The 118,908-nt window shown below is 39.4% G+C and overlaps 7 protein-coding genes across 11 annotated transcripts; 4 read left to right on the plus strand and 3 right to left on the minus strand.

Moving 5' to 3' along the window:
- Positions 1 to 4,648: 4,648 nt before the first annotated feature.
- Positions 4,649 to 21,415, minus strand: sdcbp2 (syndecan binding protein (syntenin) 2). 3 transcript variants are annotated; one of them, XM_063015807.1, is made up of 9 exons: positions 21,264 to 21,415; positions 14,624 to 14,675; positions 12,751 to 12,841; positions 8,764 to 8,870; positions 7,589 to 7,747; positions 7,322 to 7,497; positions 7,058 to 7,229; positions 5,960 to 6,051; positions 4,649 to 4,833 (listed from the first exon to the last, which is right to left on the minus strand). In XM_063015807.1, exons 2-9 carry the CDS (start codon positions 14,672 to 14,674, stop codon positions 4,779 to 4,781), a joined length of 903 nt encoding a protein of 300 aa, XP_062871877.1. In that variant the 5' UTR covers position 14,675; positions 21,264 to 21,415; the 3' UTR covers positions 4,649 to 4,778. The 3 variants fall into 3 exon arrangements, with proteins under 3 accessions (XP_062871877.1, XP_062871879.1, XP_062871878.1); XM_063015809.1 differs by having other exon boundaries at positions 7,589 to 7,744; positions 8,770 to 8,870; positions 21,264 to 21,414; XM_063015808.1 differs by having other exon boundaries at positions 8,770 to 8,870; positions 21,264 to 21,412.
- Positions 21,416 to 24,677: 3,262 nt separating this feature from the next.
- Positions 24,678 to 37,171, minus strand: LOC134333894 (sodium-dependent lysophosphatidylcholine symporter 1). Its single transcript, XM_063016061.1, has 14 exons — positions 37,118 to 37,171; positions 36,029 to 36,151; positions 34,630 to 34,754; positions 34,369 to 34,501; positions 34,168 to 34,246; positions 33,155 to 33,342; positions 30,618 to 30,708; positions 29,605 to 29,726; positions 29,315 to 29,398; positions 27,336 to 27,419; positions 27,093 to 27,205; positions 26,460 to 26,603; positions 26,112 to 26,288; positions 24,678 to 24,734 (listed from the first exon to the last, which is right to left on the minus strand). The coding sequence occupies exons 1-14, from the start codon at positions 37,169 to 37,171 to the stop codon at positions 24,692 to 24,694; spliced, it is 1,560 nt and encodes a 519-aa protein (XP_062872131.1). The 3' UTR covers positions 24,678 to 24,691.
- A 6,042-nt stretch (positions 37,172 to 43,213) lies between these two features.
- LOC134333733 (F-box only protein 6-like) lies at positions 43,214 to 55,681 on the plus strand. The gene is made up of 7 exons (XM_063015869.1): positions 43,214 to 43,490; positions 45,046 to 45,081; positions 46,723 to 46,972; positions 47,895 to 48,009; positions 48,136 to 48,231; positions 50,832 to 50,967; positions 53,082 to 55,681. The coding sequence occupies exons 2-7, from the start codon at positions 45,046 to 45,048 to the stop codon at positions 53,223 to 53,225; spliced, it is 777 nt and encodes a 258-aa protein (XP_062871939.1). The 5' UTR covers positions 43,214 to 43,490; the 3' UTR covers positions 53,226 to 55,681.
- A 6,651-nt stretch (positions 55,682 to 62,332) lies between these two features.
- dnmt3bb.3 (DNA (cytosine-5-)-methyltransferase beta, duplicate b.3) lies at positions 62,333 to 114,647 on the minus strand. Its single transcript, XM_063016062.1, has 22 exons — positions 114,533 to 114,647; positions 111,829 to 113,282; positions 111,462 to 111,609; positions 110,204 to 110,293; positions 110,025 to 110,089; positions 109,762 to 109,914; positions 109,098 to 109,205; positions 107,474 to 107,615; positions 107,050 to 107,376; positions 106,923 to 106,967; positions 106,181 to 106,260; positions 105,736 to 105,848; positions 104,249 to 104,432; positions 103,986 to 104,070; positions 103,738 to 103,883; positions 103,520 to 103,610; positions 101,830 to 101,978; positions 100,559 to 100,644; positions 99,529 to 99,598; positions 98,532 to 98,653; positions 98,372 to 98,435; positions 62,333 to 62,539 (listed from the first exon to the last, which is right to left on the minus strand). The coding sequence occupies exons 1-22, from the start codon at positions 114,645 to 114,647 to the stop codon at positions 62,417 to 62,419; spliced, it is 3,960 nt and encodes a 1,319-aa protein (XP_062872132.1). The 3' UTR covers positions 62,333 to 62,416.
- zgc:194242 (uncharacterized protein LOC100005854 homolog) lies at positions 69,996 to 77,273 on the plus strand. Of its 2 annotated transcripts, none has more exons than XM_063015608.1 (3): positions 69,996 to 71,018; positions 75,443 to 75,879; positions 77,025 to 77,273. In XM_063015608.1, exons 2-3 carry the CDS (start codon positions 75,444 to 75,446, stop codon positions 77,219 to 77,221), a joined length of 633 nt encoding a protein of 210 aa, XP_062871678.1. In that variant the 5' UTR covers positions 69,996 to 71,018; position 75,443; the 3' UTR covers positions 77,222 to 77,273. The 2 variants fall into 2 exon arrangements, with proteins under 2 accessions (XP_062871678.1, XP_062871679.1); XM_063015609.1 differs by lacking the exon at positions 69,996 to 71,018 and adding an exon at positions 71,370 to 71,393.
- ube2t (ubiquitin-conjugating enzyme E2T (putative)) lies at positions 78,812 to 82,948 on the plus strand. Of its 2 annotated transcripts, none has more exons than XM_063015261.1 (7): positions 78,812 to 78,888; positions 80,673 to 80,786; positions 80,887 to 80,956; positions 81,051 to 81,156; positions 81,591 to 81,689; positions 81,789 to 81,872; positions 82,737 to 82,948. In XM_063015261.1, the coding sequence occupies exons 2-7, from the start codon at positions 80,678 to 80,680 to the stop codon at positions 82,851 to 82,853; spliced, it is 585 nt and encodes a 194-aa protein (XP_062871331.1). In that variant the 5' UTR covers positions 78,812 to 78,888; positions 80,673 to 80,677; the 3' UTR covers positions 82,854 to 82,948. The 2 variants fall into 2 exon arrangements, with proteins under 2 accessions (XP_062871331.1, XP_062871332.1); XM_063015262.1 differs by lacking the exon at positions 78,812 to 78,888 and adding an exon at positions 79,119 to 79,137.
- Positions 86,042 to 93,669, plus strand: LOC134333322 (cell division control protein 42 homolog). Its single transcript, XM_063015267.1, has 6 exons — positions 86,042 to 86,106; positions 88,833 to 88,966; positions 89,798 to 89,870; positions 91,521 to 91,630; positions 92,081 to 92,278; positions 93,381 to 93,669. Exons 2-6 carry the CDS (start codon positions 88,862 to 88,864, stop codon positions 93,468 to 93,470), a joined length of 576 nt encoding a protein of 191 aa, XP_062871337.1. The 5' UTR covers positions 86,042 to 86,106; positions 88,833 to 88,861; the 3' UTR covers positions 93,471 to 93,669.
- Positions 114,648 to 118,908: the final 4,261 nt, after the last annotated feature.

Consider the following 118,908-nt stretch of genomic DNA (forward strand, 5'->3'; position numbering starts at 1 on the left):
TTCACATGTTGTGTATTATGTGTTGTGTAAAATACTGTATGTTTAAAAATGCTAGTTTGGTCAAGTGGTTTTCAAACTAAACAGCAGTTTGTTACCTCTAGTTTTTTTGCCACTCAAGAGCCATTTAAAAACAACATGACCTTTAATGCTGTTGCAAAGCTGGACATTTGCAATGAATTGTGGGAAGTTTTTTTCTTAAAGCCATATTTAATTGCGTATGTGCACTCTTCATTCTGGTCTGATTAAGTGATGTTATTTAATGTTCGGACTCCTAGTTGTTTATGTGAGTGTATGGGTGTTTTTGTGTAGTTTAAAGAAAAAAATTGTGAACCCTACCTGGGTTTCTGCATTGCTCTTTCCTTAAATGTGGTCTGATTTTATGAAAACCATAAATTTATAAAACCATCAACTTATAACACAAACAGTTGTAATTTATTTGTATTTTATTTATGCATTTTCTCCCTTTTTCTCCTTTTTGAGAGCATCCAATTGCCAGATCGCGTCATGCTTCCTCTCCACCAATGCCGAGCTGATTGAGGAGAACCTGTGGGCAGGTATGCATCTCATCACTTACACTTTCACGAGTGCAGTGCAGCTCAGCGTTGTGTACAGAGAGACACACCCTGAGAGCACTATTTTCTCATCTCTGTGCAGGCGACATCAATCAGCCAGCAGAGGTCGTAAGAGAGACCCCATCCGGCTTAGTCCCGCCCATATCTGAACAACAGGCCAATCGTTGTTCTTGTGGCTGCTCAGCCTAGACGGCAGGCAGAGCTGGAATTCGATACGATGTATTCGAGGTCCCAGCTCTGGTTCCAGCGTGTGTTTTTACCGCTGCGCCACCTGAGCGGCATTTCTGTATTGTATTTAGTAACTAGATTTAATGTAGCAGATAATCAGACGAGTCCACGTTGGGATTTCTAAAACAGCCCTGTTAAACTACTATTTTTGTTGATATACTCATGTTTACGCTTAGTCTTGTTGCACCTCGCAACTTCTATTAATTATTATTCTTATAAAAACACAACATTTTCCAGAAATATTTCTTGATACAATTTTTTTTTTGTAGGGCAGTTGTAGCCTAGCGGTTAAGGTACTTGACTAGTAATCCAAAAGTCGCTGGTTCAAGCCCCACCACTGCCAGGTTGCCACTGTTGAGCCCTTGAGCAAGGCCCTTAACCCTCAATTGCTTAGATAATATACTGTCACAGTACTATAAGTCACTTTGGATAAAGGTGTCTGCTAAATGCTGAAAATGTAAATGTTAAAATGAGGCCCTGAGGTGTCAAAGTAGCACCGAACCAGCTGTTCAGGTTGCACAGTGATAAAATATGCTACCACACCAGAGCTGGGATTTCGAATACATTGTTTGAGTCTCAGCTCTGCCATCTGGCTGGGCAAGCGGCCACATGAACAACGTTTGGCTGTTATTCATCTAGGAAGGAGGCCGGATAGGGACCTCATAACTGATGCAATTATGACCTCTGCTGGCTAATTGATGGCGTCTGCTCAGAGTAGAGGAATAATGCTGATCAGGGTGTATCTCTCTGTGCACAGGGCTGATCGCATATGAACTCGCCTCGTGCTGGTGAAAAGATGCAGTCGGCTACTGCTCGTGTGTCAGTTCGCTCTCCTTAATCGGGGCGGGGGTCAGCACCAGTAAGTAGAAAGGAAGCATAACGCAATTGGGTAAAAATTGGACGTAAATAAAAGGGAGAAAATGCATTAAAAAAAAACATAATACACCCTCCACCAGGCTTTACAGCTGCATGCCAATGTGTGTATGCCTTTTGTCTTTTGCACAATCAATCATTTGGATTGTATTCAGCTAGAATATATTAATTTATTATGACTTGTTTTAAAATCTCATTTAATGAGTAATTCATGAAATGCAAAACTCAAAGGGTTAGATTTTATTTCCATGAAAGAGTATTTATGTCCTGTCGGACAGCCTTCGATGCTTGATCATTGTTTTATTTACTTTGTTTTGTAATCTGACACTGGTGATTTATAAATTGTAAATAGACATTCTAATTATCTATTTAATTACTAATCAGGGGTCAGGTTACTAAGACTAGATGGGATGAATGATTATATAGGTAATTTATTCACTAGGCACTTCTAAATCTACTATAAACCAATGCTCCTTAAAGCTTTTAGAAAGCAGACCAGCATTGCTTAGACTACATTTGAAATAATCCTATTTACATTTAAAAAACACTTGAATGTGGTGTGGGTCATACATGTTATTTTTGATACATTTTGAGTAAGACAGTTATGATAAATGAGCTTCACATCTGCTATTTCTGCTGTTCTTTTATTGTAAACACACTATGTGTCACATCAAAATGAATGTCGTAGTTTTCTTATACATTATCGAGCATCCAGGACTTCTTTGTCCAGTTGTTTTTTGTGTTTTATGTTAGTTAATTCAGGTGGACATTTGTCAAACAATCTAATTTCAACTTGATTGTAATAATTAAACAGTTGTTTTAATAGAAATGGTTGTGTATACATATAGGAATCACTGTTCATAGCTGTCATTTCATTTTTATTCAGAGGTCTGTAGAAAGTAAAAGCCTATATATTAAACAGCATGGTGAGTATGCCTCTTTTCTTTCTGTATTCTGGATGACGTTGCCCTAAAACGTTAAATATATAATGATGAAAAAGGTTCACATGTATTCACAATCATGTGTAAATCACTGGACTGGCCTGCCTACAGTCCTCACCCATGCCCATGTCTGGTTACATATAGGATACAATTTCACGGACCGGTTTCAGATAAGATATAATTTCACGGACCGGCATGGGCGGGGGGGATTTAAAATAGAATAACTGTACTACTCATAAATGAGCTTTTCCGCTGCTCCCACCTAGGGGGTGATTGGGGACAATAACACCCATAAACAAGTAGTGTTTTCATTGCTGATGTAGCGATCTCATTATGTATTCTTTCTGTGCGGCCCAATAATAAATGACCCACAGACCGGTATCGATCTGTGGCCCGGTGGCTGCAATAGAGAATATGTGGATAATTTTTAAACTTTAAACAGTCCTGTAGTGTTTAGTACAATGACATTTTCAGCAGGTCCTTGTGCCCGACCATTCACATGATTCATCCGCCAGTTGACCACCTTGCATTGCTCCGATGTCCAGTTCTGTGTTCTGTGTCTACTGTAGATGCTTTTGTTTTTTGCAAAATCCCCCCAATTTTCATCCCTAATCGAATTGTATCCAATTACTCAATTGCATTAAACCTCTTTACTGATGTTGACCTCCACTGCTGACTGAGGAGAGCCGTGACTACCGAACGCCCCCTCCAACACGTGTGCAGTAGACACACCCTGATCACACATTTTCCCCAGTCTCTGTGCAGGCACCATCAATCAGCCAGCAGAAGTTATTAGTGTATGCATTTTATAAGCTGTATGCATTTTGTCATCCATGCGAATCAGCCTTGTGTACGGAGAGACACACCCTGATCCGCACTCTTTCCCCACCTCTTTGCGGGCGCAATCAAGTGCATAAGTTACGAGGAGTCCCTATCCGGCTTAATACCCCACGCCTACATGAACAACAAGCCAATCGTTCATGTGGCCGCTCGATACGATGTATTCGAAATCCCAGCTCTGGTGCGCTAGCGTGCGTTTTAACCACTGCGCCACCTGTAGATGTTTTTAACGAGACGAGTTGGCATGGACAAGTGACTGTGCCACCCCATACACAAGACAATTTTTGTTGTGCTGTGTTGTAACACATCCACCTTATCACCAGTTTTAATTGTGCAATTTGTGCCACAGTTGGTGATTAACAGACACCATAAGTTATCATGTCCTCTGGCATCAATGAGTATTGGCCTCCCCAAAGCCTGTCAGTGGTTTGTAGCTTGTCCCTCCGCAGACCACTGTCTGTGGGTACTCACCATTGTTCCCAGGCATTATTTCTATAATGATTTGGCCTTTACCAATAGAAAATAAAATAAAAATAGGCATTGTGTAGTCAGTGGATAAAACAGGATGGGCTTGATTAAATTTGCACAAACATACAAATCCTAATTACTAAAGAAACTGATCTAAAATCACAATAAAAAAAATCTCAGGTTGAAGACGTGTTTTGAAGAATGAGACAATTTTATAACCATAAGTTTATTTATATTTATAATAATTACAGTATCTTGAGGCTATATTCTTGGAATTTACAGGAACATTGCAGAAATGGTCAATGATTATATATTATAAAACAGTTCAACTAAATTGAATAACAGGAAATAAATTCTTTTGAAAAGAAAAAGAATCCAATCAACTCTGTATGACATATGGCAGTATGAATCTTTCTTGGCACACAGCATGAACTCTGGACAAGTTTCATGAGTCTCCCTTGTTATGGGCCACAGTAGGAGACTTGGGTTTCCAAAGAACTTAACTAAATGCCCACAATCCTTTTCTTTACTATTTCTTCGGAAGACCATGAGAAAAACTACAGCTCCACTAATCTAAAGGTGCATTGTTTAAAAAAGTGTTTTAAAAAGTAAATGTCTAAGACACTAATACTCAATGATAAGTGATTGATTATCATCATTACATATAAAAGACAACAAACAATGGCAACAGTAACAAGAAGATAGAAAAAACTAGATATACAAGAGTTGAGTAGAAAAAGGCAGTTTATGTGATAGAAATGTATATGATTGGGGAGAGGGTTATATCTAACACAGACGTGCTGTGTGCTAGGAGGGTTGGTAGAGACTGTAGGTGTTCTGAAAGTGTCACAAAGGCCTAAACCTCAGGCACGGAGTGGTCCATAAGAGACCTCAGCACGCCACTGGCCATCCTGCAGAAAAAGAGAACAGAATTTACACTTAAAACTGGTTTAATAAGTTGGCATGTTCTTGCTTTACAAATGAAAACTAGGGCAGCATTTACATGATATGTTGCAAAACCGCTTTTTTCGCCCGATATGCCATTATTTTCTAAGGAGGGAGGCGGAGCCACTGACCCAGCTGGTGATACCATGAACCAGAGATGGGGACTCTGTTACAGCCAACTTCCAGTGTAGTGATGAAGCGTCGCTCCCTACTCCCTACACAGTTTGAAGTTCACTTCATTTGAACTTTTTCGTTACCTTTGGATTGGAATCTCAGTTAAAATTATGGAATACCCTACGTAGTGCACTTCACAGAAACAACTGGGTGAATGGAACAGTGGACAGTCTGGTTGTGGATTGGTAACTGGTTTTCATTTTCATAAGATTATTTAAGGTATAGTGCATATTACCAACAAGTTTCTCTACCCTTATATGGCTTTTTATTACACAGCTAGGTTGTTGCCATGAAATTCTGGCAGCAATATTTGCCAATAATTGGCAGCAATTAAAGTCAAATATACCATTAATTCTGTTTATTTTTAGGAATCAGTCATGTGGCAGGTAACAATGTGTAATATTGCTGCAAGTATTTATTTATTTACTAGGATTTTAACATTGTTTTACACACTTTGGTTACATTCATGACAGGACAGGTAAATATTGGTTGCACAGAATACATCAGTTCAAGTCTTGATTGAACCCAGTCCGTTCTTGCTGTGCCGCCCCAGTACATTTTAGCAAGCAAGTTTAATTTTTATACCACTACGTTAGTGTAAACCAGCATACCGAATGCTTAGTTTATTTGTTTCCACATACATCTGTGAAAAGGCCTGTTTTAATCTTAAAACACACTGTAGGTCCAGACTGACAGACGCCCTTACCTATGTGGAAAAGTTTCAATTTAAACTTACTGATAACTCGCAGATTCCAACTTAGTTTGTTTCACATTGAACAATAACGTACCATATAAAACTCATCCAGTGATTGCCAGCTGTGTTTTTTTAAATCGTGTATAAAATACATCAACAGCAGTTTCCCTCTAACTGTCTGTTTATGACATGCTCAATAAAGTTAATCTCAATGATGCTCTCACCTTTTGATCATGTGCTCGTAGATGATCTTGGGCATAATGGTGATGGTCATGGTAGTGGGAGATGATGTCAGAATGTCTCTGATCTGAGGGTCCTGAGAGACAAGCATAACGAGCAATTAAAACTTTTGAGTTAAAAAATACACCATTAAAAAATGTGATACAATACCTCAGGTATTTTTTTTCATTCTATATATTATCATATTATTTGGTCCATTTTGTATATGTGTTTGTAAAAATGTAAAATGAATGACCATACAATTGTAGGTGACATATCACAGGGTTGGAATTCAACAGCTTAGCAACTTTTAACTATTATTATTATTGCTATTATCATTATTTAGTTGCTCTATGTAACTTAATAGCATAGAACCTAATATACCAAAATCTGCTGTGTTAAATGATTACCTATAAGCACACTTAATATTTGTCCATTAGCTTTGTTCACCCTGATAAGCCACTTTTGATAGGCAATAAGCAAAAAAAACTTGACCACTTTACTATGCAGAATCGGTAAAGCGGAACCCTTAGTTCTCAAAAGAACTAAGGTCAGGGTCTCCCATTACAAAAGCCTGATCTGATGTGGTCGCTTGGGCGACACAGTGCTAAAACACACAAGCCCACTAGTGTTATTGGTCGGTTGGGTGTCTACACAGACATGATGTGGACTTGTCAGTGCTGGTCCCAAGCCTGGATAAAAATAAGGAGGGTTGCATCATCATACATTCACACACACTTAAGGGCAATTTTTAGTAGCTCCAATTGGTCTAACTGCCTTTGGACTTGAGAGAAAACCCACTTGGACACAGGGAAAACATGCAAACTCCACATGAAAATGACTCTGGCTGGCAGACTGGGGAATCAAACCCAGGCTTTTCTTGCTGTTAGGTGACAATGATGCTGTGCCACAATGCTGCCCTCAGTAGTTATTAGTAATTGCTGTCCTGGAGGTATGATAGCAAGGTGAGGCATGGGACCACATTCCCGAGACTTCTATAACATCACTGTCATTAATCTTCATTGTAAAAGACTTCACTAAAATGCCTTTAAATTTTATTCTAATACTTGTACTATATAAAGGTCAAAGTTTTTCTTACTCACCTTAAGACCGATGACGTTTTGCCCATTGATCTCACAGACGTAGTGCTCGGTGAGGAGGCCATTGCGGGCAGCAGAGCTATCCTTCACAATATCGGTGATACGGCCAGACTTGTAGATGAAGCCAACGTGGCCAGAGCTGTCTTTGTGCATGGTGATTGTGCGCTGGAAGGGTCTGTAAATAGAATATGATTATGTGTACTGTGTAACTGGCAGTACAGAGACTTGTGGTGACCTTGTTTAATTGGACTGAGAGAGCAGACTTACCTGTCACGAACCACAAGCTCAATACGTTGTTCAGGTGCGGCCTTCAGAACTTTATGGGCTTTATCTGTGCTCCATCCAGCACAGTTCTGCCCGTTGATCTGCAGCACCTGATCTCCAAAACGCAGACCAGCCAGAGAAGCGGGCGAGTTGGCCTGCACCAGCTGAATGAACACACCCTGAAGAAGAGAGGTGAGTTTAAAATGTTTTAAACATTCCTTGAATGATATTGTGCAGTGAGACAGTGGTTCTGGAAAAAAATAGACTCACATTATCTATGTCTCTCAGCCGCAAGCCGACCTTGCCATCTTGGTCCTTACAGAGTACGAGCTCCCTAAGACCTGGGCGAATTTCAGCCCTTCTGATGCCCACGTCAGCACCTGTTACTGGGCGCACCATGCCCCCAGCACCGGATGGCACTGCCACCTGCTGCAGAAACAAAAAAAATGGTTGAAATCGTTTAAAACAAGGAAATATAGACGTCATATCTGCTAACTCTGGCCAGGCCATGCTTACATTAATATCGGGAAAAGGAACTGAGTAAAAATGGGATCTTAATTACACCAAAAGTAAACACTGCATACGCAAGAATGAGTCAGTCTTGTGTCCAGTTTCTAAAAACACATGGCTGCAAAGCTGGACCATGGAGAGCCATTGGTCTGTTTGAGTCATGTTATTTAAACACACACTTTCACAGCCTATTTTCAATATTCCCACTTACATTTTCCTGCAATAAGGTAGCTTACTATTTGTAAGTGGACAACTGTAAAAGAAATTATATGCTACAGGAGCCACGAAGTAGAGTGATTTGGTAGCAGTGCCGAGCAAAACAACACGTCTTACTTTAGCTCTACCTTTCCAGGATGTTGAAAGGCATTATATCTGTGCTGATAATCTCTGTACTATTACTACTAATCTCCAACATCTTAAAAAATAAATAAAAAAATCACACCCCTAAAGTAAAAAATCACAAAAGACTTAAGTGTTTTACAAATGTATATTGTCCCTTTAGAACACTCAACATCTGCAGTGTATATATGAGACTTTCATTGTACACTACATTTACAGTTTTGTTAGGTAAATATAATGTATTCTAAAAAATATTAATCTGATATAAAATAAGTAAGCAATTAGGAATGGTCACCAGTCCGAATTTAAGAGGTTGGTATTTTTCTTTGTACAGCAAGGGATGGACAACTGTGGCACTTTAATAAAGATAACAGATCCGAATTAGAATCTCAGCTGTGCTATTAAACAGACATGTGTCCCTCCTTGCTGCTGCAATTGCAGGCCTTGATGGCTGGCTGAGACCCCAGCACACATGATGATGGAATAATGCACAACATTCACTCTCCGTATCCGATACTGCTCTATGTGGTAGGTAAAATTAAGCTGTTGGCAAATGTGCATTTGCAATTGATCATGCAATGCTAGGTAACACTCACACTTACGTTATTTGCAGCTGGGACAAGTGCCAAGTTCCTCTGCACCTCATCACTGTTGAGGCGCAGGCCCATGTACTCTCCTAACTCCTCCAAGTTTGGGTACAGACCTTGAAGAAAAAAAAAAAAAAAATGTTTATTAGGATTTTAACGTCATGTTTTACACTTTGGTTACATTCATGACAGGAACGGCAGTTACTCATTACACAAGGTTCATCAGTTCACAAGGTTATATCGAACACAGTCATGGACAATTTAGCATCCCCAATTCACCTCACTTGCACGTCTTTGGACTGTGGGAGGAAACCGGAGCACCCGGAGGAAACCCACGCGGACACGGGGAGAACATGCAAACTCCACACAGAAAGGACCCAGACCGCCCCACCCGGGGATCGAACCCAGGACCTTCTTGCTGTGAGGCGACAGTGCTACACACTTAGCCACCGTGCCGCCCCGAATGGCTGTTATGCTTACAACTAGCTATAGAACTGATATACACTAACAAGCACTGCATTAAGTACACCTGTCTGAACATTACCACGTGTCATTGCAGTTCTGATAACAAACATCTGGTCAGTCAGGGTCTAAGGAGGTCCTTTTGAATTAATAAATGGGGTATGGGTTGACAAAGTGTACAGAGCACTAGATCGGCGACATTCAGTTGCATACCCACGAAATTCACCTGTATGTATGATGAGTGTAACTTCTAAAATGATCAATAAATATGTATGTCAGACAGGTGTACCTAATAAATTGCTCAATGTTTGCAGAGTAATAAAATAGTTACATTTTAACTTTGGGTTATAAAGGTCCTGGCAAGTGAGAATAGAAGGCAGAATTCAACAACAGCTATTACTTTCTGTATCATTTTTCTACAGCAATAGCTTCCTGGTTTGAGTTTTGGATCCTGTCCATGTTTTCTTATGCCTCCTTCCAACCCGACCTGCCCTACTATTGCTCAATGTGCTATAAAAGATAAAAACAAAACAACCCTTGACTGAATTTATGAATTTGTAGTGCAAACCTCTGCTGACTGACAGTTGGTTACAAAGTGTGAAAGGTACACACACACAGTGCTTGGACAAACCCACGCACTACCTGAAAATACTTTGGTAGTTTACTCTAGGCTTCTTACATACTCTACAAACAAAGGTGGGAGTTTAGGGAACTAAAATTGGGTATACACTAAAAACACAAGAGGACGTGAACCAAAATTCCATGATCTGTTCTATAAACATGCCAGGTTTGCAGAGGCATGTCAAGCAAAGACATGATAACTTTTATACAGTGTAATAGACAATTGGCAAATATGAGGTATTCGGCTCAATGACAACCTAATATAAAACTGGATAGACTGTCTTTCCAGATTTGTTTGTATCTTTATATGAACAAGCAGTACTATTTTGTGTACACTATTTTGTACTGACCGACTAATTTAAAGACGTACTTAATTTCCCAGTCAGATGTTTACCACCTGATGTACAGAATATCAATTCAAGTGCTCTAAGTTTAGTTTGGATTTTGTACTTTTACAAGTGTATAAATCAGGGGTGCTTGGGTGGCATACAGATCTAAAGCTAGCCCACTACTGCTGATATCTCAAGCTCTCCAGCTGGAATCTCAGCCTTGCTAAACTGTAGATATGATTGGCTATGTCTGAAGGAGGGCAGGCTAAAGGGATTCCTGATTGCTGGTGGTCGATGGTGCCTGCACAGGGATGGAGAATAATGGAGATCAGTGCCTGATACTCTGTATGTGATCTGATCCCTGTGTAAACCTGGTATGTGCAGGTGAAAAGAAGCGGTTGGCTACTTAGTTAGGGATGGGGACTGTAGCAGTAGAGGACTGCGTAATTGGATACCACTATATGTCATGTTTTACACACTTTGGTTACATTCATGACAGGAACGGTAGTTACTCATTACACACAAGGTTCATCAGTTCACAAGGTTAAAGCGAACACAGTCATGGACAATTTTGTATCTCCAATTCACCTCACTTGCATGTCTTTGGACTGTGGGAGGAAACCGGAGCTCCAGGAGGAAACCCACACAGACACGGGGAGAACATGCAAACTCCACACAGAAAGGACCCAAATGGCTCCACCTGGGAATTGAACCTTCTGGTTGTAAGGCAACAGTGATACCCACTGAGCCACTGTACCACCCAAAATCTGGTAATAATGCTTATTGTAATTATTACATTACTTTACATTACTTTACAGTTATGATGTCATAAGGGCGGCACGGTGGCTAAGTGGGTAGCACTGTCACCTCACAGCAAGAAGGTCCTGGGTTCAACCCCCAGGTGGGGCTGGGTCCTTTCTGTGCAGGGTTTGCATGTTCTCCCCGTGTCTGCGTGGGTTTCCTCCCACAGTCCAAGAACATGCAGCCAGGCTAATTGGAGACACTGAATTGTCCTATAGGTACCTAGTTGCTAGGATGCATAAACCAATGCATTGTAGTGCCGGTCCCAAGCCCGGATAAATAGAGAGGGTTGTGTAAGGAAGGGCATCCGGAGTAAAAGCTGTGCCAAAGCTATAATGCGGATCACGATCCGCCGACGACCCCTAACGGGAGCAGCCGAGGAAATAGATAGAGTTATGATGTCATAAAAAATTAAACCACATTTGGACATTTGAAAGCCACAAACTGTCAAGATTGCTGGAAAACAGAAGTATTAGTTTACGGCTAAATGACCAGTATGCACACAAAGGAAACTGCATTGTCAGTGTTGGCTTGCAACATAGTTATGACTTCCTCCGACTGCTATGTTATTCTTCCCTCTTCCCCACTCCACCATTTTCTCCACCAATCGGAAAAACCCTCCCCTCCCTCTGTGATACACAGAGCTGCCAAAGAAGTCTCCATGACTACTCAGATTAACTCCAGCTGAGAGTCAACAAAAGCCTCTCAGTCCCTGAAGCCAACCAGTCCTGAAGGAGTAAGTGGCTTCAAAAACAAGACAAAAAAAGAGAGTTGAAAAAAGTATTAGAAGACTATAGTTAAAAAGTAATCCTTTTATGTGCTTTGGGCTGATTTTAGATATTCACACTTTAGACTGTATGCTGACATTTTTCCACTGTGGGTGGATTTTAACATATTTAATGTAAGACTACTCTGGCACACTTGGCACACACTTGGCATGCTTACAATGTGGATGAGGCGCAGAGAATAGGGAAAGCAAAAATGAAAGAGCTTAAAACAACAGACTTAAACATTTCTTGCATGTTAAAACCCAGGCTTCTCAAAGCTCCTAAAGCATTGCTCAAGGCCCGGTCACACCAGAAATTTGCCATTAGCACTGCTTTGTAAAGTGGTTGGACAGACTAAAGCAAGGATTTTAGCCAGAAATAGTCTATCATGTGGTTCAGTTAGCAATTCAGCTATGACTTTCGGGAAATCATCCTAGAAATATAAAATTAACTAAGGGGACAACATCAGGTCCTTTTTGTACAAATAAACATCAGGCATGAGGAGTCTGTTGCTAGTCTACATTGCCTGTACAAGTGGTAGTTAACAAGCTAAAAGCCAATTAGAAAAATACACAAACACACATTTTCACATTCAAATTTATATCATTTGGACTTGGGTGCATTTGTCAGTGTCAGTACGCTCTCAGTTCCAGTAACAGGCTAGGTTAAAAATAGGGGGGTTGTGTCAGGAAGGGCTTCCAGTGTAAAACTGTGCCAAGTCTGGTATACCGACCACAGTGATCCACTGTGGCAAACCCTAGTATGCGAGCAGCCAAAAGAGGAAAGAATAAGGAAAACTAAACTTGAAAAATTATTTTAGGTTGAGTAAAATTATCCCAAATACCAGACAGAACACTGTTATAGTAAATGCTTCTTGTATTTTGGGATAAACTATTTATAGAGGTCAACAGGTCACTGGCATTTTGCACTAACGCTGGAAGATAGTGTTGCAAAATTAATTATCACCAATTCTAGCAACTAATAAAACAAACTGCTTAAGGAAGTGACCGGCTTACTTGAGCTTGGCATGTTTGGCGTGGCAGGCTGGTAGGCGCCCTCAGTAATTGCAGGAGCAGTAGAGGCAGACTGGGCAAATTGGGACTGTGCCTGTAAGAGAAAAGATGTTAATTTAAACAGACTATCCATAAATCTCCTTGAACACACTCATATCAATTCAAGCGTTTCTCTTTAACACTTCATGCTATAGCAGTTGTCTCAAAGCAGCACTGCACAGGGTTTTGCAGAATTTTAAAGAAGCCTCTGCAAAAAATAACGTTCATGTAGAGAAGAGACACAATACTGTATGGACTCTACTTGACACTATGGGGCTTTAGATAAGCCTTTATTTTTTAATGTGACTGGTAGGAGGCAAGTAAATTAAGTATACACCGATGAGGCATAACATTATGACCACCTCCTTGTTTCTACACTCACTGTCCATTTTATCAGCTCCACGTACCATATAGAAGCTCTTTGTAGTTCTACAACTACTGACTGTAGTCCATCTGTTTCTCTACATACTTTTTTTTAGCCCCCTTTCACCCTGTTCTTCAATGGTCAGGACCCCCACAGGACCACTACAGAGCAGGTATTATTTGGGTGGTGGATCATTCTTAGCACTGCAGTGACACTGACATGGTGGTGGTGGTGTGTTAGTGTGTGTTGTGCTGGTATGAGTGGATAAAACACAGCAGCACTGATTGAGGTTTTAAACACCTCACTGTCACTGCTGGACTGAGAACAGTCCACCAACCAAAAATATCCAGCCAAAGCCGCTCCATGGGCAACGTCCTGTGACCACTGCTGGAGGTCTAGAAGATGACCAACTCAAACAGCAGCTACAAGGTGGACCAACTAGGTAGGAGTGTCTAATAGACTGGACAGTGAGTGGACACAGTATTTAAAAACTTCAGCAGCGCTGCTGTCTGATCCACTCATACCAGCACAACACACACTAACACACCACCACCATGTCATTGTTACTGCAGTGCTGAGAATGATCCACCACCTAAATAATACCTGCTCTGTGGTGGTCCTGACCACTGAAGAACAGGGTAAGAGCAGGTTAAAAAGTAACATATGGACTACAGTCAGTAATTGTAGAACTACAAAGTGCTTCCAAATGGTAAGTGGAGCTGATAAAATGGACAGTGTGTGTAGAAACCAGAAGGTGGTTTTAATGTTATGGCTGATCGGTGTATATACACAGGTCTATGGATTAAATGATCATCTAAACCAAATCTTATTTACCAAGTAAAATTTAAATTGCCATCGATTTGCAATAGGACCAGCTGGGTGGCAAAAACAGTGCATGTAGTATTTTAAAGATAAATGGAAACTGTTAATCGTAGCAACAGAGTGTAAAAGAAAAGACTGAGTGAGAAAAATAGAGGTTCAGTTCTAGCTTCATTGGCAGATGTGAGGTTTAAGATTGCTTTCATTCTTCAAATTCTTTTATAAGTCTAGGGGTGAATTCTATAATAGTGAAGAGCAACAAAGCCAAGACAGAATGTGTAAACGTGGGATTGCTATCCTAAATGCAAACACAGTCTCGACAGTATTTTTCTCATAATGTCATGGTTCTAATTTAAAGCAAAAGACAGTTTAGTATTTTTGTGAAGAAGGTGACAATCAGTTCCTCACCCTAATGTCTGTGCTACGCTTCTGTTCATATCATAAAAACAATCAGATAAAACTTTGAGCGGAAGCAGTAAATGTTCTGTGTGTGACGATCAAGGCAGCACAGCGGAAGGGTAAACTGCACTGCTTTGCGCAATATCATGTGAACGCAGCCTTACACACTTTTTTGGGTGAAACTGACAGGCCATTGTCAAGACATTCTTTTTATACAAGTTATTTACAAGTGATACATTTTAAGCACTAACTCACCCTCATGACCTTGTCCACTTTCAGGTCCTCCAGAGATGGATAAAGAGACATTCTGCAAAATAAAAAAAAAGTCATCTTAATCACAAACTAAAACACAACATGCAACTATTTGCTGGTATATAATTAAGCAATAGAACACGAGGGGGAGTGTGTTATCGCGAATAACATCACGGCTGTGATTTGGTCGCAGGCACGAACCGAAGGTGAGTGCCGTAGATCATCACAGCCGTGATGTTATTCGCGATAACACACGACCTCGAGTGTTCTATTGCTTTTATACAACAGTTTTTACAAAATAAAGAAAGAAAATAAATCAAAGAAGCCCTGAATTTCATATTAAAAATGCTTTAATATTGACAATACCTTCCGCCAAAAAGTAGTTCCACAACGAATATAAAGTTTAACACTGCAAAGCAGACATCCCAAGTTGCAAAAACTCATTTCAGGGAGGTAAGAACAACAACAAGAAGAAAGCAAGAACCTCCGAAGGGAAAAAAAGAAATAAAAAAAACCTCTTGCACACACCAAAGGCTATGGATGAAAACAGAACTACTAGGGCTTAACTAACTGTTCGCGTTACAAACACATTAATGTTCCCTACATAGTGCACTAGATAGTGTATCAGATCATGGATATATGTTCCCTACATAGTGCACTAGATAGTGAATTAGACAATTGGTTATGTTCCCTACACAGTGCGCTAGATGATTGTATATCAGATAACAGATTTAAAATGCGTGCGCGTTTATGTGCATGAAGCTTGTCGTTAATGGCAACGCGTCAGCGGAGTAATACCATTGTGGTGTGAAAAGACCGTGCTGTTATCACGAATATCAGCACGTTTAGAACGCTTCTCAACCAATCAGATTGTAAGGTCGGAACTACCTGTTGTATAAAGCAGATATTAATCATTTGTTAATTCTCAGTCAAAGAAAAGCTTTAAAACAGTTTTGAAATGGTCTTAATAAAGGCACACCAAGTCTTGTTGTTGGATGTATTGCGAGTTGCGAGACATTTAAGGAAGTCAGAACGTACAGACAAAAGTTACCACTAATTGAAAAAGTGTTCCTGTTTTGCAACACCGTAACTCTAAATGTTTCCAAAACACAGTGCCTTAAAGAAGTATTCAAACCCAAAGCTTCACACTATTTTTAGTTAAGGCCATAAAAAGAACAATGATCAACAAATTTGTGGTCATACATAACATACTCTGCAAACTGAAATCACAGAATTACCACCAATCTAATGTCATTTTTGATTTGGAGAAAAATTTTAAGGTTGTCAGTGAATAACTGGCAAAAGTCATCAATACTTGATTGATGCTGTCAGTTGTCTGACAGCCGTCTTCAACAGCTGAGGTTAGATTCCAGTGTACAGCTACAGTAAACTGAAACACACTCTCACCCACCCTTAGTGTGCATGAGTGCACTAATTAATGAACAGCGGCTCTTTTATGCATTAAATTTGCCATTATGTCCCAGTATAATAGTAAAACAAAACCCTGTTTATCATCTTATAATAACTACAGTTAATTACGATGCTTTAATATACCGACTGCATCTTTAGCCATTATAATTAGCATGTTTAGTTAGCACTTGTATTAAACTGTTTGACACTGCCGTTTAAAAAAACAGGGTAATAAAGCATACATGGCAGTAATGTAAAACAAAAAAGATGCACATTTACACTGTGAGTAGAACCAGTTCAACAATGAAAATGTAGATTTTAATCAGTAAAGTATGTGTGACTTGTTGATGTCAAACTCAGTCATGTGTTTTGTATTTTAATGGTACGATATATGCTTGTTGGTTAACCATTTACAAATGACCTAATGACGGTTGGTTATCAGTTAAAAGATAACCCCAATTAATTATCTCAGTTCCGGTGCACATAGCCTCAGTTTCCAGATTTTTATTGGATTTCTACATCAGAACGTGCAGAAACTAGTGATGTCCATCTTAAATAAGTCAGTCTCTTTTTGCTAAACTCTTTTTGGACTCACTGTGAAGTGTTGTTATACAGGCAATGCTACAAAATGAAAGAGTGTTTGATACCACTCGCTAGAAAGAACACTAACCAAGTTCTTGAACAATATGTAAGAAGCTAGATATGATTGTGTATAATAAGTTAATGGCGTCATCACTAGTACACTAGTAGGTGATTTGTAACACTGCCTTTGTCGAGCAGCTCAAAGCTTATTTGATTTTTCCACCATAAAGATAAAATAAACAAATATTTAAACAGTAAAGTCACTGGAAAGTGGCCTTGTTAGAAGTGAACCAGGGTGCGGGTATGAAAAGGCTTTGCACTGTAGAGATGCTACTAATGCTGAGAATAAAAGGGTATTGAAGAGTAAATGTCCATCATATTGAGTTTTTATGTGTTTAGAGTGTGTAACAGTAACCCAAAGTAAAGTAATTCAAGTAATTCCTGGGTTTTAAACCTGACAGAGTACAAAAACAAATTTGAAGCACAAGCACTCAATGCTTATTTATTAAGTGCTTTGTAGTTTGGAATGTTACATGGCATCTTAAGAATTTAAATCACCATGGACCATCTTCAGGCTGAAAAAAAGAAGATAGTACTCCCCTACACTATGAATCATCGCACCAAGAGCTAAACAACAACTTTACTACCACAACACAATCAACAAAACATGACACAACAGGCCCTTTAAATAGTTATCAAAACATCACGTGAACATTCCTTTCATAATACTGACCCTGATTTTAGAAATGCTGCAATCTGTTCACGGTATTTTTGGTTTTGTTTGTCATGTTGTGCTTTGAACAACTTAATTTTGGGCATTAATAATATTTAATACTTGAATAATTTTACAGTAATAAGGAACAATACTTTTTAAGTTTTTAATCACCTAAATAATTAGATGAATCATGGGCCTTGGGCCTCAAACGACAAATATGTTATCATCAGGGTTTCATTTTAGACATACGATTGGCTGTGTGTTTATAGTAAGGGAGGGGACCCCATCCGTGGCAGGTGACAGCCAGAGCCCTCCTTGGTTAGAGGTAGGAGCAGCAACATGACTGGATTGGGTGGGGGGAAAGGTACAAATTTATAACTAGTAAGTGAAAAACAATAATATACAATCTCAAATTATATTCAACCACAAAAACAATGCACCAAACACACGGGGTAGAGTTGGGCAAACAGCTGGATCAAAATTACCCATTCTGAAAATTAATGGGAAAGCAGGACAAATACTCCTACTCAGCATGATCAGCCTTTAAAACTAAAACATTCAATATATGACCAGTGATCTTTTGCTTTTAGGCCGATTAAGTGCACTCAACTAAATGAATAAGGCTTGAAACATAGCGGATGTCTGCCTCTATTGAGGGAGATCCCTGTTGTACTGGACCAGAAATGCATAGTCAGCAAAACCTCCCAATAGTTGTCACTGAGCCAACCTTTTCCATTAATTAGCTTTATAAAGCAAGGCTGAAGCTGTGACATGGTCTATATTACAGTGGTGAGCAAATCACTAATTCAGCCACTCAGACAGACCATGTATCCAAGCTATCTGAGTTTTTGAACATATGGTGGGCCTATAGGACAATTATTTTCACATGCCTTTGATTAAAATTTCACAACAAAGAAATTGACTAGATCTTGGTATGGGGACATAGTCGGCTCATCACAAGTTTCATGACGTCCATAATAAGGTATCTGCCAGACATGCCAAGATGTGAGCTAAATATTCAGCTAACTAAACAGCCATGAATCTGTAAAATAGTCACAGTGATTCAGTAAAGTATAGATGCAGTAAAGAGCCAGATACCACAGGGAGACAAATAGTGTTAAACAGTTTTTGAACTGTTATCTAACTGTAAACAACTACACAATAACAATAAAACAATGAACAATAAAATCTTTACCCATCTGTGACGGCATTGCAATCACGCTTAACACACAACATGCTATGTTAATAATCCACAAGTATAACAACAATGAAAAGGTTCTATCTGTCTTCTATCTAACCTAATGCCCATCTTAGCAAAGCTAAATGAGTGCTGAGAATGATGAATGGCTCTCCCATGGCAACAAACCACGACTAAAGAAGGAATGTTAGACAGTTACTTGCTTAAAGTGTGATTGGCAACCTTAACTCCTTTCTCATGACCAAAATACTTTATGTTGAAACTCACCACCATATCATATGAGTCACTTAAATCTCTAAACCGCTGATAGGCGTCACAAGACCAGATGAGGTAACTCTGGGAAAGTCCCTTAATTCATTTCCAAAGGTCTAAAAAGAATTCCACTATGTCTGGAGGCAAAGTCCACAGCTGAGTCTCATTCGCATGTTTAACACCTGACTGGATTTTATTCTATAGATCTCTTGTTTCTTTACAAAGATTGTACTAATCCCAGTCCTAAACTTCAGCCAAGAAGTATATAACTACATCAAATGGACAGGGTTAACAGGTATTGTAGGCTAATTGTAGACAAGATTATGTTTTAATAACAGTAGACTGTTTAAAACCAAACTTTAGTTTAGCCATGATATTTTCCTTGGGGGGTTAAGGTGCACCATGAGTCTGTGAATGGGAAGCAGGAAAAAGAAGAAAGGAAATACGTGCTATTTTCCACTACAATCACAAAAAACTGAACTATGTACATTCATGTGCATCATTTGCTCATCAGTTCCTCTAATTACAAGGTAGTTATACTACTGCTCCAATACTGAATATAACATCTGTCAATGAAAGGGTTGATAAAATAGTTTAACTACACACAAACTCTAGGGCACTTTAGTTTAACATTAAAGGTACAAACAGATTAACTACGTAAAACCACAATAATTAGATATTTTGATAACTGACGGATTTAAGTGTTTTGCCCAATACCAGATAACTGAAATACATGTAAAACCACAAATTAGACTTTCATCCAAGATCGGATCTCTTGGAAGTAATCTGTACATGTAAACAAACTCATTTCCACGTTAAATTATCTGATCTTCACTTAAGACAGGGTGTCCAAATTTGCTTTAGAATGTACAGCATAAATCCAGGTGTCTACATTATCTTAATTTTACACTCTGCACTTAAGCCTCGATAAGCTATTTTTATCTAATTTACTTTATATTTTCCCTTAGTATATATTCTTAATGTAAAGCATTTTATCCGTCTGGTTTTAATTTCATGTTCTTTTAATTGTAACTACAGTATATTTGCAAAAAGCCTTTCTGACGTTCTAGATCTCAAGAATGTTTTAATGCTTTTAATTTTCCTTTATGTTTAATTGTTTGTTTATTAGGATTGTAACTTCACGTTTTACACTTTGGTTACATTCATGACAGGAACGGTAGTTACTCATTACACAAGGTTCATCAGTTCACAAGGTTATATCAAACACAGTCACGGACAATTTTGTATCTCCAATTTACCTCACTTGCATGTCTTTAGACTGTGGGAGGAAACCGGAGCACCCGGAGGAAACCCACGCAGACACGGGGAGAACATGCAAACTCCACACAGAAAGGACCCCATCTGGGGATCGAACCCTGGACCTTCTTGCTGTGAGGCAACAGTGCTACCCACTTACCACCGTACTGCCCATCTGTATATGTAAACAAACTCATTTTCCCATTATCTGATTTTTACTTAGGACAGGGTGTCCAAATTTTGCTTTAGAATGTATAGCATACATCTAGGTGTCTACATTATCTTAATTTTACACTCTGTTATTACTGCACTTAAGCCTTGATAAGCTATTTCTAACTAATTTACTTTATATATATTTTATAGCTTTTATTCATTAGATAGATAGATAGATAGATAGATAGATAGATAGATAGATAGATAGATAGATAGATAGATAGAATTTAAGTTCTTTTAATTGTAACTATATTTGCAAAAAGCCTTTCTGAGGTTCTACATCTCAGGAATATTTTAATGCTTTTAATCTCTCCTTATGTAAAGCACTTTAAATTGCCACTATGTATGAAGGGTGCTATATAAATAAACTTGCCTTGCCTTATACAGTTTACTCTACATTAAATGGGTGTCATTATGTTACTTCCATACAATCTTATCTATAGACATATATATATATATATAAAGTACAAAGAAACTGTGTCTTCTCAAAAATACACAAAAAGATGAGTGTATTTGTATTCGCTATTGTCATACATGTAAACAATCTAGAACAATCGACTGGACGAAAACTGTCATTTAAATATGACGTACGGAATACTGTTGCATTACAGTACAAATACAGACATATAAACGACACATTTTGCTTACTCACGTATTCAATAAATAGTAAAATATTAAAGAATTATAAAATTTGGAAGAGAAGAGGTTAAATTTGAAAGAAAATCGTCGTCTAACTTCTTTGGCTGCGTTCCAAAAGCGCACTACCGTACTAAGCAGTATATAGAAAAAGTACACTAATGAAAGCGCGGTTATTAATTATACATACTACTTAGTAAGGTAGTATGCGACTTTTGAAGCACGGTCGTTGTTTGTTGCTAGTACTAAGCTAGCCAGTCAGTTTTGATACTACTAGCGCAATAGCCAGCTAGCATGAGCTATGTTTACTCGTTTTACTTACAGGTTTTAAAATACTAAACCAATTCTGAAATAAGTCGAATGAAAAAAAAGGTTCTTACTTTAGTTTTCACGCAGACAGCACTTTAGTTGAAACAGTGAGATGTGTGGAATGTACAGGAGATGTAAACAGGTGAAGCTCAGCAGACAAAGCCTGGATCACTTCTCTCCGTGTAGCTCACTAATGGAAACTACCGTTAACTTCCTGCTCGGTTCGTGACGTGTGTGTGTGTGTGTGTGTGTGTGTGTGTGTGTGTGTTTGGGTGTGTGTGTGTTTATCGCTCACATCCTGTCAGCTGAACAGAAACTGCATTACTCACACAGCACTTACATTCACTTCCCAATTTAGCTTCCATATTTTCAGTTACACACCACCCTTTTCATTGCACTTCATATTTACACTGTACTTCTTTTACCAAACAACGTTTACCCTGCAGCAGTGCCTCCTAGTGATAAAGATTGACTTCTCTGTGCCCATATAAACAGTAATAGTTTTTGCAGAAGTTTTTGTTTGTTTGTTTATTAGGATTTTATCGTCATGTTTTACACTTTGGTTACATTCATGGCAGGAACGGTAGTTACTCATTACACAAGATTCATCAGTTCACAAGGTTATACTGAACACAGTCCTGGACAATTTAGTGTCTCCAATTCACCTCACTTGCAAGTCTTTGGACTGTGGGAGGAAACCGGAGCACCCGGAGTAAACCCGCACGGACACGGGGAGAACATGCAAACTCCACACAGAAAGAACCCGGACCGCCCCACCTGGGGATCGAACCCAGGACCTTCTTGCTGTGAGGTGACAGCGCTACCCACTTAGCCACCGTGCCGCCCTTTTGCAGAAGTAAATGAAATAGTAAATGCACCAAAACAGGGATGTCTAAACTACAGTCCACGGGCCATTTGCGAACTGTTACTATTTTTGAATTTGTGGTATTTTAATATAAAAATTAACGTTGGCCCACGATTAGGCAGGTTTAATTATTTATTAGGATTTTAACATTATGTTTTACACACTTCGGTTACATTCATGACAGAACAGGTAGTTACTCATTACACAAGATTTATCAGTTCAAGTTTAATGTCAAACACAGTCATGAACAATTTTGTATCTCCAAATCACCTCCTTTGCATGTTTTTGGATTATGGGAGGAAACCCACACAGACACGCTGAGAACATCCAAACTCCACACAGAAAGGACCCAGACCGCCCCACCTGGGGATCAAACCCAGGACCTTCTTGCTCTGTTAGCATATTTTCACTCCATCTGGCTGCCAACAAGAACAGTTTGGACACCCCTGCACTAAAAGTTGATGAAACAGCAGTATGTTGCCTAGGTCAGGAAGAAAAACCTAACCCATCACCTAATGATAGCTGGAAATTTGTCTGGATGTGGGCCACTGGCAGGTCATGGGCATCTCCCCCACAGGAACGGGAGGTGCCAGAGAGCTCTGGACTCTGGTGTTTCCTCTTCACCAGCTCCAATTTGGAACAGTGACACCTAAACAGACCCAGATATTTTCCAGGACTTCACAGGAGACTGGATGGCAGCAGGACGCTGCCTTTAACTTAAGACAGTAATATAGTGTTGGCGGATTCCGCCATGCCTACTAGGACACAACTGGTGCCTGAGGGCAAGTGTTCATGGGTAATAAATGTTAATAACTAAATGATTAACTACCATCTAGGTGTCAGTTACTGTGTTTTATAGACCTGTGTTTGTTCCTTGTGTTCAGTGGGGCTTGTTTTGGACTTTCATGTATATAAAAACACTACTGAATTTCAGACCTTGACTCTTCTCAGTCAGTTTATTTACACCCAACGTTTCAAAAATGGATTAAATAAAAACACAATTTTTTTTTACAAATGAACAATGGAATATTTACTAAACATTGAAATGGTTATAATAAAATATTATTGTTTATAACTATAGCTGTTTATTAGTTTAAATGCAATTCATACAGTAACACGGTCTGAAATTAGTATAACTATTTGACTCGGGGTTCTGAGAGTCGGCTCAAAGCTTTCACCTGAAGGAGCCGATTCAAGGAGCCGATTCGTTGACATACGAACAGACACTAGTCGGCGACAGTTCTCTAGTGATGCTGATGATAATTATTTGAATAGTTTTATTTATATTTACAGGATTTAACTTTTATTGTGTCAGAATATGACTATAAAAAGCTGCTTCCTGACCAGTACATACAGATATTTATCATTCTGAATGATAAGATGCTGATAACAATACATTTCTTACAATAAAAATACATTTACGGCATTTGGCAGATGCTTTTATCCAAAGCGACTTACAGTACTGTGACAGTATACAGTCTAAGCAATTGAGGGTTAAGGGCCTTGCTCAAGGACCCAACAGTGGCAACCTGGCAGTGGTGAGGCTTGAACTGGCAACCTTCTGATTACTGGACCAGTACCTTAACCACTAGGCTACAACTGCCCATACAGTTTACATAAGGCATGTCTTATATAAAACAAAGCATAAAGCATTCTCTATAAACATATCTGTTATTGTTAGTTTAAAAAAATATATACTGTATATATACTCCAACAAATAATGGTACAAATACGCAAAGTTATAGCCTAATATTTATAATAATAGCCTAAGATTAAAATATTAATATATATTTCTTATATTTGATAGTCATCATTTTCTTGTCATGTCATGACTGCAATAAGCAAACAGTGCCTCTAGAAAATCATCATACCCCTGTTAAACTGTCACTTTGTTAGTCTTACATTCTGAAATCAAACCCCATTAAAAAAACCTTTTTCAACTTAATTTTACATTTAAGTTGCAGAAACAGGCTAAACATCATTTAAAAAACAGAAAGACTACAATAACAAGGTTAAAATGTTAATTGCTCCCCAGATCCAACACTTTGTAGAGCTACATTGTCTAATTAGTCTGTTTGGATACCTAGATTTGGTAACATCTGCCCATTTTTCTTTTCAGATTTGTTCAAGTTTGGTCAAATTTCATTGTAAGTGGCAATGGACTGTCCATCCACAGCTTTAACTTGGCCACTCAAGTACATTTACCATTCTATCCTCAAGCCACTGCATTGTGTTTAAGGTGAACCACCAGCAGAAGGGTACGTGTAATTGACTGTACCCATTTTGCCTTTAATCTTGACCTATTGTATTGTATTATCCCTCTCACAGTCCAAACATAGAGTCTCCTGGCATTAAAAAAATCCTGTTTCACAACCACACAACCAGCTCCCAATCAATTACATAATGTTGTTATAAGTGATGTAACAATGGTAAACATGCCCCAGTCCAAACCTTTTTTTAAATTAGTTGCAGCCAACAAATTTACTGTATATATAAGACAAACAATAAAGTTGATTAGTTGCAACATTAACTGTTTTGTATGATTTTTAACACAGGTATAAAAAAAGCATTGCATTATTTTTACATCAAATTTTTCTACAGAATCAACAGAATTTGAGTTGTACATTTAAATCTTCATAGATGCATCTCTTCTCTTGCATCTTCTTTATGCTCTTCTCTGTACAAGAGGAGAAACACAGACATATTGAGAAATGAGACCTAAGAATCTCACACCAGTATTAGATCAACTATGTCATGACTATGTTACAGTATATGCTCCATTTAACAGATTTCTGATTTACCGGACAAAATCTGGAAAACCAAACATCCAATCCGATGGTTTAAAAATCCCCGAAAAGCATACCAAGACCAGTAGTTCAGTAATTATCCGTGAGCCGACGCACATCTCTCTGTTTACATGAGCAATAGGTTTTATTTTGTCAGGAGGCTCACTTTGTTCTCGCTTTTTTCTCTGTGTTTTATGCTTATTTTTGCTAACACATGTAGACAGCTTCCCAAATAATCCCTATAATTAGAGTTAGCGACATAAGTTTGGGAGAACAGAACTCCTAATTGACTGTCTATATTTAAACCTATTATTTTCCTCTCTCCTCTCCTTCACATTTCCTTCACAGCTCTTTACGTTTTTGTTGTTACAAATACATTTTAAAAAGGTGAGTTGATTGCACAGCACAAGGAGAAAGCCACCCTGAACTTCATCCAGCCCATTCTCAGCATTCCCAGACTTACTTTCCCTTTCCACTCATAATCAGGTTGAAGGTGCGGCTCGCATTTGAAAGGTAAACTGCTAGTTAATAAGAGGTGAAAGTGCATCTGTATGGGTGCTGATGTCTGCTCGAGAAAAAAGTTGGTACATGCGCCCCCTAGCGTGCATAATTGGCAATGCCTGCAGCAGACAAAATTGCCCATTAATGTATGCTGGGTGCGAAAAGACAGGACTAAAAGTGGGTAAGGTCTTTAACGCTGTGCAAGAACCCTGGTTAGTAGCCCGAGGTGCCTGTAGAGAAAGTGGAGGAGCACGGAGATCAGTGCGTGGCTCTCCGCGTGCAAATACTGGCCTTACGCGCGAAATCACAGAATGTGTGGGTGAATAAGAAGGGATCAGTGGACTGCACACTGGAGCAGGCAAAAATACCCTAATCTGACACAACCGGAGTCTCCAGCAGCGGAAGATGAATTGACTACGCTAAAATTGGGAGAAAATGCATAAATAAAAAAGCATCTCTACACTTTATTCTGCAGTTAAAGAGAGTAAATGTTGTAGGGACTGTACGATGAGTCATGGTACAAAGTACACATTAAACAACAAACAAGTGATTCTGTCCAATCCATCTATTATTTATAATTAAACTAAAATCTAATATAATAGTTTCCTTTACAATGCAGCCTGGACATATATTAATACAGAGTATAAGCAGGCCGTTAGATATAAAAGCTTCATTAAAATGCTTTCCTACAGATCAATCACAGACATACTGAATGGTTCAAACTACCTGTCGTATAACAATGTATAATACACTACATTAATACTTACACTGCTTTCTGCAGCATGACCTGGGTCTGCTGTCGCCGCTCTTCACTTATAGGATAGAAGAGGAAAATTACCAGACCCATCAGCAGCAGGCAGACGGGCACTGGGGCAAACAGCACATGCAGTGTAGTGATCACTTTGGAGTCATGCGTACATGCACCAGGCTGGTACCCTGCAAAGCTAAGGAGGTAAGATGAAATACATTAAGTTGCATTTGAAACTCTGAAAACCTCCAAAACACCATCCCACAGTAAAATATGGTATATAAGGTGGGAACTTCATTGTATGGGGCTGCTCCTCGGATGCTACCTGCACACCATTAAAGGAAACATGAATAAAGGGTATTCTTACTGTAGTGCAAGAATAGAGACTCCATGTGACACACCTCCTCCAAACTTGTTAAAGAAGACATAGCAGGAGTAGAACATGGGCTCCAGGTCCATGCACGTTGGGTTATTTACCTTAAAGTCATCTACCACATCAGGCAACATTGACCTGCAGGCAATGCAGAGAGTAAATAAAATAACAATTAGGGTGAATTATACAAATAAAATATCATCCACTATCCAGCTTCTAATATTACGGTAGTACCTTGAAACTCAATGTCACTTGGTTCTGGGAGTGGTGTTGAGTTTAAAAGGTGTTGAGTTTCAAGGTATTTTTTTTCCATTGGGATGTATGAGAAACCTGTTAATGAACTTCATAGTAATTGCATGCATGACACCATACACTTATCTATTGGCTCACACCTAAGGATAATTCAGAGTATCCATTATATCACGTTTGCTTGGAAAAGGTAAGAAGTGCCCAGAGGAAACCCCCAAACACATGGGTGAAGCATGCCTCCTCACAGACATTGGACAGACATGAGGATCAAGGTGCTATGTGGCATCCACACATGTTTATGTGCCTAGCACTAGTCCTGTCAGCCTTCTTTACAACAGGTTTTTGATTAATTGACACTTCAAAGATCTGATAACTTACCAGGGCAGGAGATAAAGGGATGCCAGACTGGCACCTGCTAAAACAGCCAACAGCGCAAAGATGACAAAACTTTCCTTCACAGTGGATATGACGATAAGAGCAGGAATATAGCTCTGCACATATGCAACAGAACAAGACTGATTTAGCTTCTGGATTTAAAATTTCAGTTTCAAAAATGATTAAAATCACTTGTCCCTGCATTTTAATGTGGGGAGAAATGACCAGTACAGAAGTAAACCTTACTGTGAGGCCAATGATGATAGTGGTCTTTTTGCCCAGTCGGACCAATAGCATCTGCCAGAGTGGAACAGATAGAGTGGCTGATATCTTCACAAAAAAAAAAAAAGATTTACTTTATTTAATATTCATTCAAGTAAATCTACATACAATTCATGACCAAAGGACACCAGTTAAGTTAGTGTAGATACATACATCTGACAAAGAGCTTGTTCAACATAAGACAAAAGAGCATTCGTGAGGTCAGGAACTAATGTTGGACAAGAAAGACAGGCTTCCAATCAACGTTCCAATTGAACTGCAAGGTGTTTAATAGGGTTGAGCTCTGTGCAGTACATGTTAAACTATGTCTTTATGGACCTGGCTTTGTGCAAAGCGGCATAGTCATGTTGGAACAGGAATAGGCCTATTATATTTTTTATAATTGGATTGGGACAGTGGGTAGAGCTTTGGGAAAGGCTGAGAGTTCAAATCCCACCTCTGCCATGCAGCCACTGTTGGGTCCAGGGGTGCCGTACAATGGCTGACCCTGCGCTCTGACCCCAGCTTCCAGACAAATGGTGATATATGCGAAAATAGAATTTTGTTGTATCGTACACCTACACCGATCAGTCATAACACCTCCTTGTTTCTACACTCACTGTCCATTTTATCAGCTTCACTTACCATACAGAAGCACGTTGTAGTTCTACAATTACTGACTGTAGTCCATCTGCATGCTTTGTTAGCCCCCTTTCATGCTGTTCTTCAATGGTCAGGACCCAGGACTGTGTTAGTGTGTGTTGTGCTGGTATGAGTGGATCAGACACAGCAGCGCCACTGGAGTTTTTAAATACATTGTCCACTTACTGTCCACTCTATTAGACACTCCTACTTAGTTGGTCCACCTTGTAGATGTAAAGTCAGAGACGATCGCTCATCCTCTGCTGCTGTTCGAGTTGGTCATCTTCTAGACCTTCATCAGTGGTCACAGGATGCTGCCCACAGGGCGCTGTTGGCTGGATATTTTTGGTTGGTGGAGTATTCTTGGTCCAGCAGGGACAGTGAGGTGTTTAAAAACTCCATCAGCGCTGCTGTGTCTGATCCACTCATACCAGCACAACACACACTAACACACCACCACCATGTCAGTGTCACTGCAGTGCTGAGAATGATCCACCACCTAAATAATACCTGCTCTGTGGTGGTCCTGTGGGGGTCCTGACCATTAAAGAACAGGGTGAAACCAGGCTAAAAAGCATGTAGAGAAACAGATGGACTACAGTCAGTAATTGTAGAACTACAAAGTGCTTCTATATGGTAAGTGGAGCTGATAAAATGGACAGTGAGTGTAGAAACAAGGAGGTGGTTTGAATGTTAAGGCTGATCAGTGTATATATGTATATATGGCAAATAAAGGCATTCTATTCTAATTAAAAATAAGTAATGGGAGTAATGATTTGTACCACATAAGCTAACACTTAGCACTGTGATTTGAGACTTGTGTTGGCTGCATGGCCGGTCAATCGCAATCCATAAGGCTGCTGGCCAACAGTTCTTGTCATGATGTTCTTCAAGAGGTTCAAAACTGTTTATGAACAAGTACAAATAATGATGCTATACATGCTTCAGCCATCACCGGTTCTAGTCTGTAAGCTTGTGTTAGCTTAGCTTAGCTTAGCTGAAATTTCATATTTGTGACTGGCCTACTGTTAAAGAACTGTGCTACCATTTAACCATTTCTTTTTTCAGATAACGGCTGCCCACTTCCTGTTTTAGCATGACATTTATCTACTGCACAAAGAACAGTCTACATAGATTTTTTTTTTAGTTTGGGCATTGAAACTGCTTAGCCTGCACAGACCCCTGACATTAATCAAATCCAACACATTGGGAACGTGATGAAATTCTGACTGAAAATATAGATTTTAACACCCAAGATCAGTGCCTAACCTCATTAATGCAAACATATATGTAAATACAGCTTTTTTAAGTAGACTCCTCACCAGCAATATGAGCACGAGGTGCTGGAAGTAGGCTCCCATTCCAGCTGCATGTGTACAGAAGAGCGCAAAGTTACCCTGAGCCATCTAAAACAGCAACAGACATATTAATGAAATCCTTCTTTATATTTAATCAACTATTTCAGTTAATGTTACGTCGACATGCTGTAGTTAAGCATCTAAATGCTCCATTTCTTTCTCATATGCACTTATTGAAGATTAAAATATAAACATTGCCTGACTTCAGTGCAATCAAAAAAGCATAAAACCTACACAACTTGTAGCTATCATACCTGAAAAGCAACTGAAGCGAAGAGGAATCCAAACACAAGTCGCACATAAGGAGTGTGTCTTACAATCTTCTTCAATGCAGATATGTATGGCATCTGTATGCGGTCCAGCTTACTTAGTGGAGCTGATGGAAAAACAAACACACAACCCTCTTTTTGCCTAGTCTCTTTCATACTGTAAAGTCATAAACAATGACATAGTTGAGACTAGAGATGCATGCAGTTTTTAAGATGTTTTCTGAAATCTTCTGAGAAGTATTTGCTGGGTCCCTAGATCAGCTTGAACCACTATTTTCCACTATTCAGCCTTTCCTTCACTTTGAATTAGTGGCTCTTGTGGTTCAGTGGAGTCCTACAGTTTTGCTTTTTAGTTTCACAAGACCAGTTATTATTTTCTTTATTTCTACCAATTCATCTCCCAATCTAGTCATTTCCAATTCCTGATTATAAATCCATTGTCACTTGCACAACCCCCCGATCTGATCAATAAGAGCCAATTCACCTTTGTTTCGCCTTAGGCCAAAATATCCTACTATATTCACAAGACTTTTCTCGTCAGAGTAAAAGTTCCTTTATGCAATATTACATTTTGGTTTATCTTATAAAATAAATTATAAGGGTACAAATACTTTTAAAGAAAAATATAAAAACTTATGTACTGTCAATTTTAGATAGTCTGTTTGTACAACAGTATACACTGTATATCAAATCTCTACCATTAGACACATTTATATTGTCATGCCTTAGATCAGTGTTTCCCAACCACTGTGCCGTGGCACATAAGTGTGCCGTGAGAAATATTCAGGTGTGCCGTTGAAGATTATCCAATTTGGTACTTTAAGCAAGCGGTGTGTAGTGACAGGCAGAACAATTACATTCTGTGGTTTTTCCCTCTGATTTTTCTAATGTGAAATATGTGCCGTGGGTCAAAAAGGTTGGGAAACACTGCCTTAGATAACACTACATATCTGTCAGCATTACTCTTGAAAGGTTATTCCAAAATTGTCTGTTCTTACCCAATTGCTCCTTCACTCCAAGAAACAGCACAATACAGCACAGGAAGTAGAAAGCTCCTATTACCAATGCAGCAATCAAATATGCTCTTCTCTGTAAAATTAAAACATTTTGCCATTATTAAATAAGTTAACAACATAGCATTTTGTCCTTTACAAAAATTACACTGATTGATTCATTAAGATTATCTTAATTTTATCTTTATATGTTTTAGATCTGCTTTGTAAATTACAAATATATTGTCTGGCCCTTTAAGAGTGTTAAGTGTACAATGCTTGGGCATAGGGAGCTCTGCCTGCCGGCTGGGCTGAGCACCCACATGAACAACGATTAGCCGGTTGTTCAGAAAGGGGTGGGATAACTTCGTTCTCCTCAATCAGAGCGGGGATCAACATTGGTGGAGAGGAAGCATGACGCAATCGGGCAATTGGACATGCTAAAAAAAAATGGAGAAAAAGGGGAGAAAATGCATAAACAAAAATATGTACAAAAAAATGACATAGGAATTGTTGACGGTTATTTTTTGGCTATAACATAACTTCACAACCATCCTTGCCACTAAGAAAGATGATAAAAGATAGTTAAATGTCAAAGCAGAACTGAAACAAAAGCTTTGAAGAATGATCCAAACTCAGATATGAAGCATCCTTCCTGTTTTACAGTGTGAGACTAAATCAGATTATACAACGCTGTTGCAGCAAATCACTAAAGGTCAGAACTGCCTAAAATGAACATCTTAAGTGACACATTTTAACTCCCAACATAAGTTTAAAACCCCAAAGTTTCTCTTAAACGTTATTATTGTTCATAACCACTGTAACTGTGCTATTTCGGTACAAATCCTATTTCCAGAAAAGTTGGGACATTTTATAAAACTTAATAAAAAGCAGAATCTGTGATTGCTTCATTCTTTTGTTTGTTTTGTTTTTTTTAATTAATAAAAGTAGAAAGAAAAGATCTCCAGTGCTATTACTAATTAGCTTTATTGTATTTTGTATAAACAGAAACAGATGTAGAATTTAATGCCCACAAACACACTCAAAACAAAAGTTGGGATGAAGGCGTGTTTACCCCTGTGACCCATCAGATTTCCTATTAATGACGCAATGACGTTTAGGAACTACGTTTTGCAACTGAACTTTTTGTCCATTCTTGCTTGATACGAGACTGATCAACAGTCCATGATCAACGTTGTTTGATATGCCAGTCAAGCATATGCTCGTCCTTTGAGTTACTCCATACTGTAAAACTGTCCTCCTGTCTTTAATGACATAGACAGTCATGCTGAAATAGGGATAGGGAATACGGAAAAGGATCATACATTGATCAGCCATAACATTAAAACCACCTCATTGTTTCTACACTCACTGTCCATTTTACCAGCTCCACTTACCATATAGAAGCACTGTGCAGTTCTACGTTTTTCTACACACCTTTTTAGCCTGCTTTCAGGCTGTTCTTCAATGGTCAGGACCCCCACAGGACCACCACAGAGCAGGTATTATTTAGGTGGTGGATCATTCTCAGCACTGCAGTGACACTGACATGGTGGTGGTGTGTTAGTGTGTGTTGTGCTGGTATGAGTGGATCAGACACAGCAGCGCTGCTGGAGTTTTTAAATACCATGTCCACTCACTGTCCACTCTACTAGACACTCCTACCTAGTTGGTCCACCTTGTAGATGTAAAGTCAGAGACGATCGCTCATCTATTGCTGCTGTTTGAGTTGGTCATATTCTAGACCTTCATCAGAGGTTACAGGACGCTGCCCATGTGGCGCTGTTGGATGGATATTTTTGTTGGTGGACTATTCTCAGTCCAGCAGTGACAGTGAGGTGTTTAAAAACTCCATCAGCATTGCTGTGTCTGATCCACTCATACCAGCACTACACACACTAACACACCACCACCATGTCAGTGTCACTGCAGTGCTGAGAATGATCCAACACCCAAATAATACCTGCTCTGTAGTGGTCCTGGGAGAGTCCTAACCATTGAAGAATAGCATGCAAGGGGGCTAACAAAGCATGAGGAGAAACAGATGAACTACAGTCAGTAACTGTAGAACTATAAAATGCTTCTATATGGTAAGTGGAACTGATAAAATGGACAGTGAGTGTAGAAACAAGGAGGAGGTTTTAATTTTATGGCTGATCGGTGTATAACTGTCGTCACAAGGTTGAAAGCATATAATTTATTTTATATAACTGATTTCATACACCTGTTAACAAGGACCTAATGGGTGAACAATGAATTTTTTTGGATAGATTTCAGGTTTTTAAAGGCATTTTTTTATATATTTGCAGGTTTCCATTTCATTAACTAAAATAAACTTTAAGCAGATCTGCAACTTGGCAAAATTATAGTGTTAGACCTGTGAACTCCTTACAGTCATCTTCTCTGCTGTACTGTTTTAATGAAACAGCTGATTTAAAGTCATGATACTAATAAAGTAAAATGCAAAAATTGATTGGCTGTATTAATAAATGATAAAATCTTCAATTAGATTTTGTCACAGCATAAATGTCTGAATGTCTCACCGTTTTGTGAAGTGTGTCAGTCAAAGGAGTATTAAAGCTGTGATGAAGAACATCAGATACATTTCCAGTAAGTGTTTGACTCCCATTTAGCTCTCTGCAGGCATGTGCTCTCTTAGCGTGGTACACCCCAACAATCTGGCCCTGAATGGTGGCTCCTGCCAGTGTCGCAAACATCTCCATACCCATTCCTACAGAATGAACAGAGACAAAGAAAAGGACCAATGTCACATTAGATTCATAATTTGAACACATTATAAATGTCTGAAAACGAGTGTAGGGACAGTTGTAGCTCAGCGGTTAAGATACTAACAGGACTAGTAGTCATGATATTGCCAGTTCAAGCCACACCATCACCAAGCTGCCACCATGAGGCCCCTGAGAAAGATCCTTAACCCTTAATTTCTTGAATTGGATAGAAGCATCTGCTTAATGACGCAAATGTAAGAGTCTAATGACATTGTTGATTAGATCTTGGGTTCCACTTTCATGTTGCTGAACAGAAGATCTGATTTAGCAGATAAGAAACAACACTGAAAATAGACTCTGAAACAGAAGCCACAAACCTCTTTAACTTCTTATTGTTAAGATGTAAGCAAGTGCTCAAATCTTAATGTTCAAATTTCAGTGGTGTCCCCGCCCTTGCCAGCAATACCTTCTGTCTGGACAGGTGACAGAGGAATACATAAGGCATACTGTGTTCCTTTTTGCATGTAGGAAAGAGGAAGTGCGTGCTAGCCTGTGTCCCTCCTCAACCAACCTATTTAATAAGTCGTGTGTGGTTTAGAACACAGCCTTTAAGCTTGATGTGAGTTTCTCTGAGATGCAATTATTAAAAGTAGCAACGTTTCTAACGATTTTCTGAAGGTACTCTTGGGGCACATAAACTAGGCTTAACTGTACAGTATTAATAATAAGATGCAACTTTCCATCCATATTACTGATCACATTTTGCTGGTCTGTAACCTAACTAAGATACCAATGGGGAGAGAAAAGATGATAAAACAATGTCTCACTGTATCCAGTGGCAGAATCACGATCTTTCTCATTGCCCCCCAAAAACATGTTCAGCGAGGAAAAAGGCACATGGTAGCACTAAAACAGAAAAAAAAGACAAAACAAATGAAAGTGCCTCACATAAAACTGTTACCAGCAGAATGATCCAGACAAGGTCTGGTAGACAGAAACTAAGAGCATGGTTACAATAGTGCTCTTACACTCATAAAGGTGTCAAACATACAGCACCAGGTTAAGTACCAGCAGAAACTAAAGGAAGGGGACATGGTGTTCTGAGGGGTGTACCACAGCATGATGTAAGAGATCACTCCCATTGGCATGGAGAACACAATCCTAGGAGGAAAGTAAAACAAAGGGAAATTAAAAACAACATGTAGAAATAGATGTTTTTCTTGGCTTTCATCTTTCAGTATAATGATGCAAATACATAAGCCAGGGAAATTAATTTTAATTTGCCTTACCATGGAATGAGTTTGCCAAATCGAGTGCGGCTACTCTTGCTCACTGCATAGCCTACCAGAGGGTCTGAGATAGCATCCCACGCTCGGCCGAGGAACAAAATTACAGACACATTAAAAGGCCTCATCTGGAACAAATAAAGCAGTGAATATATACAGATTCCAGACTTCAGCCCCAATAAACAACTTTGGAATTAACTGGAACATTAACTAAGGTTTTGCAAGCTTGGTAGGATTTTGACCACTGATCTACACTGATCAGCCAAAACATTAAAACCACCTTCTTGTTTCTACACTCACTGTCCATTTTATCAGCTCTACTTACCATACAGGAGCACTTTGTCGTTCTACAATTACTAAATGTAGTCCATCTGTTTCTCTGAATGCTTTGTTAGCCCCCTTTCATGCTGTTCTTCAATGGTCAGGACCCCCACAGGGATGTGTTAGTAAGAAAAGAGACAACAGATTTAGAGCCAATGATGAAATACTCAGTCTTATGGGCATTCAATAGAAGAAAATTCGCACGCAGCCATGAGTTTAGATCATGGATGCATTTGGTGAAGGAGGGGGGTGCAAATGGGGCAGACGGTTTAAAGTTTAGATAAACCTGGGTGTCATCTGCATAACAGTAAAAAAAATTCAACCCATGATGACGGAATATATCACCAATGGGCAGGATGTAAATAATAAACAGAAATGTTCCCAACACAGAGCCCTGGGGAACACTTTGCTTAACAGGAGCAATATCAGATTTATGATTACCCATGCAAATTAGATGACGCCTATCGGATAAGTAGGATTTAAACCAGGTCAAAACTGTGCCAGAAAAACCAATATCAGAGAGCCGGGTTATAAGAATTGCATGGTTAACCGTGTTAAAAGCAGCAGTAAGATCAAGGAGTAAGAGAATAGAAGCAGAACCTTTGTCAGAGGAAAGAAGAAAGTCATTGAGTATGCACAATAGTGCAGTCTCTGTGCTATTATGGGCACGAAAAGCAGATTGAAGGTATTAAAAAGATTATTAGAATTAATAATAATTCGTAATTCGTAAACACTTTTTAAAATCGTGGTGTCGGGAGCAAAGTTCAAATGATCAAATAGAAACCCAACTGAAATCTATCTGATCAATGTTCTTCGTATGAATGGTCTAAATGATGTGCATTAAATTGCTTTTCTTCACAGACTTTTACAAGGCAAAATAGATACATTTGCATCTATGTTGTCTAATTCAAAATGAATTTATTTAATGTTTAAAACAACTGATCCACATATAGTGTTGAAGATGAAGTACCACCAATCCTGGCCAATTCTGGTACATTTATAATCCAGACAAGCAAAATCTGAATCTTCCATGTATCAGCCCAATTTTAAATCTAAGACAAAACAGTACATTTCCACTCACCTGCACAACATCCAGTAGAAAGATTTGCATAAAAAATCCCCTGGCATTGCCTGTCATTGAATAAGGAATCCCTCCAACTGCATAACAGAGTTTCCTTGGAAGTGGAATTCCTGGGCGTTTTTGCTGAAAAACAACATGTCACATCTAGATTGATGCTCTTAAATCTCGTGTTCTGCAGAGGCATGTCAATGGTAGGGGCAAAATTTGGTGTTACAGCATGATGCCATGAGCCCAATCAGCCATCGCACATTTGGTGTCCTTATGTCAATCTAACATTGTTTAAATGGCCTGATATATGTACGTATTGTTGCTGACTTTGTGCATCTCTATACACACACAATTCACATTTTTTTTAATAAACATGAACAGGGTGGCACAGTGACAGAGTGGGTATCACTGTTACCTCACAGCTAAAAGGGCCAGGATTTGATTTCCCAGGCTGGATCCTTTCTGTGTGCAATTTGCATGTTCCCCCATCCAAAAACATGCAGTGTGGTTAACTGGAGCTACTAAAATTGTCCTTGAATGTGTGTGTTTGTGTGTGTCTGCCCAGTGATGGACTGGCGACCTGTCTGGGGTGTTTCCTGCATGTCGCCCAATGAATCAGACCCACTGCGACCCTTACCATGACAAACAGTGGTAAAACAGACAATAAATGAATGAGTACTCAAAAATGAGTCTTTAACAACAAACCATGGCTTGAAAATGACTAGACCACTGATCAGTCTGAATTAGTCATTTTGTCAGCAGTTGTCAGTAAAAGGAGAGAGATGGAGTCATGTTTCTGGTTTTAATAAGATGTTATGCAAGCTCTGATTTTTTTCTAATGGTCCTTTTTTGTCTGAAAAACACCATCTGAAATTATTGCTTATTTACAGTTTCTATAAAAACAGGTAAAATCTTATATACAGGTCATGTAAACATGTCAAGTATGTTTAGTAAGTTGTTACAAAGACTCTGGTACCTCACAGAACATGAGAGTTAATGACAGACCAGTTGTTGCTGCATTGTAAGTTACATTTACCGTTTACATTTACATTTACTGTTATAAAATGCACATAAATTAATAAATAAATAGATAAATATTACCAGCTGGTTGGATTTTGGTTCCTCATTACAAGAAACGTCCGCGTCGAGAGGCATCTCTCCTCTCCTCAATAATAGTATAAGACTATGATGTTACTTTTACGAACACTTAAACTTTTAAAGAGAAAAGCGTGATGTCCTTACAACAATTAGTAAAAGATCTATTATATTATAAATGAAATAAATCTACTTGGAAGTGTATATGCGATAAATCTACTAAAACGTCTGAGTCTGTTCAAACAACGTATATTTGAACTGAAATATGACTGAGCCGAGTCAAAATGATTCATTATCTGGCGTCCTGTTCAGCGTCAAAGATTTGTTCAAAAGATTCGGTTCAAACCGAACAGTTCGAATACCTCTTGTACTTCTTGCACTAAATGTTAATACATGGTTGAAGCAGTGATCTGTTCCATGTTTGAAGTTTACAGTAAATGTAACACTATTGGAATAGAATAGAATAGAATAGAATTTATTTATTTATTAGGATTTTAACGTCATGTTTTACACTCTTTGGTTACATTCATGACAGACACACGGTAGTTACTCGTTACACAAGGTTCATCACTTCTCAAGGTTATATCGAACACAGTCATGGACAATTTTGTATCTCCAGTTCACGTCACTTGCATGTTTTTGGACTGTGGGAAGAAACCAGAGCACCCGGAGTAAACCCACGCAGGCACAGGGAGAACATGCAAACTCCACACAGAAAGGACCCGGTCCCTGCCTGGGGATCGAACCCAGGACCTTCTTGCTGTGAGGCGACAGTGCTACCCACTTAGCCACCATGCTGCCCAATAGAATAGAATAGAATAGAATAGAATAGAATAGAATAGAATAGAATAGAATAGAATAGAATAGAATAGAATAGAATAGAATAGAATAGAATAGAATAGAATAGAATAGAATAGCTCATGATCAGACACTTTTTCTAATGATCTGCAGTAGACTGGTGCTCTTGGTAAAGAATCTCAATCTCGCCACTCAGGTGGTGCAGCAGTAAAAGTAAGCTAGCGCACCAGAGTTGGGTTTTCAAATACATCGTATCGAATCTCAGCTCTGCCTTTCCGACTAGGCTGGGTGGCTGCATGAACAACGATTGGCTGTTGTTCAGGGTTAGAGGGTAAGAAAGTCGGATCATAGGTCCTCATAAGGGCAGTGATAGCTCAGTGGTTAAGGTACTGGACTAGTAATCAAAAGGTTGCCGGTTCAAGCCTCACCACCACCAAGTTGCCACTGTTGGGCCCCTGAGCAAGGCCCTTAACCCTCAATTGCTTTTTTGGATAAAAGCGTCTGCTAAATGCTGAAAATGTAAATGTAAATGTCATAACTGGTGCAACTGCGGCCCCTGCGGCCCCCTGACTGATGCCGCCTGCACAGGGCTGAGGAATAATGCTGATGAAGGTGTGGCCCTCCGTACACAGTGCCTGTCAAGTGTATGAACTCGACCCGTGCAGGTGAAAAATGCAGTCTGTACTGACTCAGTCAGTGGTGAGGGGTCTAATCAGTACAGAGGATGCAATCAGGGTAATTGGACACAACTAGACTGGGGGGAAAATTGGGGAAAAAGAGGGGGGGGGAAATCTCAATCTCACCCTAAAATACTGTATAATTAGTTCTAACAAAGCTACATGCACCACAATTACTAAACAAATGGAGGTACATATGGAGGTTAAATGGTAAAAATAGGTGTTTACGAAAAACCTTTCATTTAATGTACCCACAAATGTATCTGCCTGTAATGTGCTGAAAGCTGCTGGGACTTTGACTGGAACTATGTTCTATAATCAGATAAAACAAAATGCAGCTGTGGGGCAACAAACACTCTGATGCCCAATGTTAAGCATGGAGGTGTTCTGTGGGACTGTTTTGGCCCTGAGAACCTCACTAGGGTACATGGCATCATTGACTACTGGCTAAAATCTGCCTGCCTCTGCCAAAAAACTTAAAACGTGTTGTTGGATCTTTCAGCAAAATCAATTTTCCAAAACATACAGTACTGTACAAAAGCATTTGTACATCATCCAGTTTCCTTTATTTTTGCTAATTTGTCACATTTAAATGTTTACAGTCTTCCATTCATTTATTGAAAGTGCACAGTAAAGACAGTGGGAGACAGTGAGATTTTGTTTTTGCCAGTCATATGCACATATCCAATCACATTTCGCTACTTCAGCTGCTGCTGATCTTCACTCCTGACCAAGAGGGCCAAACCAACACACGTCCCCTCAGATATATACACTCTGCAGCCAAGCTCTTCTTTTTTTTACCTTCATCTCTGTTATCTCCCGTCTGTGTGCAGGTGCCATCTACAAGCCAGCAGAGGTCATAACTGCTGCAGTTGTGAGGAATCCCTTCTGGTATTCCCACTCCGCATTCCCAGTCAAGCCGATTATTGTTGGTATAGGTGCCCAGCCTGCCAGTAACAGAACTAATATTCAAACTTGCAAGTTTGAGGTGTCAGCTCTGGTATATTTTACCATCTGAATAACCTAATCTTTCTATTTAACATGTTATTCAAAGGATTGTTTAATAGGATAGAAATTGTATTCGAAATAACCTCAATTACATCTACAAAATACAATACTACTAAAATAAAGAAGGAAATAATAGAGAAATATGAGAGTTATTGTTGTTTTTGGTAGATATATTTTATTTTAAAAAAAGAAGGAAATTTATTATGGTGTATGGTACTGCACACATACTGTACTGAAATGTGATGTGTATTTTTTATGTACAGTACTACTGTTTATTGTTGTTCATTATTGTTTATTACAGTATTATCTATTCTATAATTTAAGATTAAGAGAAAATATACTTGTATTTATAACAAAAAGGACCATTTAAGACATTAGAGAGGTTAGGTAAGGGTTGGTTTGGGTGGGTCTGGCATGGATTAATTCTATTGACATGATTTCCTATGGGAAAAATAGGTTTAACTAACGAACATTCTTCTTGGTTCTTCGGAACCAAATAAATTCGTAAGTCAAGGGTCTACTGTATACAAGTACATGTTGAAATGTAAATGTAAACGTGGCTACTGTAACATTACAGTTTCCAGTAGCTTGTAACTGTTATTTTAAGCTGTTGAAATTACCTTATGTGGACGGTAGATGGTGCTTAGATTGGCTGAAGCTTGTCTGGTGGTATCCACAAACTGAAAGTGATAGTGAATGTAGGAAGTAGGATCTTCAAAACGTAACAACTGTAAGTACTGCCATTTGAGGTTTTTTTTTTTTTTTTTTTTTTTTTTTTTTAATGTTATAAAAGCAAACCTTGTTTAAATGTGTGTTTTAATGAGGTTTAAATGTATTTATAGACATATAAGTACCACAAATTGTTAGAGTGGTTCCCTCAAAGATACAGTGTATCACAAAAGTGAGTACACCCCTCACATTTCTGCAAATATTTTATTATATCTTTTCATGGGACAACACTATAGAAATAAAACTTGGATATAACTTAGAGTAGTCAGTGTACAACTTGTATAGCAGTGTAGATTTACTGTCTTCTGAAAATAACTCAACACACAGCCATTAATGTCTAAATGGCTGGCAACATAAGTGAGTACACCCAACAGTGAACATGTCCAAATTGTGCCCAAAGTGTCAATATTTTGTGTGACCACCATTATTATCCAGCACTGCCTTAACCCTCCTGGGCATGGAATTCACCAGAGCTGCACAGGTTGCTACTGGAATCCTCTTCCACTCCTCCATGATGACATCACGGAGCTGGTGGATGTTAGACACCTTGAACTCCTCCACCTTCCACTTGAGGATGCGCCACAGGTGCTCAATTGGGTTTAGTCCATCACCTTTACCTTCAGCTTCCTCAGCAAAGCAGTTGTCATCTTGGAGGTTGTGTTTGGGGTCGTTATCCTGTTGGAAAACTGCCATGAGGCCCAGTTTTCGAAGGGAGGGGATCATGCTCTGTTTCAGAATGTCACAGTACATGTTGGAATTCATGTTTCCCTCAATGAACTGCAGCTCCCCAGTGCCAGCAACACTCATGCAGCCCAAGACCATGATGCTACCACCACCATGCTTGACTGTAGGCAAGATACAGTTGTCTTGGTACTTCTCACCAGGGCGCCGCCACACATGCTGGACACCATCTGAGCCAAACAAGTTTATCTTGGTCTCGTCAGACCACAGGGCATTCCAGTAATCCATGTTCTTGGACTGCTTGTCTTCAGCAAACTGTTTGCGGGCTTTCTTGTGCGTCAGCTTCCTTCTGGGATGACGACCATGCAGACCGAGTTGATGCAGTGTGCGGCGTATGGTCTGAGCACTGACAGGCTGACCTCCCACGTCTTCAACCTCTGCAGCAATGCTGGCAGCACTCATGTGTCTATTTTTTAAAGCCAACCTCTGGATATGACGCCGAACACGTGGACTCAACTTCTTTGGTCGACCCTGGCGAAGCCTGTTCCGAGTGGAACCTGTCCTGGAAAACCGCTGTATGACCTTGGCCACCATGCTGCAGCTCAGTTTCAGGGTGTTAGCAATCTTCTTATAGCCCAGGCCATCTTTGTGGAGAGCAACAATTCTATTTCTCACATCCTCAGAGAGTTCTTTGCCATGAGGTGCCATGTTGAATATCCAGTGGCCAGTATGAGAGAATTGTACCCAAAACACCAAATTTAACAGCCCTGCTCCCCATTTACACCTGGGACCTTGACACATGACACCAGGGAGGGACAACGACACATTTGGGCACAATTTGGACATGTTCACTGTGGGGTGTACTCACTTATGTTGCCAGCTATTTAGACCTTAATGGCTGTGTGTTGAGTTATTTTCAGAAGACAGTAAATCTACACTGCTATACAAGCTGTACACTGACTACTCTAAGTTATATCCAAGTTTCATGTCTATAGTGTTGTCCCATGAAAAGATATAATGAAATATTTGCAGAAATGTGAGGGGTGTACTCACTTTTGTGATACACTGTACATAGAAAACATAGAAACGTGCTGTCATATAAAAACGACCTCATTTCGTTTGGATATTGTTGGATAATACACATCAAATTGCAATAATTAGTTAATTCAGAGAAAATGATCATTCTGGGCTGGTCGACTTTTTAATGTTTTGCCCTCATTTCATAAATATGGTCAACAAGGGGCAATAGCACTAACGCATAGTCAATTCGGTTAGGTATCTTCATGGTTTGTCCATATGTAAATACTATTTTATTTTCAGTTTTAGTCAGACCTTATCATCCATCAGCCGAACCGAAGCACCAGCTACAATTTACAAACTAATACTGTAATACTTCCAACACAATGCCAGAGCACCAGGCTACACACCGGCCCCAGAAGGTAAAGACAGTAATAGCGCCCCCTATCGATACAAGAGTCTAAGACAAGATAAATAAATAAATAAACACAAATAAGTTCATTAGTGGTGGTCGAGTGGTGCAGATGCTAATAACGCTAGCTAACCGCTTCTAAAAATCTGATATCGTCCAATTAATATGCTTATTTTATATTTATTATTAGTAGTAGTACCATTTTTTGAATAAAACTGAAGCGTCGACACATGTTGAGCCGAGTCAGTAGGAATCATTTTGCTCTCTTATCAAAAGAACGATTCTCTCGCTGATATGAATCAGTGGGCGTGATAGCAAATAAAACGAATAAATAAATAAATAAAATAAGTTTATTAGTGGTGGTCGAGTGGTGCAGAGGCTTATAACGCTAGCTAACCGCCGCTAAAAAAATCTGCTATCCTCTCATAAATATGCTTATTTTGTATTTATTTATTAGTAGTACCAATTTTTGAATAAAATAAAATTAAAGCGTCGACACATGATGAACCGAGTCAGTAGGAATCATTTTGCTCTCTTATCAAAAGAACGATTCTCTCGCTGATATGAATCAGTGGGCGTGACAGCAAATAAAACGAATAAATAAGTAAATAAAATAAGTTTATTAGTGGTGGTCGAGTGGTGCAGAGGCTAACAAAGTATGCAGAGAAACAGATGGACTACAGTCAGTAATTGTAGAACTACAAAGTGCTGCTCAAGAGTTAAACTTATGCGCATGCGATTTTAAACGCTGTACGTCAGCATTTGACAGCGTCAACCACGGAAGTCTTCCGGTATTATTTTCGAGTTCAAAATGTAATTTGTTGTAGTTTGAATATTTTGTTAATAAGACGGAAAGCTAAAAGCTTAAACATTCCTAAAATAAAACTTGACGTTGGAGTGTGTTATGGACGCCGGTGTTAGCAGCTCAGTGATGTCATAGTTCTGCTTCGAGTTGAGAAATTTGTTGCGTTGTTTTTATTACGACTTTAAAGGATCACGTGATATTCTGAATCACGTTATTACCTTAATTTGCTTCAACCCTAAACTTAAAAATAAGGTAAGTCAAAATATCAGTGGTATATATGATTAATGTGGAGGAAAGCGACCGTATCACCTGCTTTTTTTTAATGTAGGTCTTTAATTCAAACATCGTCATAACATAGCTCAACAGTTACGTCAGCATTACATATAATGAACAAGATCTGCAATAAAAAAAGTGTATGCAAACATGACACAAGTGTATGCAAACATGTTTTTACACTCACTGTCTATTTTATCAGCATTTATAGGAGCACTTTGTAGTTCTACAATTACTGACTGATTTTAGCCTGCTTTCACACTGTTCTGCAATGGTCAGGACCACCACAGAGCAGGTATTATTTAGGTGGTGAATCATTCTCAGCACTGTAGTGACACTGACATGTTGGTGGTGTGTTAGTGTGGGTTGTGCTGGTATGAGTGGATCAGACACAGCAGCGCTGCTGGAGTTTTTAAATACCGTGTCCACTCTATTAGACACTCCTACATAGTTGGTCCACCTTGTAGATGTAAAGTCAGAGACGATCGCTCATCTATTGCTGCTGTTTGAGTTGGTCATCTTCTAGATCTTCATCAGTGGGCACAGGACGCTGCCCACAGGGCGCTGTTGGCTGGATATTTTTTTGGTTGGTGGACTATTCTCAGTCCAGCAGTGACAGTGAGGTGTTTAAAAACGTCATCAGCGCTGCTGTGTCTGATCCACTCATACCAGCACAACACACACTAACACACCACTACCATGTCAGTGTCACTGCAGTCCTGAGAATGATCCACCACCCAAATAATACTCACTCTGTAGTGGTCCTGGGAGAGTCCTGACCATTGAAGAACAGGGTGAAAGGAGGCTAACAAAGTATGCAGAGAAACAGATGGACTACAGTTAGTAATGCTAGAACTACAAAGTGTGTGTAGAAACAAGGAGGTGGTTTTAACGTTATAGCTGATGTACATTATTTATTTTTACGTCTTTTTAATCTGGCACAGTGACATGGAAGCTGTATCATAATCATCAAGTACAACAGAAGATCATGGTATACTGTACAGTGCTTCAAGTGCCTTAGTGTTTCATACACTTTGCCTTCATGATTACATTTTACAGCAGGGAGGAGTTTTCAGTTTAAGGGTTGATGTAGGGTAAAGAGGAAAGCTCTGTATAGATTCCTGTATACCAAACTAATTTTACTTTAATAGGAACAATGTTAATAAAATAACTTTAAAAGGTGAGGAAGAATTTGGCTAGTCAAAAGTAAACGACACAATATCTGTCCTCCAAGATTAGCTTAAGATAAAGGGAGTATATTTTAATGTTTATTGCTTGCATGATACATAGGCATGTTAGTTCTGCTGATTAGATGTAAATATGTACAGTATAATCATTTACTGTTCCTCTACTGGCTTTTACAAAACTTTGTATCAGCAGTAACTGTTGGAATACAATCCAAAATCACATTGTTTCAAGGTTTAGTTGTCAAGTCAGCAAGTGGATGGTGGATTATTTTTTTGTTTGACTGGTTACAATTAAAGAGAGAAAACAACACACTGATGTTAAAATGAGCTCTTTTTTATATTTACAGATGGCATCACAAAAGCATACCGTCAGCAAACGTCAGGTAAGTACACCATATTTTTAGTTTCTTTTGTTCTTGTCCTGTTAGATGTTTTTATATTATATTATTATTTTTTATTTTTTTTTATATTATTATATTTTATTTTCTTCATATATGTATATTTTTAGATTTTATATCTTACTTGTATTTACATTTGTACTAATTTTTTGATTCTTTATTTACCTCATTGTAATGTAATTTTGTCATAATTGTTATTGCTGCTGCGACACCACAATTTCCCTTCGGGGATTAATAAAGTACTCAATCAATCAATCAATCAATATAGTGTGACGTAAAACAAACCCCTTCCCTCAATCTAGTGCATGTGAATAAATAGCCACAAAGGGTTTAATAACAACTTCTGCACAAGTTTAAACTCATTGCATTAACTACTGCATTGCTTTCAGATGTGTGTTCCACTGCCTATATTGTTTTTGTTTATGTAAAATTTATGTAAAGTTCGTATACTTTGCAACCAAGCCATGTTGGCTGGAAGCACCTGGTCTAATGCTATTTACACCATATGTAAATTCCACTTCCCTTATGCTTTTATATAATAGTTGATCAGCCATTATTGGACCTCCTGACTGGTTGCTGCATAAACACCTCACCCCTATCCCTATCACTTAGCACTGGAAAAGTCCTTAGTGACCCCCTTTCAAAACCTTATCACCCACTTTCTGAGGCCTTCACAATATTTGGTTTATAGTGGCTGCATACAGAGTTTATTAAAAATTGGAAAAAAAAAAAAAAATTGTATGATCTAATTACATTTTCTCTTGGTCCACTTGGGGAATTGCAGTGTATGTGTGTGGACTGGGGTATGTTTACATCACATTTGTTTTAACAATCTTCTATCATTGTTTGGGAACCGAGAACACCAATTGTTGAGAGGTATGAGAGGTCTCAGACACTGAACATTAAAGAAGTATTAAATATCTTTTCTTTGTGGTCTTGTCAGTTAAATACACGTGAAAGGCAGTTTTTAAATGACTGCTTTCTTTTTATTTACATTTTAAATACTGTCTCAACTTTTCTTAAATGTGTACTTCTTGATTAATGGAGAAGAATGGATTAGTTCTGTCAAATATAAAAGCTTTTTAACAGTGACTGATCTCTGCTCATGTAAAAAGTAAATTCTTATGACACTGCTCAGGTGGCACAGCGGTAAAAACACAAGCTGGAACCAGAGCTGGGATCTCTAATACATCGTATTGAATCTCAGCTCTGCCTGTCGACTAGGCTGAGCGACCACATGAACAACGATTGGCCTGTTGTTCAGATGTGGGTGGGATTAAGCCGGATAGGGTCTCTCTCTCATAACTAATGCAATAACGACCTCTGCTGGCTGATTGATGGCGCCTGCACAGAGATGAGAAAAGAGTGCTCTCAGGGTGTGTCTCTCCGTACACAGTGCTGATCCGCATTGCACTCGTCAAAGAGTAGGTGACAAAAGGCATACCGCTGCTGCCCACGTGTCAAAGGGGGCATGGGTTAGCTTTGTTCTCCTCAATTGGAGCAGGGATCAACATTGGTGGAGAGGAAGCATGACGCAATCGGGCAATTGGACATGCTAAAAGGGAAGAAAATGCATAAATAAAATATAAAAACAAAAAAAGTCACTTTTAATTATCTCTGTCTTAGTGCCCATATCTTCCCATTTTCATCGTGGAGGAAATCCTTCAGAACCTACCTGCTGAGAAGGTGGTGTGTGTGTGCCGTCTGGTGTGTCGTGAGTGGAAATTATTAGTCGATGGCACAGCATTTTGGAGAAAGCGATGTAGGAGGGAAGGATTTGAGCCTCACGATACCAACAAAATGCCAAGGGACTGGAAAATCTTCTATTTCTTGTGTAAGAATCGCCGTAACCTGTTGAAGAACCCTGATGCCAAATGTAAGTTCAATATGGATAAGCCTGTGTGTTCTTCATTTATTGTCGGGGTCTATTAGAACAGGTCTGGGTGACAGAAGTTAGTTTAGTTACATTTTTTATATTACTGCATTGACTCTGTGCCCACTATATACAGTTCTCTCCACAATGTTTGACACCCCTTTTAAAGTTGAGTAACTAGGCTTATAACAAATTCACCTTTTGGTGATTATGCTAACAATATTTTAACTGGCATATTTGGATCTAAAATCTAATAGAAGCTCAGTCTATAGGCCTAGAGGCCGTCATGGCTGATTGAAGAATAAGTTTACAGTTATTCATAGTAGTATTACAATAATATGGTAAAAGGTGCCCCATAAATAGTAAATTCTGTCTATAAGCTTTATAGTGTAAAAAAATCATCTGACATTATACTAAAGCATCCTTCAGATTGCATAATTTACCCAATCATATACATAACTAAGGCAGCACGGTGGCTTGGTGGGTAACATAAAAACAATTTAAAAGAACAATGGTGGCATTGTCTTTTATCTCATTTAAAAGGATCGTGAGTTGTACAGTGCTTTTGCAATAAGCACTGCAACACAAAGAGACTAGTTTAAGGGCATTTGAAAGGCACAGAAGTCTAACATAAACAGCAGAGGAAAACAGAGAGAAAAGTGTGGTATTCTGTATGTAAGTGCTCGCTGTAACAATCCGCTGCTGGCTGGTATAAAAAAGAGGTGCATGCAAGTTTGTGGCTCTGCTTAACCAGTATGGGTGTCATTGGATGTATCCAATTTGGGTCACTGCAACCGAAGACTGACACCTAGTGAATCTTAGACTTGAGTTTGTTTGGCTGGCACCAACGCAGGAATTCATTTAAAATACAAGAATGCAAAAATCCATTTATCCATAGTTATGTCATTTATGTTCTTCTATCTAGATGGATTCCAACACTGGAAAATTATTGATAATGGAGGTGATCAATGGATAGTAGACAGATTGTTCAAAGATCATCCTGATGAAACAGTGAATAAATGCTTTGTTACATCTTATGGGTAAGTTCATTACTGCATAAATACATGCAAGTTGTTTTTCTGCATTTGTTAATTTGCATCATGGGTAAATATAGGGGTAAACACTTTGTACAGTAGGTATTTACTAAACTATGATCCATTCCTCAGCAAATGCTCAAAACAGCAGCTAATTAACCTGGAGAAAGAAGGTTACAGTCCTGCGTTTATGGATGAAATACAGCCCAATATTGTGATATCAGACTGGTGAGTATTTGTTCAACCTTTTAAATATTCCTCATTCAACAGTCATATACAGCAGGAGTTTTCAACCTATGGGGCTTACTTCTAAAACTAAAGCAAATAATTTTGAACCCACAGGAAACATGTTTTATTAGTTTCGCTGACTACGCACACACGCAAAACTTAAAAATAGGGCTAACAGTGAAGATAAATTGGTGACAAAAGCAATAACAGCTGTTATAGCACGTGTGTGTGTGTGTGTGTGTGTGTCTTTAAGAGAGGTGTATAGTGGGAGATGCTCTGTTCACAGTATCGCTGTAAGTGATTCAGGAGTCGATTCGTCAGATCCACTTACAATATACAGTGTATCACAAAAGTGAGTACACCCCTCACATTTCTGCAAATATTTTATTATATCTTTTCATGGGACAACACTAAAGAAATAAAACTTGGATATAACTTAGAGTAGTCAGTGTACAGCTTGTATAGCAGTGTAGATTTACTGTCTTCTGAAAATAACTCAACACACAGCCATTAATGTCTAAATGGCTGGCAACATAAGTGAGTACACCCCACAGTGAACATGTCCAAATTGTGCCCAAAGTGTCAATATTTTGTGTGACCACCATTATTATCCAGCACTGCCTTAACCCTCCTGGGCATGGAATTCACCAGAGCTGCACAGGTTGCTACTGGAATCCTCTTCCACTTCTCCATGATGACATCACGGATCTGGTGGATGTTAGACACCTTGAACTCCTCCACCTTCCACTTGAGGATGCGCCACAGGTGCTCAATTAAGTTTAGTCCATCACCTTTACCTTCAGCTTCCTCAGCAATGCAGTTGTCATCTTGGAGGTTGTGTTTGGGGTCGTTATCCTGTTGGAAAACTGCCATGAGGCCCAGTTTTCGAAGGGAGGGGATCATGCTCTGTTTCAGAATGTCACAGTACATGTTGGAATTCATGTTTCCCTCAATGAACTGCAGCTCCCCAGTGCCAGCAACACTCATGCAGCCCAAGACCATGATGCTACCACCACCATGCTTGACTGTAGGCAAGATACAGTTGTCTTGGTACTTCTCACCAGGGCGCCGCCACACATGCTGGACATCATCTGAGCCAAACAAGTTTATCTTGGTCTCGTCAGACCACAGGGCATTCCAGTAATCCATGTTCTTGGACTGCTTGTCTTCAGCAAACTGTTTTCTGGCTTTCTTGTGCGTCAGCTTCCTTCTGGGATGACGACCATGCAGACCGAGTTGATGCAGTGTGCGGCGTATGATCTGAGCACTGACAGGCTGACCTCCCACGTCTTCAACCTCTGCAGCAATGCTGGCAGCACTCATGTGTCTATTTTTTAAAGCCAACCTCTGGATATGACGCCGAACACGTTGACTCAACTTCTTTGGTCGACCCTGGCGAAGCCTGTTCCGAGTGGAACCTGTCCTGGAAAACCGCTGTATGACCTTGGCCACCATGCTGTAGCTCAGTTTCAGGGTGTTAGCAATCTTCTTATAGCCCAGGCCATCTTTGTGGAGAGCAACAATTCTATTTCTCACATCTTCAGAGAGTTCTTTGCCATGAGGTGCCATGTTGAATATCCAGTGGCCAGTATGAGAGAATTGTACCCAAAACACCAAATTTAACAGCCCTGCTCCCCATTTACACCTGGGACCTTGACACATGACACCAGGGAGGGACAACGACACATTTGGGCACAATTTGGACATGTTCACTGTGGGGTGTACTCACTTATGTTGCCAGCTATTTAGACATTAATGACTGTGTGTTGAGTTATTTTCAGAAGACAGTAAATCTACACTGCTATACAAGCTGTACACTGACTACTCTAAGTTATATCCAAGTTTCATGTCTATAGTGTTGTCCCATGAAAAGATATAATGAAATATTTGCAGAAATGTGAGGGGTGTACTCACTTTTGTGATACACTGTAGAAGCACTTTGTAGTTCTACAATTACTGACTGTAGGCCATCTATTTCTCTACATACTTTTTTAACCTCCTTTCACCCTGTTCTTTAATGGTCAGGACCCCCACAGAGCAGGTATTATTTGGATCATTCTCAGCACTGCAGTGACAATGACATGGTGGTGGTGTTTTAGTGAGTTTTTAAATACCGTGTCCACTCACTGTCCACTCTATTAGACACTCCTACCTAGTTGGTCCACCTTGTAGATGTAAAGTCAGAGACGATCGCTCATCTATTGCTGCTGTTTGAGTTGCTCATCTTCTAGACCCTCATCAGTGGTCACAGGACGCTGCCGACGTGGCACTGTTGGCTGGATATTTTAGGTTGGTGGTATTTTCAGTTCAGCAGTGACAGTGGGGTGTTTAAAAACTCCATCACCCAAATAATACCTGCTCTGTGGTGGTCCTGTGGGGGTCCTGACCTTTGAAAAACAGAGTAAAAGGAGGTTAAACAGTATGCATAGAAATAGACTACAGTCAGTAATTGTAGAACTACAAAGTGCTTCTATATGGTAAGTGGAGCTGATAAAATGGACAGTGAGTGTAGAAACAAGGAGGTGGTTTTAATGTTATGGCTGATCGATGTATAGAACCCTTATTTTCTAATTAAATTTTTGACCTTCATTTTCATGCAGGTATGCCCCGCGTTGGGACTGTGGCAGTGAATATTGGATTCACGTAGAGTTACTTGATCGCCGCAAGCGGCAAATCCACATCTTTCAACCTGATCAAGTGATCTTTCAGCAGTGGAACGATCAGGAATGGAATCAGGTTAGTTTAACACTTTCACATGTGTTGGTGGTTAAATGTATACCTTAGATTTAGCACACACGATGTTTGAAAGATGCATTCTTGTACTTTCTTTAGTTATGTTCAAAATACTTTTATCTATTTCTGGATTTGGAATCGTGTGTGGTCATACTAACCAATAGTTCAAAATAATGCCAATCTAACTACAGTGGACACTTGACTTATGAATTTAATTGATTCCGAAGGGCTGTTCTTAAGTCAAAATGTTCGTTAGTTAAACCTATTTTTCCCCATAAGAAATCATGTAAATAGAATTAATCCATGCTAGACCTCCCAAACCACCCCCTTACCTAACCTTCTAATGTCTTAAATGGTCTTTTTGTTATAAATACAAGTATATTTTTACTTAATCTTAAATTATAGAATAGATAATACTGTAATAAACAATAATAAACAACAATAAACAGTAGTACTGTACATAAAAAAAAAACACACATCACATTTCAGTACAGTACGTGTGCTGTACCATACACCATAATACATTGTATCTACCAGAAACAACAATAACGCTCATATTTCTCTATTATTTCCTTCTTTATTTCAATAGTGTTGTATTTTGTAGGTGTAATTTCACTAAAGAATAACTTTCTTCTCTCTTACTCAATGTCCCCTCTGTCTGATACACAGTGACAGCTACTGGCAGGAGTAATTATACAACAAAACACTGCGCTCTTTCTGCACTTTCTCTGGGGACATTTTAATATAGAATTTTACAAAATATAAAGAAAACACCAGAAAACACAGTCCGGTGTCCGAATGTATGCTCACTGAATGTTCGGAGTCAACTTGTTTGTGACGTTACGTGTTTCACAAATTTCGGTTCGTAATCCGAAATTTGTTCGTACGTTAAGTTGAAAAAGATTGTTCGTAACTCAAAATGTTTGTATGGTCAACCGTTTGTAACTCAAGGGTCTACTGTATCTCCTTGGCTGCTCCCAATAGGGGTCGCCGGCAGATCGTGATCCGCATCATTGATTTGGCACAGTTTTTACGCCGGTTGACCTTCCTGACACAACCCTCCCTTTGTATACGGGCTTGGGACCGGCACTACAATGCACTGATTTATGCATCCTAGTGGCTAGGTCCCTATAGGACAATTCAGTGTCTCCAATTAGACTGTGGGAGGAAATCGGAGCACTCGGAGGAAACCCACGCAGACACGGGGAGAACCCGCACGGAAAGGTCCCAGACCGCCCCACCTGGGGATCAAACCCAGGACCTTCTTGCTGTGAGGTGACGGTGCTACCCACTGAGCCACCGTGTCGCCCACTAAATGAATTGAATATTTTTGTTCATTTTTGTAAATTTCATAGTCAGACGGCACTGTGACTCGGTGGGTAGCACTGTTGTCTCACAGCAAGAAGGATGTTCTCTCCGTGTCTGAGTGGGTTTCCTTCAGGAGCGCCAGTTTCCTTACACAGTTCGAAGACATATAATGTGTGAATGTGTATGTGTGTCTTTACACTGTGATGGACTGGCCACACCTGTCTGGCTCATTTCATACCCTTTGCTCGGTGAACTGTACCCACCACAACCATGAATAAGATAAAACAGTGGTAAAACAGTTATTATAAAACAGATAGTTCCGGTCCTAAAATCTGATTGGCTGAGCCGCGTTCGAAGCCGTTGTAAAATCCCCGATAAACGCACACCTATAACCACCTCACATCATTCCATATTAATACGCCACTGGAAAGAAAAAGTTAATGTTATGTTCGCTCTCATGTTGCCTAGCAACACTGTTAATCGAACTACCTTGCGTCGCGGAAGAATGCTTTATTGTAAGTTTATACACAATAAATACATTTATGAATTAAACATTGTTGTATTTATTGTATTTTATGTTGACCACCGTTTTATAAAAGTAATAAGCCACTCGAGACCGTGCGTTACTGCTATGATTTTAGCACGGGAAAGAAGTTTTAAACGTTTTAAAACGTCATCCCCGTGCTAAAATCACAGTAACGCATGGCCTCTCGTGGCTTATTGCTTTAATAAGTGTTTTATAGTCATTGTTGTGTCATTGTTTAACTAAGCGCAGACTTAATCCTATCTTATCTGATCCTTTTCTTTAGATGACTCACACGTTTAAAGACTACGGACCAGGAGTTCGTTTTATCCGCTTCACACATGGTGGAAAGGACACACAGTTCTGGGCCGGCCACTATGGAGTCCGAGTCACTCATAGTAGTGTGGAAATCATCCCACATGAAGTGTAGTGCCTTCAATAAATGTATACTGTATATGTATATATAAATATATTGCACATAGTTACATGGCCTCTTACACATACAAAAATGAAGGATGAAAATCTTTGTAAATATAAATGAGTGTTATTGCAGTTTGATCGGCACTCGTTTATTTTTTATTTGCATTTTTTCCCCTCATCCCTGGTTTTTTTTTTCTAATTGCTTCCATTGATTTGTGCACCCACCGAAAACATTGTCTTTTACCCTTTACCCTAAACTTTCAGTGCAGGTTATCAAGCTCTAATCAACAAACATACTGACTTGCCCTCTTCCATTTCTATTTTCATTTATACCTCCTTCCTCCGAGTCACTCCCATTCGTCACAATCCCACTATCATTTCGCATATATACAATCGCCTGTCTTTTTTTCCCTTTTTTCTCCCACTTTAGCGCATCCAATTTCTGCTTGTCAATCATCCTCTCACTAATGCCGGTCCCTGCTCCCGATCGTGGAGGACGAGGCTGCTCCACGCCCCCTCCGACACGTGCACAGCAATCGAACATCTTATCACCTACACTTGACGAGTGCAGTGCGGTACAGTGCTGTGTACGGAGAACCACACCCTCTACCGCACTCCTTTTTCATCTCCGTGCAGGCGCCACCAACCAGCCAGCAGAGGTCGTAATCGCACTAGTCTGAGTGAGCGTCCCCATCCGGCTTAATTGCGCCCCTATCTGAACAACAGGCCATTCTTTGTTCATGTGGCTGCTCAGCCTCAGCCGGCAAGGCAGAGCCGTGATTCGATACGATGTATTCGAGATCTCAGCTCTGGTGATCAGTGTGTGTTTTTACCGCGGCGCCACCTGAGCGACACAATCGCCTGTCTGATCAAAAGTATTTACACTCCCAGCAAATACATACTTGCACATGCACATAATCACCGTTCTGTGCAAAAGTATTCACACCCACACCAAATACATGCTTGTGTACACACGATCACATATCTAAGCAAAAGTATTCACCCTCGTTCCCACCACGTACATACTTGATTACACCCTACGAGAAGGTCCTGGGTTTGATCCCCGGGTGGGGCGGTCCGGGTCCTTTCTGTGTGGAGTTTGCATGTTCTCCCCGTGGCTTTCCTCCGGGAGCTCTGGTTTCCTCCCACAGTCCAAAGATATGCAAGTGAGGTGAATTGGAGAGACTGTGTTTGACGTTAAAACTGATAAATCTTGTGTAACGAGTAACTACCATTCCTGTCATGAATGTAACCAAACTGTAAAACATGACGTTAAAATCCTAATAAACAAACAAACACCCTAGCAACCACCTAAAACACCATAGCAACCAACCATCAGCACCCAAGCAACCAACCATCAGCACCCAAGCAACCATATGATGCATTTTAGCAATCACCTACCAACAGCTTGGTTAACCTAGTACACCTTGGCAACCACCTAGACACAACTAAGCGACTCCTTAGCAACTAACCTGTTACTATAGCAACTGCCTAGCAACAACTTTGCAATCACCTCTGCAACAGCTTCGCAACCACCTTGCATCAATTTAGTAACTATCAGCTCTTAAAAAACAACCTGTCTAGCTATACCTTAGCAACCACCTAAGAAAAGCTTAACCAAAGAGTACACCTTGGCAACCACCTAGCAACGCATCACCATCTAGCATGCAATTTGTCTGCTAAGTTGTAATGACACTCGCATTTTCATCAGGAAATGCACTTTTCTTGCAGTGTGTATGTTCACTTATCTACAATGTTTAAAACTTAGTATATACACATTTCTAACTTCATTTAATGGCTCTCAAATCTGCTTTTTATATACAGTACATACAAATAAACAAAATATTGTCTAAGATGTCACATGATGGTAGTATGATCATGGTATTTTAAGCACATTTTCTCTGAGATGTAATTAAATTAAAAGAAAAATCATTCAGTAATTTTACAATTTGGTTGGTGAGGTGACAACAGAAATGACCAATTCATTAAGCTGCATATGTGACCACTGAAGAGTCCAGGGTGTGACTAGTAAAATGAAACCCATGTGTCCATTGAAATTAGATGGTTGATTCAGTAGCTATGAGGGCAGATAATTTTTTCACATAGAATCATGTAGGGCATCTTGTGGGCAGCATGATGGCCAAGTCGCTAGCGCTGTCACTTTACAGGCAAGAATGTCTTGGGTTAGATTTCCAGGTGGATCTGTCCAGGTCCTTTCTATGCGAAGTTTGCATGTTCTCCTTGTGGCTATGTGGGTTTTCCTCCGGAAGCTCCGGTTTTCTTCCCACAGTCCAAAGACATGCAAGTTAGGTGAACAGAAGATACAAAAATGCCTGTGACTGTGATATTAAACTTTGAACTGATGAATTATGTGTAACTTGTAACTACATGTTCTGTCATGAATGTAACCAAAGTGTGTAAAACATGATGTTAAAATACTAATAAACAAAAAGGGGGGAAAGGGAATTTTGTGTTTATTTGGGTGATATTTGTCTTGTAGTTTGGTTATCTGAAATGTGAAACATGCAAAACATCCACAAGAGTTAGAAAATAGAAGAAATACTTTTTTCTCAACACTATAGGTGTAAAGCTTATCCCAATTACTTGACACTATCAGCTATGAGAAATGGAATGGGAGGTTCAGAGTATCACCAGAAATTTACGTTGACAGAAGTTAGTCACCTCTTGGAACAAATCATGTTCAGAGGAAAGGAATAAAATATATTATAGTATATTTTACTCTATAGATTTTTATGTTGTGAAGATCTCGTTTTTCTGTAGGTGTAAGGTAGGCTCCATTGTTGAGGTGGTTTACAGGCTTAAAGGAACAATTAAGTACATTAAACATAAGATACTTTAAGAATTGTAATCAAGTTATATTCTAAGAGGTGACTTTAACTTCTATCAAAGTAAATTCCTGGTAATATTTGTAAGATATTCAGGTACTTTATCCACCACAGAAATCGACTAAATCTGTTCAAAGCAAGCTTTGCAGTATGACTTAACTGAATCAGTCAAAATTATTCATTTCTGGTATCTTGTTAGCTCACCAGCGTCAACGATTTGTTCAGAAGATTTGGTTCAAACTTCCAGACCGTTCAAACAACCTCTTGCACTGTATGTTAATAACTACAAGGTTAAAGTAGTGATCTGCTCCTGCATGTAGATGTTTTTTGTTCTTTTTTCCTTTTTTAGGTTTGGAGGTTTTAGGTTTTTCTAATGATCTGATTTAGACTGTTTTTGTGAAAGAAACTTAATCTCACACTAAAAGAATGAGAAAAACAAAAAAAAAGTCATTTAACTGAAGCTAATTTATTTAGAGAAATAAACACTCATCATGATATAATCACTTCTAACAAAACTATTCCACACCCATAGAAATTTATTTATTTATTTTGTTTATATTTACCTTTTTGGGCGGCACGGTGGCTAAGTGGGTAGCACTGTCGCCTCACAGCGAGAAGGTCCTGGGTTCGATCCCCGGGTGGGGCGGTCAGGGTCCTTTCTGTGCGGAGTTTGCATGTTCTCCCCGTGTCTGCGTGGGTTTCCTCCGGGTGCTCCGGTTTCCTCCCACAGTCCAAAGACATGCCGCTAGGCTAATTGGAGATGCTGAATTGTCCCGTAGTTACCTAGCCGCTGGGTTGCACAGACCAGTGCATTGTAGTGCCGGTCCCAAGCCCGGATAAATAGGGAGGGTTGTGTCAGGAAGGGCATCCGGCGTAAAACTGTGCCAAATCCCGCCGGCGACCCCTAACGCGAAGAAGCCAGAAATGTCGAACCTGTAACCGAAAAACGGGACAAAGGCTGAGGAACAAGAAGAAGTTTACATTTACCTTTTTAAGATGATAAGTGTGCCTTAAACTTTCAAGCAGTAATCCATGATTTCCTGTTTCACTGGGGAACATACAGTATATGTGGTGACGGAGATCAAATTCTCTTTAGCATTCTTTAACATTGTAAAGACAAGAAAACACAAAATTCAGATAAAGGCAAAATATGTTGACCTTCCTAATTAAGCAAATACAGGTAAAAATATCTGTTTCTTGTCATCTAACTACAAATGTGCTGGAATTATATACAGTTGACTGGAACTATGTTTTATGATCAGAAGAAACAAAATTGAGCTGTTGGGCCACAAATACTCTAAGGTGGGTTTGGCTTGAAATGGATGACTACAGTGAAAAGAATCCAATGCCCAATGTGATGTTGTGGGTCTGGGCCAGTGATAGCTCAGTGGTTAAGGTACTGGACTAGTAAACAGAAGGTTGCCGGTTCAAGCCCTGCCACCACCAAGTTGCCACTGTTGGGTCCTTGAGCAAGGCCCTTAATCCTCAATTGCTCATTGTGTAAGTCGCTTTGGATAAAAGCGTCTGCTGAAAATGTAAATGTTTTTTTTTTTTTTTGGCCCTGGGAGCCTCATTGGGGTAAATGGCTCCTGCCTGCAATCTGTCTGCATCTGCCAAGAAACTTGAAATGAAACCTGCCAGTAGCAAAGTTGAGATTATTGGTCTCTGACTAAGGTGCATACATAAACGTATTCTATTCTGATTGAGCTATTAGTGTGATTATTAACGGATTATCAGGCTGAATGTAAACGTGGCTACTGTAACGTTTTAGTTTCCACTAGCTTGTAACTGCGTGATTGAAGCCTGTTGTAATTACCTCATGTGGACGGTAGATGGTGCTATTTATAGATTCGCTAAATCTTGTCTGGTGGTATTTACAATCTCAAAGTGAATGTGGGCAGTATAGGTCCTTTAAAACATAACTGTAAGTACTATCATTTGAGTTTCTTACTTTTTTATGTTATCAAGCAAACATCGTGCGTGGTTAAATGCGTGTTTTAATGTGCTTTAAGTATATTTATATAAATATAAGAACCACAAATTATTGGAGTGGTTCCCTTAAAGATGGTCTGTTTAAGAGTTTAGACAAAACATAACCTTTTAAGTATTTATTTACTGAAGTCAGATATAAAGCTGTTTAAGGATCACAATTTAAATCTAGGGTTTAATCGCATTACGGTACTAAACACAGAGAAATACGAGAACTTGAACGATGCGGAACGGTCACATCTGAAGCTGTGCTAGCTAAACTACAAAAGCAACAAAGACTTTTATTAAGTTTTATATAGTTTTATATACATCCAGAACTGGAAAAGTCCACAACAGTCCTTTCACGGCCCTCCACAACAGTCCCTGTTATTTATGTGCACCTTGGAAAATTTAATTACCCAACTCTGCTCAAAGAACTGGTGGATGGATGTAACGGAGCGAGCGGGAAAAAACTACATTTCCCACAGGCCACCGCGCTCATCGGTCAATATGTGCGACACCTGGGCTCAGTACTATATTAATGCGAGTTCCCAAGAACATAGTGCTGCTGAGACTTTGTTATTCATTGACTGAGCCGGTATACTATCAGGTTTTAATTTTTAATATATTTATATACAACGATCAGCCATAACATTAAAACCACCTCCTTGTTTCTACACTCACTGTCCATCTCTAGTCCATCTATTTCTCTACATGCTTTGTTAGCCCCCCCTTTCATGCTGTTCTTTAATGGTCAGGACCCCCACAGCACCACTACAGAGTAGGTATTATTTGGGTGGTAGGTCAATCTCAGCACTGCAGTGACACTGACATGGTGGTGGTGTGTTAGTGTGTGTTGTTCTGGTATGAGTGGATCAGACACAGCAGCGCTGATGGAGTTTTTAAACACCTCACTGTCACTGCAGGACTGAGAATAATCCACCAACCAAAAATATCCAGCCAACAGTACTCCGTGGGCAGCATCCTATGACCACTGATGAAGGTCTAGAACGGGTGTCAAACTCACGACCCGCGGGCCAGATCCGGCACGCCACGTTAGAGTCGTTTCAGAGATGTACTTATAATTTAATGGGACTCCTGCGCCTTTAAATGGCAACTGCTGACATCGTAGTCATGGCAACTAACTTTGACCTTCGCTGAGAAGCCATGTGACTTTTACGGCAAAAGAACGCGGGTAGTAATGTAAACAATAATAATAAATATAAATAATTATCTTGCAGTTTAATACCAAAGCATCGTCTGTAAGTAGTGAAGTACTAAATGTTTAGTGAGTATATCACATGCTAACTCGTTAGCGCTATTTTACGTTTGGTTAAATCTCATATTGTACCAGATGTAACACGTGACTACAGCTGTGTGCTTTTACTGTATTAAATTCTTTATTGTTTTTATTGTTTGTATTTTTACTTCATTCTGGTGCACACAGTGTATCACAGCTGGGAAGTAAATAAACCGACTATATTCTGAAGAGAGCTGTCTGTCTGTCTGTCTGTCTAGCTGAGCAAGGGGGATAAACTATTAGTGAGGGCAGAACAATTGTCTTAAAATACACTGTAAAATCCTACATTAACTGCATCTCTCAAAATGCATGCTGATTTTGTGACCTGCAAAGTGACACATCCCGCCAGTAGATGACGTTAAGAAATATTTACACATAATCCCAAAATGTACAAGAAGATAAGTAAGAAAATTAAGCAGAAGGAGGAAATTTAATGAAAATGAAAACAAGTTTGTGCTTCAGGAAGAGAAAATGTTGCGTCTCTTGTGTTATGAGGCTGTGTCTGTGGTAAAGGAGGGCAATATAAATGCAAAATTTAGCCTCCAACAAAAACAACAGACTGCAATCACAGCAGAATACGTTACAATCGGCCCTTTGAGGGCCACAATAATGCTGATGTGGCCCTCGGTGAAAATGAGTTTGACTAGAAGATGACCAACTCAAACAGAAGCAATAGATGAGCGATCGTCTCTGATTTGACATCTACAAGGTGGACCAACTAGGTAGGAGTGTCTAATAGAGTGGACAGTGAGTGGACACGATATTTAAAAACTCCAGCAGTGCTGCTGTGTCTGATCCACTCATACCAGCACAACACACACTAACACACCACCACCATGTCAGTGTCACTGCAGTGCTGAGAACGATCCATTACCTAAATAATACCTGCTCTGTGGTGGTCCTGACCATTTAAGAACAGGGTGAAAGCAGGTTAAAAGTATGTATAGCACTTAGTAGTATGTAGTTAATAGTATGTAGAGAAACTGATGGACTACAGTCAGTAATTGTAGAACTACAAAGTGCTTCTATATGTGCTTCGAATGTGAACAGTGTGATTGAGATTATTCTGGGGCTATTCAGGTTCACTTAGGCGAGATTTCTAACCGTTTAGTCACAGTGAGCAGCGTGTTCGGGATTTCTCGCTCTCTGCTCACTTATTTTGTGGGCAGCGGTAGCTCAGTGGTTAAAGTACTGGACTAGTAATCAAAAGATTGCTGGTTCAAGACCCACCATCGTTAAGTTGCCACTGCTGGGCCCCTGAGCAAGGCCCTTAACCCTCAGTTGCTCAAATCGTGTTCAGTCATAACACAAATATTCTGCACAGTGGATCCAAACCTTGTGCTGGTGAATAATAAACATTAAAAGTAAATTAAAGTCAACATTATTATTATTATTGACCTCACACAGCCCTTTCAGTGGAACTGCAGTTATTTTGTACCAACCAGGCAAAAGCTATACCTCACAACCTCATACATCAGGTCTGAAGGCCAAGACTCATTGCCCTTTAAAATACACCGGCCCATTCTGGATGACTTTGGACACCCCTGGTCTAAACCCAGGGTGATGTAAAGCTTGCTTTGTGGGCGATTGTGAGCAGTGTCACCAGCAGTTGTTTACAGCAGCTTCTAGTCTGACATCTCCCACTTCACGCCACGTAATTTTTTTGTGGCCCACGAGAGCTTATAAGACGTATGATTGTCTTAAAATACACTGTAAAGTCGTACATAAACTGCATCTCCTACAATGCATGCCGATTTTGTGACCCGCAAAGTGACCGCATTCCACCACTAGATGGCAGTGTTTCCACATCAGCGTTTAACTGATGTGGTTTTCCAACAAGTAGTGTTAAGAAATATCTACAAATGGCCGCTCAGGTGGCACAGCGGTAAAAACACAAGCTGGAACCAAAGCTGGGATCTCGAATACATCGTATCGAATTTCAGCTCTGCCTGCTGGCTAGGCTGATCAGCCACATGAACAAGGATTGGCCTGTTGTTCAGATATGGGTGGGATTAAGCCGGATAGGGTCTCTCTCTCATAACTAATGCAATGATGACCTCTGCTGGCTGATTGATGGCACCTGCACAGAGATGAGAAAAGAGTGCTGTCAGGGTGTGTCTTTCCGTACACAGTGCTGAGCTGCACTGCACTCATCAAAGTGTAGGTGATAAGATGCATACGGCATGCTGCCCACGTGTCGTAGGGGGCGTGGATTAGCTTCGTTCTCCTCAATCAGAGCGGGGATCGGCATTGGTGGAGAGGAAGCATGATGCAATCGGGCAATTGGATGCGCTACAAAAGGAAGAAAAAGGGGAGAAAATGCATAAACAAAATATAAATATAAAAAAAGTTATTCTACTGGCATTTCTACATTGTTTGTACATCAGTTATAATGTCACTAAATTGGCCACTGGTAGGTATTCTAGAGACATTTTAAGACCACTAATCTTTACCCGTGATCCAAGAATATCATATAGTGTAAAGCCTGTTTAACATTTCCAGGTTCAGTTGTCGAGTCAGCAAGTGGATAGTGGCTTTTTTTTTATTTGACTGGCTACATTTGAACAAGGTTTAAAATGCAGAGAGAACTATACAACACAGTTTAAAACTATTAGTTAAACTGCCACATTTTCTTACTGATATGTAATAGCAAAAGTGTAAAGAACATACAGCATGCTGAAACATTACAGCATATCAGCCTGGCCAAGGCTGAGGATTATTTGTTCTATGCTAAAAAATAAATAAATGAGTTGGTTTTTTTTTATATTTACAGATGGCATCACAAGTGCTTGATGTCTGCACACCTCAGGTAAGTACACCATATAGTGTCAACTCACTGCATTAACTACTGCATTACATGGGTGTTTTATTGTCTGTATTCTTTTCCTTTATGTTAAATTAGTGCTTATTAAAAATAATGTCAGAAGAATGTAATTATATATATAACAGATATAACAGTGTCATTTCTTATTGCCCTTGTCCTAGTTCCCATATCTTCCCATTTTCATCGTGGAGGAAATCCTTCAGAACCTACCTGCTGAGAAGGTGGTGTGTCTGTGTCGCCTGGTGTGTCGTGAGTGGAAATCACTAGTTGACGGCACAGCATTTTGGAGAAAGCGATGTAGGAGGGAAGGATTTGAGCATCACGATACCAGCAGAATGCCAAGGGACTGGAAAATCTTCTATTTCTTGTGTAAGAATCGCCGTAACCTGTTGAAGAACCCAGATGCAAAATGTAAGTTCAACATGTATATAAGCCTGTGTGTTCTTCATTTATTCTCGGGGTCTATTGGAACAGGTTTGGGTTTATAACATTGTGAACTTTAACTGTCTTAAACCCCTTTTAAACACCCCTTTTAAAGTTGAGTAACAAGGGTTATAACAAATTCAGCTTTTGGTGATTATGCTAACAATATTTTAACTGGCATATTTAGATCTAAAATCTAACAAAAGCTCAATCTATAGGCCTAGAAGTGGTCATAGCTGATTGGAGAATAAGTTTACAATTAAAGTCTCCTATTTTTTGTAATTGTTTAGCTTATTTATACTTGTATTACAATATCAGGTGCCCCCACAAAGGGTAAAGGATGTCTGTAAGCTTTTTAGTGTAATAACAATCGTTTGAGATGATACTAACATGTGGTTAAAGCACCCTTTAGATTACATAATTTACCCAATCATATACATAACTACGGCAGCACAGTGGCAATTTTAACATTAACATCACTAATTAATAGACAGTTCACTAACGTAAAAACAATTTTATGTCTGATCCACTCATACCAGCACGACACACACTGACACACCACCACCATATGAGTGTCACTGCAGTGTATGTTGAAAAGAGCTGTGTGCAAAGCTTGTGGCCCTTCTTAACCAGCATAAGTGTTTCACTTGAGTAGGTTGGTTGGCACATGTGCAAAGATACAATTCTTCTTTTATCTAGATGAATTCCAAGACTGGGTAATCATCGAAAATGGAGGTGATCGATGGTCAATAGGTGGAGTGCGCAAACCTCTTCCTGGTACAACAGTAGATAATTGCTTTGTTACATCTTATTGGTAAGTTCAAAAAAGTTGTTTTGCTGCAATTGTTAATTTGCAACATGGGCACTTTGTACAGCAGGTATTTACTAAACTATGATTCATTCCTCAGGCTTTGCTTAAAACAGCAGATAATTGACCTGAAGAAAGAAGGTTACAGTCCTGCGTTTATGGATGAAATACAGCCCAAAATTGTGATATCAGACTGGTGAGTATTTGTTTAGCCTTTCAAATATTCCTCATTCAACAGTCATACAGTGTATCACAAAAGTGAGTACACCCCTCACATTTCTGCAAATATTTCATTATATCTTTTCATGGGACAACACTATAGACATGAAACTTGGATATAACTTAGAGTAGTCAGTGTACAACTTGTATAGCAGTGTAGATTTACTGTCTTCTGAAAATAACTCAACACAGCCATTAATGTCTAAATAGCTGGCAACATAAGTGAGTACACCCCACAGTGAACATGTCCAAATTGTGCCCAAATGTGTCGTTGTCCCTCCCTGGTGTCATGTGTCAAGGTCCCAGGTGTAAATGGGGAGCAGGGCTGTTAAATTTGGTGTTTTGGGTACAATTCTCTCATACTGGCCACTGGATATTCAACATGGCACCTCATGGCAAAGAACTCTCAGAGGATGTGAGAAATAGAATTGTTGCTCTCCACAAAGATGGCCTGGGCTATAAGAAGATTGCTAACACCCTGAAACTGAGCTACAGCATGGTGGCCAAGGTCATACAGCGGTTTTCCAGGACAGGTTCCACTCGGAACAGGCTTCGCCAGGGTCGACCAAAGAAGTTGAGTCCACGTGTTCGGCGTCATATCCAGAGGTTGGCTTTAAAAAATAGACACATGAGTGCTGCCAGCATTGCTGCAGAGGTTGAAGACGTGGGAGGTCAGCCTGTCAGTGCTCAGACCATACGCCGCACACTGCATCAACTCGGTCTGCATGGTCGTCATCCCAGAAGGAAGCTGACGCACAAGAAAGCCCGCAAACTGTTTGCTGAAGACAAGCAGTCCAAGAACATGGATTACTGGAATGTCCTGTGGTCTGACGAGACCAAGATAAACTTGTTTGGCTCAGATGGTGTCCAGCATGTGTGGCGGCGCCCTGGTGAGAAGTACCAAGACAACTGTATCTTGCCTACAGTCAAGCATGGTGGTGGTAGCATCATGGTCTTGGGCTGCATGAGTGTTGCTGGCACTGGGGAGCTGCAGTTCATTGAGGGAAACATGAATTCCAACATGTACTGTGACATTCTGAAACAGAGCATGATCCCCTCCCTTCAAAAACTGGGCCTCATGGCAGTTTTCCAACAGGATAACGACCCCAAACACAACCTCCAAGATGACAACTGCCTTGCTTAGGAAGCTGAAGGTAAAGGTGATGGACTTAACCCAAGTGAGCACCTGTGGCGCATCCTCAAGTGGAAGGTGGAGGAGTTCAAGGTGTCTAACATCCACCAGCTCCGTGATGTCATCATGGAGGAGTGGAAGAGGATTCCAGTAGCAACCTGTGCAGCTCTGGTGAATTCCATGCCCAGGAGGGTTAAGGCAGTGCTGGATAATAATGGTGGTCACACAAAATATTGACACTTTGGGCACAATTTGGACATGTTCACTGTGGGGTGTACTCACTTATGTTGCCAGCCATTTAGACATTAATGGCTGTGTGTTGAGTTATTTTCAGAAGACAGTAAATCTACACTGCTATACAAGTTGTACACTGACTACTCTAAGTTATATCCAAGTTTTATTTCTATAGTGTTGTCCCATGAAAAGATATAATAAAATATCTGCAGAAATGTGAGGGGTGTACTCACTTTTGTGATACACTGTATATAGAACTCTTATTTTCTAAATACATTTTTGACCTTCATTTTCATGCAGGTTTGGAGCGCGTTCAGACTGTGGCTGTGAATATTCCATGTATGTAGCGTTACTTGATCACAGCATGCGGCCAATTCACATGTTTCGACCTGATCGTGTGACCATTCCACAGTGGAATGATGAGGAATGGCATCAGGTTAGTTTAACATTTTAGCTTATTGAAGACACAGTTGTTATCAACGCTTATACAGAAGAGAGAAGAATCTTTGAGTTATTGAATGTTGGGGTAGAGGGGTGAGCTGGCTGATCAGTGTGAGGACAGCAGAATACACAGGCTGTTATCAGCTCCACTTACCATATAGAAGCACTTTGTAGTTCTACAATTACTGACTGTAGTCCATCTGTTTCTCTGCATGCTTTGTTAGCCCCCTTTCATGCTGTTCTTCAATGCTCACCCAGGACCACTACAGAGCAGGTATTATTTGGGTGTTGGATCATTCTCAGCACTGCAGTAACACTGACATGGTGGTGGTGTGTTAGTGTGTGTAGTGCTGGTATGAGTGGATAAGACACAGCAATGCTGATGGAGTTTTTAAACACCTCACTGTCACTGCTGGACTGAGAATAGTCCACCAACCAAAAACATCCAGCCAACAGCACCCCCTGTGCAGCGCCCTGTGACCACTGATGAAGGTCTAGAAGATGACCAACTCAAACAGCAGCAATAGATGAGCGATCGTCTCTGACTTTACATCAACTAGGTAGGAGTGTCTAATAGAGTGGACAGTGAGTGGACACGGTTTTTAAAACCTCCAGCAGCGCTACTGTGTCTGATCCACTCATACCAGCACAACACACACTAACACACCACCACCATGTCAGTGTCATTGCAGTGCTGAGAATGATCCACCACCTAAATAATACCTGCTCTGTGGTGGTCCTGTGGGGGTCCTGACCATTGAAGAACAGGGTGAAAGCAGGCTAAAAAAGTATGTAGAGAAACAGATGGACTACAGTCAGTAATTGTAGAACTACAAAGCTGATAAAATGGACAGTGAGTGTAGAAACAAGAAAGTGGTTTTAATGTTATAGCTGATCGGTGTATATATATATACAGTGTATCACAAAAGTGAGTACACCCCTCACATTTCTGCAGATATTTAAGTATATCTTTTCATGGGACAACACTGACAAAATGACACTTTGACACAATGAAAAGTAGTCTGTGTGCAGCTTATATAACAGTGTAAATTTATTCTTCCCTCAAAATAACTCAATATACAGCCATTAATGTCTAAACCACCGGCAACAAAAGTGAGTACACCCCTAAGAGACTACACCCCTAAATGTCCAAATTGAGCACTGCTTGTCATTTTCCCTCCAAAATGTCATGTGACTCGTTAGTGTTACTAGGTCTCAGGTGTGCATAGGGAGCAGGTGTGTTCAATTTAGTAGTACAGCTCTCACACTCTCTCATACTGGTCACTGAAAGTTCCAACATGGCACCTCATGGCAAAGAACTCTCTGAGGATCTTAAAAGACGAATTGTTGCGCTACATGAAGATGGCCAAGGCTGCAAGAAGATTGCCAACACCCTGAAACTGAGCTGCAGCACAGTGGCCAAGATCATCCAGCGTTTTAAAAGAGCAGGGTCCACTCAGAACAGACCTCGCGTTGGTCGTCCAAAGAAGCTGAGTGCACGTGCTCAGCGTCACATCCAACTGCTGTCTTTGAAAGATAGGCGCAGGAGTGCTGTCAGCATTGCTGCAGAGATTGAAAAGGTGGGGGGTCAGCCTGTCAGTGCTCAGACCATACGCCGCACACTACATCAAATTGGTCTGCATGGCTGTCACCCCAGAAGGAAGCCTCTTCTGAAGTCTCTACACAAGAAAGCCCGCAAACAGTTTGCTGAAGACATGTCAACAAAGGACATGGATTACTGGAACCATGTCCTATGGTCTGATGAGACCAAGATTAATTTGTTTGGTTCAGATGGTCTCAAGCATGTGTGGCGGCAATCAGGTGAGGAGTACAAAGATAAGTGTGTCATGCCTACAGTCAAGCATGGTGGTGGGAATGCCATGGTCTGGTGCTGCATGAGTGCAGCAGGTGTTGGGGAGTTACATTTCATTGAGGGACACATGAACTCCAATATATACTGTGAAATACTGAAGCAGAGCATGATCCCCTCCCTCCGGAAACTAGGTCGCAGGGCAGTATTCCAGCATGATAATGACCCCAAACACACCTCTAAGACGACCACTGCTTTATTGAAGAGGCTGAGGGTAAAGGTGATGGACTGGCCAAGCATGTCTCCAGACCTAAACCCAATAGAACATCTTTGGGGCATCCTCAAGCGGAAGGTGGAGGAGCGCAATGTCTCGAATATCCGCCAGCTCCGTGATGTCGTCATGGAGGAGTGGAAAAGCATTCCAGTGGCAACCTGTGAAGCTCTGGTAAACTCCATGCCCAGGAGAGTTAAGGCAGTTCTGGGAAATAATGGTGGCCACACAAAATATTGACACTTAAGGAACTTTCACTAAGGGGTGTACTCACTTTTGTTGCCGGTGGTTTAGACATTAATGGCTGTATATTGAGTTATTTTGAGGGAAGAATAAATTTACACTGTTATATAAGCTGCACACAGACTACTTTTCATTGTGTCAAAGTGTCATTTTGTCAGTGTTGTCCCATGAAAAGATATACTTAAATATCTGCAGAAATGTGAGGGGTGTACTCACTTTTGTGATACACTGTATATATATATATATATATATATATATATATATATATATATTGAATTAATAGTTAATGTTCCTTCTATACTGTGTGATATTCTCTTATTGATTTTTTCAGATGACTCACACCTTTAAAGACTACGGACCAGGAGTTCGCTTTATATGTTTCACACACGGTGGAAAGGACACACATTTCTGGGCCGGCCATTATGGAGTCCGAGTCACTCATAGTAGTGTGGAAATCATTCCACATGAAGCGTAGTGCCTTGTTTATCATTTAATTATAAGAATAATAATGTAAATGTATACTGCATATAGATATTCCCCTTTTTAAACATATATACAGTATATACAAAAAGTAGTCAGCCACTGATTGTGCAAGTTCTCCTACTTAGAAAGATGAGAGAGGTCTGTAATTTTCATCATATGTACACTTCAACTATGAGAGACAAAATGAGAGAAAAAAATCCAGGAAATCACATTGTAGGATTTTTAAAGAATTTATTCGTAAATTATGGTGGAAAATAAGTATTTGGTCAATAACAAACAAGCAAGATTTCTGGCTCTCACAGACCTGTAACTTCTTCTTTAAGAAGCTCTTCTGTCCTCCACTCATTACCTGTATTAATGGCACCTGTTTGACCTTGTTATCTGTATAAAAGACACCTGTCCACAGCCTCAAACAGTCAGACTCCAAACTCAACCATGGCCAAGACCAAAGAGCTATCGAAGGACACCAGGAAGAAAATTGTAGACCTGCACCAGGCTGGGAAGAGTGAATCTACAATAGGCAAGCGGGTTGGTGTGAATAAATCAACTGTGGGAGCAATTGTAAGAAAATGGAAGACATACAAGACCATTGATAATCTCCCTTGGGGTCAAGATCTCATCCCGTGGGGTCAAAATGATCATGAGAACGGTGAGCAAAAATCCCAGAACTACACAGAGGGACCTGATGAATGACCTGCAGAGAGCTGGGACCAAAGTAACAAAGGCTACCATCAGTAACACACTACGCCGAGAGGGACTCAAATGCTGCAGTGCCAGGCGTGTCCCCCTGCTTAAGCCAGTACATGTCCAGGCCCGTCTGAAGTTTGTCAGAGAGCATATGGATGATCCAGAAGAGGATTGGGAGAATATCATGTGGTCAGATGAAACCAAAATGGAACTTTTTGGTAAAAACTCAACTCGTCGTGTTTGGAGGAAGAAGAAAAACCCAAGAACACCATACCTACTGTGAAGCATGGGGGTGGAAACATCATGCTTTGGGGCTGTTTTTCTGCAAAGGGGACAGGACGACTGATCCGTGTTAAGGGAAAAATGAATGGGGCCATGTATCGTGAGATTTTAAGCCAAAACCTCCTTCCATCAGTGAGAGCATTGAAGATGGAACGTGGCTTGGTCTTCCAGCATGACAATGATCCCAAACACACCGCTCGGGCAACGAAGGAGTGGCTCCGTAAAAAGCATTTCAAGGTCCTGGAGTGGCCTAGCCAGTCTCCAGACCTCAACCCCATAGAAAATTTGTGGAGTCCGTGTTGCCCAGCGACAGCCCCAAAACATCACTGCTCTAGAGGAGATCTGCATGGAGGAATGGGCCAAAATACCAGCTACAGTGTGTGCAAACCTGGTGAAGACTTACAGGAAACGTTTAACCTCTGTCATTGCCAACAAAGGTTATATTACAAAGTATTGAGTTTAACTTTTGTTATTGACCAAATACTTATTTTTCACCATAATTTACAAATAAATTCTTTAAAAATCCTACAATGTGATTTCCTGGATTTTTTTTTCTCATTTTGTCTCTCATAGTTGAAGTGTACCTATGATGAAAATTACAGACCTCTCTCATCTTTCTAAGTAGGAGAACCTGCACAATCAGTGGCTGACTAAATACTTTTTGGCCCCACTGTATATATATATCTATATATATATATATATATATATATATACGTATATGCGTTGATAACTTCAAGGTTAGATCACTGAATTCTCTTCTTACTGGGTGCTCTTGTAGAGCCATAAACAAACTCCAGTTGGTTCAAAATGCAGCAGCTCGAGTGCTAACTAGAACTAGAAAGTTTGGTCATATTAGCCTTGTTCTCTCATTTCTACACTGGTTGCATTAATTACAAAATACTTTTACTAACCTATCATAAAGCGCTACATGGCCTGGCCCTGCAGTTTTTAAGTGAACTTATTGAGCACTACAAGCCGGCATTTTTACTTCGTTCACAAGGTGCAGGGATATTTTTAGTTCCTAGTGTCCACTGAAAAAAGACTGGCAGAATAATGAACAAACAAGTATAAAATAAGTATAATAGTCGTCCCATGTTACCAGTAAAACATGAGGTCTGGATACCAGGATTAAATATAGGCCCATTTTGGTTTAACAGGCCTGACCAGACGCTCTTAGAGAAGGAAGGCCGGATAAAGTGTTGCCTTCTTGCCTTACCATTTATTCTTGATCATCTTTTATTGTACTAGCTGCTTCATCTGGGTTGTGGTCATCCTGGAGCCACTAAGAAACAGTTTTGAAACATTCAACAACTAGCAGGTACATTAATAACATGTAAGGAAATAATATCTACGCTGTGGGGGTCCTGACCATTAAAGAACAGCATGAAAGGGGGCTAACAAAGCATGTAGAGAAACAGATGGATTACAGTCAGTAATTGTAGAACTACAAAGTGCTTCTATATGGTAAGTGGAGCTGATAAAATAGACAGTAAGTGTAGAAACAAGGAGGTGGTTTTAATGTTATGGCTGGTCGGTGTATATATTATAGGTCTGGGTCCTTTCTTTGTGGAATTTGTATGTTCTTCCTGTGTCTGCATGGGTTTCCTCTGGGAGCTCTGGTTTCCTCCCACAGTCCAAAGACATGCAGTCAGGTGAATTGGAGATACAAAATTGTCTGTGTTTGACAATAAACTTGTGAACTGATGAATCTTGTGTATCGAGTAACTACCTGTCTAGTAACGTCATAATGAATAAATAATTCATTGATTTATCATTCCTAAGGTGATTTCTACTCAAAAGGCTGTACCATGAAGCTACATTTGTTTGTTACGGTAAAGAAACTTACCTACCTATCAAACTTAATACCTATTAAACTCAATACTGGGTGTATTTTGGTACAGTGGGACAACTAAGCATAGTTGTCTCTTAATATGTATAAACTTTCATTATCACTATGGCCAGATAAATGGATGGAAGCATCTTTAATTGACCCCTTGTTAACTCCTTTTTGCACACAATTACTTAGATTGAACAAAGAAGAATGTCACTATAGGTTCAGAAATGCTCCACCTTGTACCTGAGGCTAAATAGAATGTGTATTTTAGTGGTCTTACTTCTGCAGCTAATCTACACTGTTTCTGCACTGATCCTGCTTTGCTGTGAATTAGTTCTGCTTGGATCATTTCTTGGCTTTCTGAACGTAAAAGGTAAGTTTAAGATTCTCTGCTGTTTTAAATTGACAGGTTGCGTGTCATGTGCTTCTCTAAAAAAATGAAATAAATGTAATAATCTTTTTAATGCAGACCCTAACCCTTTTGTATTCTCTGTGTTAAAATTATATGAATATTTACACAAGCATTGGTGGGTTTTCTTCAGTCTGTAATGACTCTCATTCTATCATCAGGAGTGACACCTCAGTTTTCTGTAAAGTAAAAAAATTAACTATTCAGAGGACCAATTTTAAATAAGCCAAAATGGGAGTGAAGGCTGAAACAGATATAGTATCACTCACTCTCAATGCTCAATAATCCAGGTACACAAATCCACAATGTTGAATTAGTTCATCAGGACACAAAAGTTTGGTGTGGAGATATGTATTGTCATCCATCCAAGTGACTTCTTCAGTCTGAGCTGCTGGCGAATACCCCAACCTTATATGATTTGCATTATGACCGGCGGCCATACAAGCCAGTGGCCACTCATTTAATTGTAAAGATGTGCAGATCCTTGATAAAGAAGCAGTGGCGTAACTAGGACCCAGTGCAAAAAAAGAAACTGGACCTCCCCAACAAATGTCATATATGTATAAATGTATATGTTTAGGCATGATTATAGGCATGTTTTATTCTAATATACAGTGTATCACAAAAGTGAGTACACCCCTCACATTTCTGCAGATATTTAAGTATATCTTTTCATGGGACAACACTGACAAAATGACACTTTGACACAATGAAAAGTAGTCTGTGTGCAGCTTATATAACAGTGTAAATTTATTCTTCCCTCAAAATAACTCAATATACAGCCATTAATGTCTAAACCACCGGCAACAAAAGTGAGTACACCCCTTAGTGAAAGTTCCTGAAGTGTCAATATTTTGTGTGGCCACCATTATTTCCCAGAACTGCCTTAACTTTCCTGGGCATGGAGTTTACCAGAGCTTCACAGGTTGCCACTGGAATGCTTTTCCACTCCTCCATGACGACATCACGGAGCTGGCGGATATTCGAGACTTTGCGCTCCTCCACCTTCCACTTGAGGATGCCCCAAAGATGTTCTATTGGGTTTAGGTCTGGAGACATGCTTGGCCAGTCCATCACCTTTACCCTCAGCCTCTTCAATAAAGCAGTGGTCGTCTTAGAGGTGTGTTTGGGGTCATTATCATGCTGGAACACTGCCCTGCGACCCAGTTTCCGGAGGGAGGGGATCATGCTCTGCTTCAGTATTTCACAGTACATATTGGAGTTCATGTGTCCTTCAATGAAATGTAACTCCCCAACACCTGCTGCACTCATGCAGCCCCAGACCATGGCATTCCCACCACCATGCTTGACTGTAGGCATGACACACTTATCTTTGTACTCCTCACCTGATTGCTGCCACACATGCTTGAGACCATCTGAACCAAACAAATTAATCTTGGTCTCATCAGACCATAGGACATGGTTCCAGTAATCCATGTCCTTTGTTGACATGTCTTCAGCAAACTGTTTGCGGGCTTTCTTGTGTAGAGACTTCAGAAGAGGCTTCCTTCTGGGGTGACAGCCATGCAGACCAATTTGATGTAGTGTGCGGCGTATGGTCTGAGCACTGACAGGCTGACCCCCCACCTTTTCAATCTCTGCAGCAATGCTGACAGCACTCCTGCGCCTATCTTTCAAAGACAGCAGTTGGATGTGACGCTGAGCACGTGCACTCAGCTTCTTTGGACGACCAACGCGAGGTCTGTTCTGAGTGGACCCTGCTCTTTTAAAACGCTGGATGATCTTGGCCAGTGTGCTGCAGCTCAGTTTCAGGGTGTTGGCAATCTTCTTGTAGCCTTGGCCATCTTCATGTAGCGCAACAATTCGTCTTTTAAGATCCTCAGAGAGTTCTTTGCCATGAGGTGCCATGTTGGAACTTTCAGTGACCAGTATGAGAGAGTGTGAGAGCTGTACTACTAAATGGAAGACACCTGCTCCCTATGCACACCTGAGACCTAGTAACACTAACAAATCACATGACATTTTGGAGGGAAAATGACAAGCAGTGCTCAATTTGGTCATTTAGGGGTGTAGTCTCTTAGGGGTGTACTCACTTTTGTTGCCGGTGGTTTAGACATTAATGGCTGTATATTGAGTTATTTTGAGGGAAGAATAAATTTACACTGTTATATAAGCTGCACACAGACTACTTTTCATTGTGTCAAAGTGTCATTTTGTCAGTGTTGTCCCATGAAAAGATATACTTAAATATCTGCAGAAATGTGAGGGGTGTACTCACTTTTGTGATACACTGTATATCCACGTTTGCTATATATTTCCTGTTTGGCTTGCCATAATACATGCATAATACGTGCAGCCAATGGGGGGGGGGGGGGGGGGGGGGGGTTGCCCCCCGCCCCCCTGTAGTTATGCCACTGTAAAGAAGAATGCTTGTTTGAACAGGGAGACAAAGAGGCCAACCCTGAGGGGGGGAAGGTGTGGCTGAGAGTACATCTCTTATCATCTTACAATGCTGTGATTGCAGCTTTATTCCAATCATATGTAAAAAGCACACATGGCCATTGTAATTAATGCTCATTGTGATTTGCATATGGACCTGATCACCGGTTCCATTGTTATACAATGGGCCGGTCTCGGTCGTTAAGCATATCAGCTGCATATAAGGTTGAGGTATTCACCACCAAGTCAGACTGAAGAAGGCCAAACTTGTCTCCAGATGAACTGATTCAACTTTGTGGAGCTTCATAAAAGAGTAAAAGGTAAGGCATTACACTCTGTCATGTGATCTGGTGATTCTTTCCATTACTAATCCATAACACACAAATCCTGATGGTATTAAAAATTGTATTTTAACATTTATTCTACCATCATTACTATTTAGCTGCATGAAATGGCTTATTGATTGCAATTGTTTCATTTATATTATAATTATTCAAAAAAACAGGAACATTACACCATCAGAAAGTGACTGATTTCATCATTTTGTTTTCCTGGGTTTTTCCCAAAACCCGGCTGGTGCTCTGAAATTAATTGTATTACTATTAAGTAATTAATTCATTAATTATTAAAATAAATCAGTAAATCTAGTCAGAATATCATTCCACTAAGTCATTTCATATAATCATAATCAGACATTTATGTCATACGTTTAACAGGTCTACTCATTGTGCAATGTATTGCACAGACATGCTAAACCAAATATACTCTGATGAGCCAAAACATTCAGTCTAGCCCATTAAAATGTGCATGGCATTGCCTATTTCATAACAGTTGTGCATGTCACATATGGGATACAGTTGGGCTTATTGTAGTTACTCCTAGTACATGTTAAATGCCAAGTTATGTCTAGACAAGGTGATTAAAAATAAATATTATACCCTGTTCTTCAATGGTCAGGACCACCACAGAGCAGGTATTATTTGGGAGGTGGATCATTCTCAGCACTGCAGTGACACTGACATGGTGGTGGTGTGTTAGTGTGTGTTGTGCTGATATGAGTGGATCAGACACAGCAGCACTGCTGGAGTTTTTAAATACCATGTCCACTCACTTTCCACTCTATTAGACACTCCTGGATATATTTTTGGTTGGTGGACTATTCTCAGTCCAGCAGTGACAGTGAGGTGTTTAAAAACTCCATCAGCACTGCTGTGACTTATCCACTCACACCAGCACAACACACACTAACACACCACCACCATTTCAGTGTCACTGCAGTGCTGAGAATGATTCAACACCCAAATAATACCTGCTCTGTGGTGGCCCTGTGGGGGTCCTGACCATTAAAGAACAGGGTGAAAGCAGGCTAAAAAAGTATGTAAAGAAACAGATGGACTACAGTCAATAATTGTAGAACTACAAAGTGCTCTTTTATGGTAAGTGGAGCTGATAAAATGGACAATGTGTGTAGAAACAAGGAGGTGGTTTTATGTTATGGGTGATCAGAGTGTATATATATAAATATATGCCTTCAAAATTCAATTAAATTTCGTGTCTGTTGCAAATGTATTAAGCCACAGTCTAACCACTAAACCCACATCTCCTGTCCACAGAATGTTACGCAGAAAAATTGGTCAGCAACTTGGTCAACCAACTAAGTCTGTCGCCGGGTGGCTGGTCACCAAGTTCCTCAAGTGGCACAATGTGATTCTGGAAGAGAATGCAGTGAAGCGGTGTCAGATCCAGCCTGATGAGACAGTATTGGAGCTGGGACATGGCCCAGGCTTTGGCCTGCAGGCAGCTGTCAAGCTTCTCACAGGGTCAAAAGGAAAGCTGCTTGGCGTAGATTACTCTGAGTACATGCATCAAATGGCTACAAAGCGCATGAGCGATCACATTGCCAGTGGAAAGGTGACTCTGCACCTTGGTAATATAACAGCAATGCCTATCACAGACAGCAGCGTGGATAAGGTCTATCACTGCAACTGCTACTACTACTGGCCTGACCTGAAGGCAGGAGCCACTGAGATACACAGAGTGATGAAACCAGGTAAAATCTGAATGCACTGGAGTGATGTTAAATGAAGTGTTAGTTTATTTACAAAAAGTTGTACGAGTATTGAGTTGTGGTTAAATTGGCTAAGCTAAATGTCCCCTGTGATTGATTGGTGCCATGTCCAAGGTGTTTTCTTGCCCTGTGCCCAGTCTATCCAGACCAGGATTGGTTAAAGTGGTTAGTGGATGATATGTGGGACTATCTTAGGCACCTACATTTTAGGAATTATGTTCAACAGGCAAGCCGTAGCCTAGTGGCCTAGTGGTTAAGGTACAGGACTAGTAATTAGAAGGTTGCTGGTTCAAACCCCACCATGGCCAGGTTGCTGCTGTTGGGCCCTTGAGCAAGGCCCTTAACCCTCAGTTGCTCAGACTGTATACTGTAACTATAATGAAAATGTAAATGTAAACTTCTTGGCACTTAGGTCCTGGCAGATGTCACACATTTGGCTTTGACTGATTTAATTATTTAGTTGAGCACCTGGGTGGTGCAGTGGTAAACATGGTAGTTTAATACTGCTAAGATCCAAGGTTTGGTAGCAGTGCTATCAGCTGGTCTATCTTGGGGGTAGCCAAACAGCCTAGCCACTGAGAGGTGCACTTGTCAGTGTGCTCTCAGTGTAATTATCTATTCTACTAATAATACAATAATACAATCCTCTGTTTTTTAATATTATTACCAAAATGTTTAACACCCTGGACAGGGCACCATTCCATTGCAGGAGCAAATGTAGATCCTACACTTTAAAGGATCATATGCTATCAAAAGAGTCATTATTGGCTGTTTCTGAGGGAGGGAACGGTCAAACATGTTGCTCACTGCCCTCTGCATCTACTGCTTCTGCTGATTGGTCAAGACATCTGCACAAGTGATGGTTGATTCATGGACAGTAGTGCAAAAATTTAGTTTTTAAAACAGTCAAACAGTCTTTTTTTTTTTAAACATTTTATTTATTTTATATTCAACCAATTGTGCAGATAATTCTGTAATAAGCGGTATAACAACTCAATGCTTAATGAATTTCTGAGTTAAGACTTTATAAAACTTTGTGCAATTTTTTTGACAAGTCGATTAAGGTTTTAGTTTTGGTTTTGCAATGCTTTTTATGGATTAACATTTCTTACTGTTTGACATTTTAGGTGGACTTATGATCACAACCCTTAGACTGGATAATGTTGCCATATTTGCAAATAAGAAAATATTGTCTGGAGAGAACTGGCGTCCCGAGGCTTATATGGATGTGCTGCAATTTGCTGGCTTCACAGACGTCAGGATGACGACCAGTAGAGACAAGATGATCAAGATTGAAACCATTTATGCCACTGCTACTAAGTAATGCAGGGCTGTGAGCAGGGACATCTGAATACTGTACATTTCTTGCTTGCTTGCTTGCTCTATTAAATTGTTTCCTTTATTTCTGTCACCTTCTTATTTTACCACAGCCCCTTTTGTTTGTGACTTTTTAGCTACAGTATTGTTTTACCATGTCTGTGGGAACTTGGTCTATTTTTAATTCTTGCAGGTAAGGTGCTACACCTGGTTCCTCAATGGTGAGGCATGGCCCACCCCATTACAAAAACACTCTGTTCAGTCCAACACACTCACATTTACAAGTAGGGGCAATTTGATAGAGCCAATCCACCGTCTGTATGTAATGAGAACCTACTTAGTGAAAACCTATGTTGACCTGGGTAAACATGCCAAAATCCTTACAGACAGTAACTGGTGGTAAGGATTGAACTCAGATCCTACTTTCTTAGTATTCATGATGCTTTTTTCTTGGATGAACTGGCATCCCATCCAATAATCAGAAATCATTTAGTAATAAAAACTGCTCCACCATTGAATTTAATGTCTGGACGGCTCTTATGGCCAGACCATTATCGGATGGGTGGATGGGTGCAGAAGTCACATATACAGGTCCATTCTTTGTCGAATTTTACATGCTAAATATTTCTTAAGCTTCACTGTCTGAATCTGGACTTTCACTGAAGTGATGTGCATTCAGTTTTTTTCTTTTCCATACATTTCTTCCTCCTGTAGGTTTGGAGTGATCGGTAGGTACGTTTGCTCTGCACACTTTTTAATATGCCACACTTTCTTACATTATTGATACTTTCCATTTGCAAACCAGCACACTACAACCTCCCATCGGTAGTGACTTGAGCTATTATGAACATTCTTATGCAGTTTGATCTTTTGATCTTTTTGCAGCAGGGACCGGTTTCATATCAGCTCTGCCTTCAAACTGGGCTGGGCGGCTGCATGAACAACGATTGGCTGTTGTTCAGGGTTTGGGGTAAAAAAGTCGGATCATAGGTCCTCATAACTATTGCGACTGCGGCCCCTGCTGGCTGACTGATGGCGCCTGCACAGGGCTGAGGAATAATGCTGATAGGGGTGTGGCCCTCCGTACACAGTGCCCGTCGGTGTATGAACTCGACTCGTGCAGGTGAAAAATGCAGTCTGTACTGACTGTACATGCCGGAGGGGGGGTATGTCAGTTGAGAAGCATCCTCAGTCAGCAGTGAAGGGTCGAATTAGTATAGAGGACACATTCAGGGTAATTGGACACGACTAGACTGGGGGATAAAAATTTGGAGAAAATATATAATTTATATAAAAATATAAATAAATTTAAAAAAAGAAAGAGAAAGAAAAAGATAAATTAATTAACAACAATTAAATAAAAATAAATGCATACACACTTGAGTATAAAAATAAATAACAATTTCATTCATATAAAAAACACTTACAGAGCAATATTAACGAATTCAAGAAAACAAAAATATATATTGCAAAACTATTAACAAGATTTGAGTGACGAAACACGCCACAGTACCGCTCTTATAATATTCATGCTTGTTATAGTACTACAGCTCCCATGATGCTCTGCAGAAGATGCTGAACGCATGCGCACGTGATGTAATAAATTTTACCCGGGACAGTCAAAATACCGCTGAAGCAAAATCACGAACAGCATAAATATCTTATTTTAACACGGTAAGTTCAGATATTAAATATAGTTCGTTTTATGGTAGCCAGCTACTGTGTTGTATATTAAAGTATTCTACAGTTATAATATAAAAACGAACTTAAAAGCCAACTAACTCAATTTCTTGAGTTAAATACTTTGTTAGCATAGTGGCTATCACAATATTACCAGCTGAAAAGAATCACTTACCGTTCACGGTGTTCCATACAGTTTAAATTTAGCATCCAGCATCCAGTATTATATTAATTTTATTCAAGGTAAGTAAACTAACAAATAACACTGAAATCTTATTTGTTGCTCAAACAGAAAGTTTCTCTGTAATTAATGTAAAATGTAAGTGTAATGTAAAATACACACAGATGAGGTGTACGGAACACTGTGATCTTATTCTTAAAACTATTTATTGTTATAGTAAGTTCAGAATGTTTTATTTGGCTGAACTTTATTTTAGTTAAGCTCTGTTTTCCTTTGTTTGGAAACGGGTAATAAGTAAGAAGCCATTTTATTTGTTTTATTAATGTGGATATAATCAGTTTGAAACTTTTAACTGTAGTTTAACTGTACGGGGCACTGTTACTTGTTGGTTATATATTTAAGTTGCAGCACATCAGCATTTTTATTTACCTAAACTGTAGGGTAACTTATATGTACTTAGAAAAACATCTGTTCTAGGTACCTGACAGTAACCTTGACTACATGTCTTCATACCAAACAACCACATAGTTTAACACACAATCCTGGATCTTGGTGTTCCCTTCAAATACAGTAAAGGAAACGAATATTCAACTAGATTTGTTTGATATGAAAAACTTTCAGTGTAAAAATATTTACTTCAAATTTACATTTCATTTTTAGTTTGACTGTTTGATTTTGATTAGTGCTTAACACAAAGAAACATACTGTATTTTATTTTACTGGTGTTTGCATGTTCTCCCCGTGTCTGCGTGGGTTTCCTCTGGGAGCTCCGGTTTCCTCCCACAGTCCAAAGACATGCAAGTGAGGTGAATTGGAGATACAAAATTGACTGTGTTCAATATAACCTTGTGAACTGAAGAACCTTGTGTAACGAGTAACTACCGTGAATGTAACCAAAGTGTAGAACATGACATTAAAATCCCAATTGACAAACATTAGGAGCCAGATCTGGACTGCAGGCAGGCCAGTCAAGCACGTGAACTCTGTACCTACGAAGCCACACTGATGTAGTGCATGCAGGATGAGACCAGGCATCGTTTTATCAAAAATACCATAGACTTCCAGGAAATTTATGCCAACTGTACCTTCACACAAATGCAACTGCACAACAAATGAACCTTTAAAAATAAAGGATAATTACAAAGTGAATTTACAAGTGAACTCAAGTGTCACACAAAAAGGAAAAAAATGCACTGCAAAAGATGGAAGAAAAGAATTGCATGACAGTTTCTAGGAACACCACACCCATAGTGAAGTATGGAAGTGGGAGCATCATGACATGGGGTTTCTTCTATGCAAATAGTACTAGGGCATCACTGGTCAAACATGTATAGATCAATGACCCAGAAAACATTGGAGCAGAATTTAGTTTTTAGTCAAATAAGTTGCAGATATTTAAGCAAGTTGATCATCTCAAATAGCAGGCCAAAATATTTATTAATATTGCTACCATTTTGTTCCATCCCTTTTTATTTACTCATGTAGAAACCACAAACCCTTCTGTCCATGCTTTCCAACACCTAACCATTATACCGATCCAAAAAAATGCACTGCCTTACATTGAGTTTTTAATTCTGTTTTTGTGATTCTCACTCAGACATTATGCAGAGAACCACCCGTTTAAAACGTGAGCTGCAGATGCTCAGTACTGAGCCTCCACCTGGAGTGTCCTGCTGGCAACTGGAGGATAAAGTGGAAGAGCTTCAGGCCCGTTAGTATTTATTTATTTTCTGTATATATTATACAGTACAAAAGCCAAGAAACTTCAAAGTTGCACACCTAGCAGTTTCACAAAATCCTCTCTCTTACAGAAATTGTTGGAGGTGATGATACTCCATATCAAGGTGGGCTGTTCACACTGGAAATAAAGATTCCTGACAGGTAAAAATGTATATATGCATATAAGCTAGTCAGGTCCTACATGTTGTTACTGACTGTTTGAATTGTCACTGTTATTAACCCTTATTGTTTAAAGGTATCCATTTGAGCCTCCCAAAATGCGCTTCCTGACACCCATCTACCACCCAAATATTGATAACGCAGGCCGTATTTGTCTAGATGTCCTGAAGTTGCCACCCAAGGTAAAAAAAAAAGTAATGCCATTGGTTTTAAAATGTCTATGTTTCTATGTTTAATAAACACACAAAGCATGTCAGTGCATTGAAACAAAAGTACTTTATATCCAGACACATACAGTGGGGGAAATAAGTATTGAACACATTAACAAAGGCTTTTTCTGTGTATGAAAAGAAATGTCAGTGTGTTCAATACTTTTTCCCTGTGTCATTCCACTTTATTAAACATAACTTAATTTATGGATTTATTTGTTATGATTTCTTTGTATGTGTGAAATATTTGGGTTGTTACCGACATCCGGTGAAAATTTCATGTCAATAACCCCATCAGAAATATATTTCCTGAGAAAAATGTTAATGTGTTCAATACTTATTTCCCCCGCTGTACCAGTGCATACTCAACCAGCAATACTCTTGTGTAAATGTCTTATTTTCGATAGGGAGCATGGAGACCCTCTTTGAACATCTCCACAGTGTTAAGTTCAGTGCAGCTTCTTATGGCAGAACCAAACCCAGATGATCCTTTAATGGCAGATATTGTGAGTAATGCTGCTCAGTTTGTAATAGGATATATTTCCCTCTCAAGATATGCTTGGTGTATCTATACATAAGTGTATATATTTTTTGTATTTCTTTAGTCAGCTGAATTTAAATACAACAAAGCTGTTTACTTGGAGAAGGCACAAAAATGGACAGCAAAACATGCCACACAAAAGAACAACGTAAGACCATCCAGTAGTTGATTAGTTCTGTTCTGTTACTCACTGTTTATGCAAATACTTGAATAGTTTCTTTACTAGAGCACCATATCTGAAAATGGGTTGATTAAAATGTTTGGTTTCAGTTCGTTCTTTTACTTAAACAATTGTAAACACAGCTGCATAGGGACAAGACCTGCACTAATTGCATTTAAATATAAAGGAGTGATACTACAGTATTACTGTTGGCAGTGTAAGTAACCATGCTGATGTGATATTTGTATATGAATAAATATACTATCTGGTTTTCTTGTACAAAATCGGTGCTTGTACCTCTGTATCAGTGGTTGTTGAGGAATACTGTTTCCAAGCTGCTTTAAAACACACTTTTGTAGTAGTACATTAAGTAATATTGGGGGAAAGTCATATTCTAGTGGGTAGAACTTTGGGCTTATCAATTAAAGAGCTGTGAGTTCAAATTCTGGCGTTGGCATGCAGCTACTGTTGGGACCCTATACCTTTTTGGCTCCAGGGATGCCGTACAGTGGCTGACCCTGCGCTCTATCCCCAACTTCCAAACAACCTGGGATATGTGGAAAAAGAATTGCATTGCAGAGTGTATTAATATATGTTTATGAAATAATAATCCAGAGCAAATTGACTGCTTAAGTAGTTTTTTCTGCGCACAGAATAAGTATTATTATCTATTGGTAAATAAAACTGCCTAATTCCTAATGCATCTAATGTTGGTTGATTTATTAAATAGAAAGCATAAAGTTATGGTGAGTGTGAGCATAAAAGGTGCTTGAAGGATTTGCATTGTTTTGTCCTCAGCACGATGTATATTTTAAAATATTTAATGGTTAAACATTCTTCTCTTGTTTGTAGGGTAATGCGGAACAAGAACAGAAACTACCTGATAATAAAAGTAATAAAACTGCACCAAAGCGTGAGGCACTTTCAGCACAGGAAAATCTGGATCAGACCAAAAGGCCATGCATGTAGTTATAAACGGTCCCACTTTTTATTAGCTTGTTGTCATGTGAATGTGTATTGTTTTATGTTAATGTCAATATAATTAAAATTTTATTTTAAAATGATTTAATGACTATTTTACCCACCAGTATGTTTAAGGACAAATCAAAAGTTTTTCTAGTTTATCATTGTGTATGTCTGAGCAAAACATACAATACAGTCATGGCCATTTCAGAAAATGCAAATTTGTCATTCATTTGTAATTACAAATGCTTTTAGTTGTATTGGAACAACACAAAAGCTGAGGGGAAAAAAGTCAAAACTGTTGCTGGCAAAAAAGTCTTATCCGTTTGTACACACTAAGCATGGACAACCTCAATTCTACAAGTCCATCTTTAGAGAACTGTCCTGTGTCTTTTGTGGTCCATGTCATTAAGACATTTCAAGCCCATGGCACTGTAGCTTACCTCCCTGGATGGGGACGTAAGACATAAACTTTATGGAAGATTACAACAAAGAATTACTTCAATGGTGGATCAAGATCCCCAAACAAATCAACCTTCAAACAAATGTTTTGCATTTTCTCCCCTTTTTCTCCCTTTTTAGGGCGTCCAATTGCCCGATTGCATCGTGCTTCCCTTCCACCAATGCCGTTCCCTGCTCTGATTGAGGAGAAAGAAGCTAACCCACGCCCCCTCCGACACATGGGCAGCATGCCGTATGCATCTTATCACCTATACTTGTGCAGTGCAGCTCAGCGTTGTGTACGGAGAGACACACCAAGAGCACTTTTTTCTCATCTCTGTGCAGGCACCATCAATCAGCCAGCAGAGCTAATTGCACCAGTCATTGTATGAGAGAGACCCCATCTGGCTTAGTCCCGTACATCTGAACAACAGGCCAATCGTTGTTCATGTGGCCGCTCAGCCTTAGACGGCAGGCAGAGCCGAGATTCGATACGATGTATTCGAGATCCAGCTCTGGTTCCAGCGTGTGTTTTTACCGCTGCGCCACCTGAGCGGCCTCCTAACAAATTTAAACTGACCTGCACACATGGCACAAGTGTCAACCATCATTATCTGTTATACTGTACACTATAGTTGGAAAACAAGGAGGACCCCACTTCTGACGGACATAAAACGTCAGAATGGAGTTTGCTAGAACTTACTTGAGAAAGCACAATCTTTCTGGAAGAAAAATTTTATTTGGTAAAGCACATCATTGTACTATTTGAGGCTTAAAAAACAGTCCTTATAGCAGCAGGATGAAATAATTTTGAAGTGCAATGTAGGGCCCGATGCCAGAAAGATGGGTATCCATCAATGGTCATGGATTTTCCAGCAGTAATGACCCAAAGCCTGTTTCAAAAAGCACGGAAAAAGTTTTGCAGTGGCCAATAATGAGTCCAGCAATTTAACTCCTATTGAACACCTGAGGAGAGATCTAAAACAGCAGTTGGAAGAAAGCACTTTCAATCTGAGAGACCTGAAGCAGTTGGCAAAGGAAGAGGGCTCCACAATTCCAGTAGAGAGGTGTAAGAAACTCATTTGTGGTTACAGGAAGAGCTTGATTTCAGTTATTTCCAAAGGGTGTGTTACTTACATTTTCAGCATTTAGCAGACGCCTTTATCCCACGCGAGTTACGTTACAGTTACAGTCTACAGTCTGAGCAATTGAGGGTTAAGGGCCTTGCTCAAGGGCCCAACAGCAGTAACCTGGCAGTAGTGGGGCTTGAACCAGTGAGATTCTGATTACTAGTCCAGTACCTTAACCACTAGGCTACAGTTTGCCCAGCTAAATATTTGAGGGTGCCAATTCTAAAAGGGTGTCCACTCCATTTCTGAAAATCTGTGTGAAATTATATCAGATTTTCCTTTATTTCTTAGCTTTTTCGTATTGGTCCAATGTAAACAAAAGAAATAACCAAGTTGTCCACTGACAGCCACAAACAATTCCAAAGTTTCATTTTTGCCTTTAAAACCATGTTTCCAACCAATTTTTCAAAACATAACTGCTGGTATCTTTTTAACTTTCTCATAATTATTCTCAAAGCTTGCTGTGAAAGATTTTTAGCTCGATAAACCTTCCACTTGTGTGTGTAATTGTCGGAGAACTTTCACAAAGTTTGCTATTTGTTGCGTAAACCGGTGACAACATATCTTTTATAATGAGATCAAATGCAAATCTAAAATTAAGCCTTTGTTTGAAGTATTAATGTATCTTTATTGTAACATTTACATACACCGATCAGCCATAACATTAAAGCCACCTTGTTTTTACACTCACTGTCCATTTTATCAGCTCCACTTACCATATAGAAGCACTTTGTAGTTCTACAATTACTGACCGTAGTCCATCTATTTCTCTACATACCTATTTAGCCTTCTTTCACCCTGTTCTTCAATGGTCAGGACCACCACAGAAATTTAGGTGTTATTATTTAGGTGGTTAATTCTCAGCACTGCAGTGACACTGACATGGTGGTGGTGTGTTAGTGTGTGTTGTGCTGGTATGAGTGGATCAGACACAGCAGCGCTGCTGGAGTTTTTAAATACCATGTCCACTCACTGTCCAATCTGTTAGACACTCCGATCTAGTTGGTCCACCTTGTAGATGTAAAGTCAGAGACGATCGCTCATCTATTGCTGCTGTTTGAGTTGGTCATCTTCTAGACCTTCATCAGTGGTCACAGGATGCTGCCCATGGGGCTCTGTTGGCTGGATATTTTTGGTTGGTGGACTATTCTCAGTCTAGCAGCGCTGCTGTGTTTGATCCACTCACCTAAATAATACCTAGGAGAGTCCTGACCATTTAAGAACAGGGTGAAAGCAGGCTGAAAAGGTATGCAGAGAAACAGATGGACAGTCAGTACAGTCAGTAATTGTAGAACTACAAAATGCAAAGTGGAGCTGACAGTGAGTGTAGAAACAAGGAGGTGGTTTTAATGTTATGGCTGATCAGTGTATACAGCATATATACAGTGATAATATGTTACGTTTATGGATATAAATTGCCTAAAAGAAAATTACGTTTAAATCTGAAGTGCATTTATGCACTGTTAAAATATTAAACAACAAAAAAGTTTGTTTATTTTGTCTCTATATTCGATAATAACCCTGAGAAGTAAAGTCCTAGACGTTAGTAAATGAGCTTTTATTTTGGAGAATGGAAAAGGCGTATTCGGGCGGTTACGGTAAAAAAAATCTAGTTGGTTGAAAATTTCACAGTAAGTTTATAGCGAAGACGTGTTGTTTACATTCCAGCTGAAGTGAACATTATTTAGGTAAGAATTGAAGTCAGTTTTATTCGACACACGGTTTATATTAGATATAAGATACCGTAATACTCTAACGACCTCGCTATGTTGAGAATGGGTACTTGTCAGGTTTTAGCTAATAAGAAATGGGCCTCAAATTAGCATTTTAGCTAATGCTAGAACTATCTAATTCACGCTTATCAAAACTGAAGATTTACAAACATTTTAATAATGTTAATAATAGCGCTTGAATGTCTTAAATTCTTAAATAGCTAAGTTTTTAATATATGTATGTGTTATTAGCTATTTATTGCAACTGTTGCTTCGTCTGTAACTGCATATTTGTATAGCATCCGGTTTGGGATGTAGCCAGTGACCAAAACGGTAAGTTAGCTAAAAAAGCTTCGAGTCTTATATCGCAGGAAATTGGCTATGTCGGCTAACGCCTAGCTAACGAAAGCAACTGGTTTAACATTTTAACCTGTTATTAACCTAAGTTTATTTAATTAGATATGGCGCAAAGCAGTTCTTACAAACCATTGTGAATAATTTTTTTTTTTGTATTTATCGTATCTCAATTAACAAAATCCATCAAGCTAGCAAGATTGGCATCGCAAAACTAGCGTCCTGGCTAATTATGTGACATGCCAGTTATTTTAGCTGGAAGACTTTACTAGATTGCGTCTCTAGTTCCATTAATATTTAATACTACATAAAATTTAGTTAAAGTTCTTCCACTGTGTGTATTTTACTTTCGGTTTTGGTGTTACTCATAATGCAGCTTGTGTTTTAGTAGATATAAGTAGTTTACTTATTAAACCCTTAGAAATATGTTTATAAGTTTTGTGGCATTTTCGTCTGATGTATAAGAATTGAAACTAAAACTATAATTTTCATATTTAAGGGTGTACTTGGTTATTTATAGTAATTGTAAAATATTTTTAAATATAATGGAAGTCTGCTATAAAATAAATTCCATTATTTAATAACCCATATGTACCCCTCAACATTACTGGTGCAAGATTCTTAAACACCCATCTTACATCTAACTGCTTTTGAATTTTGCATTGGTCATTTTCCTCTTTGCCCTGAAGAATCTGATGTCCATTATGTCCAAAAACAATGGACTTATCAGGTCACACCACACATTTCCACTTTGTGTCAGTCTAGCTGCATTTTTGTATATTGCTGATATACTCTGATCAGCCATAACATTAAAACCGCCTCCTTGTTTCTACACTCACTGTCCATTTTATCAGCTCCACTTACTATATAAAAGCACTTTGTAGTTGTACAATTATTGACTGTAGGTTATCTATTTCTCTACATACCTTTTTAGCCTGCTTTCACCCTGTTCTTCAATGGTCAGGACCACCACAGAGCAGGTATGTTAGGTGGTGGATCATTCTCAGCACTGCAGTGACACTGACATGGTGGTGGTGTGTTAGTGTGTGTTGTGCTGGTATGAGTGGATCAGACACAGCAGCGCTGCTGGAGTTTTTAAATACCGTGTCCACTCACTGTCCACTCTATTAGACACTCCTACCTCGCTCATCTACTGCTGTTGTTTGAGTTGGTCATCTTCTAGACCTTCATCAGTGGTCACAGGACGCTGTTGGCTGGATATATTTTTGGTTGGTGGACTATTCTCAGTCCAGCAGTGACAGTGAGGCGTTTAAAAAAACTCCATCAGCATTGCTGTGTCTGATCCACTCATACCAGCACAACACACACTAACACACCACCACCATGTCCGTGTCACTGCAGTGCTGAGAATGATCCACCACCCAAATAATACCTGCTCTGTAGTGGTCCTGTGGTGGTCCTAACCATTAAAGAACAGCATGAAAGGGGGTAACAAAGCATGTAGAGAAACAGATGGACTACAGTCAGTAATTGTAAAACTACAAAGTGCTTCTATATGGTAAGTGGAGCTGATAAAAAAAACAGTGAGTGCAGAAACAAGGAGGTGGTTTAAATGTTATGGCTGATGAGTGTATAGTCTCCACTATAGGTATTAGAGTCTTAACTGGCATTTGCCCAGGTCCTTTCTGTGTGGAGTTTACATGTTCTCCCCGTGTCTGCGTGGGTTTCCTCTGGGAGCTCCGGATTCCTCCAACAGTCCAAAGACATGCAAGTGAGGCTTATTGGAGATACAAAATTGTCCATGACTGTGTTTGACATTAAACTTGTGAACTGACAAATCTTGTGTAAAGAGTAATTACTGTTTCTGTCATGAATGTTACCAAAGTGTGAAACATGGCATTAAAATCCTAATAAATAAATAAATAAATAACTAGCATTTGTAGATGCAGTGACAGACTGTGTGAACTAACAAGGGTTTTCTGAAGTATGTCCAAGTCTGTGTGGTTATATTCATTATATTGTTTTTTTTTTTCTGCCAGTTTTGATTAACACTAACTATTTCTCTGGATTATCAGCATCTATACTTAATATTATGGACTGAAGGTGGTAAAGTCTTTAAGGCTTTTACAACAGTACACTAAAAAATCTGGCAAATCTCTAACTCCCCTAGCTTATACCTTTAATTAATGCTCCTGTTAAACCCAGTCATGAACTGTGTTACCTGTTTACTGGTGAAAAAGGAATATTGTCAATACACATTTGTGTTTGTTCCATCATTACTGATGGAGTTGCCATATGATTTATTAATATTTGCCTTTTGCAAGCTGAGTTTTACTTGTGTCAATACTATATTATGTAATTAAACATCATTTTCCTCTCACTTATAGAAACCAGAGTGCATTTTAAAAGTGCAGCAATGCAGACGATTAAGTGTGTAGTGGTTGGAGATGGTGCTGTGGGTAAAACCTGCCTCTTGATTTCATATACCACAAATAAGTTTCCTTCAGAGTATGTACCAACAGTAAGTATATTTGTTTTCTTTTTTTGTCCTAAATGAATGAATGAATGATTCATTTCGGCTGCTCCTATTAGGGGTTAGTGTTTTTGCCGGATGCCCTTCTTGGTGCAACCCTTCTATTTATCTGGCCTTGGGACCAGCACTAAGGATGCACTAATATGTGTCCCTCTAATAGCTAGGTTCACGTGGGTGCCATGTGCCTTCTGTGCTGTTTTATTTTTATTTACGTTTCCTGAAAGACTACACTAGTAAAAAAGAATATCAGTGGTAAACTGTTTAGCTTTTAATTTAATTAATGGTTGATTTATTAATAGTTGAATTATATTGCATGATTTTGATAAAACCAGTCATTACAGTGCAGAATATCAAGTGTGACAATACTAAATATGTGATCATGACAATGCTTTAGTTCTATGCTTATGTTATGCCAACAGTAATGGCTACCAGCCTAATGTTTTGCTAATGCTGTCTACATAACAATGACTCACAGCTATTGTGTTACATTCTAAAAATGTTAAGATGTTATTAAACAATTTGCTGAGAGTTTAATGCCTGCTGGAATTAGATAGATGGAAGACATGGTGTTGTGAGTGGGGTCTTCAAATGCTGTGTAGGAACCCTGATTGGCAGATAGAGGCGCCAGTGCAAAGTGCATAGGTGAAAAAGGGTTCCGCTAAGGGCTGTGCGTGGGTCGGAGGAGGCGTGAGCAGAAATATACCCACCTCAACTGCAATCAGGGATCCCCCAGCAGCGGAAGACAAATTGACTACACTAAATTGGGAGAAAATGGGAGAATATATATTGTAATAATTGTAATGTCATTTTTATTCGTAGGTTTTTGATAACTATGCTGTAACTGTAATGATTGGAGGTGAACCATACACTCTTGGATTGTTTGATACTGCAGGTATGTTGTTGTCCTGTTGTGTAAAGAAGGTTTAACTTCACAAGTTTTTGTATAACGTCCTGTCTGATCATGTCGTGTGCAATAAATGATGCATTAAATTCTCTGGGAAAAACAGTAGAATGACAATTTGATCTAAACAAAATTTAGGTTAGACAGCTTTTTGCTAATCGTGTTGTTGGGTGATGACAGGCTGTACACATTTAAATAATGTGCATGTCGTCTGGCCAGTTCCTATGATTCACGTACTTGTGTGTGGCTGATTGACAAACCACATATACAGATACTAGTACTGTTATACAACATTTCAAGAGCTTTAATTAGCTACAACTTTTGTAAAAACATGGTATGGGTAAGAAAAAAGGAAAAATATTAAAACTTATTTTGCAATCTTGAATTATATTGCATGATTTTGATAAAACCAGTCATTACAGTGCAGAATATTATATTGCATATTTAGTATTATTTTAGTATTGTTAAGGTCGGTGCCAACTGGGTTGGTACTACTTTGTTCCGAGTTGTGTTTTCAGTCACACAGAAAAGGGCTCTGATGCTTCACTGATGAGTCCTGAAGGTAGATTGCCTATCGCATGAAGAGCTCAAAGTACAGAGAGGGGGGGTTAAGAACTGCTTTCTGGCATCTGGGGGCTGGTCTGTTTGTTCTAGTTGTAAGGACAAACCATTGTTTTGAATTTGACCCGGGCAGCTACGGGAAGTCAGTGGAGGAAACAGCAGTGGGGTGATGTGGGAGTACTTGGGCTGATTGAAAACCTGGTATGCAGCTGCATTTTGAGTCTTGACCCTCCAGGAAATTGATGCAGTATTTCCATCAATTCAATTTGGCATTTAGCAGACGCTTTTATCCAAAGCGATTTACAATTGTGACTGAACACTGTTTTTAAGCAATTGAGGGTTAAGGGCCTTGCCCAGGGGCCCAACAGTAGAAACTTGCAGGTGGTCGGGTTTGAACCGGCAGCCTTCGGATTACCGATCCAGTAACTCAACCACAGAGCTATCACCACCAAATGCCACTGTAAATGTACAACCACAGAAGGTAGTAACGTGTAAACTGTCATTTACAAATATTTAATGGAGACCAGCACAGCAACGACAAATTTAATGTTTCACCTCATCAGTTTTATAGTTTTTTTTATGTTTATTTATGCTGCAACCAAATTGGATGCCTGCAACACATCAACAACACTCAGAAATGCAGCCAAATGTATTGAGCTTCAGCTCACCTGAGATGGACTGCCCCAGAATATAAAGACAAGATAAAATAAGCAGACAGAAACATAATACCTGTCTTGCCACATAGTACCGGTCCGTGGGTCATTTATTACCGGGGCGCACAGAAACAATAAATAATTAGAGATCGCTACATCAGCATTGAAACACACTAGTGTTTATCATCTCATATCACCCCCAGGTGGAAGCGGTGTCTCGTTGCAGCGAAAAAAGCTCTTTTGTGAATACAGTGTCAACTCATTTGCAATGACCAAGTTGTTCTCTACAGTAATAAACAAAAACACTGCCTGATATTAGTTTAAATAACTAGTGTATTACATACTGTTAAAGGCAGATTCAGATTTGTCTACAAAAAACATTAAGTGTAACTGTAACCCTAAATCTGAATGTGTTCTGTGTTTCTAGGTCAGGAGGACTATGATCGGTTGCGACCACTGAGCTACCCCCAAACCGACGTCTTCTTAGTGTGTTTTTCTGTAGTTTCACCATCATCATTTGAAAATGTCAAAGAGAAGGTACGGTTTTGTTCTGCCGACTAGCCAATGCCCCCTTTAACAGATGAAGTTTTCTTCAGCCAGCGGCATCACTATAAAATTGAAGCCAGATCTTACAAGCAGTGGGCTAGTGTGATAAACTGCCACCCCATCTTACACTAGAGCCACCATACTTTATTCAAAGTGAACATCTGCATGACATGTAAATTGTGTTGTGGCCTAGCAGTTAAGGTACTGGACTAGTAATCAAAAGGTCACTGGTTCAGGCCCAACCACTGCCAGGTTGCCACTGTTGGGCCCTTGAGCACGGCCCTTAACCCTTTATTGCTTAGAAGATACACTGTCACAGTACTGTAAGTCAGTGAATAAAAGTGTCTGCTAAATGCTGAAAATGTAAATGTTGATCATACGGTGGTGTGAACACACCTAACCCTAGTTTATACATGCTTTTTTTTCCTCATTTGCACACAGTGGGTCCCTGAAATCACTCATCACTGCCCAAAGACTCCGTTCCTGTTGGTTGGAACTCAAATTGACCTTCGTGACGACCCCTCAACCATTGAAAAACTCGCCAAAAACAAACAGAAGCCCATTATGCCAGAGACAGCCGAGAAACTCGCCAGGGATCTAAAAGCAGTGAAATATGTGGAATGTTCAGCTTTAACACAGGTGAGTGTGATTTAAAAGGTCGGGCTAAAGTTTAATTGGATGAATGGTTGGATTAAATGTCTGTCATAAAATATATACATTTTCTACTAAATGTTAATACATGCATGTTTATTTGAAAGATTAGACTAAAACGTACAATTAACCATCTAATATCACATTATGAAAACTATTTGACAGTGTTTACTGTTGACTTATTTTGTGCAAGAACCACTCTACAAATACACAATTACACATTTTTGCCCGACATAGTTGAGATATTTTAAAACAGTAAATTGCAAGTCCTTTCAACTCAAAATATAAAATATATGATGGGAACAAAAAGCTGTATAATTTTTTATAATGGGATAAAGTTCAAAGTCAGTTCAGCCTCAGTACTCTGCTTGTCTAGATATAGACAATATCAAGTGACAGTACTGACAGTTTATTCACACACAGTTTTATACATGTGAGAATGTGAGAAGATGAAAAAACAGCAAAAAATTAAATGGGTTCAAGACAATTGTCTCATTGGTGGTAGAACTGGGCGATATGACAAAAAAAAATCATATCTCGATATGCTTTTGAGAAGTAGCGATGTACGATACGATATAATGTAAACTTATACAGTACAGTGGCAGGCCACTGCCATTTGACTTCAAATAAATGAGAGTCCTGAAGTTAAATATTTGATAATGCTTTGCTGTCATTGCAAAATGAAAGTGCATGGTAAACAGCAGCACCGCGACCCAGATCAACCACACAGCAGCATAAAATCATAATCATAAAAAAGCATCGCTGCTTACCTGAGTTTCTCTTCTTCAAATTGAGATCAAATCTATATCCGTGTGTTGTTCCATTAGAAACAACTTATATCTCTACAACCAATAACGAGAGTTTGCCAGCTCATCTTAATGGCACATTGAAGAAATAATAATAATAAAAAAAAAAAACATTTTCTGCCATGCCCCCCTTTGGAAGATGAAACATTTTCATGCCCCCCACCCCCCAAACGCTGACAAAAAATAACTTCAAAGATCATGAATGTTCCGTTCACCTTTATTTCAGTAATTTCTAAACATATGACTCACTACCTCCCTTCTTTATTTATTTGTTTTATTTACAGAAAGGACTGAAGAACGTTTTTGATGAGGCTATACTCGCTGCACTGGAGCCTCCAGAGCCAAAGAAGAAGCGTAAATGTGTTCTTTTATGAGTTCAGCCTTTCCTTAGGTCCTTTCAGGCATAAACAATATCATCTATTACTATTTTCCATAAAAAGTAAGAATTCATTTTATCAAGAAAAGGACTAAATACCGCAATCTATGTTTTCCTTTTTTTATTTTCATTATTGCCTTAATTGCCGTCTGATTAAAGAAAAAGAAAAACAATAGAATAAGTTAGTAGCAAGCTTTTGCTTTGCAGTTTTTTATGATTAGTGCTGTTCTTACATCAGCATTCTTACAGCTAAAATTATTCATGGTTAATGTTATACCAAGTTCATCTTTAAAACCATTGGAATAGATAACTAAATTAAGACTATTTGATAATCGCTTGTGTTTCTGGAAAGGCAATAGTAATTATAGTGTTATCTTTTTGTCATTTTAGTAGAATACAGGTAAAGCTTTCACATTTGTTGCAAAATCTGGGAGCTACAGTGTTACTGTACATAGACTTTATTGATATTAGGCATACAGAACATGTTGGATTAATGTTTATAGTGTTTAGTTTACAGGTGACCTAAGGATTCCAATATGTTTTCTAAACTTGTAGTGGCTCATAAATTAGAAATCTAAGAAGCTGGTAAATCCAAAGCTTGTTTTGCTGGTGGAATCCACTTCAAGAAACTGCGTCAGTATTCTAATCATGTTTTGATGACGACAAACCAAATTAAGTCTACTTCAGTCACTTAAAATAGTACCGACTGTAGCTCAGTGTACTTAGTCAGACCCCATTCACCATATCCATTAATAGAAAAGATTACTGATGAATAACCAGTTATACCATTATTGGGCAGTGGGTCAGCATTAGCACAGCACTGACGCTGACTATAATGTGTTTGTGGTTTTCCATAATGATATTACAGAAATGCATGCAACCTTGATTAGAGTTTACTTTGGATACTTTGCATACAGTGTTTTGAATTGATTTGTCAATTTGAGAACGTTGAGAAGTCTGTTACTTAATAGATTATTAATGTGCACGGAAGTGAACTGTGTTGAGAAGTAGTTTTGTATTAACCAAAACCAGCCAGTCTATGATATCTAGTTGTCAGAAATGGAAATCGTGCAAGGAATAAAATGTCTTAGGGGGCGAACACACATTATGTAAAACAGACAGAGCAAATAATTGAATTTGCATTATTATTCAAAACAAAGCTGCCTTTTAAATGTGATCATATAACCATGTGATCAATGTTAAGCAACTTCTAAAAGTACAGGCTTCAAAACCTATCCAAATAACTTTTACGTTTTTATTTATGTCTTTCATCACTCTGGAGTTAAATATATTAGTACAGTGTATCACAAAAGTGAGTACACCCCTCACATTTCTGCAAATATTTCATTATATCTTTTCATGGGACAACACTATAGAAATAAAACTTGGATATAACTTAGAGTAGTCAGTGTACAGCTTGTATAGCAGTGTAGATTTACTGTCTTCTGAAAATAACTCAACACACAGCCATTAATGTCTAAATAGCTGCAACATAAGTGAGTACACCCCACAGTGAACATGTCCAAATTGTGCCCAAAGTGTCAATATTTTGTGTGACCACCATTATTATCCAGCACTGCCTTAACCCTCCTGGGCATGGAATTCACCAGAGCTGCACAGGTTGCTACTGGAATCCTCTTCCACTCCTCCATGATGACATCACGGAGCTGGTGGATGTTAGACACCTTGAACTCCTCCACCTTCCACTTGAGGATGCGCCACAGGTGCTCAATTGGGTTTAGTCCATCACCTTTACCTTCAGCTTCCTCAGCAAGGCAGTTGTCATCTTGGAGGTTGTGTTTGGGGTCGTTATCCTGTTGGAAAACTGCCATGAGGCCCAGTTTTCGAAGGGAGGGGATCATGCTCTGTTTCAGAATGTCACAGTACATGTTGGAATTCATGTTTCCCTCAATGAACTGCAGCTCCCCAGTGCCAGCAACACTCATGCAGCCCAAGACCATGATGCTACCACCACCATGCTTGACTGTAGGCAAGATACAGTTGTCTTGGTACTTCTCACCAGGGCGCCGCCACACATGCTGGACACCATCTGAGCCAAACAAGTTTATCTTGGTCTCGTCAGACCACAGGGCATTCCAGTAATCCATGTTCTTGGACTGCTTGTCTTCAGCAAACTGTTTGCGGGCTTTCTTGTGCGTCAGCTTCCTTCTGGGATGACGACCATGCAGACCGAGTTGATGCAGTGTGCGGCGTATGGTCTGAGCACTGACAGGCTGACCTCCCACATCTTCAACCTCTGCAGCAATGCTGGCAGCACTCATGTGTCTATTTTTTAAAGCCAACCTCTGGATATGACGCCGAACACGTGGACTCAACTTCTTTGGTCGACCCTGGCGAAGCCTGTTCCGAGTGGAACCTGTCCTGGAAAACCGCTGTATGACCTTGGCCACCATGCTGTAGCTCAGTTAGCAATCTTCTTATAGCCCAGGCCATCTTTGTGGAGAGCAACAATTCTATTTCTCACATCCTCAGAGAGTTCTTTGCCATGAGGTGCCATGTTGAATATCCAGTGGCCATTATGAGAGATTTGTACCCAAAACACCAGATTTAACAGCCCTGCTCCCCATGTACACCTGGGACCTTGACACATGACACCAGGGAGGGACAACGACACATTTGGGCACAATTTGGACATGTTCACTGTGGGGTGTACTCACTTATGTTGCCAGCTATTTAGACATTAATGGCTGTGTGTTGAGTTATTTTCAGAAGACAGTAAATCTACACTGCTATACAAGCTGTACACTGACTACTCTAAGTTATATCCAAGTTTTATTTCTATAGTGTTGTCCCATGAAAAGATATAATGAAATATTTACAGAAATGTGAGGGGTGTACTCACTTTTGTGATACACTGTATATATCATGGTTGTGTGTGAAGGTGATAACCTTCCACTTAAGTACACGTCTTTTTTTAAATTTTTTTTTTTAAATATTTTTATATAAAATGTTTCGTTACAGAAAATGATTACATGTGAATATTACCTCAAAATAAACATCACCAATGTTTAACTCATGTAAAGCAAATCTCTTTATGGTCTGCATGCATCCTAATGTCCCGAATATCCACAAGATCTGATTTTCCAATGATTGTTTTAATGAATTATTTAAAAAAATATATAAAGGGGGACATGTGTGGATCTCCATACACGATACGGCAGGTGATCAGAAACGGACGCTGATTGGACATGTGTATCAGGAGATGTGTGGTGATTCAGCATTCATTGATCATATCGGGGGTTGGACAATTGGGAATTGGAAGTGACTAGATTGGGAGATAAAGGCTGAAAATCATAAAAAAAGGATCAAACTTTATTCTATTTCACACTGTATTTTATTAAAAAACTAACAAGGCTACACATAAAAACTTGGAAACTAGAAAAGAATTACAATCCAGAAATGTCTGCAGTTTTATTACAATTCTTGGCCACAAACCATTAATTGCATCCCAAGTTTTTTGATAAATAAAAATAGGCTAAAAATCAAATATTTTAGCCTTTCACAATTACAAGAAACCGCCAAGAAATCATTGTGGGAATATGGCTAATTACAGGCCATCAATCTTGTGGTCCCTTTTATACAAGGTTCTTCTATAGTTTAGGTGTATGTGATAGTGAAAAAAACATACACCAATACTGTATATCTGCTACTACGAGATCTTCAAAAAGTTTCCGCACTTTTATACTTTTTATAAACGGTGAGGGTGGGAGGAGAAGTAACTGGTCGTGTCTGAGAGACCGAGAGAGAGCTTATAGTCTGGATTTAGTGCCATCTGATTTCCACCTTTTGGATGCTCAAGGAAGCTTTAAGGGGAAGAAGATTTCCATGTGATGATGTGAAAGCAGCGGTGCATCAGGGGCTATGCAATTCTTAATTGAGGTACAAGAAAGTGCTGAACCTGGTATGTTATGATAAGATGGTCACAGAGTTTTATTTAATACAGTAGATTCAGAAAGTATTCAGACCCCTCAACCTTTTGCACACTTAGTTGTGTGATGGATTTGATTTTAAATAGATTGAATTGGCATCTTTACCCATTAATCTACATGTAATCAGCTTTAATGATGATGTAAAAACGTTGTAAAATCAAAATCTAGAAGTTAAAATCTGAAAGCTCTTATTCACTGAAGTATTCAGGCCAGTTATTTAGTACTTTGTAGACGCACCTTTGGTAGCATTAACATTTTCGGGATTTGGCAGACACCTTTATCCACCTTTAAGTGACTTACAGTAGAGTGACAGTATACAGTCTGAGCAATTAAGGGTTAAGGGCTTTGCTCTAGGGCCCAACAGCAGCAACCTGGCAGTGGTGGGGCTTGAACCAGCGACCTTCTGATTACTAGTCCAGTACCTTAACCACTAGGCTACAACTGCAAGTCTTTTGATACGTCTCAACAAGCTTTGGTAAGTTAATCCTATGCTTCATGATCTCTTCTCAAACACCATCAGACTGACCAGTACATGCTCTGGACTCACCATGACCTGGCTCTAAATGGGTACTGAAGATTTAATGTGATTAAAAAGATTTTGCAATGAATATAAAAACTGTACATTTAAAACATCTAAGGTAGTTCATTCATAAAAAGCAGCAGTTAGGTAATGTTACAAAAGAACAAATTTCAATTACAATTAATAATAATAGAGCAAATTGAGTCCATATGACATTCAGCATGATTCATCGGCGTAAAAATTAGTTAAAAAGACTTAAGTCTATAAAAACTATGAACTAAATTAAAATCAGTTGAACGACGAGTGTGTTCACATTTGAAATATAAAAACATGCCCTCATTTTAGGGTCACTTCATCACAGGCAAAGTAATCTTTGAGTGGAGCAAAGAGATGCCTGATTACCGGGACGCTCCAAGATTTACCCAGTACCTTCTGTCTCTGCATGCGGCCCATGTTCTTCACATCGGTGTAATGTTTGGGAAATCCAAAAATCCTAATAATAGAACAAAAGTAGTACGGATTATCAATCACTATTTAAGATCAGGATACGTCTATTATGCAAGATCGAAAGGATTAATAGGTTACTGACTTCTCCAATTCGGTGACCCATAAACCATCATCCTTTCCATTCATAGAGACGGGAAAATGCTGGTCGGCGGATCCCTGCTTGAGCGAGTTTGTGCGTGTGGTGATGGTCCGTACTTTTACATACTGAAAACACACAAGAACAGGTTAGCACTGGGGCTGTCATGCTGAACATAATATCAGAAACTGATGGGTTGGAATATGTAGTGGGTAATAATTTTATATTGAATGATGTGACAGTTTGGTGCTTTTATTTCTGGTCTTACCAATTTTGTTACAGCATCAAAACATGGTTAGTCAATGCCATAAGACATTTCTGAGTTATTTTATTCATAAATAATATGAATACACTTACATTGACTGTTAAACTATTAAATACAAACAGCATGTATTACATTTTTATTACATTTATTTTGCTTTCGGCTGTTCCCGTATGTTTTTGGGGTCGCCATTGCAAATAATTCTGGTCGGCATGCCTGATTTAGTACAGCGTTTTCCCACCAGATGCCCTTCTTGACACAACAATCGGACTGGCACTGAGAATGCATTGATAAGTGCATGTCTTAATAACTAGGCTGTTTGGCCATCCCCACCAGACATAGTCAATCATGTCTGTGTAGACAACCAGCCGGGCAATAGTACCAGTGAGAATTGCACTAGATTAATAATGTTTACTTCAGGTCAATTTAAATCTACCAAATTATTTTACTATGTGCTTGCTTATGTTCTGAGAAATCTTAACACTGCTCCATCCGCACTCCAAATTTAAGCCATTACTTCATCCTATATTCTATATTTTAGCTAATAGTTAGTTATATACAGAAAATGTGCTAGTTATACACTGTATGGCCAAACGTTTGTGGAGAACAGAAACATCCAAAATGTATATATGTGGCTGGAATAACCAAACCGACTTTGTAGAAGGGGTGTTTACATACTTTTGGCCATGTAGAATAGCTTGTTATGCACTACGGGGTTCACAAGAAGGAATTTAGCCAAACCTTAGCAGTTCGCCCAGGATCAAGGCATTCCTGCAGGGTCAGTTTATCATTCTGAGAGGCCACGATCGGTCTAAAAAAAAAGAAGACATTGTTTTATAGCATAATAGTTACAGTGTAATAGGAGTACCTTAAAAGTATTTAACCCTCTAAATTATGAATTTATATTTCAGTATTAGAATACCTTTGAGGTCTTATAAAGCACTACCTTGCCAACATACTCATTTATTTGATAGCACACTGGGCGAAGAACAATGAGATTAATAATGTACGTACTTTACAAGCATTTACAACCAGTCTCTTTGTGAGGTTTATCAAAAACAATAAGATTGGGTCAAATTAGCTTTTAAAACCAGTCAGCAATCTAATCATAGAAAAGCAAAAATATACCATAGAGCTCAGTTCAATCAATTTTATAGGAATAAAACTGTGAACCCACAGCCACATTCAAGCTGAACCAACCAACTAGAAAAGACGTTGTTAAAGTAGCTGAACCAGCCCTTAATATGATAATAATATAATAATAATGAGGGACATAAAACCAGCAACAACATCCACAGTGTAAAATATGATCCAGTCCTGATCCTAAACCTATAGAACAGGGTACAAACACCAGATTGTTGCGGCATCTAAGAGATCCAAAATCGCAGGCACTCAGTATTGGTTTTTCCCTAAATGTTTTAATAATATTATGCACTCTACAAAGTGAAATACCTGAAATCCTTGCCATCTTGTGTTCAGGATTGTCCTTTGTTGGCAAAGTGGTAGGCCTAAGTCTGCCCACCACAAAATCCCTTGCCCTACACTGTCCATGTCCCTAAATGTATATCAGGTTTCAGAATAAGCTTTTATTTACAAAAGTTATTAGGGTAAATCATTGTATTGTTTCAATGCAGATTTAGGAACTACAGCTTTCTGTTTTTATCTGCATTCAACATACTGTCCAAATATTTCTGACTAGAACACGTGTGTGTGTGTGTGTGTGTGTGCACATAATAGCAAAACAATTTTGCAATGGCCATAAAAGACATACCTGTTCATGCCTGGCAGGTTTCCCCAGAAGTAGCGTGCTCTGTGGGCTGGACTCACTTTAACAGCATCCACAAGTACTGGGTTACACTGTCAACACACAGAACACACAACTTTGGTGATGGTACAGAGAAATGATTAGTACTTACTCGAAGTCATACTGTAAGGCATTTGTACTCAGAAATGTGCTAGTAAATTAACAGAAAAATGTGTAATGTATAAAGTAACAAAAAAAAAATTCAGGATGGCTGATGAATGACCAGGGAAGATGTGCTGACACAATTAAGAAGATTTAAATAAACAAAGTAATTTCACCATGAGCACATTTTAATTGAACAGAAATTGCGGATCATTGCAGCAAAACACTGCCACACAGTCATGTTTTAGTGCTACTACAATACTCGTACTATGAAAAGCCATTTTTGACCAGGCAAATAAGTTTAAGAACTGTCACCAGAAATCGTATTTTATTACTGGTCTCTTTGGTGTTGTGTATTCACTAACACTGACCCTGGTTAAGGCTTGAGACATTTGGAGCTCTTTATATGTTCTTTCAATGACTTCCTAGATGAGGTGTATACCCCTGAAGAAATTTGAGCAGGCCAGCTACTTCTGCTTAGACTCACTACTGTTGTTTGGGAAAAGCTTAAGGCCTTTTCTCAAGTTCAGATTGCAGTGGTACCATCAACCATGGCCAAACCTTTTACAGGCACAACATTCTGGCCTGAGGGAGGGAGGCCAATGATTGGGTTCCTTGTTGCTTTTGCGAATGCAACCTTTGCTGGCTTACTGAAGCATCTGCACAAGTGGTGGCTGATTCCTGAAGGCTCTCTGTGAGAATCCATTTCTGTCAGAGGGGTGCGTTCTAGCCCTGGGTAACTGGTACAGCATGTAGAATGAATCGATATTCACTTTAAACAGCAGAGGGCACTGGCGCTATTCACCTCGCCAGGTTGACATCACTACAAGGTTGCCAGGTTCTGAATTTTCCAGCCAAATTTATTTATGTGAGGATACTTTCTTTATTTGTATTATTTATTTATTTATTTAATGTAGGATAAATTTCATTTCAGGAAGTTTCGTGGAAAAAATCGTATCGTGAACCCAGTATCATGAATCGCATCGCATCGCGGGTAGAGTGTATCGTTACATCCCTATTGGAGACCTGAAGTTATTTAATGCAACAAGTTTACAACAATGGCAATTAAAAACAGGCTGTATTTTCACACCATGAATACAATGTCCTGCTTTTTAAAGAATGTTTAATCACATTACCTCCAGAAAACGGCAGATATCAGCTTTGTCCCTGTTGTTCATGAACACGACATTCTCAAACAGCCAAAAGAACGGCCGGGGGTCATCATCCTTGGGCTTCATGATGTTCAACAGCCTGTAGAAATCGAAAAAGAGCCGCCCTGTGCCCTCTGCAAGCAAGAGAGGAGTGCAGTAGAACATAAATTTGTCAAGTGATGGCATACTTTTATTTATTTAGACGTAAAATAACACCCTGTTATATCTTATCTTAATATTAAGCAAATAGGACTTGATTTTTGTGAGGTTTTGTCTGACTCTTACTTGCAGTCATACCTGCCATTAAAAGGATCGCTGAGCAACTAGGTAAGCTTTATTCACGTCACTTACTTTTGGGGTCACTCTGGTCTGCATACCTGATTTAGCATGTTTTTTTTTTTTATGCAAAGCCCTTCCTAATGCAACCCTGCTTATTTTTATCTGGGCTGTTGGACTGGTACTGAGAGCGCACTGACAGATGCACTTTCCCATGACTATGGTAGCACAGCAGTCTATTACACTAGCCCATTACTAGTTCCCAAGGTTTCCTCTCTACACAGCAGACATGATTATCTTTTTCTGGGGGCGTTTGTGCCAAAGTCATGCTATGGATTGGCAACCTGTTCAGATTATTCCTGCCTTGCGCTCTGTGTTTTCCTGTGAAACGGGACCCACCGCAGCCCTGACTAGGATAAATCAGTTAAAGCAAAACTAAGTCACTTGGGTTATTTTGACTGATGCTCTACCCTGCCAAATATTTTTTAAAGCATGCCAAAGTCTGTTGTGTCATATTTAAAGATTGTTTCATTTCAAGTTTAAAGTTCCACATATTATCTCATGCCAGTCTACCTAAAATCGAACACTTTAGAAGGCCCAAATCTTAAAAAAAGGCAAAAGAAGACACTGTTAATAATTCAAATTAAAAAATATATATTATGCGTCACTGTTCCAAGTACTAATAAACAAAAATAAAGATGTTAACATATAAAAGGCAGGTAGAAACTTTCTAGGTATATATACATGCTTCTTTGTACTTCGTCAAATTTGTTAAGCCTTATATACACCGATCAGGCATAACATTATGACCACTTTGCTAATATTGTGTTGGTCCCCCTTTTGCTGCCAAAAAAGGCCCTCCAACTGTGATACACTGTGTATTCTGACACCTTTCTATCAGAACCAGCATGAACTTCTTCAGCTATTTGAGCTACAGGTGCTCGTCTGTTCGATCAGACCACACGGGCCAGCCTTCGCTCCCCACGTGCATCAATGAGCCTTGGCCACCCATGACCCTGTCACCGGTTTACCACTCTTCCTTCCTTGGACCACTTTTGATAGATACTGACCACTGCAGACCGGGAACACCCCACAAGAGCTGCAGTCGTCTAGCCATCACAATTTGGCCCTTGTCAAATCCTTACGCTCGCCCATTTTTCCTGCTTCTAACACATCAACTTTGAGGATAAAATGTTCACTTGCTGCCTAATATATCCCACGCACTAACAAGTGCCGTGATGAAGAGATTATCAGTGTTATTCACTTCACCTGTCAGTGGTCGTAATGTTATACCTAGTCCGTGTAAATACATTGGCTACATTAAAACAAATATTCATATTTAATAGCAGAACTGTGCAGTAGTAGTTAACAAGTGGCTTATTCCAGTAATATGCCTTACCAAACAAGCCTTTCCGTGCTGGGTTCACTATAGACAAATCATTGCATGGGCTTCCACCAATGAGAAGGTCGAATGGACCCCAGTCCTCAATCTGCACAACATAATAAAACTTAAGTACAGTTTCTTACATTTAGAGACCAGAACACGAAAGCTGACATAAAAGAACTAGATTTATAATAAGAAATAAGAAAAGTATGTAAATATTACATAAAACATACATGTTGTTTTGTGATTCTTCGGACATCGTCCACCTCGGTGATTTTCCCATCATGGTTAACCATGGACACAGTAATGGATTCATCATCTACTTCTGAAGCAACATATTTTTCCACCTTAAAGCCCAAATCCCTCAGCACCAGGTATCCTAAAACATACACACATACATACAGTGCATACTGGTATAACATTATACAGATATGACCAGGTAAGAATTCATATGTAAACATGTACGATACCACTGACATACCTGTACTTATACCATCAAACAGGGAGAGGACCCTTATTGGGCGACGCAAGTTGGCAGGAATTGATGGGTAAACGCGATGAGGTTCCTGTGCGAGAGGAAGGAGGTCAGTAATACCAGGTACTTCTAATAGTGTGTTATAAACAATGACTGGAGTAACCAAGCAGGCCAGAGACAAGCCTTATGGATGATTATCAGCTACAGCACAGAAAAACAATCAATAACATAATAAATAAATATTCAGAAACTCTAGAACATTCACATACAAACTCCATGGCACTGTTATTGGCGAAGAATTCCTGAACGCGAATGCTCCAGTCATGTCTGGGTCTCAGAGCCCCAGAGCTGCTTTCGGGCGCACACAGGTAACAGATCCATGGGTCCATGTCTTTCAGCTTATCAACTGTGCCTTGGCCAATCAAGGTATTCAGGCAGTCCACACAGTAGGACCTAAACACAAATGAAATCCAAGACAAAAACAAAACTGGAGTCAAAAACCTTTGTAAAATAAAAACCCTTTATGTTTATAAGCCAGTAGGGGATCTCTACAGAACAAAAAAAAGGTTCTAGCATCAAAGGTGGGCATGTTAACACGTAGTGGACGTTTATACGAAAGTACAAGTCAGCTATTATAGTCTTTCTTTGGCATTCAATTTAGATATTCTCAATTTCTTTAGGCATGACACCCTTGTCTGCCCAAATGGAGCATGTAGCACATACGGAGAACTATGCTCCTCCATCTGTATTCTATTCCCACTTATACAAGCACCATGACCGGATAGTAGGAGTCGTTGTTACAGTGACAACCTCCTCCCCTCAGACACAGACTGCCAAGACTCATATCTGAAATCCAAGCCTGCTGGTGGTGGGTTGGCGTATTAGACTGCTGTGCTGCCCAAGCACAATCATAGATGGGGCCAGTGATAGCTCAGTGGTTAAGGTACTGGACTAGTAAACAGAAGGTTGCCGGTTCAAGCCCCGCCACCACCAAGTTGCCACTGTTGGGTCCCTGAGCAAGACCCTTAACCCTCAATTGCTCATTGTGTTCCACTCACTGTGTAAGTCGCTTTGGATAAAAGCGTCTGCTAAATGCTGAAAATGTAAATGTAAATAGATGTTTAATTTAATATACATTTATTCTTAAAATATGGTAATGATAATTCCTTACGGATGCTTCCATTAGGTCTCGCCACAGCAGATCATTCGTCCACATATCTGATTCAGTAGTTTTTTTATATAAGCAGGATGCCCTTCCTGGCGCAACCCTCCTATCTATCCAGGCTTGAGACTGGCACTAAGGGTGCGCTGGCGTTGTGTCCCAAAATGGCTAGGTTAACATATCGCCATGCGCCTTCTGTATTTGTAAACCCAGCCTGGGATTCAAACCCTTAAAATCAGGCACACCTGTTACCAGCACTGTCTTTATTTTAAAATCAGTTCAGACCGAAACAGAAAAATGTCAGTTTTTGGTGACTTATGCACCCCAAATTTGGCCACACTACTTCCTCTCTTTGAAATTCCATACATTGCCCCACGTGTCTTTGAAATCCTACATATCAAAGTGTAAATTGCCAAACTGTCTTTTACAGCTGAATATGAATTTAATGTAATTAATGTGATTTAGTCCATTTGAAGTCAAAGCTCCTGTTCATGTATTGTGTTAATCTGTCCAGCCCCTGTAAATCTGATGCCTCATAATTAGCCCATAAAAATGCAGATTATCTGATATTCCTGTATAATTATTTTTATTTACCGACAGCAGCTGTCATGTCCACACAAGATGACCTCTAGCCCAGCGCAGCACACAGTGCAGTATGACTGATATCCATCTTCATCATAGCGGTACAAAGTCTCTGTAAAGTTATCCTACACAACACAGAGCAACACATGAAGATTATTACCAGTCATATGTTTCATTCTGTTAGAATTGTTACACTGCAAAGAAAAGTAAAAACACATGTAAAAAATACTCTTGTGACAGGTCTTATTGGGGTTTTAATGGTTTTTAGAGTTCAAATCCTCAGCAGTGCTATCGGCCAGTCAGGCATCTACATACATCTTTTAATAAATCTTTTAATGATATCCACTGTGGAGGGTAAAATATCCCAAATTATTGCAATTGCACTGAGACAGCTGAATTATTATATTTAAATAAAGGTCAATGTAAATATACAAATGCCTGATGACTGACACAGTACCTTACATTTCAAGCACAGACTCCCTTCAAACAATGGATGGAAGATCTCGATGCGTGCAGTCCCACATGACAAGCAGAAATCTGTACAATTAAACAGAGAAATAATTAAAGAATTACACACAGCTCATAGGTTTAAACACGCCACAAAACACCAGTGGATATTTTAAACATTGCAGCACACCATGTGTATGTAAAGCACCAGACATTACTGTTTAAGTTACTAAGGCTGTAGTTAATCATGCAAACTAATTGTACTTGATGTTAAACCACTGTAAAACGCTTCAAAAAGTTGCAGCTTATTATTCAAGAAATCTATATAGACTTGTGTGCTGATCTTAATAAATTCTATAACATTTCCCTTTTTCTCCCAGTCTAATTGTATCCAGTTTTATCTGACCCTGACACTGACCATATAGAGCCGTACCTAAAAAATGCAACTGCTTCTTTTTTACCTGCATTATTCCCCTGAGAGCACGGTTGACCAGCCAGCGGAGGCTGTAATATCAGCAGTAATAATAAATCCCCTCGACCCTCTACCTAAGAAACAGCCAATCATGTCTGTGTAGGCATTTGGCTGTGCAATAATACAGAGAAGTTTGGTGGTGGGTAATGTGTTTTTCTTTTTTTTTATTTCTCCAAGTATAAGCTGGACAAATGTGTGTGTGTGTGTGTGTGTGTGTAAATCTGACAAGGATCAGAATATTAGTGTGCTTGTAAACATACTCTGATAACTTACTGCTTACCTTCAATGTTCTTGCCTTTAACCAAAACCATGTGTACCATCTGTTCTGTAAAAAAGAAATAATAAATGGTATCATTTCAGTCTTTGTAAAAGCCAAAATGTATAGTATGAAAGAATTGAATACTTACGCCTGTTGTAGTCTTGCACTTTATCAGATGAGCTTTGATCCTTGATTTGACTCGGAGGAGGAGACGGATGTTCTGTGGTAACTGTTTCACAGACAGATAAAGAGCATTTCTCCACAGTCTGTACAGGAGATTGTTTCTCTTTTGGATATGAAAGCGTTTGAATGGAATCTTGATCTGTTAGGTCCATCTGGCTGTTCTGCAGGTCTATAGACATTTTGTTCAAGTCCACAGGCACATCATCTCCACTTTTCTCCTCCAGTTCTTGAGGCTCTTCCAAAAGCATTGTATCCACTTTTTCAGAGTTCCCGTTTAAAAGCTTAAGGCATTCTGAAAATAAAATCAAACAATATATATGCACATATTAGATTGAAACGTTAGCATTTTTGACTAGGAGATGAATGTGTTTTTTAATTAAGCTATGTACCATCCTCTTTTGATCGTGGTTTAAGTGCATTTGGTCCAGAGGGCATAAAGCCTCCAAAGGCCCAGTTTAACATAACTTTGAGCAGCTCATCCTTACAGTCAGACTCCAGATTAAAGCTCTTTCCGGCGCGTTCAGCAGCAACCTGCAGGTGCACAGTAACACAGTTAGTGTTTAAAAGCAATTTAAACAGGTGATGCAATCATGCTTGGGAGGAACATAAGGATCTATGTAAGACATAATCCTGTTTAAGAATCCCTATTTGTCACCATGCCAAAAATGTCAGCAAATAATTGAACCTATAATAATAATTGATGTTTGCTACACAACAAATAAGTCTTTTTTTTTCCATCCACAGTGCATAACATTATTAAAAGTCTGGATGAATTTTTGTATCGCAACAGCAAAAACAACTTTGAATCAAAAAGCAGCACTGCATTAAAAAGCAGCGTGCTGCATGAGATTGGGGACATTCCGGAAATGTGTACCTAAAAAAGACGGATTTACAGTGGAATTATGCATTGTTGGTTGAGAAGTTAGCCTGGTTTTAAAAGCTATTATGTTCTCCAAGTCAAAGAATAAAAAAACACCATTATTGTCAGAGTAAAGTCTTGGTATGGGTAGTATTAGTGCTCATGGCAGAGGTAATTTGCACAGTTGTAAAAGCAACATTAACTCTAAAATATATACACATATTAAAGCAACAAATGCTGCCTTCTAAAGAACACATTTTGCAGAGTGTCCAGGCTTATTTCAAAAAGACAAGAAGCTAAATTCTACATGTTACAACAGCATAGCATATGCAGAGAGTGTGTGTCTTCCATTAAAAACATATGGGCTCATTGTAAAAGCAATATATGGTTGTGCAGATTGTAGCAGACATGGTTTCAAGCACCATATTCTGTAGTTACTGTTTGAGTGCTTTTCATCTCCATTAGGGGCACCATAAGGAAAACAGGTAACTTTTTTCTTTTAAAAGGAAGTAGCCCTAGCACTTCCTGTAAGAAGTTAATGAGTGTTTGCTACTCTGACTGGTGGATTGAAGCTCCTTTGCTGTGAAAATTGCTGTAAAATGTTTTATGCTCAGATGTAAGTACTGTTAAATACTCTCTTGAGTGAAGTAATATGGATTAAGCAGTGATGCTGATACACATTGTTAATGAGCTCATATTTTTACTTGTGTAGATGAGTTTTTTTTATACTCATAAACAGAGTTTGACTGCTGAATGGATTCTGGAAGTGGACTTCTGTTTTCACACAAGGACTAAATAAATGCTTTGACAGGGACCATATAATGAGGGTAACACTGGGATTATCTTGATGTGGACTTTCTGATAAGGCTGATGATATATCTTTGAACTCTCTACCAAACCAAAGATCGTGGATTTCACTTGGCAAAAGGTCATTTGAATTTTTTGTTTTTGCTCATACTTTAATACAGTTTGTGTTTAACTTATCTTGGGAAAGGTGTGTTTATTTAACAAAGCGGATCACAAGTGCAGGACACCTTCCTTAGATTATATTCTGTGTACGCCTCTACGACTTATATACTAAAATAATGGAACCTTGACAAAGTACTTTGAGGTTGCAATGAAATAACCAGACAAGAACAATCAAATATTCTGACCTGCAAAGAATGAAAGATGGCCTCTTTGTATAGGGTCATGGTGGCAAAAGCATTAGGACAAAAGCACTGTGCGAATGCAGAGAAAGGCTGAAGACTGGCTGTATGGACCTGCATAATAAAGAATAAAAATAAAAAGCAGCATATTAAACATCAATCGCTTACAATGTGATATTGGCATCTATGGCTATTTATATGACAGACAACTTGTGTTCTTTTCTAGGGCAGTTGTACCCTAGTGGTTAAGGTACTGATCCAGTAATCAGAAGGTTGCTGGTTCAAGCCTCACCACTGCCAGGTTGCCACTGTTGGGCCCTTGAGCAAGGTCCTTAAGCCTTAATTGCTTAGGTTGTATACTGTCACAACAGTAAGTCGCGTTGGATAAAAGTGTCTGGGTAAAAAGTGTCTTTATTGTATAGTCCTGGGCATTTGCACGTCTCATAGTATGTACAAAATGAGATCTGTTTTGAGAAGTGCCAGTCCAGTGTCTAAGTGTTTCAGTATTCAAAGGCTTGTAGGTAGGTTTTTGAGTCTATACAGATTAGGATTTTTCACTGTTGGGCAGCCTGTGCAAACTACTAACATCTGTGTAGATAGGGATGTAGGGGGAATATTTAGCCCTAGTTCTGAAAAGGTAAATAAGCTAGCACAAAGTTCCGATTCTTACCTTAGTCATCATCCCATTTACAAACCACTCCACCCTGCACATCGACTTTCTTGGTTTCTCTCCGATCCATTCTCTAACCAAACCAGGTCTGAGTGGACAACAACTCTCCATCTGTCCCCATACCATCTCTCCTGCAGTAAAAGCTTTCTCATCCTACAGGTGAAAAGAAATCCTATTTTTTATAGGGACAACCTACAAAATGCCAAATGAAATATGTTTAGACTATACTCTTTATTTTTAAAAGGAAAAAAGTGAAAATGTACCTTTGAATATGAAGTATCAGTCCAAATGACATCGTCGTCATCATCATCATCTACAAGTATTGATTCTAAAACAAATATTGTCAGTTAATAATGCTTTACTTGGTCCTCAGGACCCAATTATATAAAACTACAAGCATAAGAATTAAAAACAATAATTTGTGGAAAAACAGTTACCATACCTTGGTTTTTCTTTTTCACCCCTGGATCAGAAACACTGGTGTTGATTTCCATAGGAGTAACATCATCCACTTCAGTCAGGTCAATAATATCTAAAATCAGAATAGTTCTGCAATCAGTTGGGCGCTTGAGTGGTGCCAGAGTATTCATACTCGCAGGTTTGACTTTCAGTGGATCTGTGGACCTGGCAGAGCATCCACACACACATGCCACCATGGCCCTGACCTAGGGCTGGGCGATTTTCACGATCAATTCGGTTAATTCGCATGAACGTTTTCACCCGATGTTAGAATGTGACAATCGCGATTGTTTACATACTTTATATTTTCATTAAAATACCAACATGTCACGAGGCAGAAACTGACCAGACGCTCGCGGAATATAAATCAGGGAAAGTTTAATATAAAAAGGGCAAAACGGTGTACAAAATCAGGTAGAGTCCAAAACCAGAGGATAAACTAAACAGTAAAAGGAAGACAACAAGGATTATACACGGTAACGGTTCGATTTAGAAATAAGGAGCGCAAACACAATCGGCAAAACGAGACACAAACAGAAGAGTTTAATTAAGATTCACTGAATCAAACACAGCCAAACTGAATCAAAACTCCGGAGCCGGTGAGCGCGATCAGGATTGGCTGACCGGACCGGGACATGTGACAGTCACGTGACAGTCCGTGAGAGCATGGGATTTGTAGTCCATATAGTTAGAAGCAGAACATGCCCCCTCCATCCACCCCCCAATCACAATCACACACCCCCAGTGTAGATACTGATACAGACTCACTCAGTGGTGTAAACAGCACAGTACAGGCTCGTGTTCTTTTTAAGAAACCTGTAAAGAACTTTTTGTAGTTTTGCACTTTTCCTAATGTAAGTAGGTTCTGCTGCACAATATTTAAAATAACAGTTGTTTGTGAGCTATTCTTATAAAGGATGTAGATAAATCAGATTTCTATTTTGTTTTAATTATTGTTAATTATTGTGATATTGTTATAAAGTTTGAGTCCCTTGAAAGGATAATTATAGGTGGTGGTGTTACTATTTTCTTGTAAATTACAACACAAAAAAAAGAAATTAGTCTTATTTCAATTGCATTATACAAGAACAAAAAAAATCGAAACTGTAATCGACAATCGGTTATAATTTTAAAATAATCGAGATTTTTTATTTTTTGCAAAATCGCCCAGCCCTACCCTGACCTGTACATTCTATAATATTGAAATGCCAAATCAATCAGTGTGTATTTTAGAAAGCTACCTGATTTTGACCGTTTCTTGGTCTTTGGCCTGAGCGTGTGGGATGAGGCAGAGGGGCCTTCTGTCACATCTCCATTATGTGCCGTGTGCTCAGAAATCTCCATTTCCTCCTGACTGCTCTCCATGCAGAGATCAACACTCTCAAACAGCTGAGATCAATGAAGAACACAGGCATGCAAATTATAAACTTTGGCTTTCGAATTAGGATCTTTTGACCTGGGGTGACAGGCAAAAATGTAATGAATAAACAGCACATGCTTAATATATGATGTTAAGTCCATGTCTTGGCATGTCAGAGCGGTTTTATATTAGAAGGGTGGTCTTAATGATATGGCTGAATCAGTATGTGGTGTTCTTTTTGTACTTACTTGTGCAAACACCTTTTCCATATTTAGTGTCTTTGGCAGTGTCAGAAGCCTTAGGATTAGCTTTCGGAAGTGAGACATCTTTCCCATAATCCTCAGCTCTTCCTTCCAGTATTGGTCCAGCAACTGTCTAATCGGGTTGGTGACTTCCCGCTCGGTAAACTGATACTCCAGAAACTCATCAGTCAGCAAGCTGATTTCTTCGGCACTTGTGCAAACACCCAAGTGAACTCCTAAATCAGCCACTGTCTTCCCACTGACCTCTAACTTACCTTCTGGGCTTAATACGGCAACCATGGTTTTCAGGGCTGAGTCGGGCAAGGGTAAACAACTGACAATACTGGAGGTGACTGCAGCATAGAATGAAACAGCACTCTTGTAGAAGAGGTCTGAGCAGTCGGCAAGCTCTGAGTCATTCCGACAAAGATATGTGGCAGCTAGTTTACCAATCTTAATCTCGTCTCTTGGTAAATTATCCATCATGGCTTTACTTGGTGATGCATTTTCTCTCCTGAGGAAGAGTTTCGCTGCATGTGGATGAAGGTAGCTGGACACGAAAAGATGTAGTAAATTGCGGGCGTTGTGGAGCACTTCAGATGCATCTTTGTCCTGGTTTAGGCTCTCCTGAAATTGGCAAAGAGGCTGTAGGGCATGGCTTAAAAACAGAAAGCATAGTCTTAAAGACTTATCATTGAGGAGGCAACAAATTGGCCTTGTGGAGCTGTTGGCATCTTGACCACTAAAGTATTGCACCAAGTCCGACCATGCTAGGGCAATTTTATGGACTGCTGTCCTTAGGATAAGACAGTTACATAACAAAGAGCTTGTGTTGACCTTTTCCATATCACACAGCTGCTCTTTCAGTGAAGAAGGAAGAGAAGGAAAGTGTTGTTGAACTTCCTTGATGAGATCCGGAATCTGTTCCAAATGCTTTATTGCTTTAATGCCACTACAACATGCCTTGTCTGCAATTCCATTGAGGTTACAGAGTACGAGAGTGCCAGAATTTAGGTTCTTCAGGTCAGATGTAAGCTCTGTCAGATTGGGTGCATTGGAATAAAATGATGCAAGGTTTGCCAGAGGAATCTGATACATTTTCAGAGTCTTCACAATGCAATTCGGAAATTCAGAGTTTGTCTCCTGGACAACATCGAGCAGCCTGACTTTGCTTTTCCCAGCATTCTGGTCGAAGTATCCAGCCAAGATTACAATAGCTTTCTGATCTTCTGACAGTTCTACTCCATGGTACATGTACAAACAGTAAGGAGTCTGGTTACACAAAGCTGCAATGTTCTTTGGGTATTTCTGGTCCAGAATTTTCTTACGTGTAAGAGCTGATGCAGTAGGGCAGTATTTCTTAATGAAATGCTGTGTAGCCTGGCTACAATGAAAATGTTTAAAGCTTCTGGTCTCTGCTTTTATGTCAGCATTTTTCTTAATCTGGTCTGGAACCTTAGCTGTAGTGAAATAAAATACAAAGGTGAGAAATCGTTAGGTTTGTCTAAGGTGCACTACAAAAAGACGACAAATTAAAAAAAAGAATAGAAACCCAGTCTTACAAAGTTCCAGTTGCACAAGAGCTCTTGGTTTCTTATGGATAAAAGGCTCAAGAATCTGTCCACCTCGTGCCGCCACAGGTTTATAACTCTGTCCAGTGAAATTACGACTGAAAAACACACTAAACCACTTCAGCAGATTTAACGTCTCTGCAAGGTTGCCACTCGCCAGCTTCTCAATCTCTAGTGTCTGTAGGGGGAAGGAACATAAAAACAAAGTGCGACAATGTCCATTATTTGCACATAAGTTGCACATGGTCATGTCTAATAGCAAACTAGTCACAGAGTGATTTTATGCAATGGTTTAAGCACTGGGCTCTTATGTATATTTAATTGGATTATTTAGCACCATTACACTGGGGAAAGGCACCATATGGTCCAAAGTATGTTGTATGGACATCAGTGTGGGATCAGTGTGTAACTCTGTATGTGACCCTGATCCCTGTGTGAACCTGCCTCACGCAGGTGAAAAGAAGTGGTTGGAGACAACCCATGTGTTGGAGGGGGTGTGGTAATTGAACTAGACTGGGAGAAAAAGGAAAAATGTATAAAATGAATTAAACAACTAACAATATAACCAGGTTTAAAACTTACTTTATTCATAGAGGTCTTGTTAAAGGCACCTTCAAGTAGCTTGTAATTGTTAAGCACGTGTATTTTATCCTTAGCTTTGAACTCTACACTTTGCAAGTCAATACAACCAGGAACAAGCAAGTCCATCAACTGGCAGTAAGCAGCACCTAAGGAAAGCACACACCAAATTGAAATCATGAGTAGGACAATTATAAAAAATAAAAATTAAACAGATTTTTAAAGCAATTTTAGCACAGCCAAAAAATACCCTTTTAGCCAAACTCTGAATCGAATAGTTGTATATTTTGGATTGCATTTGTGTGTATATTCTTCTATGTATAATGTGTCATCTATTTTGTGCACACAATATAAGTAATAAATCATGTTATAAACTTCAATAGTTTAACTGTAAAATTAACACTGGGCTGCTGCACTTAAGACTCTCTTGTTTAAGACCTTGTCAATGCCTGATGCCATCCTGTGGCCTGGAGCTGAGGGCAAATTGAGTGGGATGTATGATATTCTTGTCTGAATGCTTGAGTTAAGTGCTTGAATAAGGTGTGAAAAAACATTAATACCTGAGCATGTTTGCTCCACATTGATAAATCCAGACTGTAATGTGTCGTTGAGCCAGGCCAGCAGCTCCAAGTCACTTTGCTGGTCATCTGAGACAAGAGTCACATTGCCCACCATCTTTCCATACCTTAAGGAAACCAAGAAACTACATTTACAAAAAGTCATAATGATAGCAAATAATAGCAGTTACTCTGTCACGTTGCCACAATCTGGCCCTGGCAGTAGTTGACGTTCGTTGATCAATCATATCTGAGATGTTATAAAAAATAGCCATTGGTATTTATTTAATACAAATAAATAACTTGCAAAACATCAGTTGGTATGTGCAGTATATCAAGGCACATCAGTTAGGTGGCATAAGCCCATCTGTAAAATATGTTGAAGGTAAGAATGAAAGAACAAGAAAAGATGGATCTAACGTATCCAAGGGGTGTTACAAAAGTCTGGAATTTCAGGTCTTCAGAAAGTCTAAAACAAAAACAGTTTTGTTCTGGAGAAACAGTATCCATATGGTCGCCAGGAGTCATAATCAACATGACTGCACTTAATAGTAAAACATTTTTAAATTCAGAAATATATGCTCTTTAGCCAAATGAGTTATGTTGCCAGGCAAAATTGACATCTTTTCATACAACAGATAAGCAAAAATAAATAGTGACCGATTTCACAGGATGAGGGGAAATTATTGTCTATCTTGATGTGCTGGGTAAAATGATGCTTCTGATTTCCTTCTGTACTGCACAGACAGGCAAGGATGTTTATGTAAATATAAAGATTTTGGCATCTTCTTCTTTTCCTTGGCCTTTGTCCCGTTCGGTTACGGGGTCGGCTCTCGGCGGATCACGATCCGCGCATCGATTTGGCACAATTTTTACACCAGATGCCCTTCCTGACACAACCCTCCCTATTTCTATCCGGGCTTGGGACCAACACTACAATGCACTGGTTTTGTGCATCTAGCGGCTAGGTATCTATAGGACAATTCAGTGTTTCCAATTAGCCTGGTGGCATGTTTTTGGACTGTGGGAGGACACCGGAGCACCCGGAGGAAACCCACACGGACACGGGGAGAACATGCAAACTCCGCACAGAAAGGACCCGGACCGTCCCACCTGGGGATCGAACCCAGGACCTTCTTGCTGTGAGGCGACAGTGCTACCCACTGAGCCACCGTGCCGCCCCAAATACAAAGATTTTAGTATAGAAGACGTATATAGATGTTATATAGTAGCACTCCTGTAAAACACCATTACCAAAACCATTACTAATCAAAACTATTATTTACCCTCCACCTGGTAGTAAAACACAAAACACCAGTAGAAAAGATAACTGGACATAGGGAGATACCATCTGGAATTATTATTGTTATTGTTATTAGTTGATTTATTGTGTCGAACTCAAACAAATTGGGGTTAAAATGCAGGTAAAACATTACTCTGGCATTTTTGACATTAGCCCAACTTCTACTAAGGCACATTATCGTGTAGTGCAGCATTTTTTCAAAAAAATGAATGAATAAATAGATACGGAATACTGTGACCTTAATTTTGTGTTACGAGAATGCCTAAACGTCGTGTGTATTTTTGATTTATTTTAATATATTTACAATATTTAAGTGTGGTTGCAGAATGAAGTGCCAGATTAATTATTTAAGAACGATTTAAATGAAAATAACACAGAACAGAAATGCCGACCGTGATTCTAAAGTTGTGTTGTACGGAACACTGTGATGCTACTAGTGTAGCTCTGGTATGTTTGTTTACAAAGAACAGCTACGCGACTCATTGTCCCAGTTTAACAGCTGTACCGTTCTGTGCTCCTCTATTTGGTTAAGCTTGATATAAGAAGTATTTAAAACAATGTATATTAATTTATTGCAGCTTTGAGTGGTGTATTTTATTCAAACTAACAGTCGGAGCTATTAAAAAATGTCCTCCCGGTTTAGCTACATACACTAGCTACCTCCCTTTGCCAACTTCACGTGTATTCACACCCATTACTGTCCGAGAAACATTCAGTAAACACGTATTTTGTAGAAGTTACGCTTAACAGCCATAAAAACAAACATAAATATTATAGTTTATTTAAAAAACACGTAATTTAAACAGCACTCACCCACACGCGTCCTCCTCTGATATACTTTAATTGTTGCTGTTGAGTTTGGCCCCGCCCCCTTTGGTGAGCGCGTGCTCTTATTGGTCCGTATTCGCGCGGGACTGAGAGGGTATCCGCTCGAGCTTTACCAACAACCGTAACGAAATCAATGAATAATTTATTACATTCGTGATTTTACGATAAAGTTGTAAAACAAGTATACGCGTTTCACTTAAACTTGCCATTACACGCTTTAAAAGTACAGTTTTAACGAGAACTTAGACTCACTTCTGAGGAGCATTAGCACAACAATCGCAGCGAGAAACCGAAGCTACACGAAACGCTAAACGTGAATCAGCGCGTGCTGTTGTATACAGTATTTGTATTGATAATGCTTCCTTCAATGGCTATCGAAAATATTGTAATTATGAGATTAACACACACCTGGGCCACATTAGGTCCCTCGACTGTCACACGTAAATAAGTATACACTGATCAGCCATAACATTAAAACCACCTCCTTTTTTCTACACTCGCTGTCCATTTTATCAGCTCCACTTACCATATAGAAGCACTTTGTAGTTCTACGATTACTGACTGTAGTCCATCTGTTTCTCTACATGTCTTTTTAGCCTGCTTTCACCCTGTTCTTCAATGGTCAGGACCACCACAGAGCAGGTATTATTTAGGTGGTGGATCATTCTCAGCACTGCAGTGACACTGACATGGTGGTGGTGTGTTAGTGTGTGTTGTGCTGGTATGAGTGGATCAGACACAGCAGCCCTGCTGGAGTTTTTAAATACCGTGTCCACTCACTGTACTCTATTAGACACTCCTACCTGGTTGGTCCACCTTGTAGATCATCAATTGCTGCTGTTTGAGTTGGTCATCTTCTAGACCTTTAGCAGTGGTCACAGGACACTGCCTATGGGGTGCTGTTGGCTGGATGTTTTTTGGACTATTCTCAGTCCAGCAGTGACAGTGAGGTGTTTAAAAACTCCATCAGCACTGGTGTCAGATCCACTCAAACCAGCACAACACACACTAACACACCACCACCATGTCATTGTAACTGCAGTGCTGAGAATGATCAACCACCTAAATAATACCTGCTCTGTGGGGGTCCTGACCATTGAAGAACAACTTGTAGAGAAACAGATGGACTACAGTCAGTAATTGTTGAACTATAAAGTGCTTCTATATTGTAAGTGGAGCTGATCAAATGTAGAATGAGTGTAGAAACAAGAAGGTGGTTTTAATGTTACGGCTGATCGGTGTATACATTCCACAACTAAACGAAGCACAGGAAGTGTCAAGAGCAGAAGAAATTTCTGGAAGGAAGGTCTGGAACACACTTGTATAAAGTGACAAATCAAAGCTGAGGCTTATGACTAGGAGAATACTATACCCACAGCAACCCTCTATAATTGGAAGGTTGCTGGTTCAGGTACCACCACTGCCAGGTTGCCACTGTTGGGCGCTTGAGCAAGGCCTTTAACCCTTAATTGCTTGGATTGTATAGGGTCACAACTGTAAGTTGCTTAATGCCATGCCTTGAACATAAATGTCAATTGTGAGCAAGATCTTCTCATCACACATTAGTGCCTGACCTCACAAAGGGCTGATTTAGGCCTTTTAACTGAATGGTTCTCCAAAGCTTTGTGAAAAGCCTTCCCAGAAGAGTGAATGTGGTCACAGCAAAAACTTTTCATGATGAGAGGTTCACATACACATGTATATATGAATAAATACCTAATTAATTAACTGGGCGGCACGGTGGCTAAGTGGGTAGCACAGGGTTCGATCCTCAGGTGGAACGGTCCGGGTCCTTTCTCAGACTCAGCTTTGTTGTCATTCAAACCATGTACATGATTAGAACTAAATGCAGTTACTCAGGTCTCGGTGTGTGTAACATAATGAAATATGAATAACAAATAACTATGTTAAGTATAAAATAAAACTTAAAAAAAAAAAAACTGGAAGAAATAACTAAGATAGGTATTTTAAATATTTACATTTACTGTGTGGAGTTTGCATGTTCTCCCCGTGTCTGTGTGGGTTTCCTCCCACAGTCCAAAAACATGCAGTCAGGCTAATTGGAGACACTGAATTGTCCTATAGGTACCTAGCCACTAGGATGCACAAACCAGTGCATTATAGTGCCGGTCCCAAGCCCGGATAAATAGGGAGGGTTGTATCAGGAAGGGCATCCGGCGTAAAAACTGTGCCAAATCAATCATGCGGATCACGATCTGCCGGCGACCCCTAACGGGAGCAGCCGAGG

The sequence above is a fragment of the Trichomycterus rosablanca genome, chromosome 19 (genome assembly GCF_030014385.1).
Source record: "Trichomycterus rosablanca isolate fTriRos1 chromosome 19, fTriRos1.hap1, whole genome shotgun sequence".
Classification (NCBI taxonomy): Eukaryota; Metazoa; Chordata; class Actinopteri; order Siluriformes; family Trichomycteridae; genus Trichomycterus; species Trichomycterus rosablanca.

What these genes read in the sequence shown, in the direction of transcription:
- sdcbp2 (XM_063015807.1), bottom strand. Translation starts at nt 14,674, where the DNA reads ATGTCTCTTTATCCATCTCTGGAGGACCTGAAAGTGGACAAGGTCATG. An exon ending in CAGCTGCAAATAACGTAAGT is followed by an intron (nt 7,748 to 8,763) that starts GTGAGTGTTACC and finishes TTGTTTCTGCAG; the next exon opens with CAGGTGGCAGTGCCATCCGG. An exon ending in TACGAGCACATGATCAAAAG is followed by an intron (nt 4,834 to 5,959) that starts GTGAGAGCATCA and finishes CTTTTTCTGCAG; the next exon opens with GATGGCCAGTGGCGTGCTGA.
- LOC134333894 (XM_063016061.1), bottom strand. Translation starts at nt 37,171, where the DNA reads ATGCCTCTCGACGCGGACGTTTCTTGTAATGAGGAACCAAAATCCAAC. An exon ending in AACCAAAATCCAACCAGCTG is followed by an intron (nt 36,152 to 37,117) that starts GTAATATTTATC and finishes GTTGTTTTTCAG; the next exon opens with CAAAAACGCCCAGGAATTCC. An exon ending in TTTGGCAAACTCATTCCATG is followed by an intron (nt 34,502 to 34,629) that starts GTAAGGCAAATT and finishes CTTTCCTCCTAG; the next exon opens with GATTGTGTTCTCCATGCCAA.
- LOC134333733 (XM_063015869.1), top strand. Translation starts at nt 45,046, where the DNA reads ATGGCATCACAAAAGCATACCGTCAGCAAACGTCAG. An exon ending in ATACCGTCAGCAAACGTCAG is followed by an intron (nt 45,082 to 46,722) that starts GTAAGTACACCA and finishes TCTCTGTCTTAG; the next exon opens with TGCCCATATCTTCCCATTTT. An exon ending in AATATTGTGATATCAGACTG is followed by an intron (nt 48,232 to 50,831) that starts GTGAGTATTTGT and finishes ATTTTCATGCAG; the next exon opens with GTATGCCCCGCGTTGGGACT.
- zgc:194242 (XM_063015608.1), top strand. Translation starts at nt 75,444, where the DNA reads ATGTTACGCAGAAAAATTGGTCAGCAACTTGGTCAACCAACTAAGTCT. An exon ending in ACACAGAGTGATGAAACCAG is followed by an intron (nt 75,880 to 77,024) that starts GTAAAATCTGAA and finishes TTGACATTTTAG; the next exon opens with GTGGACTTATGATCACAACC.
- ube2t (XM_063015261.1), top strand. Translation starts at nt 80,678, where the DNA reads ATGCAGAGAACCACCCGTTTAAAACGTGAGCTGCAGATGCTCAGTACT. An exon ending in AGTGGAAGAGCTTCAGGCCC is followed by an intron (nt 80,787 to 80,886) that starts GTTAGTATTTAT and finishes TCTCTCTTACAG; the next exon opens with AAATTGTTGGAGGTGATGAT. An exon ending in ATGCCACACAAAAGAACAAC is followed by an intron (nt 81,873 to 82,736) that starts GTAAGACCATCC and finishes TCTTGTTTGTAG; the next exon opens with GGTAATGCGGAACAAGAACA.
- LOC134333322 (XM_063015267.1), top strand. Translation starts at nt 88,862, where the DNA reads ATGCAGACGATTAAGTGTGTAGTGGTTGGAGATGGTGCTGTGGGTAAA. An exon ending in CTTCAGAGTATGTACCAACA is followed by an intron (nt 88,967 to 89,797) that starts GTAAGTATATTT and finishes TTTTATTCGTAG; the next exon opens with GTTTTTGATAACTATGCTGT. An exon ending in TGGATTGTTTGATACTGCAG is followed by an intron (nt 89,871 to 91,520) that starts GTATGTTGTTGT and finishes CTGTGTTTCTAG; the next exon opens with GTCAGGAGGACTATGATCGG.
- dnmt3bb.3 (XM_063016062.1), bottom strand. Translation starts at nt 114,647, where the DNA reads ATGGTGGGCAATGTGACTCTTGTCTCAGATGACCAGCAAAGTGACTTG. An exon ending in TGGAAAAGGTGTTTGCACAA is followed by an intron (nt 111,610 to 111,828) that starts GTAAGTACAAAA and finishes CATTGATCTCAG; the next exon opens with CTGTTTGAGAGTGTTGATCT. An exon ending in ACCACGATCAAAAGAGGATG is followed by an intron (nt 107,377 to 107,473) that starts GTACATAGCTTA and finishes TTTTATTTTCAG; the next exon opens with AATGCCTTAAGCTTTTAAAC.